Raw genomic sequence first — 140,021 nt, 5'->3', positions numbered from 1 at the left:
GGAAAACTCAAAAAGCTCTCTAAAAAGTTCTAAGTGGCTTAGAGAGTTTTATTTGGGTGAGCTTTTCTTTCTTCTTATTTTTGTACACAAACTTTCCTTCATGAACCTTACTGTGTCAGTAAGATAGAAAATGGCTTTGGACTTTGGTTGGCCACCAGCTGGGCAGGGATGACGGCGTGGTCAGCTTAGACACTCTTTCTGCTACTGCTTCTAAGCTGTCTGTGAACAACAGGGGACACGATGTAGGTTCTGCCTTGCTCTAGGTGAAAGGAGTGGTCTAGGAGAACAGGATCACCTCTCTGGAGGAGGGATAACAGAACCACACAAACCCAAGACAGCCCTCTCAGGGACAGACTTCCTTTCCTATAACAAGCTAATGGTAGAGGGGGCTGTACCTGCTCTGGGGCTGAGCACAGAGCAGCTGATCACACACTGGTCCTTCAGGCGGAGCAGCTGCCGACAAGTCCTTTGCTCCCCGCCACTGGGTCTGTCCTGCTGGCCACTGGCTCCCACTATGTCTTTCAGGCTCCACCTTTCTGCCAGGCTTCCAGTGAGATCCACCAAGGCATCTGCCACCTGCCCTGCCCACAGGTGCTCATAGGATCCATGGACCCTGGGGAACCACAAGCACAGGAGATATAAGCCTTGCTACTGCAGCTTCCTGCCTCTCCTGGCCCACAATCCATCACACCCCAAAGCACCGTCTAAGCCACCCTTCCACTGCACCTGGACTGCTCCTCTGCTTCACATCACATCTTCAATCATCTGTACATGTCAAAATCTGCTACAGCCCTGCTGTTCTCTGCCCAGGCTCAGACCCATTCTCCTCTAGTGTGGGCAGCGAGGACAGGACAAAGGGGCACAGAGGCTCCATCTCTGAAGCTCAAACCCCACTGCCCCAAGTACTGATATTCTGCTAGCCTTCTGAGTCCCTGTGCTCGGACACCTGCCCATTAGCCAGCCTCCTTCAGCAAGATGCCCAACACCATATGGGAGGGACAACTGTTCCCTAGGGACTGTCGCAGTGAGAGCAGGACTGTGGTAAGCAAGTGCTACTCATGGCTCCCCTGAAAAACCACAACAAACCACTTGTCTTGACTGAATGTTCAGAAACATACATGGGGGCATCTTCGTGCTGAGACTGAGGAATGAGGAGGACCTCTCAGTAGAGTGCTGGGAAATAGGGGAAGGGAAAGGGAGGCAGGAGGGCAAACCACAGTCCTAAACGCAGAGTGTCCACACCAGGACCCACAGGACTGGCTGTCAGACCCTGAGGACTGCACAGGGCTCTGCATCCCAGGGCAAAGATGGGCCTCTGGGGACAGGCTGGGTCTGAAGCCACCTCTGTACCATACGTACTTAGCATAGGCCTTTTCCAGTAAGGGAAGCCAGAACACATCCTCTCTCTGGCACCGGGAGAAGCAGAGTCTCCCAGCAAGGCAAGGCAGGCGGTCATCTATGGTCACCTCCTCCCAGTGTCCAAACTGCCAAATTCGACAGGTGAAGAAACCTTGGTACTTCTGGTCAGACCAGCTTGGCTGTCCTGGAGGGAAGACCTAACATGCACAAGGAGAGGCCAAACAGACAGCATGATATCAGCATTAGTGAGCTCCTCAGTGTCCCAACAGTGTGGCCTCACAGAAGCCCTGCAGATACCCGAGGGACCACCATCACCTCTGCTCCTCAGTGTCCCAACAGTGTGGCCTCACAGAAGCCCTGCAGATACCTGAGGGGTCACCTGAGGGACCACCATCACACTGTGCTCCTCAGCGTCCCAACAGTGTGGCCTCACAGAAGCCCTGCAGATACCTGAGGGGTCACCTGAGGGACCACCATCACATTGTGCTCCTCAGTGTCCCAACAGTGTGGCCTCACAGAAACCCTGCAGATACCTGAGGGGTCACCTGAGGGACCACCATCACATTGTGCTCCTCAGTGTCCCAACAGTGTGGCCTCACAGAAGCCCTCTATGAGCACCTGCTAAGAGTACAGGGCTCTACTCTGTTGGATGCCAGATCTATATGGCCAAGTCAACAAACTCAATCGGTTAACACAAAACCCAGATTTTCACATAAATAACTCATGTCCCAAAGCTTACAGCCAACCACGTTTACTGCACCAAATGAGCATGTGACCTGAATCCAAAGCTTTGGCAGGCAGGAGTAACTCAATTCTTTCTTTTTTTTTTTTTTTTTATTTTTTTTTGTTTTTCGAGACAGGGTTTCTCTGTGTAGCCCTGGCTGGCCTGGAACTTGCTCTGTAGACCAGGTTAGCTTCAAACTCAAAAGATCCACCTGTCTGCCTCCTGGGTGCTGAGATTAAAGCATGCACCACCACACCCCATTTCTGTAACCCAATTCTCAACAGACCTGGCTGTAACACAGGCCTAGCAGCCCTTCCTGCTTCTCAAGGCCAAGTGCCCCAAACTGGCCAGTCACTGGCCCAACTAGGTCCACGGCTCGCTTCTGTTAGCAGGCAAAAGCAGGTTCTGCACCTAGGGAGACTTAGCGTGGGGCTGGCTTCAACACTCAGGAAGCGAGGAACTATGACGGCGTCAGCATCCTTCTATAGAAAAGTTAGATGTCAACAAGGCTGTAAGGAGAGGTGACAACAGCGATGGGCTGAGCCAGGGCCCAGGACACCGAGAGGCCATATATGGGTCACCCCTCAATGCTGTTGCCTTAACTGAAAACCCTGAGCTAAAAGCCAACCTAAAATAAGCAGCACTGGGAGGAAGGAAACCCACAAGGCCTTTCTATGGAGTCTCTCTGTATCAGAAGACAGTTCCAATGATGTTTTCCCTATTGGTATTTAAAACCTACATATGAAAAAAGAAAGAAATCAACCCAGTAAAGAAAATAAATTCCTAACCAGAGACACAAGATGCCTCTGCTGACCCTGTTCTACTTGCTAGCTTGGCCTGTTTTTGTGTCCTAATGTGTAGGTGGCTCTGGTCTGGTGGACAGGACACACTTGGGTCACTGTCTTGGTGCCCTGACCTTTTCCCAGCACCCATGCCGCGCAGCCACAGAAGTGCTGCAGCAGGCCCTGCTTTTGGAGTAACTCCGTGTTCTGTGCAGGTAGAAGGAATTGAGTGGAGAAGCCCAAGGCGGCTTGTACCTGGTCCAGGAGGTGTTGACTCTTCTGCAGGGCAGCGCAGGCACACAGGAACCAGCAATCCCCCAGCAGCCCTTGCTTCACCTGTCCTTCCCATGGGTTATCTGCAAACAGCTGAGGTGTGGCACAAATTTCCTGAAATCAAGTTGTCCAGAGTTATCTCACGCCTGTGGTTACTCTTTAAGCTAAGAACACATGAATCCAGGGCAGACTATGGAGGCATTTTCTGATTATCTGAGCTTCTGGCCCAAAATGGAAGAGAAAGCTACTTCTCCGTCACCTCTACCCTTCAGCATCTCCTTGGCTACAGTTCTTCCATGGAACATCGCTACACACTTTCCTCACTGGCAAGCCCTCAATTCTAGATGACCCTTTTTGAAACAGCTAAGTTTAGAAATCAGCTCTACTTTATAAATTCATGGTGACAAATATCAAATGGGTCCTTGCACTGCTACAGCGTCTACTGTCCCTCTCCACGTTTCAATTTCCCACATCCTCAGACAACCTCATGCCTTTCCCTTTATCTCTCTTCTCAAAACATTCCTATCCCCTTTGCCTGCACACCTGAGCCACCAACCTGTCCTCCCGCTGCAGAGAATCCACTGGGCATGCACCTTCTGCCACCCTGGAGCGGGACTCATCCTGTTATACCCTCTCCTTTCCACATGTTCAGACATCCCACTCCTGGGGCAGACCACCCCAGCATGCTAGCAGGACAGAGCTCTCCCATTTTCAGTGTCTGGCAGCACTGTACCCCCTTCCTAGGCTCCCTTCAATGACAGCTTCTCAGAGAAACTGCCAAGCCTATTGCCCCTTCCCATCACTCTCATCAAAGTCTGCTCCTCGGTCAGCCATGCCCCTCCCCCCAAATGCCTCAATTTCACCTTCGCGACATGAACTATACTGGGCATGCCTTGTCACTGAGTAACTTTCAGAGCTGCTGACTGTCCTCTAACCCTCAAGGACAAGGAAGCTCCCATCAGCTTCCATGGTCGCCACTGCTCCTCTGGTACTCTCCCTCCCTGCTGCATCTCGCCTGCTGCTGACTACCTGTTAGGGTGCTCACTTGCACACTTCTGCACTAAGGCTTACGGCTAAGTCTCGAGACCCTTCCTCCACCCCTTCCCTCCAGGTCCCGAGTGGCTGTTCTAAGCTGGACTGAAAACCATCTATCCCATCTATCCCACTTCTCCTGAACTTCTGCCCCATCTACCTGACAACTCTACCTGAACAAGGGAGGCAAACCAGGAGCTGCCGAGGACCACACCATCTATCACTCTGGCCAGGAATCAAGAAGTCATTCTTTTTTTTGTCTATCTACATAAATTATGCCTGTTTCCTTGTGACACAGCCTGAGTATGGAGGTCAGAGGCCAACTTATTGGAGTGTGCTCTCTTTCCATCATGTGGGTCCCAGGGATCAAACTTAGGCCATTAGGCTTGGCAGTAAATGACTATCTGCTGAGCCATTTCAATGGCCCAAGCACTCACTTCTGATTCCTACTTTGGCTTTTACTTAAACAGGCAGTCCTTCCAAAGTATTCTCAAAGCTGTCTACTGCAAAGCCCCCTCCACCCAGCTGCAGGCTAACCCGAACACCAAGATCAACTTCCAGCACTACTAAAGGGCAGCCTGCTTTCCAGTCCTGACAATCATCTCCGTCCCAGGAGTGAGTTTCTTTCCCACTGTTCTTTTTCTGTCCTGTTTACTACTATTGGTACAATTATAAAGAGGCTACCACTCACATGGCTAAAATATAAAATACAAAAAGATATTATCCCTGTGTCCCTTAACTGAAAACCCTTTACAGGTCTCTCATGGCACCTGAAATCCATTTACTAATTTTTATTTTATGTGTATGAGTGTTTCGCTTGAATCTGTGTCTGTGGACCCATGTGCATGTACTGCCTTCAGAGGCCAGAAGGGACTGTTGGATTCCCTGGGACGGGACTTACAAATGGTTGTGAGCCACCATGTAACACACTTTTTTTTTTTTTTTAAAGTAAAAAAGAACAACAAAAACCCCTCAAAACTCTCAGTGTTGCCCAAGAAAATTCAGGATTCTTATCAACACCATTGAGCCAAGCAGCGCAGGCTGCACAGGGCAGGCATCCACCCAGTTGTCATGGATACAGCAGCACTAGATCCATGTGGGGCAGGCTGTTCCCTGGGCAGTCTTGGTTAACAGATAAGCCACATCAAAACCACCAACAAAAGCACTAGGCCTGGGTATCTGTTTCAGCTGCAAGAAGTCCAAAACAACATCTACCACAGCTCTTTGTGGCCATGAGAGGGTAACACTGCTGTGAGGAGAAGATCTGAGTGGACACAGCAAATGACCAAAACTGATGGAGGCTGGAGAGAGGCAAGAAAGTGGGGCTGTGTCTGTTATAATGACCAGACGGTCTACCAGTTCTTATGCGACTCCACCTTCAGCTTCTGGATCAAATAGATTTGCTCCTGCAAGTTCAATTGTTCAATTGAATACATCTGCAATAAACTGACCAGTTGATCCAGAAACTGCTGGTTGGTGACCAGAATTTTCCTGTCTATTTTATAATACGTAGTCCCACCTGCCTGTACCCATTTAAGGGAGTCCTGAGAAGCCAACAGTAGCAGCCCCTTACGTTTTTCCAATTTGCACTGGTTAACCACAAAGATCTCTCTGTTCTGTGCCATCTCTTGGTGTTCACATCCCAACGCCAAGAGCTACTAAAATAAATGTAAGCAACGTACAAAGCCAAGAAAGATATGTCGGGGCTGAAGAGGTGGGTCAGCGGTTAGGAGCACTGGCTGCTCTTCCTAGAGAACCCAAGTTCAATTCCCAGCACCCACATGGCAGCTCACAACTGTCTATAACTGCAGTTCCAGGGGATCTGACACCCTCACACAGACATGAAAGCAGGCAAAACACCAATGCACTTTAAGAAAAAATAAGCCGGGCGGCGGCGATGGACGCCTTTAATTCCAGCACTTGGGAGGCAAAGCCAGCCTGGTCTACAGAGCGAGATCCAGGGCAGGCACCAAAACTACACGGAGAAACCCTGTCTCGAAAAAAATAAATAAATAAAATAAAATAAAAAAATGCACATTGAAGAAGAAAGATTTGTCAAAGTATGCTGAATTTCACCTGACCAAACTTAAGTGGTGGGACCTGGAATTACTGCTTCTAATCTTCAGAGTAGAACACTCTGGGTCGTAGTATACTTTAGTACAAATACTCCAAGACAACATCTAAAAGACAAACCGTCTAGTTGCTTCCAACCTCCTGAACTGGAGGAGCTACCTCATCTCAATCCTCAGGGTTAGCTAGTACCTTTCTGAATGGGCGTGAGGAACTACTGGAGTGGGCGGCGGGTCCTGCTAAGCCCAGAGCCCACGCCTGTGGGAAACTTATCCGCAGCACCCGCCCAGGCGAGAGACCCGGCTGCACCTGGGGCCGTCTCCAAGTGATGTCCTCCCGAAACTGGGCCAGAGGCGTGGACAAGTTGAAAAAGAGCGAGGAGTCCGAGGCGGGGAATGCGGCGTCCCGGAAGAGCTCCCGCGCCGCCGTCTCGGCCCGGACCGCCTGCATCTTCGGCGCCCTGGGCTCCCATCTGCTGCTTGTGGACTCGGTCGCCGCCCGGGAGCGAGTGCGTGACCGTCGTCGCTGCAAACCTGGTCAGCTCAGCCCGCGAGACCTACTGGTGCTGACCCGCCCGGCGCCGCAAGCTCCGTTGTCCCGGTAACCCGTCAGCAGCCAACCAGGCGCTGTTCCCAGGTCATGTGACACAGCTGCCTAATCGCGCACGCGCTTCGGCTCCGGGTCGGGGGGGGGGGGGTGCTGGACGCTCAGGTTCTGCTCTCGCGAGAGGTCGTCGCCTCTGTTTCTTCCCCGCCGGCGCTAACCTGATAAATCGGTATGCTTTATTCTCAGGACGGCACAGCTTAGTCGCGTGAGCTCGACGTCTAGGGGACCACAGGAAGCTCTGGTTTAGGTCGCTCGGCCAACTACCTATCCCAGCATGCAGCGCCGTTCCCAGCATACTTCGCTGATCTCGGTAGCCGCCTGCTTCCCAGCATGCGTTGCTCCTTCCGGTGTCACCGCTACTTTCCTCCCTGTGTTCTGAAAGGTCCCGTGGGGAAGTGGCTCGGGAAGGTCCGTTGTGACCCCTTCGCGGCCGACCCAGTGTCTGTGCCGTGGTGGTTGGGTTGTCCTGGGAAGGCAGAGGTGTCACTGGGGTTGACGCTTACCCGGCTTGGGCTTTCGTCTCAAAACAGTTTGCTATCGGACCCTGTGGATCCTAAAGAGGGCCACGGGATGCGGCTGGAACATTCCTTGAACCCCTAAATGGCCGGACATATGGTTTTGTTGGCTGGATAGTGACTACCTGGATTTGCGGCTCCATTCACGGTGCCGCGGGGAGATGAAGACAGTGACCTTTTTAATCAGCTCGAGAATCCACTCTACTGCAGGGACCGGCCTTTCAGGTCCCTGGAAGGACACAAACCTGCCAGAGGATATCATTCTCTGTTGCTTCTCCAGCTGTGCTTCGCCGAGGGTAGAGGGTTAAGTAAGGGAGAAGCCGCCTTACACCTTCGTGTGACAGCTGCCTGCCACCCGTTAGGGCTGCCCTGATTTTTGCCTCCGCGGGGCCCCTTTAACTCAGCATTGGATAAAGGGTAGTCCGGTTGAAATCCGTTTTGTGCAGTTAGGTAGACAAGTGTCCACTGCTGGAAGAGGAACAGCCTGCTCAAAGAGCTTCTGTCCTTAACCTGACTTTTCAGAGCCTAGACAGTTGCCCCTTCTTCCAGTGAAAGGCTGTGTAGCTCCTGCATTAGCAGCAATTGTTGCTGGGGCGTGACACTGCTACCTTGACTCCACTAGGCCTCAGCACCTATGATTTGAGACAGGACACTCATCTCTTTGCTGAGGTTGTCAAAGGAGTAGCCACATAGTCCAGCACATCTTTGAAATGCTTTTTACTTTGTACTCATAGTGTTAACCCAGGTGATTCTGCCTCTGACCAGCTGAAAGCCACAGCCCAGTTGAAAGGAATCATTAAGGGTCTGGGTTCTGTTTTATCAGGAAGTCTTGAATGATTGCAATAAATTATCCCCAACTGGGAGTCCTGTACAACTGGTTCACCCCAGAAGTCTCTTGTGGTGCAGGGGTTAGGTTAGCTCAGGGGAACAAGCAGCTTCCTGAGGCCACATCCAAGTCCAGGGCTTGGCCATACCCAGAACCTGGAAGGAACAGTATCTTAGGGTTACTGATACTGTGATGAAACACCATGACCAAAGCAACTTGGGGAGGAAAGGGTTTATTTCACCCACAGTTGCATATAAGTTCATCATCAGAAGCAGTGAGAGCAGGAACCTGGAGACAGGAGCTGATGCAGAGGCCATGGAAGTGTGCTGTTTACTGGCTTGCTCTCTGGCTTGCTCAGCCGGCTTATAGAACCTGGGACCACCAACCCAGGGATGGCACTACCTACAATGGGCTGCGCCCTCCCCATTGATCGCTAATTAAGACAATGCTTTACAGCCGGATCTTATGGAGGCATTTTCTCAACTGAGGCCCTCTTCTCTGATGACTCTAGCTTGTATCAAGTTGACATAAACTAGCCCGCATAGACAGTAAGTCACCTGGTGCCGGCTAGGTAGTAGCCTAGGCCTGCAGATGCTTGTGCTTTAGTCAGAGACGGTGTTGGGCAGCTCATCCATTGACTCGTTCTGTTCTAGAGCCCTGTGGTCCGTTTGCTCCCCACTGTGTAGCCATGCTCCTTCAGCCAATTTGGAGAGGGCTTTCTTTTCCCTCCTGCCCATCTCCATTCCTGGGCTTGGATCCTAGGGTACCAAGAAAGACTAGAAAGAAGTAGTTTAGGTGGACAGATGAAGAGGAGTGTGGAGGCAGCTGGCTCTTGGCATAAGTCCCTACAACTGAGGGACTTAAAAAGTCTAAGCCCAGACTGGATGTGGCGGAACACCTATAATCCTAACACTCAGGAGGCAGAGTCAAGAGGATTGTCTCAAAATCTCAAAAACTCATCAGCCAAAGGTTCTTCATGCAAGGGACTTGGCAGCTCGTGTCACAGCATCATGTGACACTCACTACACTGATGTTCACGGTCACTCCAACTTTCAATGGGAGGACTGAAACATACAAAACACTTTCTCTGCAAGTCCATGGATGTCTTGGGGCCCTTTGAAATCTTAACCCTTGTTGCTCCTTTCTTTCTGAACCCTTCTTTTTGCCTACTCTGGTTTTTCAAGGGAGTATTCCCCAACTTGCTCAGGAGATCCTCTTCTGAACCCTGATATGTCCACTGTTGAGTGGTAACAGCTGAGCACTTCTATGCTGGTCATTGCATTTCCATGGAGATCTAGAGATAAAAAATCAGGGTTAGCTTGCAGATTGCCCGGGTTAGACTCAGGGTAGTGGTGGGGAACAAGAGGCAAACTCCATCTTGGAGAGGGGACAGTTAAGGTGTCCTCAGTGAAGGTACAAATAATAACTGCCAGAGAAGACAGTGACTGCTGAGCCAAGGGTAGAGTCTTGGGCAGACTGCCATGTTTACTGTTTACTGGGAACCCACCATACAGCGTCTATCCTCTTAAATAACCCTGGTTTCAGTTCTTTGTTTTCTAGTAGCTAGTGACCTCTTCCTAGCTCTGAGGTCATAAATAGAAAGGAGGTGTGCCTCAGCTCTAGATAGACAGTAGTTTGGGATAGATTGCTTCCAAGGTAAAGTGCTTGTTGGAGATGCACGAGAATCTGAGTTCCATCTCTAGCACCCACATAGAAAGCTAAACATGATTGCATGCTCTTATCATCCCCGTGCTGGAGAAACAGATTGGGAACCCTGTGCTTGATGCTAGTGCAGCGTAGCCTAATCAACAAAGCTCAGGTCCCAGAGAGATTAGATCTCAAACAAGGTGCATGGCATCTTAACCTGTTCCCTAAAACCTTTCATCTAACTGCCCACACACAGAGCCCAGGGCCAACCACCGGCTCTGCACCCCATTTCTCAATCCTCAAAACTGCCTCTTAGGTACTACAGTGAAGCTGTAGATAAGAAAGCAGCTGGGCACACACACGATGTAGTCTGATGCCTGCTGAGGTCTTACCTGTTGTGGTGTGCAGAAGATACAAAGACAGGTATCCTGTTCCAGCCTTCAAGTGCCAACATGTGCAGCTGGAGTGCTTCCAACTGTAGCTGAAGTCAGCTTGTAATCAAATGGTGACATGCCAGAAGACAAAGACCAAGGTACTGAGAAGCTGGTGTGGACAGTAATACTGCTAAGTGCTCCTGTTGGTGAAGTCACCCCAGTTTGGAGCTCACTGAGCATGTGGTTACTTTAGACATAACTGTACTGTTGAAAACTTTGTGGTCTCTGTGGCAAGACGGGCAAGAATTTTGTTTGCATCATCTACTGCATAACATCTAACACTATCTCACAGCTTCCTCAGGCTGGGAATTGGGAGCAAGTCATTTGTGGTTCTGATTTAGGATCTCTCAGAACATAAGGTCAAGAGGTGAGACCAGGGCTGAACATGTCTGCAGGCTTGCCTGGGGCTGGAGGATCCACTCCAAATGAAAGTGAGGCCTTACTTCCTCACCATGTGGCCACCACGGTTCATCTTTGCTGATTACCCCAAGTGTGGGGCGTTTACCCAACCACCCCCACAGTTCCCCAGAGTTTTCTTGAGTGCGAGCAGCAGGAAATATTAGATAGAAGGATTTATTGCGGAGAATATCGCGGAGAGAAACAGATAGAAAATAAAGGATAGCCTCGAGAGGGCCTGGAACCTATTCCAAGGGGCCCCGACTGCCTCTGCCCCAGGGTTTTTATAGAGATGCCAAGGGGTGGAGCAAAAGACCTCCTCCCCCAGCACAGCCAAGTGCAGACCATCTCAGACACCTGCACTCAGGCCCGTGGTCTAATCATCCTCTATGAGGACCTGCTGGGTAAAGCCACGAGGAACCCGAGAACGGGCTCCCACAGGTCCCCCTTTCTTAATATATAAAAAAAATAACTAATAATGGCTTACAGCAATCTCCATAGCTGTTACACCTCCCAGTATGGGAGTAGAGGATGATATAGATGGCATTTCTCTTTTGAATTAGGTTCAAGGTGACTACAGCAGCCTTAGCTGCCTCAAGCCCTTTCTAAGCCAAAAAAACTCTTAAGGCAACTACAAACTTAAAGAATCCCTTAGCTTCATCATTACCATTAACAGGTTAACATAAATATTGCTATACATAGTCACAATTCTCTCAATCTTATAACACAAAGCAAACTCTTAACATAACCATTTGAATTAGCATATATGGTGCTAAATATAGTTAACAATTTTCTCCGCCTTACAACTTTAACTCAACTATTTGAATTTTCTTGCTAACAGAACATAGGAAAAACTTCGATGTATTCACATCAAACTTAAATATTTCCTTAACTCCACAAAACCAGGGTGCATTAATATCAATAGGTTTCTGCAAACATAATTCAATCTCATAACTCCTCCTTTTCTTTATAATTTTTTTTAAACAAAATCTCAAACCTAGTTAGAGGAACCCAAACATATATAATTCCTACAAACCCATATTGAAAAGCAATCTTCTCAATCTAACCGTTAACACTTTGAAAACTTAGCAAAACATCCAAAAGCAGTTTCTTAATAAAACTCTTTACACTTTAAAAGTAGTCTCTTTAATATACCCCATTTGCATTTCTTACTAACAAAAACATGACATTAATCCACTCAAACAACTTTTGAAATTAGACTAAGGAATATTAACTCTCCCCCTTTTCTTTATAATTTAAGCAAAATCTCAAGCCTAGTTAGAAAACCCAAACTTCTGTTTAAACAGTTCCGTTTGTAATACAAACCAGTTGCATAAGTAATTCCATTTTACATAAACAGTTCCACAAAACAATTCATGAATCACCAGTTAATAAAGCATATATACACAAAACTGCATCTTGATTCTAGGTAGAAATAAATTTCTTCATTTAAACAGTTCCATTTTTAACCCAATTCCAGAAAACAGTTCCTAGGTCATTACTATAAGTAAACTTAATTGTCCCATTGCAATGAAATCTCTATTCATTTCATTTCTTAAGTCCCAAAATTCAAATGATAAATTCTGGTACTAGCCTTCCAAATATGAAGAAATCCATAACCAAAATCTTTCTGTAGTTTTATCTCATTTTAAGTTCAAAAAGTTCAAACAAGAAATAAATTCTGGTATCAGGCTTTCACTTCCAAATATGAAGAGACATTTTTCAACCAAAACTTTTTGCTGTTAAAAATTTTAGTTCAAACAAGCGTCTCTGAACTTATTCTCAAGCCAGAGACCTTTTTAGGTACAGTAGTATTCTAAACCGCACCGTTTTTGATGTTAGCTCAGGTTTTTCTGTGTTGCATCGATTTTCCACGGATCTCAGCTGCAGATGCCTTGTTGTGCTGGTTCTCGAGTCCGCCATTCTTAACTTCTTAGCGGCTTCTGGAGCTTTTGAAACCATTCAGACTGCCTACTTTGCAGTCTGCTGGGACACTAACCTTCTGTGTCTCGGGTTCTTTCACCATATACATTAGGAATAGATTCATGTTTAACATTTACACTTTCTTACAAATTCACGTATAACATTAACATCTACTTATTTATACTCTTTAAGAGAACTATAGAACTACTTTAGCAAATATATTTCTTACTACTTATGTATTTCTTATGTTTTTATTTAAACTTACATTTACAACTAGCATCTTTACTTATTACAAGCTTATTACTACATGTCTTAGGACTACCTTAGATTCTTCTTGTAAGCTTATATTCTTAATGGAACTCTATAGATCTATTTTACAAACTTTTATAAGGCTATCATTAGCATATATTTAACTTAGCAAACACCTAAAGATTTCTTAACACAGATCTAACAAGAGAATTTTTACAAACTCACATATCTTATTTTCATCTTTTTCTATTTCTTACTCTTAATTATTAGTACTATCTCTATTAGACAGATTCTCTTAACTAGACAGGAAGTACATACATCATTTCCAAAGTTTAGCGTTTATAGTCAGCTTTGTTATAAAGCACTGGGATTTAGTGAGTGTTGTTATAGAATTGTGATAGTTGTTGCTAGGGGACTGTAACCTTCCCAGGATGATGCCACACTCCAAAGTTGCCAGTTTTCTCAGCCGTTCCGGACCCAGCAGAGATGCACTGTCAGCGGTAGACGGTGTTTAACTAGAGGCTGTCCCTTCACCCAAATTCATAATAGTTCCCCTAAGTGCTTCAATTCAGACAAATGTTTCTATTACAGCAGTACTCTTGGTTTGTTCTACCGAAAAACTTCCCTTCACGCTGATGGTGAAATTACCATATTTAGCTGCTGTATGGTCTTTGCCAAATACCGCACAGCTATTAGGTGATACAAAGTATTTTTCTAAAGGAGCTAGTAAAGCCAAAAGCGGCACAGCTCCGAACTCTGTTTCCTCACTGTTAGCATTAACCAGTGACAAAACCTCAGAAACACTAATCGAGCCACTTTCATTCTGGTTCCTTTGTAGGAACGTCATTGGAGCTGACTTTCCTTAGTTCCACGCTCCTTACCAGACGCTCCAGTAACCACCGAGCTTCATTCTCCTCTTGTGAAAAAACACAAACATGTCCTCGACCCCATATTAACACAGGATCGGGACCCGGGACCCTTCCATAATCCCGAGCAGGGATATTTCCATTTCTCATTACCCTCAGCTAAAGGACCAGGAAGATTGGAGTGAGCTCTAATATGGCCCACAAAGCATGGCAGCTTTCTTTTGTGAATAGCATCTTGAATTTATTGAAACATTTTGACATGATTGTTGTTAGTTCCAATATTTTCACCAAAACTGTTACTATTCAAAGGAGTCAAGAACATAGATGTTCTTTCATGAAACATATCCATTAGCTTACTTTGAGAAAAAGCATTTTCAGGATTTAGCATTTTCATTTTATTAGCTTTAACTACTGATGTTATTAGCAGCTGTGATTTAGCATTGATTTCTTATAAGGAACTTTCAGGTGAAGCTTTTTTTTTTTTTTAAGACAGATTTTCTGAAGTTTGTTTTCCATCTATAAAGCAGTCATTTCTTTTTGAATGCCTGTTTCTTATCCCCTTAATTAGATTTGCAATTGAATTACTCATTGCAGGCAGTTTGTTCAAAAGGCAAAGAACTTTTTTAATGTCACATAAGTTTCTTCATATCTAAGACAACGTTCAGTGTATAAACTGCTTTCCCTTGTTTTAAGGATTTTAAAGTGGCTTGTTTGCTCTTAAAGGTAGCTTTTTGTCATCCAACTACCGTAAAAACTTTGCACAGCCTTTAGGGTAAATAAGGCATTTTTACCAACGGAGCCCCAAACCGCGAAGCACCTAGTTCCATATCCTTTCATTTTTTCATTGGAACTGACACTTAAACTCTTAGACGACTTTCCTCCTTATTCTTTTAAAAGCTGTATTTTCAGTTTACCATGAACGTATTTTTGAGCTGACAAACGTGTTTCAGGGCAATGTCGCCATCTTTAGTGGAAAAACTACCTTTCCCAGAATGCATTTCCCTTATATCAGTCCATAATAGTATCAGTCCCTTAAATCAGTCCTTTTTATCATTTCCCTTATATCAGTCATTTCCCATAGTTCTTTTTGGGTCTGAGAGTCAACTTTTAAGTTCTTTTTTTTTTTTTTTTTTTACCAGACTTGCTTACAAATTCTTGCCCGGGAGGTTTGAACAAAGTTTTTTGCTTTTGCAACGGGAGATTTGAACAGGCATTTTACATTTTCAGTTATGGCACGTTGGGAGATTTCTATTCTCGCCTCAACTGGCTTTAACAGGTGTTTCTCCTTCATCCGACACTGGCCCCAAATCAGAACCACACCTGCCTCGTTAGCCGGCATTGAGGCTGGCATTTCTGATAGCAACTTTCCTAGGGGCTTGTGTTTGTCTTAGCCAGTCAGTGAAAAACAAGATCACGCACTACAGCTTTTCCATAGCTCTTTCGGAGAGATTTTCTCCCACTGATTTATCTCATTTTGCTTGTTCCTCCCCCCCCCCCCCCCCCAGATGCAGAGCTTCAGGTATCTGTCTACGGCTCTGTACCTCTGCTAGCTGCCTTTGGAAGTAGGGGCTTTTTCCCCCCAAAATCTGCCTCAAATTCTAGCAGCTTTTCACAGGTCATGCATTTTCTGGGGAGGATTCTGTCCCTTCTGTTTTTTCAGAGTCTTTTTCCCAGACAGTTCCCAGTTTGGTCTCAAGTTTATCCCCTCTACCCCAGAAACAGTTTCCAATACTACAGTGGCGGCTTTCCCTGCTACTGAAGGTAGGGAGGGGCTTTTTGTCCGTTTCTGTTTTCAGGGTCTGTGTGGTTTGCGTACAGACTGAAAATCTAACAAGGGAGGTTTTTGCCATTTCTAAACTCCCATTAGGACAGGTGTTTTGCCTTATCAGACCTTCACCTGGCCCAGTCCCCCAGTGGGTTGCATTTGCTTGTCTGGGTGCTCAAGGACAGAGCTTATTCCAGAGGCAATCACCCCTCAGGGCTACACTCCCTCATCTCAGGGGAGTCAGTTGAAACAAAGCTTTTCTCAAAGAGGTGTTCTCTCTGACAGAAAAGAAAGCTTTACTCCTGGATAGTTCTGTTCTGCCCTGGCTGGGCTCTTTCCCCAGACAGCGTTCTGACTCAGCAGCACAACTGCTTCAGACACAGTTCAGCTTTACTGTTTTCCCAGAAAGGTCCTTATTCTGATAGGAAAGCTTTTTCTCAGATTTCTTTTTTTCAGCTGTGGACCTATCTACCCGGGACTTGCAGGAAAGCAGGCAACTGTGCTGTTCCCACTGGCTTTAGTTTTGTTCATTGGCAATCTTCCCCTGGGTTCTGCACCTTCCTGCCTCAGCTCTGTGCTCCAGGAAGTTTACAACTGCAGGAACCCTAGTATCCCCAAATGCACTCCAACTCAGAGACGCTTCAGGGGATCTTTGCATTAGGACGATTAGGAGCACCTTTTCATTCTGAAACGCTCACTCAAACAAAACCCTTGATGCTTCAGCTCGGCTGTAACTGAAAAGCTTGGCTTTTTTTGCTTTTCCCAGTAAAGTTTCCTGCCCTTTTGGGCTCTCTGTAGCTCTTTACCCACACTCTCCCAAGCTTTTCCCTCAGGGTACTGTGACCCACTGTCTTTTACTAGTTTAAAGAGACAGAGCTTAGAAGAGGTTTTTAGGAACTTGTCCCTGCCTCCTGCATTAAAGGGAGGATTTTTAAAGCTTGAAAGAGAACTTAGAGGTTTTGCTGTCTTAAGTTTGTTGTTTTTCCTTTGAGCTAATCACAGGTGGTCCCCATATTAATATCTTCAGGTGATTCTAATTTTTGCCCTTTTGAAAGTTAAAGGCTTTAGTTTTTAAGTTTAAGAGCTTTTGAGAAAGATGGAGATTTTTAGAGAGATTTTCCCAAGTTTTCCAGGAAAAGCTTTTAGTTTAAGAGAAAGATTTTTTCCGAGGGAAAGACCAACTTTTCCCAAAACTTCCCAACTTTAAACTTTTTGGCTTTTTACACCCCCATTTTGCCTCAGGGAGAAATCACTTTCTCCTGCCACTCAGACTTAGCATTTCAGTTGTCCCCAGGACAAAAGCTTCCATAGGAAAACTTTTTCTTCCCCATAAGCTCAAAGAAGAGCTTTTTTACTACCCATAAAGCCCAAAGAAAGATTTTTTCCCCCAGTTTGCGTTCTTAGCCCCCAAAGTTAGAAAATTGTAGAGTTTTTCTGTCTAGTTGCTTTACTTATTTTTTCCTACACAATCTTACACTTCTAAGTTTTTCCTACACTATTCTACTACCCTATGCCTTATTTTTCACAGATAGAAATTGAGAAAGGGATAGAAGATAGAAAATTTTGACAGAAGAGAATTTCGCTGCAGCATCGGACATCCTTCCAGTCCGCTTTCCTTTTCTCTCGAGGATAAAACCCCTGCCTCTCAAAAATATATATAAAAAATATATATTTTCCATAACACCGGCATGCCTCATCCACTGGCAGGGCTGAACTCAGCACTTTCGCCAAAAACTCTGTAATAAAACTATTATTTTCCTTTATCTTTAGTCCCTATTACTTTGTCTTTAGTCCCTGTTCATTTGTCTTTAGTTCCCCCCCTTTTTTTTTAGACCCCCTTTTTCTTTAGTCCCCTTTTTCTTTTTTCTTTTAGTCCCTTTTTTTTCTTTTTTCTTTAGTCCCTGTTCATGGCGCCATTCTGTGGGGCATTTACCCAACCACCCCCACAGTTCCCCAGAGTTTTCTTGAGTGCGAGCAGCAGGAAATATTAGATAGAAGGATTTATTGCGGAGAATATTGCGGAGAGAAACAGATAGAAAATAAAGGATAGCCTCGAGAGGGCCTGGAACCTATTCCAAGGGGCCCCGACTGCCTCTGCCCCAGGGTTTTTATAGAGACGCCAAGGGGTGGGTTCCTCGTGGCTTTACCCAGCAGGTCCTCATAGAGGATGATTAGACCACGGGCCTGAGTGCAGGTGTCTGAGATGGTCTGCACTTGGCTGTGCTGGGGGAGGAGGTCTTTTGCTCCACCCCTTGGCGTCTCTATAAAAACCCTGGGGCAGAGGCAGTCGGGGCCCCTTGGAATAGGTTCCAGGCCCTCTCGAGGCTATCCTTTATTTTCTATCTGTTTCTCTCCGCAATATTCTCCGCAATAAATCCTTCTATCTAATATTTCCTGCTGCTCGCACTCAAGAAAACTCTGGGGAACTGTGGGGGTGGTTGGGTAAACGCCCCACAGAATGGCGCCATGAACAGGGACTAAAGAAAACAGAAAAAAAAGGGACTAAAAGAAAAAAGAAAAAGGGGACTAAAGAAAAAGGGGGGTCTAAGAACGGGCTCCCACACCCAAGGCAGTCTTTTGCCAGAGGAAAGAGAAGGAAGAAGTGCAAGCCACTATGTTTTGTGACCCACCTCAGATGGCAAGGTCTGTCCTCACAAAGAGAATCAGGACTCTAGTCATTTAAGAATTATGTACCACACTTGCCACTGGGATCAGAGACAAGGTCTTTCCAATATCTGAAGCTTCAGTGTAGGAGAGACCTGTTTCCTAGAAGGAGCATGCTGAGTCTTCACAAAGGGCATAGTTGTAGCTGGGTGTGGTGGAGCATCCTGTAACTACAGCACTGAAGAGAAAGCAAGAGGATCACAAATCCAGACCGGCCTGGACATCCCAAGCTCAGGCCAGCAAATGTTAGAGGTTGGGGTGTCAACAGAGAATCGGCCAGGTCCTGCAGAATTGGAAGACAAACACACCATCAGTTTAGGAAGCTTGTGAAATGGAACGGCGTAAAAGTATAGTGATGTGAACTTGGGTTAGGCACACACACAGTTACTTGTGCAGATCTGAAATGCTTTAGGCTTGTGAAGGAGTGGCAGTTGATACCCAGCATCCCATGTGGGTCATCTGCTGAGGAGCAGGCCTGGTGCCCTGTCTCTCTGAGAAAGGCCTTACCTCTGGGCCCCGTAAGGGACTTAGTAGTAGTAGGCTGGTATGGATTTTGTGGGTTCCCCATGTTATCAGGTCCTGAGCCACAGGTCCAGCTACCACCATGTACATCCTAGAGCCCTCCAAGTATAAGAGGTGATGGGAGCATAGCACCCACTTCAGTGGACCTGAAGTGTGTCTAGAGAAGCACCCTGGAGTCCCAGATCCCCCAGCTTTTTTCAGGGTATAGGTAGTGAGGTTAAGTTCTTGGGTCTTGAGTAGTAGTGGAGGGTGACTGGCAGCCAACTATGAATTGTTCTGTGGAACAGTCTCATTTAGGGTTCAGTGGGGCTGAGGTCCTGGAAGCTTGGGCTTCTCCCCTTCCTTGGCAGACAGTTTCCAGCTAGAGGCATCCTCTGGTCAATACTGGGGCAGAGACATTATCTGTCTTCCCTGCAACCTTCCCTGGGGAGAAAGAGGAGAGGCCCACCTGGGCAGATCCTAAGGCTTCAAGGATCAAACCATGTCGACATGTTGAGATTCTGGTCCATATGAGCCCCAGATGCAGTTATTCCCCCATTTTATGAGCCAAGAACCTGCACTTCAGACAAAGCAGTCGATGACTTGGGAGTGGCAGCTTGGGGGGGGGGGGGCAGCAAACCAGGCAAGCTGTCTTAGGTTTTCTATTGCTGTGATAAAACACCACGACCAAAAGCAATTTGAAGAGGAAAGGTTTTACTTCATCTTACACATCGAGGCAACCGGTCAAAATAGCCGCATATCAGCTGTGCACCTCAGGCAACGGACATCACCTCTCTGAGCAAGTCTTCACATCCTTAAAATGAATACAGTCTGGTTACCCTATTTCTATCCCTGAGGGAGGTTAGGGCAGGAACTCCAGCAGAGCAGGGACCGATGCAGAAACCACAGGGGTGCTTCTTGCTAGCTTGCTCAACTTGCTAAATATACAACAAAGGCCCACATGCCTAGTGAGCTGGGCTTTCCAACATCAATCAATCAAGAAAATACCCCTGTGGACTTTCCTATCCCACTGTGGAGGCGTTTTCTCAATTAAGATTCCCTCTTCTAAGATGACTGTAGCTTGTATCAAGCTGAGGAAAAAGTCAACCAGGACAATTGACCCTTGTCATCTTGGCCCACAAACACATTACTATTCAACTATAACCTTCCCTTTTTTTGTTCATACCCAAGATCTTGTATTAATATTAATAGCACCATACAAAACATAAATAACTTTAAAAGTTCCACAGGCTTTAAAACCTTCCATCACGTGTAAGTCCAACATCTCTTTAAAACATTCACAGTCTCCCTAAAATTTCAAAGTTTCTCTAAAATACCCAAGGTCTCATAACTGGGGGTCCCATAAGTATCAAAAAATGAAAGCAAACTTTTTTTTTTTTTTGCTCTCACAGGGAAGAACCAGGTCACAGTTACAAATCATAGCAAAACCAAAGTGTAAAGCTCAGTGTCTGACTTCTGGCATAACCTTCTGAGCTTTAAAGGGCTTGGAGGGCTCCACCTCTCTGGCTCTGCCATCCATAGCACACATAGCATGTCTCATAGACTCAAGCCAGCTCCACTCTACAGCTGCTGCTGTCCCTGGTGGTCATCCCATGATACGGGTATCTGGGTATCTCCAATATGCTGAGGTCTCCACTGTAACTAGGGTGCACCCTCACCAATAGCCTCTCCTGGGCTCTCTTCTGGGACTCTGACCCTACCACACAGTGCCAAACCTCAGCTGCTTTCCATGACCCCTTCACGCCTTCAGAACAAGCATCACCTGGGTGACTGTACACATTACCAAGTTCAGCTTCCAGCATGAGACAACAGCCTCAGCCTCCTCTGGACTACAGCTTCTGTGTGCTGAGGAAATACTCTCACAAGATTTCACCTCAGTGATACTGGTCTCTTCTTAATCACCACTAATTTCCCAGTTCTAGCTAACCAGCACCAATTGTCCCAGAAAAGCAAAGGTTTCCTTTTAGTCATTCTGGTCCCTTGTTAATCACAGCCAGTTCTTCAGCACGAGTTGACCAGAAACACACATTTTTAATTCAAGCATCACTTACTGAAACTGCCCTGGTAGTCTTTACTTCCCTCTGAAATTCCATAAGCCAGGTCCTGTCAATTGCACTACTCTTAGTATTATTATCTTCCAAGATCCCACAGAAAGCCATTAAGCTCTGAGCACTCCAGTGAGGCCATGGAGGAGTACTGCCTACTGGCTTGCTCCCTATGGCTTTCCAGCCCAAACTTCAAATGCCACCACACACCTTTCAAAAACACATGGTCAGATCTGTCACAGAAATACCCCATTTCCGGTACCAATTTCTGCCTTAGTTAGGGTTTCTATTGCTGTGACAAAACACTATGGCCATAAGCAACTTGAGGAGGAAAAGATTTACTTTGCTTACACCTCCATATCATAGTTTATCATTGAAGGAAGTCAGGGCAGGAACCTAAAGACCTGATGCAGAGGCCATGGAGGAGTACTGCTAACTTGCCCCCCAGGGCTTGCTCAGTCTGCTTTTTTATACAGCCTAGGACCATCTGCCCAGGGTGGCACTTCCCACAGTGAGATGGACATCAATCTTTAATCAAGACGATACCCCCACACACTTGCATTCAGGCCCATCATATGGAGGGGTTTTTCTTAATTAAGATTCCCCATCCCAGATATGTCTAGGTCTGTGTCAAAGTTGACAAAAACCAATCGCTATACTGTCTATCACAGAGAATTCAGGACAGGAACTCAAGCACAGGAAAGGAACCTGGAAATAAGAACCAAAGCAGACACCACTGAGGGATGCTAGTCTTGCTAGTCCAGCCCATGAGTCTCGTCGCTGTGAGTATTATAACAAATTTTTAGTTTAAAAAATTTCTATATGGCCCTATAGCCAAAATGGCTGAAAGATTTAATGTAATTCCCATCAAAATTCCAAGGACATGCTTCACAAAATAGAGAAAATATATCCTAAAATTCATATGATATCATAAAAGATCCTGAGCAGAAACAGCAAAGCTATTGGTATTACTGATTTTAAATTATACCACAGAGCCATAACAAAAAACAGACTCATAGACCAGTAAAAGAACGGAGGACCCAGAAATAAACCCATTTAGTCATCCGATTAAACACAACTCCTCCCGTATGTGTGTGTGTGTGTGTGTGTGTGTGTGTGTGTGTGTGTGTGTGCGTGTGTGTGTACACCAGGATATACACATAGCAAGGTCAGAAGACAACTCTGAAGTTGCTCCTCTCCTACCTGTAGAGGGTTCTGGGGATTGGACCTAGGTTGCTTGGTTTGTATGGCAAGCACTTTTACCTGCTGAACCATCATGCCTGCTCAAACCTCTGATTTTTGACAAAGGTGCTCAAAACACATGCTAGAAAAGACAGCCTCTTCAACAAATGGTGCTGGGAAGGGGACATCCACGTGTAAGAAAACGAAATTAGATCACTGTCTCTTGTCTTCAACAAAAATCAGCTCAAAATGGATCAAAGACTGTAATACAAAACCTGAAAGTTTCATACTGCTGGAGAAAATCCTTCAAAATCTAGACATAGGCAAAAACTTTCTGGAAGACTCCAGTAGCCCATGAAATGACAACAATGACAGATGGATTGCACAAAATTAAAAAGCTCCTGTGTAGCAAAAGAAAGTGAAGAGACAGCCTAGAGCAGAAAAACCTTTGCCGACTGTACATCTGGCAGGAGACTAGTATCTAGCATCTATAAAGAACTCAATTAAATAGATACCAAAAACCCACCTCACACAAATCATTCAATCATTAAATGAGCAAGTGAATTCAACAGACAGTTCTCGAAGGAATAAATACAAGAGCAGGGGAGATGGCTTGGCAGGTAAAGGTGCTTTCCATCAAGTCTGAAAACGGAGTTCGATCTGTGGAACCCAGACAGAAGAAGGAGGGAGCCTATTCCCATAGATTATTCTGACTTCCACATGCACACCAATGCCACAAGTGCATCCACACACACAACAAATGAATACATATAATAAAAATGCAAATGACCGATAAATAGATGAAAAATCTCAACACCTTAGCCATCAGGGAAGTTCAAATTTAAAACTATATCGACAAATGTAGCTATCTAAACACACACACACACAGACACACACAGACCACACACACACGCAGACACACACACAGACACACACACACAGACACACACACAGACACACACACACACACCCTACACCATACATTGAGATTTTATCAGCCAGAATAATTAATATAATCAACAAAACAAACAAAAATTGCTCGAGGTAATGCAAACTAGTGCAGCTACCATAGAAATCAATATGGAAGTTCTTTAAAAAAAAAAATAGAACTATAACCATCAAGCTAAACCACTCCTGGGTTTGTATCTGAAAGGAATAAGTCAGCCTACAACAGAGTTACCTGTGCATCTGTTTTTACTGTAGCACTGTTCACTACAGTCAAGATATGGTATTAGTTTAGATGTCCATCAACAGATGAATGGATAAAGGAAACGTGGAAAGTAAATATAGCGCAGTATTATTCAGCCACAGAGAAGAATGGAACTATGTCCTTGGCAGGGAATTTGCTAGAACTAGAGATTATCATGTTAACAGAAAAAAGCTGGGGTTTGCTGGAGAGATGGTTCAGTGGTTAAGAACACTGGCTACTCTTGCAGATGACCTGTGTATGTAGAGGCAAACCCTCACATGCATAGAATAAAAAGAAGCCAGACTCAGAAAACTTGTTCTCTCTAATATGTAGAATAAAGAAAGGAGGGAAGAAGGGAGTGAGCGACGAAGGGGATGGGAGGAAATTTGTTTAGTGGCGAAGTGGGGCATGAGAAAGTAATGAGTGAGTACAATATATACACTATGAAAACACCATCATCAACCCCAGTGTTTCCCATATAAATTATTAATAAAAAGTCCAAGGTCTCTGGCATTTCTGTTACCACTGTCACTGTTTCCCAGGGCTTATTGCTATCTGTGTAGTCTATTTTACACCTTCTCCTGTTTATATCTGAGCCGTGTGTTCTGAAGTTCTCTGCCAGTGTTCCACAGCTGGGTCTCAAGTGCAAGCTTGATTTGTTTCATGTTGTCCTTTGCATTGTTGGCACTAACCAGTGGGTGACCTCAGTTGTGCCTTGTCTTTATGCCAGAAGTTCCCCAGAAAACTTTCCAAGTCTCGATGAAGGAGAGCGCTAATGGACATTCCAGACTGCACAGGACATGGCCTGAAAAAGGATCTCAGAAAACTTTATCTGGGCCCGAAGGACCCGAGTAAAGGCTAGGTAACACAGGGACTACATGCAGACCCACCACCTCCTCATACCACTGCCTCAGGCAGGCTTCAGGTCTCTGTGGATTCCAGTCACTTCCATCAGAAGCCTGGCCTCTAAAATGTTTTTAAAATTTATTTTACGTGTATGGGTGTTTGGTTTACATAAAAATCTGTGACCATCTCTGAGCCTGGTACCCAGAGAGGTCAGAAGAGGGTGTCATAACTCCTAGAACTGGAATTACAGTTGCAAGTAGCTATGCTGAGTGTTGGGAATGGAACCTGGGTCCTCAGGAAAAACAAGTCTGTGCTCTCAACCACTAAGCCATTTCTCCAGGCCCTGGTCCATTTTTTTTTTTAATTCTTACCCACAGCTTCATTGACATCACACTCTTGAAATGAAATATCCCAACCTTTCAACCCCAGCTCCTTAACTGGTACTACCTACTAAATAATCCTATGCACAGGCCAGGGTGGGCTATGGGAGTACAAATGAGACATGACCCCCTCTATGGCTTTTAATTCCTGGCACATTGCCTGGAAACACATAAAATGCCCTCCATCAGCACAGGTCCCTGGGCAGCCCCAGAGGGAGGAAAAGACAACCAACCCCCACCATCCCTGTGTGGCTCTCACCATTATCTGTGGTTGGAGTATAAGTTAGTCTTTTACACAGAAGCCCTCTTGGAGGAGGGATGCTGGCCAACAGGACACTGGGCATGTGGTATTGACTGGGGTAGGCTGTGGATGGGAGCAAACATTGGGATTGAAAATGTTGGTTTGTGCCATGGGATGTGAGGGCAAACATCTGCTGAAGCCTACCTACGATGGATGACTCACAAGGCAGATAGTGTATGGAAGAGTGAGCTGGGCACAGCAGAGGAAGCTGGGAACACTGCCTGTGAGTGACAGCTGCAGGCTGCCCTAGCAAGATATTACAGGGAAGAAACTCCAAGGCAGTCCAGCTCCGCCAGCTGGAGAAAAGGCACAGGGCATCCAGGAATTCGAGGATGTGGTTGAAAGCGTGCTCCTCTGTACCTCTAATGGCACACAGAGCCACGACAGATTGACATCAAGGATGGCATTCTAGGTAGGCACCCTTCCATGTTGTAACTGTGGGGAGCCATTTCTGATTTTGTACAGATCGAAGGAGTGTCTGGAGGACACTTGTGGATATAGCGGGGTGGGGCGGGGGCAGGGCACCTAGAGCTGGAATCCACGCTCTGGGAGACCACAAAGGTGTCAACTTGTCGAAGAAATGAGACGCCTAGATGAGTCTGTGGTGACAGACTTGAAAGCCGTCTTAGTAGGAACAAGTTGAAAGCAATTCTGCTGTTGAGGGCTGTGTGGACACCTTCAGGTGTCACCCCTCTGGATGGTGGCACCTGGGCCAGAGAGAGCAAAGCTGAGTGGAATACCCAGGACTCTTGGCTATGCCACCGGATGGGGCTCAAGATCAGAAGACAGCCCCCAGCCCCCCATTATGTTTTAAATCTGAAAGTGCCCCCTGCCCGCAATCCAGGCTCAGATCTGGAACACCTGGCCATCAGTTTATGGTGCTATTTTGGAGGCTCTGGAACCTTTAGGAGATAGGGCCCAGCTGGTGGAAACAGGTCCCCGGGGGGGGGGGGGGGGGGGCTGGCCTTCTGGTTCTATTTGCCTGTAGCTCTGGACTGTCTATGCTATGTCGTACTGAGGAATCTCAACAAGCCCCCACTGCCACTGACAAGCTTCTCCTCGCACCATTCCTTCCCTGCCACTAAGGCCTGAAAAAAACAGCCACAGCAAATTGTTTTGTTTCCGCCAGATCCATCACAGCCGTGAGAACAGTAACACCTCTCTTCTGTGAGGCGGCAGTCACTGCGGTGGTCCCCTGCGCCCCCTGCTGGTTGTGACGGATAGAGCCTCAGGCAGTGCCGTGGTAGACACCCTGCACATAAACTGCCAAAGAGAGGTGGCCCTAAGTCCTGGACTCGTTTGGGGTGTATGACTAGAGGTCACTGACTGCCTCTGCTGAGGGGATCCCTGAGAAGGAAGGAAGGGGAATGGGACATTTTGTGACTGGGGGTCACTGGATAGTGGGTGGAGGCTTCATTATTCATTTCATCTTTTCCTGGGACCACATATGGAGTTGGCTGTGACTGGGTCTGGCAGTGGGCTGGGACCAAAGACATGCCACAGCACACTGCCAAAGTTCCCAGCGGTGGCCCTGTCACCAGCTTGTCTTTGAGAAACCATGAGGAGTGGCTCCCCTTGACACCCTGTGAACGCAGAGCTCCCCTTTGTCAGGAGATCTCTAACGCCACAGCTTGCCATGCTAGTTCAGTCTCGGCATTCCCAATGAATCCCCGTCACTCACATCTCCCTTGCACTTTGGTTGTGGAGGTCTGGGTGTCCCAGTGCTACGAGGCAGAGGTGTGGTCAGAGTCACAGAGGTGAAGTCCGGAATGAGGGTGACAAACAGCCTCTTTAGGGTCCTGAAGAAGTCATGCTCAGCCAAGCTCTGAGCGAGGAGCTGAGAAAAACAAGGGGCCACCTACTGCCCCCATCTCGGTCTGTGAGGTAGGTTCCTACCTCTTAATGTTTATCTACTGGGACAGGCTATGACCATGACTCCTGTGACCGGCCCTCAGCTCTTCCAGCCCTACCCCTGGGAGCTGGGTAGGTGCATAAGACAGGGTAGTGATAAACAGGAAGGGAGGTCAGGTCTGCAGAGTGGAGATTTAATGGGACAGTCACCATGATTCCCGCTGCAGTGGTCCCAGGCTGAAGCCCACAGCCTACTGCCTCTGCCAGCAGGCAGGCACGGAGAGCACCAATGGTACCCAGGGAGCCATAAGGACAGGCCACTCCCTGTACCTCTGTGGCCTGGACTCCAGGTGCAGAGACTGAGACCTGCTTGAGAGGTCCATCCTCTCCTTCTGTCCCCTGCCCCTACACTGATGGAATGCCTGTGTCCTTGTTCCTCTGTCCTGTCCCTCAAACAAGTCTAGCCCAGGGGCCAGACACAGGCTCTGCAGGAAAGCACACTTCCAGGACCACGCATCCTGGGCCTCTGGCATGTGTAAGGCACATTGTGGTTGTTGCTGTGGGACTGCTGGGGTCACTGTCCCCAGGGCAGTGTTTAGCAGATGCTGGCTTCCAGGGTGAGGCATGGCTGTCAGTGTTGGGACAGGAGGCATGGTGGGTATTGGCCAGCCCTGGGGCCTGCAGTGCAAGGGAGCAGGGACAGGGTGGGCCCTCGTCCATAGGCCTCAATGGACACAAGATCCTTTCCCCACGCCCCTGGCCTGGAGCCAACGGGAGGGGCTCATGGTCCTGGGCAGAGCTCGTGGCCAGAGCCAAGGCGCAGTCATGGCGGCCCAGACCACAAAAGGCACAATCGTGGTGTCTGAGAGAAAGGTCGAGGGTCAGTCACCAAGGCTAGGCAGACACATTGACGTCCCTGAGAGAGATGGTGCTGCTGGGGGCCTCGTCCCCGAGCAGCAGGGCTGGCGAGTCTGGGTTCGTGTCCGCCTCAGCACTGCCCAGCTCTGCGCTGGTCTCTGCGCTGGCCTCAGCACTGGGGCCTAGCCCCTGGGACAGGATCTGCTGGATGGTTCTGCGCAAGTTGGGGTGCAGCCGGCCCTGCGTCTGGTAGAAGACCTCTAGTGCGAAGGACTTGAGGGCGCCGGTGCAGAGGTCCTCATACAGCGGGATGGTGTACATGCGTGACATCTGCGGAAAGCAAGCCCCTGCTCACACCAGCAGGCTCCCTGTGCACCTTCCACCACCCACATCCAGATGTGCCGCAGCTGCTCAGGAGGACTTGGGCCGGGACTCACATGCTACCACGCCCTCATCCGTCTCACCCTCACCTCTCCCTCTAGGCTGTCTCCGAGAGTTTGGGGCTGGAAGGGCTGGGCAAGGGATGGGGATGTTGGCATCTGCCCGAGAAGCTTGGTTGGCCCCTGCACCCAGACATGGAAGGTGATACCTACAGGTCTCAAGTCCAGCTAGTTCAAGGCTGACACCAGTGGAGAGCCCTGGACTCTGGTAACCAACTTTTCCCTGTGGTGGAGTTCAGGCCACTCTGAACTAGTTCTGCATTCTTCTCCCACCTCACCTCTATTGTGACCTCTCTACTTTCACTCTGGGTCTGATGGCTTCCAGTCCCCTCTCCAGAACATGCCTGGCCTGACCCAGTGGAGATCTGATGGGGTGAGATGCCCCCCTGCCCCCCGTCATGCCCCAGGCATGTAGCTGCACCTGACTCTCCAGGAAGCGGCGGACCCTGTGGAGATCAGGATAGTAGTCATTGCGGACGACGATCTGCAGCCAGCGGATGCGGATCTCAGCATTCATGGAGTCCAGCAGGGATGAGTAGCATTTGGACAGGCTCATCACCACCTCTGTGGGGCAGTGGGTAGGTCAGGGCTAGGGGGGAGCCACATCCCTTTCCCAGGCTACCCTATTGACTGTGGGACCCACCCTGGGGCAACGGGGATCCATCTAGCAGCCGGTCCAGGAAGAGTGCTGTCTGGAAGGTCCTCCACTTGGAGATGTCGATGGCACTGGCGGAAGCTGCTGCTTGCTCCAGGGGTTCTGCAGTCCACAGCTGGAAGAGGGTCTCTACAGGCCGGGTTAGGCTGGACCCCTGAGACAGGTCTGGCTCAGCCAGTGGTGGGCCTGTGGCATTTAGCCAGCGCTCGAACTCCAGCCCTGCAGGAAGACCAGGCCTGGGGTCCCTGCCTGGGCTAGGAGGGGCCACTGGAGCAGCCTGCCAGGGAGACTCCAAGCCCAGAGGGTGTCCCTGAGGAGGTGGTCTCTTCTAGGACCCAGAGCCCTCAAAGAATATGAGAGTTCTCCAGAAGTTTGTGCCTTCCCCTTGGAGCCACTGGAGGGGGAAGCTTGGCTTGGTCACCAGAGGATGTCTGCCTGCTACATGGCTGTCCTGTACCCAGCACCGAGGCCAAGCAGGCTCTGTACTGTACTCTTCAGTAAAGCACACGGACTCTGAGGACCCTTACCAACCCCACAGTGTACTTATATACCTTCCAAACTTAGGGTCACCATTCCTAAACCTTGAAATCCTCTAACAAACTTTAGTTTTCTCTGGATATCCAGCTCCTCCAGTGTCTCCCTTGGTTCTCAAGCTATCAGGCCCTAGAAGACCCCTACTATGCCCAAGCAGGGTCAGCTAGTCCCAGGGCCAATCCCACCACCTTGCTGATCCTCCTCTAAGAACTTTGCATGTTCTTTCCATGGCCTTTTCCTACTGGCTGCTTAGTTGGCCTGCTTAGCCTTGGGGTCACCTCTTCTAGGACGTCTCTGTCCCCTTCTCCTTGCCGTGGTCCTTTAGACTCCTCTTTACTCTCATGGCATCCTGACCTAGAGCCTACACTGTGTGGTAGGGGTTGACAAGCTTCCCTCCAGTCATGGCTGCCATCTTGTTCCTGGCCCTTAGGCCTGCAGAAGGGTAGTTGGCCTCACCTGCCCGGCAGTCCACGCTCTGCTCCTTCAGTTCGGGAAAGAAGCTCAAGAAGGAATCCAGCAGGTCCTGGGCCACCACACTGGTGAATTTGTATTTCTCCACATAGGCCTGTGAGATGAGGGGCATGGCCTTAGAAGGTATGGAAGGCTGGGGATGTTTAGCTCTGGCAGAGCAGGGCTGGCACACTGGGACATCTTCTAAAGATGTGCATCACAGTCCAGGTGGCCCACAGGCCCTGCTGAAAGGGTAGGAGAAGGAGGGGACAGTGCCTCAGGAGGCCAGGTCCCAATCCAGTCCCCATGTCCCTTCTTCCCAGAGAAGGGACAAGTCTGCCGGCTGGAAGAAGTTTGGGACAGGAGGTGGTAGGCCCATGTGCTTACTCGAAGGAAGTCGTCAAAGCGCTGGGGGTCTCCGCAGAGCTGGGACAGGTAGTAGACGAAGCAGTAGCCCTTCTCATAGGTGAACAGGTTCATCAGGTGGCTGGGATTCACTCCTGCAGGGAAACACCTTGTCTGGGATGCCACCTGATACCTGTGTCCTGCAAGGTGGGGCTGGGGCAGTAGTCTAGAACTGAGGAGTGGTTAAGTGTACAGTCCCTCATATAAGCACCAACGTCCTGGGTATACAGCGATGGGGCTCGCTCTGCCCCATGGCAACCAGTGCTCAGACCCTATGGGGTTGTGGCAATCCAAGGGCACCTGAGAAGTTTTCCCTGGGGCTAAGGACACCCAGCCTGGCCTTGGAAGGCAATTAGGCATGGTGAGGTAGAGGAGCCCCAGCAGGGCAAGTGAAGAGCAGGAAAGGAGGGCCTGGGGATGGTAGGCATGGGTTCCCAGGAGTGAGCCTGGAGTACAGAGTACCTGGTTCTAGCTTGACCTGCAACTTGCTAACTGGACTATCCTCCCCAAGAAGCCGCATCTGCCTATGCAGGGCGTCCAGGCGGAAGGCTGTCTCTAGGCAGGTGAAGGCAGCCCCTGAGTGAAGCCAGAGTAGAGAAAAGGTGGAAGTCAGGGGGGCGGGAGCATCTACAGCAGGGTTTTCACTCTCTACCCGCCACCCAACCCCAGAGACTGTTAGACGCTGTCAAGCCGGAGGCTAGGCAGGGCTCTGCGCCCCTTACAATTGGTGCCTAAGCGGGCCCAAGGCTGCTCCACCCTTGCCGCGGCTGCCCCGGACAATACCATAGGTCTCTGTGGTGATGCGGCGCTGTGCATAGGTGGCCAGGCCCTCACTCAGCCACATCTCCTCCCAAGTGGCGTTGGTGACAGCGTTGCCGAACCAGCTGTGGGCCACCTCGTGGATGACATCGATCACCAGGAACTCATCACTCTCGAGGATGGAGGAGATGATGAAGGTGAGGCACGGATTCTCCATGGCCACGATGGGGAAGGAGGGCGGCAGGAAAACGATGTCGTATCTGTGCCCGTGGGCGCAGGGTGAGGAATGGAAGGGTTCTGACCGCGACTCACCAAGCCCACAGCTACACTTTCCGCCTGGGACGGCAGCCCAGCCCCGCAGGAGCACCTCCTTCCCAGGAGACAGCGGCCAGGAAGCCCAGGCTCAGACAAGGAGCACCCAGCCTAGGCCTACTTCTTCCTCTAAGGGGAAAGAGTGAAGCCAGCAGGAAAACCAGGGGAGAGGACATACCTGCCCCACATGTATGGCCCGTATAATCGCTCTGCGGCACTCAGCCACTGTTCCACAACGCCAGACAGCTTGCTGGTAGCTGTGGGCAGGAGGCATGGCTCAGCCCACACACGGCTCCTGTCACAAGGCAGAGAAGGTGGGCTGAGGCGGAAAAGCCTGGACCTTACATACCCCACTGGTTCCCCCCTATGGCTTGTCTGGCCCTGGTCCCTGGATGTGGTCCTTCCCATAACAGGTAGGGGAACTGCATAATAAACCCAAGGTCTATTCAGATCCTTTTGTCAACGAACTGAAGGAACGGGTAAGGACGGGAGGGTACAGCTGGTTGTGTGGTAGCCCTGGGAGTGACGACAGACTGCTAGGCAAGGCACTGGATGGATCAGTTAGTTGTATGTTTGAAGGCAGCGGGTGAAGGGGCATGGTAGTCATGTGCATGGGCTCTGGGCTCTTCCTGAGTCCCAGCTGCCCAGAACAGTGCAGCAGGGTGCAGAGGGTGCCTTACCTGGGCCCAATGTCTGCTGGCTTGAGGTCTCCGGCCACAAGGGCCACGAGGTAGGCAGGTACAGGGTGCTCCATGTGGAAGTGGTAGACGCCCTCCTCCTCCATGTACACGCTCTGTGTCGCACTCATCAGCACCTGTACCCCTAATGGGGCCTGCAATGGGCTAGGCTGAGGATTGGTAGCCTACAGGACACAACCACCTCCCAGGAAAGGGAACCATACCTCAGAGGACCCCTTATCTGTGACAGGGAACCTTATGGCCCTATCAGGGAGCCCTCCATACCCCCAGAATGGACCCCCACAACCCAGGGCGGGGAACTCCATGTCCATGAGGAAGCCCTCAAATCCTTACCAGATAGCCTCACAGGTTGGGTCAAGGAACTATGTCCCCTCCAGAGGACCACACACTGGAACCCCAAATCTGCTCCAGGTGGAGGCTGCCAACTATGCTTTGGCTATAACTCAAGAAACCCCATCAGGTTCCTGCGGATTTAGAGGTCCTGGAACCCAACTGTCAAGTATGTCCTCATTGGTGCTGCACCCTGGTCCCTGCTCCCGGCCTCCCTAAGGCCTGTCTGTGGCTTCTCTACATATGACTGTCCCACTAAGACAATGACCTTTAGCGGCTGGGATCCTAGTCTAGGCAGGCAGGAAGAGTCCGAGGAGGTGGGCCGGAACTCATCTGCTTGCTGTACGCGCTAGCCTCTTACAGCACCCAAAGCGGGCAGAAACAACGCCAGCCGTGATCCTGACCTTGACGACGGCTGAGTAGGTGCACTTGACGGCGGGCGTGTCGAAGCATGGGAAGAAGGAGCGGTTGCACACAGAGTGGCCCTGGGTGAAGACGAAAGGCTTGGCATTGCCATAGGTCAGCTCTGGGTCCAGCCACCAGATCTGTGGGCAAGGGGAAACATAAGCAGACGCCGCCACCTGGTCCAGGGCTCTAGGTCTGGAGCCTGGGGACTACGGGTGCTGGGAAGGGTCCTCGCCGTTTTTGTTACAGGCCCACAGCCGCCCCTGCAGTCTTCAGGCTGCACACCTGGCACACTCACTCCCCTCCCCCGGCAGGAACTGTCAATCCAGTTTGTGCATGCCAGACACCAACCGGCCTTGTTCCAGACAGGAGGCCACATGTCTGGAGCTGGCCCACGACATCTCCCAGCACTGCCCTGGGGAAAAGAGGAAAACTCCCACCATGGTATTAGCCGAACTTCCAAAGGGAAACTAAGGGACGGTCAGAACACATGGGTTCAAATTCCCATAGGCTGGTGGCTAATCTGATCTTAGGAGCAGGGAAGCATGGGAAACGAGTTCTTCCTTACACAGAGGGAGTCAGCCCCAGTGCTGGCCAACCTGTGGGGCTAGAGTGGAGGCTAGACATGCAGCTCTGGGATGACGGGACAGTTAAAGGGAGGGTCTCCGAGGCCAGCGCCTAGAGGGAAGGGCTGCAGCAGAGAGCAATCCCAGTAACTGCTGTCCCCTCTGCCTGCCCTCTCAGGGCCAAGGTCGCTGGCCTAGCCAACCTCCTTCCAGCCATGGCTGTTGGAGACATTCTGAATCTTCAGATGTCCAGACCAGGCCCCGCCCCCACTAAGGAGCTCTAGCTACAAAGCAATGTCTGCCCCCACACTACCCTCAGCTAGGACAACAGGAATGTTGAAACAAAGTGAATTTTTCATTTTGGTGATCAAGGGCATATGGGTCCTCTCAGGAATCATAGATAGGAAACACCCCCAACACTTCTCTGTGAGTGGACAAGTGTGCAGTCAAGGCTGACTGTCATCATGGGGACCAGAGTCCGGACTCAGCAGGACCAACACCTCCCAGACCCCAGGTGAGGGATGGTGGTGGGGCTGCTTCTTCCACAGACCTTGTGTGTGGGGGAGCCATCCATCCAACAGATCCCAGACCCAGAGAGAAATGCCTGCTTTCAGAGCCCAGAGCTGTGTGGGAATGCCTGTGCCCAGAGACCCCAGAACTGGGGCACTGCCTGCCTACAGACTCTAGAACTGGGGAAGGAGGTAAATGCTTGCCCACAGACCCCAGACTGGGCGCGGTGGCAGTGGAAACTATGCTAGAGACCCCAGGATGTGGGGTGCTGTCTTCATATCGACCCTAGACGTGCCTTTCTGTGGGAGCCCGTTCTCGGGTTCCTCGTGGCTCTACCCAGCAGGTCCGCATAGAGGATGATTAGACCACGGGCCTGAGTGCAGGTGTCTGAGATGGTCTGCACTTGGCTGTGCTGGGGGAGGAGGTCTTTTGCTCCACCCCTTGGCGTCTCTATGAAAACCCTGGGGCAGAGACAGTCAGGGCCCGTTGGAAAAGTTCCAGGCCCTCTCGAGGCTATCCTTTATTTTCTGTTTATCTCCGCAATCTAAATCCTTCTATCTAATATTTCCTGCTGCTCACACTCAAGAAAACTCTGGGGAACTGTGGGATTGGTGGGTAAAACGCCCCCACACCTTTCCCAAAGTCCCAAGACCTGGGGAGTAATGCCTTGCTTCACGGACCTGGGGGTATGCCTAATTCACAGACCCCAGACCTGGAAAAGATCTAGATCAGGTGCCTGCCCCACAGACTCCACACCCAGGAGCTGCCTGCCAATAGGTCACAGATGTGAGTGGGATGCTTGCCATGTAGACCTGGTCAGGTCTCTGCCAGCATTCAGGGACCTCTTCCGCAGTCTTTTTGACGGGCCCATCACTCTCTTCTCCCCACAGCAAGTCTGCAGATGTATCTTGCTTTTCTGCTGGGGAGCTGGTTCCAAAATGTAGCCTCCAGAGGCCTGGGACCCAGGGACCTGAATAGGAGACCATCCCTGCAGTGGATCCAGAGGCCTGGGACCCAGGGACCTGAATAGGAGACCGTCTCTGCAGTGGATCCTGTTGCCAGTGGGTTCCTGATCCACTTTTGGAGGACAGACTCCCAAATGCTCTTCCATCTCTACCTTCTCCCCTTACACCAGCACTTCAGGGGCAGCACTTCCTACTCCTCGTCCATTGAACCCTCGGGCTCTGCCTACCTCCTACCCTATGGCTCCAGTGGGCAGGCTACCTTTTCCAGACACCAGCGATAGATACTACCTTAGAGGGATGAGCTGGACTGGGCCCCACCCCAGAGGTTGGAGCCTCCAGGGCACAGCAGCTGATAATCTGGTAGATAAGGAATGGGCCAACCAACTTCAGATACTATAGGGCAGGAAAAAAGCTGTTCTTCTTGCTGGGGTGGGGATGAACGGCTGGGGAGCAGAGGAGCCCTAGAATCCGCAGCATCTCCAATCTGCCGCCCCTGGAGTTGGAGCCCGCTGTCAGGGCTTCCTGGGAAACCTAGATGGCTCCTGCTACATCCTCACTAGGCACAGGGCAGACAGGGATGTAAGCCCTGAGCTGCTCCATGCTCCAGTGCAACGAACAGTAGGTGCCTGAGGTTAGGGGCCAATGTGCTTCCACGGGTGTGGGTCAACTCTGTCGCTCTGGAGCCACCCAGTCCGTGAGGACCATGCAGCTCTTCCCTGTCTGGAGCCACCACAGCCCCATACATCAGGCCACCCTTGTCCACTGGCCTTGTCTATTGCAGCCCAGTGAGGGCTCTATTCCCACCACTCGGCTGTCAGTGGGCCGCACAAGCACACACAGTACACATTCACAGGTGGAAGCCAGGAAGCAGCTCGCTCCTCGGTTTTCACCTGGCATCTATAATACCTGCAGAGGCCCTGCCCGGCAGGCAGAGGGCTGAGCCCTGCAGACCAGTTGCCAGCACATGGCAGGGACTCTGGGAAGAGGCGGCAAGTCCCAATCAAGACTCTTGAGAAGGGTGCGGGAAGCCCACAGATGTAAATCCCATCTGGTCTCTTTCTGCCCAGAAGTCACCTTGCTCCTTTGTGGCTCCCCAGGCAGTGGCAGATGGACTTTCCAAGGGCCCTGCAGAGCTGTGTGCTATGTATCCATGGTAGATGTCACATGAGCACGCTACTACCTGGGGAGCTAGAGGGAGGCCTCATGCTTCTGGAGTCAGAGGTCCTGCTCCATCCTGCAAACCCACTGGCTGTGCTGCCACGGCACTAGCCCTGTCCATCAGGGCCCGTGGGATGGTGGGCGCCGGTACAGAAAGCCTCAGCAGAGAGAGCCCTGCGAGTCTACTGGGAGGTGGGGCACACCTGCCCCAGCATGTCACAATCCAGCTCAGGGAGCCCAAAGCCCAGGCATCACAGGTTACAAGGCCTGCCTCTCTGCCACCCACTGTCTCTCATTCCACCTCCAGAGAACAGAACCGGGTGTCCTCAAGCCATCTGAAGGTCCAGGTCATAAGTTGGCCCTTCTGTATCATGCACTCCCAGAACATCTCTCAATGCTGGACTCTTACAGCTGGCTTAGCAGGGGCCCACCAGAAGCTGCTCTTGTATCCAGATAGGGGCATAACCCCTGACGGGAAGTCTCCCCCAGATAAGAAACATGCTATTGAGTATCTCCACTGTCCACCAGGCCTGGGCCTGGGGCTACACTCAAAGGTCCCAAGAACTTGCAGGCAACAACTGGGTATTACCGTGGGCACCTGGGGACTCTCGGGCCATGCAGGTCCTCCTTGCTTTCTGTAGGTGTCCCAGAAGCAGGGTGCAGATTAACATCACCTGACCCAGCAGTAAAGCGAAGGGTGCCTGCAGAGCCCCTGACCACCCACAGACCTGGCGCCCACCCGGGCGGGACTCACTGCGGGGGCATCGGTCGAGGTGTAGCGCAGGATGACCTGGAAGGGCTGGTGCGCCTGCAGCTCGGGAGGCAGTGTGACGGTCAGCGAGGAGCCATAGTCGGTGAACGGGTCCAACCTGAAGGCCAGAGGGCAGCCGGCGGACTCGGCGCCAGGCGCATCGGCGAAGGCGGGCAGCGGGGGCCCCAAGCCGGGGACAGGGAAGGCGAAGGTGCAGGGGGACTCGGCGGCGGCAGGGGCGCGGCGGAACGAGACCGAGTGCAGGCGCAGGGCCGGGTGCGCGTCGAGCACGAGCGCGCGGGGCGCGGGCCGCAGCGCGCACAGCTCCAGCACCAGGCAGCCGGCCAGCTCGCGCGCCTCGGGCCGCAGCTCCAGGCCCAGCTGCAGGTGGCGGAGGCGGAAGAGCTGCGCGCTGGAGGCCGAGGCCACGTCCAGGGCGGGCGGCGGCTCCGGCGGCGGGCGAGCGGGCGCGGCTTCGGCACCGGGCGCCTTGCGGCAGCAGCACTGTGCCGCCATGGCCACCGGCGCTAAGTGAAATCCATGGGCGGCGGCCGCTGCAGGCCGCGGGTAGTGGGCGAGGGACCCCGGGCGGCGGCGGTGGCGGTGGTGGTGGTGGTGGTGGTGGTGGTGGTGGTGGCGGCGGCGGCGGCGGCGGCGGCGGGGCGCGGGCACAACAGGAAGTCGCGCCGGGAGCCGCCCGGCCCGGCCCCGCGCCGTGCGCCGCCCCGCTCGGGCTGGGCTCGGCCGCCGCCGGGGGCGCTGTGTACGGCCCCGCCGGGCCTGTGCGCCCGAGCGGCGCGAGAGCCGGAGCGGAGCGGAGCCGAGCGCGAGGCCGGACACCCGGCGAGGCTGCGCGTCCTCAGCCTGCGCTCTGCACTCGTTACGGCTCGGTGGACGGCCTGGGAGGCGGGACCGTCGCTTTCCCAGGGACGCCGGCGGCACCTCGGCCGTCGCTTCTCTTGCTCCGAGAATGATTCTTGTGGTTCCCCGACGCGATTCCCCTGTGAGTCCTCCAGTTGGCCTGGGCAGTGGCCATGTGGGTGCGAAGCGGCTCGGGGAGACGCCAGGCTGTCAGGTACTTAGCTCAGACAGGTGTGGCTATTTAGATTCAAATTAGGCATAATGAGAAGCTGTCAGGTGCCCTGGCCATGTTTTAGGGTCGGCTTTTTTGTTGTCCAGGTGTGTGCGAAGTGGAGATACGCTGTTGAACACGGTTCTATCTCACAGCTCCAATGTAAGGGCTGCAGGCGCATTTCAGGCTAGCGCAGCAAGGCTGCTTAAAGGTTGAGCTGTCCAGTACGAGGACCAACACAGGGTGGGGACAGAGGTGACCTGCTATTCATCGGCAGGAGGCAGGCACAGATTCTGAGGGAGAGGGGCTTTTAGGGCTAGGGGAATATTCAAGAGAGACACACTTCTGTCTCCTGCTTTGATGATGGCGTGCTGCGGTGTCACTTCTGGGGAGTGCTCAGCTGTCTGGATCCAGTCTCCCCAAGTGGTCTTGCCTTCCTCCTGCCAGTGAGAGGCACAGCTAAGTGGAGAACAGGCCACGGGTGCAGCCCAAACACTGAAACATGGTTTCCTCTCAGGTCTCATGTGATCTCTTAGCTGGCAGTACGTGGGATCCCTCCCCATTTCAGACTCTGGAAGAACTCCAAGGCTCATGCCATCATCCAGAGGCAAGGATTAGAGGGAGGGAGGAAGACCGGGCTTGGAAAGCACTTGGCATTCCAGCAGTTGGGAAACAAAAGCATCAGTTCACAGTCATCCTTGGCTGTATCTGGATTGTGGGAGGCCAACTTGCGTTACTGAGATCCTGTCTTAAAAAATAAAAATATTTTTGGTTGTGAGCCTAGGTGGTGGCGCACGCCTTTAATCCCAGCACTCGGGAGGCAGAGGCAGGCGGATCTCTGTGAGTTCAAGGCCAGCCTGGTCTACAAAGCGAGTTCCAGGAAAGGCGCAAAGCTACACAGAGAAACCTTGTCTCGAAAAAAACCTAAATAAATAAATAAATAAATAAATAAATAAATAAATAAATAAAATAAAAATAAATGAATATAAATAAATAAATAAATAAATAAATAAATAAAATGAGTGAAGAGACCTGGAGTCAAGGTTATTGCTGCCTTCTGGTGTCCAGTGGCCTGTCCATCAGATTGTCTAAGAAGGCATTCCCAATTCAGTTGCACTGTCCTGTAGGCCTGGGTTCCTTTCGTCCTTCTTGATGTAGATTGTAGGGTTCTCCCATCCCAGTGTCTCAAATTGTACCCCCAGAAGTTGGGGTTGTATCCATCCTGTTCTGGTGATACTCCCTTTTGCAAACAGAAGGGGTGATGTGGGGCTTCTCCTTCTACACGTGGGGTGGGTGTGCCTCCACCCCATATTTACATAAGGACCTAACACAGTTCTTTCAAGACCAACAGGACACTTTGCACGGCGGAGCCTAAGAACCTGTCCCCCAACACGGATAAGCTACTCGAGTGCCCCCTTGTGGTTACAGTCAGTGTTACATCCCCAGCCCCAGAAGAAAAGTGTGTGTGTGTGGGGGGGGGAGTGGAGGTGGGGGTCCTGTAGTCCCCGGGGCAGAGGTTTGAGAGCTGGGCCAGGCCAAAGCTACAGTCGAATAGCTCCCAGAACTGAGCGGGTGGAATAAAAAGTACCCGATACACTCCACAGATATCCTACAACCTGACCTGGGCATTCTGTCCCTTGCATCTTTGTTGCCTCTAGCCCAGGCAGCAGGTTAGGCAGTATGCCCTGCCCTGACGGGAGGGCAGCGGCCTCTTGGAATGTGTTGTGAACAGGGATTGGCTACACACACTGGGGGTGGGGGTGGGGGCACCTGGGCCTGGAGCCCCGTTCTCTGCAAGCCACGGCAGCCTCAGTGGTTGAGTGGGGACAGCAGCATCGGCTCCTTTAAGGGATGAACATAAGGGACCCGGTGGAGGAAGCTCAGAGGTCAGATTAGCCAGCTTGTGCAGCAGTCCTGGGATGGACAATGCCAGTCTGCCCACTCCTGTAGGGCTGGGTGTCCCCTACAAAGTGCAGTGAGCGTTTTGAATCAGTGACCACTGAAGGGCTTGTTCGTTACAGCCAGAAACCAGAAGTGCAGGGGCAGGTGGGGGAGATGGTGCTTACTAGCACCCCGATGCCTTGATCATGAGCTGTGTGCCTCATGCCCCCTCAACTTGGGGTTCTGTTAAGTGAGAAGGCGTCATTCTTCATTCTAAGAACCCTCCACCTGGGGACCCAAGTGTGTCTCACTGCATAGAGGCAGATATGACCAAACCCTTTAGTCTCTTCAGGGGCAAAATGGGGCTAGTCTGTTGGGTGGTGACGGACCATGACCTTCAAGAAGAAGCTGGAGCAAGAAGCAGTCTGATGACAGCCTACTCTGGCCCCAGAGACCATAAGCAGAAGTGGAGAAGGGAAGCCATACATACCAACTCTGGGATTTTATTCACTAATGCATATTTACTTGCAAATTAACCAGTGGCCACACATCTGTAATTCACACACATAGCCCAGGTTTTTCTTCGCTCTTCCTTCATTACTTCTTTAAATCGTGACTAAATTTCCAGGGCTCTTAAAGAAGCAGGATGTCTAAGAGTGGCTGAACTAGAAGAGCAAGCAACACAAGGTGGCAACCGGTGGGCCTGCCTGCCGGCTGGGGAGGATGGTGCACAGGGCATAAGGGTATTGATACAGGTTAAGTAAGGTGATGATGGGTGGTGGGCGGATGCCTCCCTCCCATGGCACAGCAACTGTAAGACTAAAGATGGTGGGCCCAGGACTAAGCTCAGGTCTCAGAAGGGACCAGAAAGAAGTCCAGGAGGCACGAAAAGGTTCTCCTCCCTTGGAGGAGGCAGCTAGCCAGGACTCTGGTCTGTCACTTCCTATCAACTGTCATGGGCTCCCCAGGCTCTTATAAATCCTTTAAGCATTTTCTCTACCTAAAACTTCGCTGGTTTGGATTTGACCAAAGCCTGATGAATAAACGAAGTCCTCCTCCTCAGTAGACACTCCTGTACTGCCATCAAGAGGGGGCAACACCCGAGGCCAGTTGCCTGTTGAAAAGCGGAGGGAAGGAACACCTTCTTTTAGTGCACACGCTTGGCCACCCAGCAGCTGAACGATGCAGCTTACTCGGGATCGGCGGGGTCCCGGGGCAGGAGGGCCTGGGCTTGGAGGGTCTGTTCATACTTCTGCAGCTGAGCCCAGAAACCCAGATTGGGCTCGGCTACCGGGCGAGCGCTCTTCACCATCTGTAACCAAGAGAGCTACCATGAGAGGGACCCGACAGACAGGCCGGAGCGCAGAGGCTCCGCCCCAGGGTGAAGGGTGGGGCACGCCCCGGAAGAGCCTCTCTCTATGTGGGGGGGCCCGCCCCGGAAGACCCGCCCCTGGAAACTCGGACCTGGAATGCGCGCTCCAGGCTGTGGCCGCGGTGCCGCATGAGATAGGCGGTGCAGACGGCGGCCGAGCGGCTGCGGCCGTTCTTGCAGTACACGAGGCAGGAACCGCCGTCGCGCACCGCGGCCTCCATGGCGGCGCAGGTGGGCTCCAGGTGCGCCAGCAGGTCTTCGGCCGGGTCGTCGAACACCGGTACGCGCAGCTCGGCCACTCCCGGTGCGCGCGGCCCGGGCTGCTGGCGGGAGACGTTGACGCACAGAGTGATGCCCGCGCGCACCAGCAGCTCCGTGGCACTCGCGGCCCGCGCATTCCCGATGAAGAGCGCGGGGGCGACGCGCGCGAACGTTGGCGGTGCCACCTCGGAGGTGCCCATGACCCCAGCGACCCTAGGGTCAGCGGAGGGCCGCGGGCTGCGGAGTCCTTGCTCTGGCCGCTAGGTGGCGACCTCACCAGGTCGTGGGGGCGGAGCCTCGGCTCGGCGTTGGCTGAATTGACAGTGGGCGGAGCCTGCAATGTTGGTCTGGAGGGAACACAGCGGGCGACAGTGGCAGCTTTATTTCCTTCGGTTAAATGCTTTCTAGTAAAGTGCCCCTTGGCACTCCCGACGTTTCCTTTGTAAAACATGGTTCATATGCAATAAAACTACCACTATGAGTTCGTGTTTTTTTTTTTCTTAATAATAAGTTGTCAGTACTCTGACTTCCCAAAGCTTATTAAGAAGTATTTAATGAGGCCGTGGAGATGGCTCAGTGGCTGAAGGCACCTGTTGCCAAGCTTGATGGCCTGAGTTCTATTCCTGGGACCCACATAGTTGGAAGGAGAGAACCGACTCTTGCAAGTTTTCCTCTGACCTGCACATGAGTGCCCTTATATATACAAGCACTCACAAAAGAATTTTTAAAATTAGAAATAGAGGTACTTAATGTCTGAGAGTCAATTTTTTTTTTGTCCAGAATTTTCGAGGAATAGTCTTTTGAAGCACCAGCATCTCACAGCCATAGACAGTTAATTTCAGTTTCAATTTTGTTAGAATAATGAAGACTTTTGCTTTCATTTCCATGCTTAAGATTTTCAACCAGAAGTCCATTTCCATTACGCCTTACAACCCCACCTCCGTAATAATAATTTCTTTAATAATCTTGACAAAAAAGAAAAAAATGGGCCTGCTCTCTCCCTTCCTGCTACTAGGTGTTGGTGACGCCCAGGTCATGACTATAGCCTGGTCCTGCTCTTGTGCCAGACAGTCAAGTATCTGCAGCCAGTTCAGCCTCCCTGCCAGCCCAGGCAGAGGAGGCCTTACCAGCCGCTGTCTCAGTTTTTTGACCCCCTAAGGAAGAAGCTGACTTGACTTTACATGAACAGGAAAACAACGTGTGGTCAGAAAACAGTTCTAACCTCAAAGGGAATGAGTTAAATATGAGTGGCCGTGACTGGCAATGAGAGTGCCCCGCATAGCTTGTTCCAGTGTTGAAAGTTTCACTAGCATTTATAGCTACAGAGCAAAATGATGGCATTTTTCAAAGACATTGATGGAAACATCAGGTAAGTGGGTTACAGCAAAGGGAGTTTCTGGCATAGGTTTCAGATACTCTCTGATGACATTTCTTAGTTTTGGGGTTGGAGGAAGCTAATCTGTTAATACAGTCCAAATAGTTTTACCAAATAGTCACAGATTGTTAGTCTATAAACTGAGGCTATGACTGCTCTAAGGTATGGCTAAGCAGAAGGTTTTTATTTTTTATTTTTATTTATTTATTTGGTTTGGTTTTTCAAGACAGGGTCTCTCTGTGTAGCCTTGACTGTCCTGGAACTCGCTCTGTAAACCAGACTGGCTTTGAACTCACAGAGATCTTCCTGCCTGTACTTCCCAAGTGCTGGGATTAAAGACGTATGCCACCACTGCCCAGCAGAAAGTTTTTATTGTAGGTGTGAAGGAGAGTACAGCCAGAGGCATCTGGAAGAGTCTAGAGCAAAGAGAGAAAGTAGTAGACTGGACATGGCCAGCAGGCTGGACTTGGCCGTGAGAGGAGAGAAAGAGGGAGAGCAGGAGAGGAAGACAAGAGAGGGAGCGTAGCCGAAATAGCGGGGTTATAAGGACAACGAGAAGCTGCAGGGAGGGAAGCCCATAGCTGGAGAAGTTTGGGGTAAGGGGCAGTATGAGAAGAGCCAGGATGCCAGCGTGGACTCTGAATGTTTCACAGGTACTTGTGATATTCAGGGAGCCTAGAGGCCAGCATGAGCTTTGGTATACTGCCAGGAACCACAGCTAGCCATTTGTCCCTTCTGACGGTGATAAGAAAACGGTTTCTTTGGTAGAGGGGAACTGGATTCACGAGTTCTAGTTCTGGCTATTGTGAGAACCAGATGTGGGCAGTGAATGGTCATTAGGATTAAAGAGAGCCCACAATGGTTTAACTCTGGGTTTGTAACTTTCCAGCTCTCTACACAGACTCAGTGTTCTAATTGTCCAATCAGCCGTGTGTCATCTTTAGCTAAGTGTAGTTTTTACTTTCTACCGACTCTACTCCTTCAATTTATAGGAGCCACTCACTCAGGTGTACATTCCTCTATCCCCAGCTCCATGAGCAAGCTCCGGATGCTCCCCTGTGTCAGGGAAGCCTCACACCCTGTGATGGTACTTTTCTGTTGCTGTGCTAAGAAACCATGACCAAGGCAACTTACAAAATGCAACATTTAATTTGGGGCTCAGAGTCACAGAGGATAGAGGAGTCCATGGCCATCATGGAGGAGAGCATGGAGCAGGCAGGCAGACACAGCTCTGAAACAGTAGCTGAGAGCTTACATTTTGAGACAAAAATCACAGTAGGGGAGGAGCAAGTTCACTGGGAGTGTGGAGGGCTTTTGAAAGAGCAGATCCCACTCCCAGTGACTCCTCCCCCAACAAGGCCACACTTCCTCATCCTTGCCAAACAGTTCCATCAACTGGCAATCAAGCATTCACCCATAGGAGTCTATAGAGGGACCATTCTTTTTTTTTTTTTTTTTTTTTTTTTTTTTTTTGCAGGCACAAGAATAAATTTTTATTTTAGACAAGACATTAAAGAAAGTTACATAAATGTAAAGCAGTATTACTCTTTTTAGTTAAGTTTTTGTTTTGGAAAATAGAATTTTTGTAATAAAAGATATTTCAAATATAGAATTACTAATTTTTAAGTTACTAAAAGATTTCTTAGTCTTAATTTCAAATATAATATAACCAATATCAACATATGTAAATGATATAGATAAGAGTCCTTTGGAGCTATCAACAAGTCACTATAGTTTGTTTCTTGGTAGAAGGCTTCTTTCCAGATCTCTGTGGACATTCTTTCTAAAATATTTATGTTTGTGATATATGGGTGCAGATCCACATATGGAGGTCGAGGTCAACTTTCAGGAATGGTTATCTTCTATCCTGGTTACAAGACTGCAGTCAGGCTGTCGGGCTTCTTCTCTGACAAGCACTGGTTATCTCCAGGGCCACCTTACTGGGTCCACTGTGAATATCCTTATTTGATATTCCTCAAAGTCAACACGTGATCATTTCTTTCTCCCTTGTTCTTTCCTTCAGGTGTATGAATGTTCTGCCCGCATGTATGTCTGTGCAACATGTGTGTAGCTGGTACCCACAAAGGTTAAGAGAGGGCATCAGCTCCCCTGGTACTGGAGTTGTAGACAGCTATGAGCTGCCATGGATGCTGGGATATAGGGACCATTCTTATTCAAACCAGCACTGATGAAATCATGTTTCTGTACACTATGAAGATGTGTCTTTGCCAAAGTGCCTTCTGGTCGGTTTAATAAAAGGCTAAATGACCAATAGCTAGGAAGGTAGAGGATAGGCGGGACTTGTAGACAAAAAGTGCCAAAAAGAGAGCATGAGGATGAAGAAGGGCAGGGTCACCAGCCAGATGCAGAGGAAGCAGAAGATGAACAGGCTGTGCTGGAAAAAGGTACTGCCACGTGGTAGAGTGTAGATAAGAAATATGGGTTAATTTAAGTTGTAAGAGCTAGTTAGTAACAAGCTTATTGGCCGAGCATTTATAATTAATAACAAGTCTCTGTGTGGTTATTTGGGGAGCTGGCTGGTGGGACAAGTCCACCTACACATCACATATGGCCCCAGGGGTGGGACTGGGCTAATGGGAATGAGGAGGGTTTTTTCTGTCCTATCCAGTGGCCAGCATGGAAGACAGCTTTGGGCAAAGGCAGTGGGGCTGGGAGAAACTGAGTCACTGGTAGAGTTTGGAAGCACTGACTCGAACAAAACTTGGAGTTCTACTCTGGGGTTGCTTCTTGTACCTCCCTAGAGGGAATTTGAAGTGGACGTTGTTCCAGGGCCTCTGGCCTGCTGTCTCATGCTCAGCTCTACTGAGCTCATGAGTTGCTTACCAAGTCTGTCTACCTCTGGGATGTTCTCTCCTCTGGGTAGCTGGAATATACTTTTTGAAGCTGGGCTTTCCTGGAGGTGAGTCCTGACTCTGGCAAGTTGTGCTGATTGACCATTAGTGTGAGTGGACAAATCAGTTTTGTAGGTCATGACCAGCATTTTTTTTCAATAAAAATAGAGAAAAGAACAGACTACAGACCACTAAATAATTGGGTGTACGTATGTAGTGGATAAACTCTTTTTTTTAAATCCTGGCATGATTGGACACAGGACGGCCTGGGAATTGAACCCGGTTCATCAGTCAGTGCTCTTAACCACTAAGCCATCTCTTTCCTCTGTGGATGAACTCTTTATGAACCTTTTCTGAACTTTGTTTTTCCATAGTATAAAAGCACAGTGTGTTGCTGTCTTAAACATTCTTACTGTAGGTTGAAGGCAAAAAGTTTAAGCCCCTGAGAGAACACACAAGACAGCATGCACTTAGAACTGTTCTGATGTTCCCCCTTCGGCCTGGATTTTGAGGTCCCTCCTGCACTTCATACCACTTAATAGTCCTGAGTGTGGACCACATTCCAGCAGCAGCAGCAGCAGCAGCAGCATGTGGGAACTGCCCACAAGTGCTGGTTCCCAGGCCTGCTGAGGATCTGTGGAATGAGAAACACTGGGGTGGACCCAGAAAGCCTGCCTTGGTATGGCTTCATATGTGCTGACATCGTTTTACCCATCATTTAGTTAATCTTAAGTTATTTAAGGTCAAAGAGCTAAAACAAGTGAAACACACACACACACACACACACACACACACGCGCACACACACACACGCACACACACACATCACACCACACCTTAAACAATAGAATTTTTCACTTAGTACATGTCATTTATATTCATGTGCTTTTCTCTGATGACAGTTTTGAGCTAGGGCCAGGCGATGGGTAAGCATCGTTAGTGGCACCTAGTACTGTCTGTCTTCCAGTTTTGTGAGAATCTAGAATCACCTTACAGACAATAGAGGGCGAGTCCTGTTAGAATTTCACTTTTCCCGCCATTACTTCCAAATATCAAACTTGGGTCTAGTATGTGATTTCAGGTGATTTTCTTTGCTCATCTTTCAGCCTTTAACAGTTTTAGTAGAGAAGGCCCCATTCCCAGCCCGTGACTCACTGGATTCCGCAGCAGCGGCACTGGCTCAGTACCTCCGTGTTTGCAGATACCCATTTTGGCAAGGCAAGCCGCTAATTTGCTGAAAGCAAGTTGGCCCGAGATCAGTTTCCAACTATCAGATCTGTTTAATCTGCTAAGTTTACCGATTCACCAAAATTTAAAAAGCTATTGTTACTAGGGTTTTTTTAATGAATGTTAGCATATTATGAAAATATTTTTTTTGAGTAACTTGGGAAGGGTCGGGGGTTGAGAAGATGCAAGGTCTCTATGATCCAGGCTAACCTCCAACTTGCAGTGATTTTTCCTGCCTCAGCCCCTAAGTGTTAGGATGAGGGGCTTGTGCCACTGTGCCTAGTTGGACGGTTATGACAAACTGTGGAAATATAGCTTCTTGATCTTTGTGTCCATGTATACATTTATGAATATAAACAAAATTTCAGCACATCATGGCCCAGCATCACCACCTGCAGTTCCTCCCATCACTCATGGCCCGGGCCACATTGGTACCCAGCCCCTCAATGTGGCTCTAGATTCGCACTCCAGTGCATCCTCTCTGCAACCCTGTTCTAGAGGCTCCTCTTCTAGAGGTCTTCCTCTCTGCCAAGACGAGGCTGCGGTCTAGGGCTTTGCTAACGACCACTGCTTGGCAGTCAGACGGCTTTAATCAAGCCTTGGCCCCAGGGGGTCTTTCTCTTTAGGAATGCTGGCAGCTTCTGACTCAAAAGCTAACTGGCAGTGTGGGGCAGACACCCCGAGCCAGCTTTCACAGGAGGGCTCGGTGGCGGTGGTGGAGCCAGCGTGGCCAGCTCAGGATTGGCGGTGGCTAGGAGGAGGCGTGGTAATCGCAGCTCCGTTCGTGCATTGGCCGAGCCTTGTTCAGGGGCGAGTCTGGGGCGGAGGGATGGGGGAGGGTCAGCGGAACCTGGCTCCGATTGGCTGGAGCTGGGAGCACACCGTGGGCGTGGCCGTCTCCAGGGCAACGTGACGCGCTCCTGTAGCGGGTCTACACCGCTTGGTGCGCTCTGAGATGCTTGGTTCAGTCTAGGCCAAGGTGTTTGTCTGCTGAGGGTGACTGGAGGTCAGCGGGCAAGGCTAGATTCCCATGTGGTCCTGACGGCCCTTGGTGACAACTGCTTTGGGAAGGCCAGGGAACCCCCCAGGAAGGCCAGTGAGCCCTCAGGAGCTAGAGGGGTCTACTTGGAGACTCCGAAGAGGGTCACCCAAGACCGGAGGGACTGCGGGCGGGTCCCCTAGCCGCCACTGTCCTCGGTCCTGAGGGCGAATTGTGAACACAGATTTGCTTCTAGGTTTAAAGAGGAGAGACATGGACGACGTTCGTTCCGTTGTCACTTTGGACTCCCAAGGCTCGAAAACAATCAGCTCCAGAGGTCTGGAGGGGCGAAGTGGTCAGTCTCCTGACACTGAGAGCCAGGACTCCGTGAGGAGCTACACCTTCTTCTCCAGAAGGTGCAGGGGACCCGCTAGCAGGAAGGTGCAATCAGCACCACAGGGCCATGTATCAGTTGGAATTCAATATTGGGGCAGGCCTTAAAGATCGCTAAAGGGAGCCCGGTGTGGTGGTACCCTACTTTAATCCTAGCACTGGGGAGATGGTGGCATGCAGATCTGTCTGTTCAAGGCCAGCCTGGCCTACATAAGGCAATCCAGGCCAGCTAGGGCTACTGACTCCAATGCTACTACTACACTCCTCCTCCTCCTCCTCCTCCTCCTCCTCCTCCTCCTCCTCCTCCTCCTTCTCCTCTTCCTTCTCCTCCTCCTCCTCCTCCTCCTCCTCCTCCTCCTCCTCCTCCTCCTCCTCCTCATCCCACTACTACTACTACTGAATCTTAAAAGCCTCTTTTGTCCTCCCTAGTCTAGTCTCTGGAGAGAGAAAACTCTCAGTTATACCAATCCAAGAGGAAAAAGGATGGGCAAGTAGTAGCAGGAATCCCATGTCTTGAGATGGTCAGCATAATCCTATTCACTTCTAGGCAGCTGAAGGAAAGGCCCTGTTCCATCCTGTTACCATCATAGCTCCTTCACTACTCGGTGGATAATAGCAGGGCTGCTTGGGCCGGGAGCCCCAGCAGAGCCTTGTTTGTACTAAAACCCCTCACCTGCACTGCACTCATTGTACTTGCCCCTGCTGTGGGTTGGGGTTGAATGCTTATGCACCTAAAAATTCATGTTGACACTCTAAATCCCAATGTGACGATGCTTGGAGGCTAGACTCGGGAAGGCCATTAAATTCAGAAGAGGTCATGAGGGTGGAGTCTCATGATAGGACTAGAGTTCTTATAACCAGAGACAGAGGGACCAGGTCAGATCTCTGCTTTTTTTTCTCTCCACCCTCTCTGCCAACCTGAGCCCACACCCACAAGGTTCTGGGAACCAAGACCTTATGAGCTCAAATACGCGGCTGTCTGGGCCTTGGACCTCCAGGCCCTAGGACCAGGGAAGTAAGCAAGCATGGGTGGTTTGCTGCTGCAGATGCATCAGTCCCCATCTCACAGATGAAGAAGCTAAGTCATGAAGGGACCCCGGAGCCCACCTAGAACAAGCAGTTGGAAGTGGCAGAGCCAGGTGACTGTTTCTGTGCCAGCTGGCCACCTCTAATGCCATCACTCACACAGTTGTGTTTTGATTTTCTTGATTCCAAACTTCTTTTCTTTCTTTCTTTCTTTCTTTCTTTCTTTCTTTCTTTCTTTCTTTCTTTCTTTCTTTCTTTCTTTCTTTCTTTCTTTCTTTCTTTTTTTCTTTTTTGGAAAAAATTCCCCTTCTTTCCTCTTACTGATGATAGCCTTTTCCAAGAGTTATCCAAGTGGCCCCTGAGCCATGTTGAAAGGAAGGAACTGCAGGCCAAGTCTCACTTTGCTAGGATCTCTGTAACGAAGTGTTAAGGCCAGATGGGGCAATACTGGTTCCATCCCCCCACCGTTCTGGAGGCAGATGCGCAAGATCAAAGGGCCTCAGGCTTGACGTCCTTTCTCTCTCCTGGCTTGTATTGACTCCTCCTCCCTTGGTCTGTTCCCTTCATCTCCCCTGTGTATGTCTCTATGTCCAAATGAAGGTTTCCTTCTTATGACGATACTAGTCATACTGGCCTAGAGCCCACCCTGATGACCTCGGTTATCCCTGTAAGGACACTTCTGAGCTACTGGTGTTTAGTGTTCTAACATGAGAATTTACATCTCAGGGTTGGGGATGTGACTCAGTTGTTTGTCCTTCATGCACGAAGTCCTGGCTTCAATTCCCAACACTGCACAACCTGTCATGGCCGTGCATGCCTGTGGTTGCACACCTAGGAGGTGGAGGCAGGAGGATTGGAAGTGCAAGTTCATCATCGGCCGTATGTTAAGTCTGAGGCCAGCCTCAGCCTGTGCCTCAGCCTGTGCCACAGGGAGACCTGTTGGAGAGAAAAAAGGAAAGAAGAAAAAGAATTCGCAGCACCCACAACAGTGCCTTCAGCCTCACCAGGATAGTTTGGGTGTCTGTCCTTCTTCACTTCTTTCTGTCTATGTAATTTACCAAACGTGGGTTCTGTCTTCTCGAAGTGGGATCCTTTCTTTATGGGGTAGATGCCGAGCTTAGGCTTAGTGGCCCGTAACAGGCACTCAAGGGCTGGTTGGTGGATTGGGTTAGGGCTGTGTTAGTCAAGGTTCTTTAAAGAAACAACTGACAGAATATATGTGTGTATGTACGTGTATACACACAGGATCCAGGCTCTCTGTGTATTTCCCATCTTTACATGGCTTTTTTCTTTTATATTACTTTATTCCCTTTTTAAGGCCTTTCTCAACCCCTTTTCTCTTCTCTCCCAAGGCTATGTATATTTTTAAACACACTGTAACCCGTTTATAGGTTTTCCCCATCTGAATGTGTCTTTACTGTGTATCTGTAAGATTTCCTGTCTACATGAGCAAAAGCCCTAAACTCGCCATGTAGCATGCTGGTGGAGCTCTCAAGCCTACAGGCAGCAGCTGGGAGAAGCCTCTTTGTAGTGCAGCATGTGAGAGAGACTTCGTGAACCTGCCGTGCTGATTGGCTCATGGTGGCTGCAGCCAGCTCCATCTTGCAGGCAGCTGTCGGGAGATGAGTCTCTGCATTGTGGCTGGTGTGAGACTGTGAGACTAGGAAGCCGTGTCTGGCTTCATTTTTTTTTGTGTTTAGAACCTTTTTAAAGCTTTTTCATGCCTTATGTGGATCTACACTGGACGGTGGGCACCATTTGTAGGTGGATGTTTCCTGTCCTGACCACCTGTTCCCAAATAACCAGCAACCACTTTCCAAATAACTGATTCAGAGACTTAATATAAATTATAAGTGCTCGGCCAATAGCTCAGGCTTGTTACTACTTAACTCTTATGTATAAATTAACCCGTATTTCTTATCTATGCTTTGCCACATGGCTTGCTTCCTGATTTTCTACATCCTGCTTCCTCAGCGGTTGGCTGGCATCTCTTCTGACTCTGTCCTTCTACCCATCCTTCTCCTAGTTTGGTTGTCTTGCCTATAATTCTTGCCCAGCTACCTACTGGCCAATCAGCTTTTTATTAAACCAATCCACATGACAAATCTTCACAGTGTACAAAAGGATTATTCCACAGCAATATATAATAGTACAATAGTACAATGCATATACTATGTGTATATATATATATATATGATTTTTTTTTGGTTTTTTTCAAGACAGAGTTTCTCTGTGTAGCTTTGCGCCTTTCCTGGAACTCACTTGGTAGCCCAGGCTGGCCTCGAACTCACAGAGATCCACCTGGCTCTGCCTCCCGAGTGCTGGGATTAAAGGCATGCGCCACCACCGCCCAGCTATATGATTTTTTTTGAGATAGGGTTTCTCTGTGTAGTTTTGGTGCCTGTCCTGGATCTTGCTCTGTAGACCAGGCTGGCCTCGAACTCACAGAGATCTGCCTGGCTCTGCCTCCCGAGTGCTGGTACCACCTCCCGGCATACATATGATTATTAAAGTGGCTTACAGGCTGTGATCTGAGTAGTTCAACAATTTGTCTTCTCAAAGAAAGGCCAAGAATCTTGTAGTTGTTGAGGCCACAAGGTTGGATGTTTTAGCTGATCTTTGGTATTTGTTATAACACCAAAGAAGTAGGTTCTCATAACAGCAAAGATGCCTCAGCAAGCAGGATGGATGAGCTTGCCAGCACGAGGAAGGGCAAACAAGCAGACGTAAAAGCTTCCTCCTCCCATGTCCTGGCTGCTACCAGACAGTGTGGCCCAGATTTAGCATGAATCATCTCTCCTCAAACGATCCAATCCAAAAAATCCTTCACAGGCATGCCCAACTGCTTGGGTTTTAGTTGATTTCAGATGAAGTCAATTTGACAGCCCAGGTTAATCATCACAGGGTCTGAGGGATCCCATGTTGTGTGCTGCCAATCTAGCCACCAGCCAGACACTGGGATTGGTCTCCAGAGCACAGGCATCAGCACACAGCATCCTGAGAGAGCTGAGCGGAGGCTGAGAGGGGGAGTGTCATGGACTTAGGCTGAGATCCTTGTCTAAGTCACAACTCATCCCTTCAGAACACAAGCACGAGAGGAAGGTAACCTGCCTTGGACACACCTCTCCCTACTGTGGTTCATGCATCCTGCATCTGTCCGTTTGTCCGTCGGTTTGCTGCCCCTCCAACTGCTCTCATACCTTTCCCGGGTCTACTTGTGTGTTGGAGCGTCTGTTTCTTGCCCATCCTGGGCTGATGTTGCAGCTCAAGAGGGAGCTGTGGGCAATCTGTCTGGAAATAGCTAGAGGGACTGACTGGTCCTGTCTCAGGGGTGGGCACATTTACTCTTGCCAGTTTGTACCCTTCCTGTACAGTTCATTTCACTGCATCTTCTATGCCCCAGTTTCCCTTTGGGGAAATCTGGAGCCTGGGGGTTATCTGGAGAGTGACATGAGATGGAGGGGTGGTCCTCCACACATGGTCACTCTTACAATGTTCCTAGTTGCTCTTTCTTTAGTTCTCTGTCTTCCTAGGAACACTTCAGTGGACCCCAAGGAGGATGAGGAGGAGTCTGAAAGCCCCCCGAGAGAGCCGGACCTGAAGGAGGCCTACATCGAGCTCATTCAAGGGGTTCAGGAGTGGCAGGACGGCTGTGTCTACAGAGGGGAGTTCGGACTCAACATGAAGCTCGGATATGGCGAGTTCTCTTGGCCCACAGGCGAGGTAGGTGGCTCCAGCAGGGGTCCTTCTCCTGAGAGCAGGTGTTGTGAACCTTTGAAGCGACCCATAGGATAGGGTTAAGGCTTTCTGCAGGAGAATTCTAGAGGAGTTCTCTGCACATTTCTGCTTCATGTCACTGTTTCCTGGGGGTCATGCATGAGGTTTGGGAAGCTGTGACTGAAGAAGATAATTTCTTATTCTGAGTAAATGTTTTATTATCTAAAATATTTTATTTATTCTTTGACAGTTTCATACATGTATAGAATTTACCTGGAGCATATTTACCCCACTCTTCACTCCCTCCATCCCACCCAATGGCCCCTTCCCATCTTAATGTCCCTTCTCTCTCTTTTTAAAATAGTTTACTGAGTCCAATTAGTGTTCCTCACATTGGCATGGGTGTGGGGCCCTCCACTGGTACACAGGCAACCTACCAGCAGCCACACCCCCAGAGAAGACTGACTTTCTCATCCTCAGCAGCCAGTAACTGCCAATAAATAGCTCCTCAGCTAAGGGTGGGGCCCTGTGAGCCCTTCCCTCACCCGCTCTGGACTCTTAGGCAGGTCCCGTGCAGGTAGCCATAGGTGCTGTGGGTTCACGAGTGTCATAGCTATGTCATGTCCAGAGACCAATACTTTACAGCTCTCCCCCCTCGCACATTCTCTTCCCACTTCTTCAACAACATCCCCTGAGCCTTGAGGGTGGGAGATAGATACAGATGTCCCATTAAGGGCTGAATACTTATGAATCACTTATCCTTAGCACTTTGACCAGTTACGAACCTTTGCACTGACTGATGCCCACTGCAAAAAGAAGCTTCTCTGACCAAGGTTGAGGGCAGCACTAATCAATGGATATAAATATAAACATTTAGAAGGTAGCTTGACAACGTATCAATTTGGCAAAGCAACAGTAGTAGGTTCCCTGCCAGGTGGGCAAATATTTTAAAGTTTCAAATTATTGCAGAGACTCACATATTTTACCTTGTTGAAATTGCTTGCTGTTTAAGATTAAAATGATGGCAAAGGATATTCTTAACTATAAAATGAAAATGCACCGAGGCCTCCCCTGCTAGGCTATGCCCAGGACCTAAGTGAAGATTTCTTGGAGGCAGGGACCCAAAACTGGGGCCCATGACCAAATCTGTTTGTGTTTCCTGGGTCACTGGTTGGGTACAATAGCTGAGTGTGCAGCCAAGCTGGGGGTGTGCTGTGTCTGGAAGCCTGGCCAGGTCACCGGGGATGCAGTGCTATGAAGAGTCCTGGAGGCTCTGTCTTCCTATGATCTGTGTCCGGGTAGAGGACTTGGATAAAGTCTAGGACAGTGTCTTAGGGTTTCTGTTGCTGTGAAGAGACACCATGACCACAGCGACTCTTATAAAGGAAAACATATAATTAGGGGGCTGGCTTACAGTTTCAGAGGTTCAGTCTGTTATCATCATGGCTGGAGCACAGCAGCAGGCGGGCAGACATGGTGCTGGAGAAGCAGCTGAGAGTCCTACATCTTGCAGGCATGGAAGGAAATGGTCACGCTGAGCAAAGCTTGAGCAAGAGACCTCAAAGCCCAGCCCCACAGTGACACACTTCCTCCAACAAAGCCACACCTAACAGTGCCCCTCCCTGTGAGGTTATGGGGGCCAGTTACACTCAAACTGCCACAGGCAGTCCAAGAGCCCTTTCTACTGGAGCCTTTCCAGTCTGGTGCTGCTCATGACATCTGGGGGTTCATGGGCTCCTGTTCTGCTCCTTTGTTCCAAGTGTGCCTTTACCTCTGGCAAGGGCTTCTCTAACTTGGTGCCCAAGACCAGGTGGTCTGGTCCTCCCTCCCACATCTAGTCCCTCTCATTTGTTCAAGAAACAGTAGAAGGGGCAGGACTTTCTCAGCCTCGTTTCTAAAGTCCCATGAGCCCAGCTCCAGGCAGGAGGCTGTGTTGACCCAGGCAGCTGTGGCCTGGGGCAGGAGAGAGGTAGGCACGCTATGGCCATCTACTCTTTCTGGTGAGAGCATTTCAGAGCAGGGGCGTTACACGGGGTGGGGGTGGCTATGAATCCCTGGAGGTACACTTGTCCAGAGGAGGGCATTGGTGGGGGGGAAGAGCAGCTGTTTAGGATAGGGTCTTAGGAGAAATGAGGTGTTGGGATGGGAAGAAAGGTAGGAGTCCTCTAAGACCCTGAATGGGAGCAGCTGTGGGCGGAGCCTCTAGCCCAGTCCTAGAACTCAGGGATGTCAGGAGCCAATGTGGGGCTCCATGATGATGGTTATGCCTGTGTGTTTGTGTCTCAAGTCTTTATCTGGTTTCTCATTTGCCCACTGTTCATGACTTCTTGAGAAATCAAAGCTAAGAGCTCTTGGCCCAGCTTTTTCTGAGGAGGGAGATGCCACCTCACAGCATACAAGTCAAGTACAGTGCCTGGGGGATGGGTGACACCCTCCTTTCCTCTCCCATGCCCTTTGAAACACCCGTCTGACATTCTCACCTGAAGGTGAGCTCTGGACAAGGACACAGAGGCTCACAATGGACCCAGTATTGAGGAGCCATAAGTCAACCTTACCTTGTCCTCAACTAGGCCCAGGGTCCCCACCGAATAGCATCCTCCAGCCAGCCTGGCCTCTGTTTTCTGATGGAGAGCTCATTAGGGTGGGGCCAGGACTCCTAAGAGGGGAGGACTCTGCCAAACCCAGGGTGGACGCTGGCCTGGCAGCAGCTCCAGGCAGTTCTGACACCGGCCCCCCAAGTCTATACCAGAGCAGAGGGCAGGGAGGGTGTACTCATAAAGATGACTGCCTGGAGGCCTCTCTGGGTATTTTGAGTGACCAACCCCAGTTATCACATTGGTCACCTGGACTGAAAGAAGCCTTGTGTCTGGGTACCCAAGAAGGCTATCGTAGTCCTGTGGTCCTCATTTTCTGCCAGCCAGGTATGGTAGCCTGACTTAGCAGTTAGTGCAGGGTCGGGGTTCCAGAGGGGAGTGCCTTCTCCCAGACGGGAGGTTCACTAGCCTCTCTACTCCATAGACCTACCGAGGGCAGTTTTACAGGGACCACTGCCATGGTGTGGGCACCTACAGATGGCCGGATGGCTCCAGCTTCACAGGCATGTTTTACCTCAGCCAACGAGAAGGCTATGGCACCATGTTCACGAAAACGAAGTTATTCCAGGTGAGGAGATCCTATGATCATGTGATAGGTGGGATTAGTATATGTGTTCATGAGGGGTCAGGCTGTTGTGTGTTCATGTGAGGGGCAGGGTTACTGTGTGTTTCTATGAGGAGCTGCTACATGTTCATGAGGGGCAAGGCTACTGTGTGAAAACATGTGAGGGGTAGGCCTCTGTGTGTTTATGTCAGGTGGGGCCTTTGTGTGTTTGGATGAATAGTGTTACAGCCATTATCTAGATCCCTGGAGAAAAAGATATTTAGGTTCTTGAAAAGTTTAAATAGAAGTAGCTTTCTTGGGTTGGGGACTTAGCTCAGTGGTAGAGTGCTTGCCTAGTAAGCACAAGGCCCTGGGTTTGGTCCTCAGCTCCAGAAAAAGAAAAAAAGACACATCCACAGAAGTAGCTTTCTTATTTTAGTGACTGTAATACTACCAATAATAAGGATATAAATAAAAAATAAAAAATGCATCTATCTAGTCCCAGAAGGATGTTATCAAGATATGTATCTTTTGAATTAAAAATAAGATAAATGTTTATTTTTAATATATAAAATGGGTCTTTCTTATACATATTATTTAAGACTTGCCTTTCTCCCACCCCCTCACCCCTGGAGGAAAAAAATACACATGACTTTCCTTATTATATATCATTCACAATTATATACACTCTATTAATAGAAAGTTTTGAAAGTTTCAACAAGCGTAGATTTGTGTGTTTGGGGCACAAAATGGCTTCCTTCCCTCATGTCACTGCCCAGTGCCTTTGTGGTCAATGTTCAGTTCAGTCATGGTAACCTTCCGCCTGTAATCTTGCTTTTGCAAGAGAGGGCCACACGGTGGAGCCCTGCAGAGCTGGGTCCAGTGTCTTCCTCTTGGCCCGTCAGGGCAGATCCCGCCCCACGGCTCAGTGTTCCTGTAGTTTCTTTGGTTACCGAAGTCTCCGCGGTATGAAGCCACCACAGCTTAACTGAACGTCCTTTAGACAGTTTCCTGTCTGGGGCAATAAAGCTGTGGCCCACACATGTTTAGTTTGCTTTTGTGTGTGCATGTAAACATTAAATGCAGGTTTTCATTTCCCTGGGAAAACGTCTCAGTGTAGCCTGGGGGGCCACGTGCCTGAATGCTCCCTGTCTATGGCTGCAAGATGCCAGTCTGCATGCCGTGAACACTCAGTGTTGCTAGTGATCTTTGTTAATAGTGATTACGTGCCTCATTGTGGGTGGGGCTAGTTTCTTCCTAACGGAGAGCCAGACGGCCTATCATGCAGTCCCCTCCCCCTGGCCAGGTGTTTATCAGTTTTGTTGTTTGTTTCCCTCAGAGAATCAGCTTTTGCTCCAGCTTACCTGTACATTTGGCTCTGTTTTACCGTCAGTTTCTTCCTGTCCACCCTCCCTGTGCACCCCTGCCTCAGTGATTTTCTAAGCTTTTCTCACTTAGCGGTTGCCTGCTTTTGTCGGATGTACACATTGGTTCTATGTTCCACAGTTTCAGTTCCCTCATATTGTCACTTCCAGCCAGTTCAAAGTGCATTTTAATTTATGCCCTGATTGCTTTTTGACCCGTAGTTCCTTGTCATGAGTATTGTTTTTCACGTTCAGATTTTGGCTTCTGCTGACATTTTGCTACTGATTTCCTGTGTGCTTGCTTAATTTGCATGATTTTGGTTCTTTAAATTGGCTGTGACTTGTGTGATGACCTAGACCATGGCCAGTTTTGTTGCTCTTATTTTTGTGTTGCTAAAGATCAAACCGAGGGCCTTGTGCATGCAAGGCAAATGCTCTAATGCTGAACTACATTCCTAGCTCTCTTTTTACTTATTTTGAGACTGGCCTTGAACTCACTCTGTAACCTAGGCAGGTCTTGACTTTGCAGTCATCCTGCCCAGCTTCCTGAACAGCTGGGATACAGGCCTTTTTCACGGAGTCTACCCAGCATGGCTGACTTTGTGGTGTTTGTTTTGTTTTTTAAATCTGTTTGTTCACATGAAGGTTAGAGGACAACTTTGTGGAGTTGGTTCCACGTTGACATGGGTTCACGGAAAGGAATTCCGGCCACTCAGTTTGCATAGCAAGTCTCTCTGGCCAACCTTTAAATGCATTTCAGCAGTTGTTGACCACAATGTTTCCTGAGTCACATATTTTCACTGTTTGTGTTACTTTAAATTAAAATAAAGTGGATTTTCTTTTTTTTTGGTTTTGTTTTTTTACTGACCCTGCCAGTGTTTGAACATGGTGAGTTAGAATGTCTCACCAAAATGGAAAAATTTAAAATACTCCTTACAGTGCCACATTTAGCTTTTTATTCTTTGAGACCATGTTACTTATTTAATGAGTAAAATTTTAGATTTATTTGTATGTCCCTGGTATTTGTCTTATGCCCGCCCCCTTTTATAATGAACTGATATATCCTCTTTAAAAACAATCTCTTCAGGCCAGGGTTAGTCCTAGCACTTGGGAGGCAGAGGCAGGTGGCTATCTATGAATCAGAGGCTGGCCTGTTTGTATAGCAAACATCAGGACAGCTGGGACTATAGAGAGAGACTCTGTCTCAAAAACAAACAAATGAAAAAGACAAAAAACTAAAACCAAAACCAAAACCAAACCAAACAAAAACCCTCTTCAATATTTCATGACCCAAAGTTTAAATTTAATGTTAATAAAGTTATATATAAATTTTGGGACATTATTTTCACTGTGGCATACCTGTCATCATAATTTTAAATAATTATAGATATTTCTTCTCTTTATTTTTTTTTGAAAATGTGTGTGTGCTTATTTAAATTTAGTTCAATAATGGTGACTGGACAGTTAGATCTGCCTTGTCCCACGCAGTGACCCAAGCCATCACGATGGTGTCTACTGAATGGTTGAGGTACAGCTCTCCAAACTAAGGTGTTGTGTAAATGTGGAGCACACACCAAGTTCTTTATTTTGGCAGTGCTAGGGTGGAACCCAGGGCCTTACACATGCCTGGGAACGTGCTTTACTGAGCTATACCCTCAGCTCCTGCAGACCAGATCACCAAGACTTTTAAGAAAAAAAAAAGTAAAATATCTGAAAAGTTTTCAACATTAGATGTATTTAAAAACGATAATTTTGGAAAGGTTGAACTAAATGTAAATACTACAGTAAAATGAATCCCACCCCAGGACAGGAGATGCAGCCCACTCGGCAGAGGGCTTTCTCAGCACTCACAAAGCTCCGAGTGTGATGGGCAGCACCACATAAACCAGATGTCAGAGTGCACGCCTGCAATCCAGGAGGTGGAATCAGGAGGGTCGGAAATTTAAGTCCATCTCTGGCTACTTAGCTCAAGACCAGCCTGGGATACCTGAGACCCTGTCTTGAAAAAAAAAAAAAATGAAAATAGAATTGGACCCAGATTTTTACTTTTTTTTTTTTCTTTTTTTTTGGTTTTTTGAGACAGGGTTTCTCTGTGTAGCTTTGCGCCTTTTCCTGGAACTTACTTGGTTGTCCAGGCTGGCCTTGAACTCACAGAGATCCGCCTGCCTCTGCCTCCCAAGTGCTGGGATTAAAGGCGTGCGCCACCACCCCCCGGCCAGATTTTTACTTTTTGTGGTGTTGCTACTGGCAAATTTCGAATCACGTGTTTAGCCAATGGTTTTTCACCTGCCTTTGACCAGGCACATTCGGCATCAGTAGAAGTACATTCGGGATGAAGTCTGTTGCCTCCTGTGTGCTGTGCTGACCCCACTGTCCAGCATTTCCCCTCTCTTTTCTGACCTTAATTTGGATTGACAGGAGATTTTTAAAATCAAAAGCATTATCTTATCTTCAGACTATTGGTTTAGAAGTTTTACACTCCTTATCCTTTTAGGACTCCATCCCCCCCGCCCCAACATCACAGGATAAGTTCTTGATTTGAAAAACGCAAGAATGAGTTTAGACTATTTCAACTCCATTTTCCTGTTTTGAGTTATATACTATTTTTAGATATATTAAAAGCACATATTTTCCAGCTGTTTTTTTTTTTTTTACAGCGTGTCAGGAGATGCATAGTTTGTTTGTTTTTTGTTTTTTCAAGACAGAGTTTCTCTGTGTAGCCCTGGCTGTCTTTGGAACTCCCTTTGTAGACCAGGCTGACCTTGAACTCAGCGATCCGCCTGCCTCTGCCTCTCCAGTGCTGGGATCAAAGGCGTGCGCTACCACTGTCTGGCATACACACACACACACACACACACACACACACACACACACACACACACACGCTTTTGTTCATATATATATATATATATGTGTATATATATATATCACTCTTTACATTCTTATGAATGGAATGAATGGAATTATCCTGTCTGCTTTCTGTTGTTTAGGGCATGATTCTTTTGAGACTCGTGTGTTTCTGTGTTCCACTTAGTTTTATTATAGATAAGTATTTCACTGTGTGGCTATCTCTTGGTTTTGGTGTTGCTGCTGTTGTTTGCTTGCTTCCTTTTAATTCACCAAAAGAGGTTGCATTTTGGTTACTTTGAACTGAGAGGCAATTGCTAAGAACAACTGCCTCTCAGACTCATGTAGACACACACGTTTATTCTCACTTGCACAAATACCTAAGAGTGAGAATGCTAGTTACAATGGTAAGTGTGCAATCATTTTTCTAAGAACCCTCCAAAGTGCTTTGCAAAGTGGTCAGGCCACTTCAGCCATCAATAAACACTTCAGTGACTCCACGCTGTCAGTCCATCTTTTTGACATCAGTATTCTTGTGGGCACATTGTGACGTTTCCTTGTGGTGTCGTTGGGAGCGCATCGATGGCAGGCGATGCTGATTCTGTCTCATTCCTGTTTGTTGTCTGTATGTCTTTTGGGATGAATTGTCTGTTTACATGTTTAGTTAGTGATATTAATGGGGTTATTTATGTTATTACAGTTAGAGTGCTCTTTATGCTAATTCTGCCATATGAGTATTTATCAGTGATACAATTTAAAAATATCCCTCAGCACTGGGGTTTCTTTTGAAGAATAAGTTTAGTGCAGTTAAGGTTAAACCTAGGGATTTGTGCACACAAGGCAGTGTTGTGCCAGAGAGCTACACCCCAGCCCTCTTTTTAGCTTTTATTTGGAGAAAGGGTCTTACTGAGTCACCCAGGCTGACCTTGAACTCACCCTGCAATCCAGCTTGGCCTTGGATTTGTAGTCCCCTTGTCTCACACTGGAGTAGCTGGGAATACAAGTCTGTTTTGTCCTGAGGACGCAGCCTGTGTGGCTCTGCTGGTGTTCAGATTATCTTTTTGAGTTGTTTCCTGTCAGGAGAGCTGCTGGGTCTTGAACACAGGCACTGTGGACTCCACACACACATGTGACAGCTTCTTTTCCCTGGAGTGCCTCTTTCCCTCTGGCCCTTGCCTTGCTTGGCTCCCGAGAGTCTCTTCTGACCCACTTGCTCTCATAGCTGCTACCTAAACTGAGCTTTCCAGATAAGGGTGCTGCCTCCCTGTTGGCCCCATCAGGCCTGCAGACCACCGGGCTCCTCACTACATCCCACTCCACCACCTCAGCCCCTCGCAGGGTCTTCTGGAAATGTGTCTGCCGCCCGCCCCATGCAACCCCCTGTAGAGTGAAGCCACCCTCAGACACTGCACTCCTCTTTCTCACAATCCACTGTCAGGCTACAGACCTTCACATCACCTATGCCCACCTCAGACTGAAGCCAGGAAGCTCAGATGAGATTGTCTGATGGTGGATGAGGGCACGGCCGCCATTGTTTCCATATTTTAGGCCTATGGCTTTGGTTGACCTTTGACTTTCCTGTGACCTCCAGACATCTTTTAACACTACTTTAGAAGAGGCCTGTCTTGTGGGAAGGTGGGACTTTATGTTGACCCCTGCACCAGCCCACTGATCACTGTGTTCTTGTCTGGGATCCTTTCTTCTCTGCATACCCAAGGCGGGCAGTGATGGAAGCGTTTAGAACAGCCTAGAAATTGCACTCTCCTTTGGGGTCACGGAAAGCAAAGAGCAATTCCTCTCCTCTTCTTCTTCCTGTCCTCTTCCTCCCTCCTCCTCTTCTCTACTCTGGGGTGAATCGGAGTGACAGATGGAATGGGGCTCGTTCCTAATAAGTGTCTCTGAAGGACCTTATTCGAAGTAAATAAATAGTAAGACTTTGATGTTCAGTGACTGCAACATCACAAGTGGCAGTTTCCCTGTCCTCATAAGCATAGAAACTTGTAGATAACATTGTCTGACTAGTAGCTGACTTCAGGCCTGCAGGAGTCTCTTGGGAATGAACACACCCACATGTCTCCATCACAGCTTCAGCTTGTAGCTCTTTGTCGTGTCCTTACCTTAGAGAGGCCACTCCTAGCCTGGCCCTCTGTTTTCCAGCTTGGCCACAGCACTCTCTCTGGGTACCAACATTCTGTCTGAACATGATGACCTTGCTCTGTCCTAGTGCTCAGCACACCTCATACCTCAGTGTGTGTGTGTGTGTGTGTGTGTGTGTGTGTGTGTGTGTGTGTGTGTGTGTGTGTGTGTATAGTGAATGAGTAGGAGTGCATTTTCTTTTGCTGATTTTATGAAATTGCAACTAAGTAGAAAGCTCAACTGAGTGTCTCTCTTGGCCCTGTGGGCTTCCCCTATAGGGATTGTATAAAGAGGACCTACGGTTCGGGCCGGGCATTGAGACCTACCCAGATGGCAGTCAGGATGTTGGACTGTGGTTCCGTGAGCACCTCCTCAAGCTGGGGACAGAGGTTCCCAACAGCTTCTCCTTGCTGAACTATCCAGAATTCTTAGACTTCCTCACAAGCTCAAGGGGGAGGATCAGTCTCTCAGATGAGGAGAAGGCGGAGTGGGGTCTTCCCGAGGAGCAGGACCCTTTCTTCTATGAGTATAAACGGTTTCTCCTGAATGATGACCTAACGCTACCTCCAGAGATGCATGTCTATTCGACTGACAACGACCACCTGCCCATGACAGGCTCCCTGCGCAGAGAGCTGGATGACCGCATCTTCATGAATGAGATCCCTCCATTCATTGAGGATGAAGAACCCTGGCTTATAACAAATGAGACTCCTTTGTTGGTCAAAATCCAGAAACAAACTTACAGGTTCAGGTGATCAGCCTGGTCTTTCTCCCCATTTTGTCCCCTCGTTGAATAGGGGCCCCCTTTGGGAAGGGTTCTGATGTTCCCCTTTGCTGGGCTGTCTCTAAGGGCCTGAGTACCTCTCAGCATTTCTTGTTGGATAAACGTGAGCACAGCATTTGCTTCAGTGACTCAAACAGCCCCCACTGTGCTGTGAGACTAGGCAGGTAGCCTGAGGGTAGGGAGCCAGGTAGAGCTGTGAGGCATCTGTGACTGTGTCGGGGAACAAGGACCCCTGGCTTCCGTTAGCCCTCTCTCTGGGGGAGGAGAGTCCAGGAATAGCTCATCAATGATCAGCCGCTGCAGTCCCAGAACAGGGGCGGACTCCTGAAAGGGATGTGACTTAGGATAAACTCCTGAGCAGACCCCTGAGGGCAAACCTTGGCTTTCGGACCTGTGTACATTCCCTCTTCTGTAAGCCAGAGCCTGGACACTTTAAGGCCAGGTTCCTGCCTGCCATTAGAGGCTCTGTGAGTGAAGTTGCTACACACCAACATAATAGAAGAGATTGCTATTACTATCCTTTGTTAATGAAGGGGCTGGAAGAGAACCAAGGGTGGGATTTGGGGGAGGGATGGGGGCTACAAACTGATTAGACCTCTGGCTTTTGCAAGGAAAGCCATGAAAACCGGCACTGCCCTGCCATCTCTGAAGAAGATACCCTCCATAGCCACAACCTGGGGAAAGTCAGCACCCACCCAGGGAAAACTGTTTACCTTAAAAGTTAAAATATTCAAGTACCTTCTACTATTCTTACATCCTTAAACATTACTCTCAAATATCAGTGAACATTTTAAAATGCATTTGATGGGCACACATGACTATTTCCCATCCATCTACCCATCCATCTATTCTTCCTTCCATCCATCCACCTACACACCTACTCCATTGACCCATCAATTAATTCATCCACCCACTCATCCATCCTTTTACCACCCTTACATCTATCCACCTATCTATTTGCCCTTCTATTGATTCAATCCACTTGTTTTTCCACTCCATCTTCATCCCCATATCCATGTTCCTGCCCATTCCATCCATGCATTCACCAATGCACCTATCCATCCATCCACTTACTATGTTCATTCATACATGTATCTGTTTACTCCATTCACCCACTTACCCACCATCCATCCATCCATCCATCCACCCACCCACCCATCCACCCATCCATCCATCTACCCACCCACCCATCCACCCACCCGTCCATCCATCCATCCATCCATCCATCCATCCATCCATCCATCCATTCATCCATCCATCCATCTACCTTTGCCATCCATCCATTGTGTAACCATCAACTGATAAACATTGACAACTATTGAGTGAGTAAAATCCACAGGTTCTTGATTGTGAATTGTGTTCTGTGCACACAGGAAGATTCAGTGTTGTGTGATGACCTGGGCCGTGGGACACTGAAATTCTCTACTCTAGCAGAAAGCAAGTGAGCAGAAGGTGGGATGTGTTTGCTAGGCTCCGACAGTGGAGCCATGTGTATGCCAGCTTTCTGCTCACTCACGGTCCTGCCATTGAGAGCATATTTCCCAGTAAAACTGTAGTGATTCCAAGGAGCCAGGCGTACAAGGCTGTAGTTCTTGCTGAGGCAGCACTTAGCATGGGCACTTTACCTCTAGATCACATGTCTCCCTCACTGGGTACTCCATCCTGATTGTAACTGGCAGGTAGTGCAGCCATTAGGGCTCAGGGTGAAAAAGGAGCGATGGACACTGAGGGAATGGAGCACCCAAGGCAGGAAGGGGAATTCTGAGGGATCAGAAGAGTGAGGGGTAGAGGGAGGCAGCTTCCCCACCCCGGGCTCTTTCTTGTGGGAAGTATTGGGTGATCCAGATTCCAGTCTAATGCCAATGAAGCCTCTTGTGCTGCCAGGAACAAGAGTGCTCATACCAGCTGGAACATAGCTGCCATCCTGGAGGGCAACCGCAGCTGCTTTGGGCCCACTGGCCCTAAGGAGGATATCTCCAGGGAGATGATCCTGAAGGCTGAGGAAGGGGACTATAACTGGATTTTTGGAATCCTGAGGGACAACCTCGCCTGTGCTGATGTGGCCGACTCCAAGGGCTACACTGTGCTTGCTGCTGCTGCGGTAAGTCCTTTCCCCATAAGGAGCACTAGCCTGTGGGATCCCTCGTGTGGTCCACTGTAACAGCGGGTGCCTGACAGGAGCTGGCCAGCCCTCAACAAACCCCCACGCATCCAAGTGTGATATTCAAGGCCAAATGGAAGCAGGCTGGGAGTGATCCATTGATTTCTCCATTACACACTATCACCCTTCACCAAGGCCGAGTGTGAGTGTTGTGTGTCCTGCTACGGTGCAGCCTTATGGGGGCAGCATGGATGCCGGGCGGTCCTCGTCATGTCCAGCTCCTGTATTCACAAGTCTGACCTTGTCACTCTCTAGGTCAATTCTCACCGTGACATTGTCAACCTTCTCCTGGATTATGGGGCTGATGTGAACAAGCTCTCGGATGAGGGCCTCTCGCCCCTCAACATGTGCCTTCTCCACTATTACCCCAGCAAATTCTTCCAGCCCAACGTTGCTGAGAGGACCCTGCCCCAGGTCAGCCCCTGTTGGCCACCACACCCTCATCATCTGCCACGCCTCCCATTTACCTAAATGTCCACAGCCACCTCCCTGATGTGTGAACCAGGCCCAGATATGGTAAATGGAAAGAGAAGTCTAGTGAGGAAGGGGTCAGAAGAGAGAGCCTGGGACCTCCCAAAGGCATCCTGAGCCATGCTACATGTACTAAGGGGTGTGTGCTCCCCATGAGCCACATGCACAGCAGCCTGGGGTCCTGAGACCTCCCCCAGTAACATGCTGGAAAGGGGGACCTTCTTCACAGCATGGCTAGGGAAGGGCCAGGGAATCTGCATTTCTAACAGATTCCTAGGTGTGTGGTAGTCATCAGTCTAGGAACTTCTCTTTGAGGGTTCAGGTGCCTGAGGAGAGAGATGGGGAGCAGCACCACTGGGCAGAAATATAATTTAAGCTGCAACACGAGTGTATAATGAGAATTTTTTTTTTTTTTGGTTTTTTCGAGACAAGGTTTCTCTGTGTAGCTTTGCGCCTTTCCTGGAACTCACTTGGTAGCCCAGGCTGGCCTCGAACTCACAGAGATCCGCCTGGCTCTGCCTCCCGAGTGCTGGGATTAAAGGCGTGTGCCACCACCGCCCGGCGAGAATTTTTGAGTGGTGAGAAAGTAGCGAAATTAATTGTAATGATGTAGTTTTATCTAGCATCAAGTATCTAGTACCAGCCCTGCCCTGTGTGAAATCAGTATGAAGAATGAGAGCTATCCTTGGCTTGCACAGCAATGCTTGGCTCTAGGCAGGTCATGTTTCGTCAACTTAGGAGGCACAGGTAGTGTTGTGAGCCCTGAGCAGCGGCTGCTTACTTCTAATTCTGGGTAGTGACTTCAGAGTTGTCCCTGCCCTTGCAAGGGTGTGTAGACTGTGGAAGAAGTCCCAAGCCACCACTCCAGTTCTTACTGGGGCTGCTGTGGAGAGAAGAACATTAGTTCCTTCCTCTAATGAGACCTTTTTGGTGCTTGCCATAGGAACCTTCCAAATCCATCACCCACAAAATTTCATTCTTGTTTGGAGAGCAAAACATGGATTATTTCTATGATTTGGGCATGCCCACCCCACTTGGAGAGGACTATAAGTCATCACCACCCCTCTCAAGCAGCCTGGATGATGCCCTGGTCCTGGGTCCTGTACAATCTCGAGAGTCCATCATCTGGAAGAGCAATGTGGCTCACAAGCGAGACACCCCCTCAGTGAAGAGTCCCAGCAGTGATGTAGAGAAAAAACCAGAGGACACGGCAGAAAATGTGGATGCCAGCACCGTGTACAGCATTGACACAAACTTTGATTCTAACGTGTGCATGCGAAACTACTCTATCCATGTCTCGAAGGACATCCTGGAGAAGAGTGCCCAGGCTTACAGCTCATTGCTAAACATCCCCTCCTGTTCGGACAAAGGGACTGTGAGGAAAATGGCACAGACCATGGCTGAGTGAGTCACTGATAACTCTGTGGTAGGGGTGGAGGATCACTTCCAGGGTAAGTCATGTGTTCAGTGGGTACCCATCACGGCCCTGCACCACCACTAAGAGCTGTTTCTAGAGACTATGCCCTATTGTCTGGGAGTCTGTGACGACTAGTTTCATATCAACTTGACACAAGCTAGAGTCATTTGGGAAGAGGGAAGCTCAAACTAAGAAAATGCCCCACCGGATTGGACAGTGGGCAAACCTGTGGTGTGTTTTCTTGATTGACAGTTAATGAGAAAGGGCCCAGATCATTGTGGGCTGTGGCATCCCTGAGCTGGTGGTCCTAGGCTGTATAAGAAAGCAGGCTGAGCAAGCTATGAGGAGCAAGCCAGTAAGCAGCACTCCTTCATGGCCTCTGTATCAGCTCCTGCCTCTAGGTTCCTGCCTTGCTTGAGTTCTCGCCCTTGCTTCCCTCAATGATGGACTGTTACCTGGAAGTGTAAGATAAAACAAACCCTTTCCTCTCCAAGTTGCTTTTTGTCATAGTGTTTTAGCACACTGAAAGAAACCCTAACTAGGACAGCATCCTTGCAAGGGCACTGTGGTGGGGCTGCATTTTCAGCACATGGGCAGTGTGTGGTGTGTGTGTGTGTATGTACATCCACCTCACTGTCTGGCACCCACCCCAGTAGGGGCCAGTCCCCATCTCATGACAAATCTCAGTGAGGTTAAGTGACCCATGCTGGGCTGAAGCCTGGCAGGACCACAGCTGAGGTTGGCTCGGGTGGCCCACACAGGGAGGTCTGATGTTAACTAGGTTTCTGAGCCTCCCAGGGCCCTGGAAGGACTGACCTTGGGTATTTTTCAAGAAAGGCTGGATACTGGGGTGCAGTGTGACTATGCTGTCAGCACCCCTTATCCCTTGTGTGGAGGATCCTGTCCCGATCACAGGTGTGACAACCACCCTGTACATTCCCTCCGTCTTGTGACACTGTCCTTCTGGTACCCACAGACGTAGAAACCGCTGGCTGACCATCAAGTTGCTGCTGCGTCGAGGTGCCGATCCCAACCTGTGTCAAGTGCCCATGCAGGCCCTGTTTTTTGCCGTGAAGGCCGGGGACGTGGATGGGGTGCGGCTGTTGCTGGAGAGCGGGGCCCGGACCGATATCCAGTATCCTCCACAGGTAGGTGTCAGTGGCCAGAGGGGCCTCTGCGGCACGATGGATGTGGGACGCCCACAGACTCCCAGGTCCTCCTTCACAAAAGCCCACAGCTTCTCAGGGCCAGCCCTAGAGCTGGTCCACCCTGCCTGTAAACACCTGGTCCGTGAGGCATTGGTGACATCACAGGAGGAAGGTGGCCTCCCGCTGAAGTTTCACGGGGTCGTTAGATACGGTTATGAAGGGGTGTTATTTCTCACAGTGCGCCATGATGTGTGCAGTTTTCTAATGCATCCCCTTCCCTGTGTGTGAAACAAAGCAGGATGGGGTTGTGAGGGGAAGCAAGGGCCAGACCTACCCTCCTTCACAGTGGCATCAGCTTCATGGAGAGACAGGAGGAACTGAAGCAAACTGTCCCTGAAGCTCTTTAGCCCAGCAAATCCAGCCAGCTGAAAACTAACCTGGGTTTCCTGCCCACGTACCTGTCTCTGTGTCTCCCTTTGGCCATACCCTGTGTCCCTTCTGCCTCGCTTATTCTGGCCCCTCCAGCAGGCTGAGCACTGTCATTGCCCACACTAGAAGCCCTTGGTCTGGACAGTACTGCCAGGCGCCAGCTGCTTCCCCTGCTGAACAGGGCTCACCTCTTGGGGAACGCGTTTGACAAGTGCATTGCTCTTGATACATGAACCTGTGGGCAGTGCTGGAACTCCGAGGGTGAGAGCACGGAGCTGCCACAGAGTTTGTTGGTGGAAGCTTGGCTTTCAGGGCTCTCTGTCTGTTGCTTATATCCAATCCACCTGAGCAGTGGCGGCCATGCAGCCCTACCCGGTCCTTCCAGCCTTCCCCATGCCACAACTCTGGAAGCACCTTCCTCAGCACAGGACCTATACTACCTCAACTCCCAATGTCCCTGGAAGTCACCCAGGCTTTGTGCCCTAGGAAGCAGGTCCAAGTGAGGCTAGGCTTCCTACACAGTTCCAATCTGACCCCAGTGTCCCTCGTTGGGCTGCCCTATGAGACGGGGTAAAGACTATCACTGTTTTGTTCTTTTGTCTGAACTCTGTGGTTCAGACCTCAGCAAGTCAGAGAGGAACCTGGGTAGGTTGCCTGAGGACAGGACAGTCATACACAGTTGGGGAAGAAAAAGTTAAAAGCAGCCTCAGCTTAGTTCATGTGGTTAGAATAGTTTGTCCTAAAACCTGAAAAACACAAAACAAGAAACAGAAACAAAAACCAAAGCTCTTGCCTCGAGAACTTGAAGATTCGAGCCCACAGCACAGTGCCCGGGTAGACACAAGGCTTTGGCTCCCACCTTCTCCCTCTGGGCGGCTTCACACTGTATACACTTTCCTGTATTATTATCATTTTGCCTTTAGTGTTTGAGTCAGAGTATCATGCAGCCCCAGCTGGCCTCAGACTGGATGTGTGGTGGAACTGGCCCTAACCTTGTGATCATCCTGCCTCAGCCTCCCAGGTGGCTGTGATCACAGTCATGTACCAGCACATCCAGCTAAGGAGGTTGTGTTGAAAAATAACTTTTCCGAGAGCCTAGGCCAGTTCCCAGGCAAGCTCTCTGGTTGGCAGTTAGGTCTCTGTGAGCCCCTATGAACCCAAGTTAGTTGATTCTGTGGGTTTTGACTACTCTCTGCACATACATTACAGTTGTGTAGCTTGGTCTTCTTGTGGGGCTCCTAACAGTGGGATCAGGGGCTGTCTCTGACTCTGTTATCTGTTTTTGGGACCCTTTCCTCCTACTGGGTTCCCTCATCTAGCCTTAATAGGAGAGGAGGTGCCTAATCTTACTGCAGCTTGACATGCCATGGCTGACTGATAGACACGGGAGGCCTGCCCTTTTCTGAAGAGAAAGGAGGAGGAGTGGGTGGGGATGGGGAGGGAGGAGGATGGGGGAGGGACTTGGAGGAGAGGAGAGAGAGAGAAATGTGATCAGGCTGGGAAAAATTAATTAATTAATTAATTTTTAAAGAGGTAAGGACTTCCATGGAACAGATTGCCAACCTGGAGTTAAGAAGCCTGTTTCTAAATCAGCTGAAGAGCTTACTACCAAACACTCCATTCTCCTTGATTCTCTGTCCCCACATCTTCATCAGAAAACAAACAGATAGGAAAATCTGAAGATTTTATGCCATTTATTTCATTTGAGTATCAAAAAATAAAGCAATACATCAGAAAGTAATAACAGGGAGGAAAAACAAAAGAAAAATAACTTTGAGCTTTACATCTTGTTCTGGTTTTAAGACAAGGTCGCATGTAGTCTAGACTAGCCTCAGATTTCCTGTGTGGCCAAGGAGGCTCTGAACTCCTGATCCTCCAGCCTGCACCTCCCTGATTTCAGAGTTGTAGGGGGTGAGTCATCATGCCTGGCTCTTCGTTAATATAGTTGTGAGCATGTGCTAAGTTGAGAGACCGTGAACACATTGATGGAGACATGGTACATGCAGCTACTGCCAGAAGATGAAGCTCCCCACGGTGATCTTGCTCACTGTGTATCTGCAGTTAGGCCTCATGTGGCAAGAGCCCACTGTTTTCCACGAACTGGACGCTCACAATCCTTGCACTTCCATGGGTAGAAGGTGGCACCTCTGAGGTTTAATGTTGCATTTCTTCCATTTCGGGTCAGATTGAACATTTGCTCATTGTATTAGCAACTTCAGTGATTAGAATGAAGTCTCTAGTGCAGTTAACTTTTAAAGCAGAAAGGTTCATGGGTTTAGAGATCCTGTACAGAATTCTGCAGCTTTATCACTTGGGGACCGAGGCTAGAGCTGTACGAGGGAGTACATGTTGAAGCAAACTGCTTACACCAAAACCCTGGAACCAAAATGGAGAGAGGGTAGGCTGAGGCCTTGCTACCCTCTTCCAGGGCATGTCCTCAGTGCCCTGAGACCCACCGCCAGGCCCCATTTCTGAAAGGTTCCACCCCCTTCCAGTAATGCCACCCAGGGGACCAAGTCTCTTTAACACTAGAGCCTCTGGGGGTCACTCCCATTTTCAAAGACAGCGTTTGTGCATTTAAAGCTACCAGTGCCTCCTTATACAGTGGAGTGCCTCAACACTACCCATTTTGCTGTTAGAGGTATGGAGACTGTTCATCTCACAGCACACAACTGAGGCTCCTGGGAGACCTGGGCATGAGGACATCAATGGCAACAGAGCAGTCACACGCAGAATGGTCAGGACTTCCAAAGAACTGCTGAGTGTAAACACTGCTGTAAGCAATCTGGGCACAGAGCATCTCTAAGGGCCACACTTTCCCAAGGCTGACACCTGGAGTGAGGAACAGTTTTGGTCCCCAGAGATGGAATGCCTTAACGCTACACAGACCGCAAATGAAGCAGATGAGAAAATCCCATCGAGACTAGCTGGAGAACCTCAGATCCTGAGTTTTGCCACCCTCTCCCGCCACACGGGTGCATTCCTGGCATCAGCTACCAGCATGACCCCATGTATTGGCTAATACATTTTAGGGTTTTGCTCTGCATTGGATTTTTGCACCTCTAAGTCCCTCCTGGATTCCTTGTGTCCTTCAGATCCTGGCTGGTTCTCCAGCAGAGAACATCAGTAGCAGGAAAGAATTGCAGTATCCCTGGGAATCCTTTTTCTTCACCCTCTTGAACAGCATTCTGGGTTCTGAATTATCTGAGGACTTTTTTCTTTTGAGATGGGGTTTTATATATGGCCTGGAACTCCCTATGTAGCTGAGGATGACTTTGCATTAAAAAAAAAACATTTATTTTATGTGTATGAGTGCTTGCCTGCATGTGTGTACCACATACAGTGTACCACATGTATATGTACCACATACATGTGGTATTCATGGAAGCCAGAAGAAAGCATTGCATTCTCTGGAACTGGAGTTCCAAACTGTTGTGAGCAGCTATATGGGTGCTGGGAAGCCAACCTGGGTCCTCTGCAAGAGCAACAAGTGCTCTTAACCATGGAGCCATCTCTCCAGTCCTGAATTTGATTTTTTGATCTTCTTGCTTTTATTTCTCCAGTCATGTGACTGCAGGCGCACGCACCACCATGCCCAGTTTATATGGTGCTGAGGATGGAACCCTGGGCTCTGAGTATGCCAGACTAACATTCTACCAACTGAGCCACACCTCCAACCAGCTCCTAAGAACTTGGAAGCAACCCCTATTAGGGTTTGCTGAGGCCTAGCTGCAGACAGAGGGTGAGCAAGACCCCTGTGGGAGTTTAGTCCGCTAGCAGGAGTCGCGCGAGCCATGTCTCTGTCATTGTATGCATGGCATCTCATCTCAGCATATCTCAGCACAGAACTTCTGTCGTCTAGTGAGAAAGGTGGCCCGCTTGTGCATTGCTGTGAGAGGCCCTGGCTCCTTCTGCAGCTGGTCTTCTTGTTTGGGGTGCTGGACATCTCTTGGCTCATCTCGTGAGTGTGTCTTTCCGCCATCATCTCTCTGCTGTTCTGGGGCTCACCACTGGCTCTCATGTGTGCTAACTGGGGAGAGAGGAGCAGCCTGGTTCCCCCCCCCCCCTGTTATTTGGGATGCCCACACAGCCTCCTCATCTCCTGATCTTCCCTCCACCTGTGTCTCTTCTGTCACTTGCCTCGGTGGCTAAGTCTGAAACGTTGGAGAACCTCAGTTGGCTGTTGATGTGATCTCCTGGGATCCACATCAGCAGGAAACTGCGCTTCTCTGCTGTATTCATTCACGTGTGCCGGTGATGGCACCTACCCTCCTATGTGTCAATCACTGACAATGTGCTGAGGCTGCTGGCTGTCGGTTGTGGGTACTGGCTGCACGGGTAAGGCCCGGTTGTAGTTTTTGTTCTTTTTTTTAACTCTTTGGGGGCCCACTACCCAGCGGCCAAATAAAGAAATACTTGGAGACTTATTCTTACTTATGAATGCCTGGCCTTAGCTTGGCTTGTTTCTAGCCAGTTTTTCTAACTTAAATTATCTCATTTCTCTTTAACTACATTTTGCCTTTGGGCTTTTTACCTTTCTTTATTCTAGATATCTTTCTTTCCTTCTTACTTCATGGCTGGCTGGGTGGCTGGGTGGCTGGGTGGCTGGGTGGCTGGCCCCTGACATCCTCCTCTTCTCCTTTTCTCGCTCCTCATCCTCTTCTCTAGATTTGTCCTCTTATTTATTCTCTCTGTCTGCCAGCCCCACCTATTTCTCTCTCCTGCCTCGCTATTGGCGGTTCACCTCTTTATTAGACCAATCAGGTGTTTCAGACAGGCAAAATAACACATCTTTATATCATTAAACAAATGTTCCACAGTATAAACAAATGTAACACATCTTCAACTAACATTCCAGAGCAACTGGCTGCTGTTAGGCTGTGGAGATCCCATGCCTGAGTCAGCAGCCGCAGGGGTGTGCCCCAGGTCATGTGACATGGAGAGCTAATGCTACCTTGCCACCTTCCGACTGTTGGACTATTCCCCTGCCTCATCACAGCCACTTACTGTGGGCTCTTTCTGCTTTCCAGGCTAATTACACCCCACCTTCAGGGGGTTCTCGAGGTGCTTTTATTCAGGGACACCTTCCTATTTGAGTGAGATCATACTGAGGGGAACTGGGCTGGGGACAAGTGGGGCATGTCTACCTGGCCATAGCCTGGCTGCGCTGGCTGGGCTCTCTCAATTGCTGGTATTTACTCTGAGAGTAGGGTCCTCCCCGCCCCTCACAACCATGAGCTGCTGGAGCTCAGAGACAGTCCATCGGGGACCAACTTCAGACAATGGGGAGAGGTATAGCGAGAAATCCACGGAGTCTCTTTAAAGGGCAAAGGATTTATTAAGGGGAAAAAATTCACTGTACAGAACAGAATTGACACAGGTTCTGGAACGCTGTTCCAGCCGCCTGGATCAATTCTGAATCCAAGTCCCCTGAGGGAGTGGAGAGAGAGCGAGGCCTAAGAGCATCTCAGGGTTTCAAGGGTCGAGAGAGGCCACGCCCGGGGGCATGTGCTTCAAGGTCCATAGGCAGGTGGAGCAATTACCCGCTGCATCTCTAGGGGTGGTGCTTCAAGGTGATAGACAGAACAGCTATCCGCTACAGAGAGGAACACCATAGGGAGAGTCAGAAGGGTAATTAGGAGCTATATGGCTGTTAGATGGTGGTATCTGAACCAGAGCCTGGCAGAGACATGGTGGTACTCATAGAGGATAGTGTCAGACAGACAGCCTAAAACCAGCTGGGATTAAGCCAGTTGATTTTCATGCATTCACAGCTGTGACCCTGGATGCCCGTGGGTTACAAGGCCTGTTGAGAGCATCCAGTCCATCCTTTGATTTTGGGCATTTTGTCTGCCTCTGCCCTCCTGGGCCTCCTTGTCCTGCACCCATTGGTCTGGTGAGAAGGCAATGGTGTTGTGGGGACCTGAAATGGTTGCAGTAAGATATGCATCCTCCCATCTGCTCAGGCAGCAAGGACCCTGACATAACCCTGACCAGGGCCTCACCTGCCTGGCTGCAGATTGGGTTTCACCCTTGCCATACTTCCTCTGCAGCTGAAGTCCCTGACTCCGCTCCACATCGCAGCCTCACTTCCTGGGGAGGAGGGCGTCATGATCACGGAGCTGCTGCTCCACGTGGTGACTGACGTGGATGCCAAGGCAGCCGACCAGGACTACGTCTACAAAACCGGCAAGGTGTGGTTCTCTTTGGATCTGCAACTGTGCCTACTGCCCGGGGGGTGGGGCGGGGGGGGGGGGAGAGGGTGACAAAAAAGAGAGTCACATGCAGGCTCTGATCATTCTGCTGCTGACCCCTCCTAGTGTGGACAGGCCACATGGATCAGCACCCAACAGTGGCCATGGGAGGAAGCAGGGTTGACACACTTGGGGGATGCCAGGTGAAAAGCATTGATGTAGCCAGGCATGATGGCACACACCTTTAATTTCCCAGGAGGCAGAGGTGGGCAGATCTTTGTTGAGTTCTAGCACAGTCTAGTCTAAATAGTAAGTTCCACAGGGAGACCCTGTCTCAAAAAAGGGGAGGGGCTTGGGGCTGGGGCTCAATGAGTGGTTTCCTAGCATTCTTCAGTACCACATAACAAAAACTCCACCACCAACCACTACCACAACCATAACAAAAACAGGCTTGGTGGTGCATGCCTATGAGTCCAGCCCTCTAGAGGGTGTTGAGTGCTGTGGGAGTCACGGTGGCTCTGGGAGAAGTCAGAACAGTGTGTGAAGGGCACTGTGGGAAGATACACTATACACTCTGGGACACATAGGACCTGTCTCAAGCCTTGTGTTTACCACAGATTGACTTCCTGCCCTCAAGTCTGAAGCTCAACAACGAGCCAGGCCCACCCAGCAGCTACTACACGGAGAGCACATTCATCCCAGAGGAGGGCGGACGCACGGCTCTGCATGTTGCCTGTGAGCGAGAGGACAACAAGAAGGTGAATGGCCATGGGGCTCTGACCCGGGCTTGACTGTGTTGTCGGAGTGAGGAGTGTGACGGTGGGGCAGGAAGGGGCTGAGCCCCGAGTTCTGCTGCGTGAGGGACGTTAGGCCAGGCAAGAGCTGTGTTCAAATGTGATGTGTGTGTGTCTATAAGCTTTCGCCCCTAAGTTGGGGTGTGTGTGTCCGTGTGGCTACAGAGGTGAGTACTTGTGTGTGCATGCTTGTGTGCTGCATCAGGCACATGCGTGTCTCTGTGGTAGGCCCAGGCAGGAGAGGGCAGCTCTGGTGTGAGTGGACACCCTTGCCATGTTGGCTTCTCAGTTTGGGAGTCCTGGCTGCTTCTGGAGCTGCTGTGGTGGGTTTTCCAAACTATCACAGAAATCCAGCATTTTCCAAATGGAGTTCAACGGTGTAGGTTAAAGTGAACGGAAAATATGAAAAAGGGTCCATGAGTACCCATGCCCCGAAGAACTCCCCAGGCATGCATGGACCCACATCTTGCTTGGCCTTGGATGCCATGTGAAGTCACTCTTGCACTTGGGTCAGACATGCTTGGGATTCAGGGGCTGCCAACCCCCCAGTCATCCTCTTACCCCCACTGCCCGAGTCCCCTAGTCTTGTAGCCACTTGGCTCCCATCTGCCTTGGGACTCAATCTGGGCAAGGCTGGTATGGGAACTTCCCAGAAAAGACTGAGTGGCCGGGGCAGGTCGGGGAATCGGGAGGCTGGGGGGAGGGGAGTTCTAGGGCATAAGAGTGCAGGCTCCTAGGTAATGCTGGGGAGAATGGAGGGTTGATGGAGAGGTGAAAGGCAGCAACTGGCCCATCAGATCAGAGCTTCCTTAAGGGGAAGAGAAGGAGCTGGGCTTAGGGTCTCACCGTTCTCTCCAGAACCCCAGAGGGCAGCTGTGAGCTCTAGGAACAGGGGTAGGGATGTTTCAAGAAGGCAGGCTGACCAGGGTTCTTGCCAGTGTGAGGCATGGGCCTGAACAAACTTTTCTGCTCACGGTGTATTTCACATTGGAAGTTGTGGAAAAATAAGAGGCACCAATGTGGAACTATCATTAGGTCATGGAGACATCAGTGGTGAGGGCATGGAGGTCAGAGGCCATGGGTGAGGGTGTAGAAGCTGCAGTAGTCCAGCTACCACACCTCTATTATCCAGTAAAGATGGAGAAGCTTTCCCAAGAGCGCTTCCGCAGATTTCTGGCATCTCACCGGCCAGTTGCTGAGGCTGCAGGGAAACAGGCCGGCAAAGGAGATTGGTCCCCAGCTCCTAGGGTTTGTTACATCCTGAGGGTATAGTGTCGGCAAAATGTATAGGGCAGCTAGAGAGCAGCTCCTGCAGTGGGGGAAACAGAGGGACCACTGACCACCCCTGACCACCCCTGACCACCGCTGACCACCCCTGACCACTCCTGACCACCACTGATCATCACTGACCACCCCTGACCACCCCTGACCACTGCTGACCACCCCTGACCACCGCTGACCACCCCTGACCACCATTGACCACCACTGACCACCCCTGACCACCCCTGACCACCACTGACCACCACTGACCACCCCTGACCACCCCTGACCACTGCTGACCACCCCTGACCACCACTGACCACCCCTGACCACCCCTGACCACCCCTGACCACCGCTGACCACCACTGACCACCACTGACCACCCCTGACCACCCCTGACCACCGCTGACCACCCCTGACCACCTCAATCACCACTGACCACCACTGACCACCACTGACCACCTCAATCACCACTGACCACCACTGACCACCGCTGACCACCACTGACCACCCCTGACCACCCCTGACCATCACTGATCACCACTGACCACCGCTGACCACCCCTGACCACCACTGACCACCCCTGACCATCACTGACCACCCCTGACCACCCCGATCACCACTGACCACCCCTGACCACCACTGACCACCCCTGACCACCTCGATCACCACTGACCACCCCTGACCACCACTGACCACCCCGACAGCCGACAGTACTGGGGAGAGGTTCACAAGTGAGCCCAGGTAAAGGCACTCCCCTCCATTATCCCCGTGGAAGGTCAGGGCCTTCGGTGTGTTCACATTACCTTCATTGTCTTTGGTCCTTGAAAACGTACTTCTAGCCAATTTATTTGCCAGTGCCTTTCCTGTTTTCTTCCTGTAAATGAGTGTTTGGAGTCTGTCTGAGGATCCTCTGTCTCCCCTGTCCCATGTCCCTGTTTGGAGTCTGCTCAGGCGGTGCTGGTGCAAGGACCCGGCAGTTGAGTGATCGGCTTGATTTTAAAGGTGGCAGTTGGGTTATTGGTAGTGTGTGTGTGGACTCCTTGGGAATGGTGCCTCCGCTTTCATGTGCTTTTGCCTTTCTTCCCACAGTGTGCCAGGGACATAGTCCGGCTCCTTCTCTCACACAGAGCGAATCCAAACATGCTGTGGAGCGGCCACTCCCCGCTCTCCCTGTCCATCGCCAGTGGGAATGACCTGGTGAGCCTGAGTCCTGTGCGCCCATACACCCGGTGCCTGTCTTGGACACCTGGCCTTTGTGTATTTGGCCCTTATGCACCCAGCTCCTGTGGACATGTGCACCAGGCAACTGTGCTATTCTGCCACCATTGACTCCCTTCCTCCAATCAGCTGCTGGGGTTCACTGTGTCGTTTTTCCCACTCCTCTGTCTACTGGTTGGTTCATCTACCCAATCTCCCATTTACTAACCCATCCAGCCACCTACCTGCCAATCTAGCCATATAGCTACTCAGCCTGCTTTCCGCCACCCACCCAGACATCCATCTACCTACCCACCTACTCATCCATCCACCCTCCCACTGGCCTGCACAGCCTCTCACCTATCCTTCCTTTTCATTTAACTTTTGTGAACTGGGCACCTTCTGTGGGAAGGCAGGCACCACTATGAGCAGCAGGTTTTGAATAGGGTGTCTGCGCTAGGGATCCCCCTACGCACGTTATAGCTGGGGGGAATCGGGCCCTATGTCAGCGTCCAGCACGGTTTTAGATACTGAAGAGTGTTGTGAAAGTAAAAGGAAAGTAGAGGAGGAGCAGCCAAAGGGCCCGGACAGGATGTGCTCCCGGCCAGTGCTGTGTACATGCCCAAGAGCCATGCTCTTTCCTGGGCTAGAAAGTGAGACAGGAGCAGGACCTGTCAGAGCAGCTGCACTGGTACGTGCACCAGTACAGTGTCAGAACCAGGCCCTGGGTAGAACTACAACTCCTCCCTAAGGAGCTTGTCCATGCTCCTTCCCACCCATCATGTTCCCCGTGGGTGGAACCTGTGGATAGTACCCAGGGCTATGGTTGCTCAGGAGTCTGTCTGTGTGTCCAGGTTGTGAAGGAACTCCTGTCTCAGGGAGCTGACCCCAACTTGCCTCTGACCAAAGGCTTGGGCACCGCCCTATGTGTTGTGTGTGACCTGGCCTATGAGCAGCAGAGGAGCATCGAGAACAAGATTGCCCTGGTGAGGGGAAACATGGGAGGATGCTGGGGATGAGGAAGGGGCATGGAGAGTCCTGGCTGGGTTCAGGGTGGGACAGGCTGGGCCGTCCTAATATCATGTCTTGACTAAAATAGACTAAAGGACATAGCATCCAGCACCCAGCACCCACCTCCCACAGTGCTTGGGAAATGAGATGGTGTTAATCTGTTGATAGTGTCTGGGCCTGGCACAGGTGTGCTTGTGCATTGTCGGCCTCCTGTGTGTGTGTGTGTGTGTGTGTGTGTGTGTGTGTGTGTGTGTGTGAGAGAGAGAGAGAGAGAGAGAGAGAGAGAGAGAGAGAGAGAGAGAGAGAGAGAGAGTCTTGTTCTGTAACGTCACCAGCTTCAAATTTGTAATCTTTTGCCTCAGCCTCCTAAGTGCTGGCATCACAGCTGTGCACCCCCCACCCCCCAGCTAGAATTTATTGAGTAACGTCCACATCTAGTCCACAAGCTGCTGCTCAGTACGCCCTCCTGATTTCACTTGTCAGTCAACTGCAGCTGTCACTGTTTCTTTGATTGTATTCCAGTTTTCATTGTGAACTTAGACGACGCTCAGGTCACACCAATGTGTGACTTCACATAATAATATGTACAGGCTAAGCAGTGGCTCAGAAATGGGTCTAGGAGGTTATACTGAAGCAGAGGCCGTTGTACTTCCTGGTGCTGCCGGGGCCTCTGACTTGTGTGAGCTGGATATAGCTTTTGAAGGCTGACTGATGCTCCGCTGTATGCGCATGCCACCTTCTGTTTGTCCATTCACGATGTGACTGTGACCATGAATGGAGTCAGGGAGGGCTCCCATCCAGGGAGTGGCATTCTAGGATGGGGCTAGGTCAGTCCTGTCTGTTGTATTGGTCTCTGATTTCCTCACACACATTGGGGAGGGCCGCCACATAAGAGGCAGGGGACAACAGCCCTTCTGGGCGGCTGCGCTCTCCTGCCGGGCGGTGCCCTCCGGCTGCCTTTCAGCTGTCCAGCAAGTGTGTTCGCAGGACCCGAGAGCCACGCACATCCTGACGTGGCCACGTGTGGAACTGCCCTGCACAGTCCAGGGCTGCAGACGGCTCGTGTTGCCTCTCCAGCGGCCCTGTGTGCTCAACAGATTCTGTGTTCTGCAGATTGACCGGCTCATTAGCTACGGGGCTGATGTCCTGAAACCCGTGGTGCTTACGCAAGGTGAAAGGACGGCAGTGGGGACGGCCGTGGACTATGGCTACTTCAAATTCTACCAGGTGTGGCTTTGTTCTCTAAGCCAGATCCCGCTGAGACTCGGCTTCTCTTGGGTAAATCTAGGAGTCCACAGCCAAGGCTGGTCTTCTAGGACAGAAGACCTCATGATGGCAACACACGTGCTTTGGGCACTTGTGAGCAAGTGTCCTGTGTTGAGCAAGTGTCCTCTGTGTCCTCACAGTCATCACCAAGGATGGAGAGGTGGCCTGCTCACTCAGTTACTCTGCAGTCTGGGCTGGGGGTGGCTGGAAGTCCTTGGTGACCCTTGAGTGGCAGCCCCCAAGGACTCGTCATGACCCTGTGCTCTGTCGTAGGACCGGAAGATAGCCCACTGTCCCTTCCATGCTCTGATGCCCTCGGAGCGGGAGACGTTCTTAGCCCGGAAAAGGCTGCTAGAATATATGGGTTTGCAATTACGGCGTGCTGTCCTTAGCAAAGAGAGTCAGCTGGACGTAAAGGCCCTGTACCTGAGCAAGAGAGGTAGGCGAGGCTCATCAGGGTGAGTGCCCTAGCTCTGTTCTGACCCCAACAGCCTCATTCTCCAGACCTGTATCTGCTCACCCACGTCCTTTCCATTCCCTCCCCCACCGGTAATGTCCCTGCTGGTGTCACTCTCAAAGTCACATCAAACTGTAACCCTCGCTGTTACAACTTTCTCACACATGTCCACCTGTCCACCACTCTTCCCCAACACCCCAATTACCCACCGTGCACATATATCTTTATGCCCACAGATGCCTTCACTCACATTGTCCCCAGTGTACACCCATCCCCCACATGAAACTCGCACATGTGAACCACTGCCTCCTCCATACACCTACATCGATATGCACCAATACCTGCCACAAAAACGTGTAGAATCCACTTATCCACACCCATCCCTGTATGTATACGAACCTGTACACTGTCCTTATAGCCACAATCCAGCCACAGTTAAATATAATCAGCTCTTTACCCTGCACCTACCCCACAGCCACATCTGCTGTACACATGCATGTCTACCCACCTGCACACTCACACCCCAATATCCTGAACCCCCTACACATGCTTATCCTCCCAACTCCCATACCCATATCCACCTACCCCTGTTCTCCACAAATAGTTCCCAGCTACATGCCCACAGTTACACACAGCCAAGTACACACCCAAACTTACACACTGGACTACACCCTCTCTTATACACACAACCAGCGTCCCCCATGCACTATTCACATTCCCACCCATAAACCTACTAGCACTCCACATTTATGCCCAGAACCTAATTATCATACACATACACATCTACACACACAGCCACTAACTATTTCTGTCCCTTTGTCCTGCCCACGCGTACTAACTTATCCTGACTCAAACTGCTGTCCCATTTGGAAAGGGATGAAGAATGTGGAGGCTGGGTGCTGGCTAGTGTTACCGGGAGGCGATGCCTCTACTCATATGCATACTCTACCATGGGGCACAGTCTCTGCCTTTGCTCTGATACCATTGAGAATGCTGGGCCTCTGATCTCTCACACCAGCTCATAGGCAGGGGGTCTGGCTGAGGGAAGCTGGCTGAGGAGATGTGACCATGCATCCTCTCCTTTCCATCACTGAGTGGATCCTGAAGTGGAGCTTTCACCCACGGAGAGGTCTGCCATTCCACACTCTGCTTCCAGACCCTTGTCACCATGCCGTAAAGCACAGGGAGCTTTGACAAAGAAACAGACTCATTTTCAACAGCACATGAACCAGTTCATGTCTGGGGGTGAGAGGCACCTGTGAGGGACGTGATCCACCGGCACCACAGGCTGAACTACAGCATGGCTTACTACTAGAAAGAACTAGAAGGAACTAGAGCAGAGGAGCAGTCCAGAGTTTGAACAAACCTCTAGCACTGGCCTTGGAGACTTTCCCCTCAAATAGCTGCAGAGTGATCGACTTACTCTGAGGGGTAATTTACGTCCCAGGAACACCTCTGACGCCAGTGGAACAACCAGCCCAGCACTGGTGGAGCTGATAGCTAGGCAGTCACGGACAGAGACAGAGAGGTTGACTGTGGTCATGCCCTAGGCTGCACTGTGGAGCAGTGTCAGGAGCTTCCTGCTGTGGGATGAGGACACCTCACAACTCAGATAGCCACCAAACCAGTGACCAGCAGCAGCCAGCCTGGGCTGGGGTGTGGGATTAGGACCTACACAACACCAGGACCAACACAACAAGACATGCATGCAAAGAAACGAGTCTGACCCATGCGTTGGGATGAACCACAGACACTCCTGGGGAGGGCCCAGACATCAGATTTAACACGTTCGATGAGCTAAAACACATGGTAAAGAAGTAGAGGAAGGGACCCTGGCAACACCTTGCCTAGTAGAGAATATCAGTAAAGAGTAGAAATTATCAAAGAGAACCAAGTGGGAATTCTGGTGTTCACAATCAGTCCAGCCCCCAAGTTAAAGGTTCACTTAGAGGGTCTTGGCTGTAATTGAAAAAGAAACCATCAAGCCGGAGGACAATATAGGGATGAGTTCAGTCTGAAGAAGAGAGAAGAAAAGTACCAAGGTAAATGAATGGAGCCCAGCAGATGGGTGGCACCGTGAGCTCATCAGCACGTGTGTGATGGAACTCCAGAAGAGGAAGAGAAAGGAGCAAGAAGCAGGCAAAGATGTGTGAGCTTGCAGGGTCACAGGGACTCTGAAGGTGCTGATCACTGCATGCGAGAAGGTCAATCCCAGGAAATCTAAGTGCAAAGAAATCCAGAGACACTTTATAATGAAATGCCAGGAACCCCAAGACCGGGAGAAAATCAGAGCACCAAGAAAAAGATGGCTTAGTACTTACAAGGGAGTACCAAGAGTTGGCTTCTCACCAGACGTTACTCCTCTGTTTCAAAACTATCATTATTTTTTTTATGTGTATGATTGTTTTGTCTGCACATATATATGTGCACCACCTGTGTGCCTGGTGCCCAGAGAGGCCGGAAGAAGGTGATGGCTCCCTTGGACCTGGAACTGCCATGTGGGTGCTGGCAACTGAATCAGGCTCTCTGAAGGGCAGCCAGTGCTCTTAACCACTGAGCCACAGAAATTACTCCTAAGATGATTTTTTTATAGCTAGCAAAACTATCTTAAAAAAAAAAAAAACAAGGTGAAACAAAAACATTCCCAGATAACAGAAGCCAAGAGTTATTGGTGAAATTATTAAGGCCACTCCACGTAGTTAAAAGGAGATTTATTTAATGTTGTAACTTACAAATTAAGGGATAGGTAGGTGGTGGGGTCTGGAGAAGGTGTATCACAGTCCAGCGGTGTTCTCTGGAGCTCTGCTTGGCCCACCTCCACTGTCCAGGGTCCTGGAACTGAGGGAGAGCGCAGGCCCATCCAGATCTCAGGTCTCCAGGTGCCTCCCTTGGCCCCGCCTTGTAAGCGTGACAGTTGCTGAAGTCTCAATGGGGGCTGGAACTTCCAGATCAAAGCTGGAATGGCTGGCTACCCACTACAAAGAGTTGTTAGTAGAGCTGCTTAGTGAAGAGTGTGAGGAGTTCTGAAAGAAGGAAGGCAGCTGCTATACAAGGGCAGTTCCTCCTCCTTCTCTTACTGATTGATGTAGCTCGCATAAAATAACAGATCTAGTGTCCACCTTTGCCATGGTAGCGTGGCATTGTCTGCAGACCCAGCACACACACACACACACACACACACACACACACACACACACACCCCGAAAATGCAACACTCGTCTATTTAAGGTTTCTGCAAGTGGCTCAGAGATGATTATATAAGGCGTAAGGAAATGCTTAGTCAACAAAATCCAGTAAGTTCCATGCAGACAGACCATAGTATTGAATGTTAAACTGGGGCCTGCTTTTCCTCTTCATGTTGCCAACTCAGGGAAGCAGGAAGTTCACTCCAGGCTGGCATAGCCAAGAAAGCCCCAATAGGAGGCCTTTCCTTCTAGAAATCCCCAGTAGGAGGCCTTTCCTTCTAGAAATCCCCAGTAGGAGGCCTTTCCTTCCAGAAATCACAGATGCCAGCAGACTTCATGCTGTCTTTAGTTGCCTGCTTCAAAGACTGGGCTCTAGACGGAGTGCACTTTCCATGTGGCTGAAGATAGACTCTACTGTTGCACCTAGCTTCCCTTGTGGGGCACTGAGAGGTACAGCCTCAATTTCAGTGTTGATGGGCATCCTGGGACTCTGACCACCTCGTCCACTTGGTAGGGCCGGATTCCATGCCAGGAGAGGCAAGCTGGGAAGACCTCCTTACTCGGCACTGGGTACTCAGTTCCTAATCTGAGGCTGTCACTAGAGAGATGTGTGCCATCGTCTCCACCAGCTCCAGGACCTTAGCTCAGAGTTACTTGGAGGAAAAGCCGTTTAACAGAGAGCCGGAAATCTCTCTCAAGGATGTCACTGCATTGTAACTGAGACCGGCCTGATGGTGTCCCCCGAGCTCCTGGAGGTCTTGAGGGCTGTTGTGAACAGAGTGACAGCCCTGCTGGAGGGACAAGACAGACAGCTGTGGCCAGCTGCTAGCGAGTGAGCGTGGGAGAAGTGGCTGAAAGAGCAAACAGCCAACACTGAGCTGGGGCTGTCCCTGCCGCAGCCCTGACTTGACTGTCAGGAGGGAGCATTGTTGGAAACCAGGGGCAACCAACCAGCAGTCCAAAGAGTTAAACAGCCAGGTGTGGTCAGGGCAGAGCCCTGCTCAAGCCACCGTCACCCCGTGGTGACCATGGAATCCTAAGGCTGCACCTTCCACAGAGCAGCATAGTACTAGGAGCAGGGGAGAGCAGATACGTCGGTTACTTTTTCACTGTGACCAAAATCCTGATGAAAGCAACTTAAAGGAGGAAGAGATTTAATCTGATTCATAGTTTAAAAGGGGAATATAATCCATCGTGATGGCAAGGCGTGGTGGCAGGAGTCCTGTGAAGCAGCTGGTCACATGGCATCTGCAATCAGGAAGCGGAGAGAGGTTAATGTTGGTGCTCTGCTTGTTTTCTCCTCTCTATTCATTGGTTATTCGTTCATTCATTGACCACAGCTCAGGGGATGGTACCACCCACATCAAGGGTGGGTCTTCCCTGTCTGTCTTGTTGGTGATTCTAAATTCTGCCGCTTGCTTGTCAAAACTAAGAATCATGAGTCTACCCATTGTCAACTTGACCTCTAGACACATGGCTTTTTATTTTAGTATTATTCATTTTTTATTATATTTAGGTAGTGTGTGTGTGTGTGTGTGTGTGTGTGTGTGTGTGTGTGTGTGTTAGGGAGTGAATGTGGCACACATGTGGAAGTCAAGGCAGCTTGTAAGAATCAAGAATCAGTCCTCTCCTTCTACCATATGGGTTCCAGAGATTGAAGTCAGTTCTTGCTGTCCCTAGAGACTCATTCTCATAGTGCATGGGGTGAACATCCCCATTCTAAAAGGGAGGACCAAAGATAGTGTGGTGGTTTGTATGGCAGTGCCCCCCATAGGCTCATGTGTTTGAATGCTTGGCCCTCAGATGGTTGAACCACTTGGGAAGGACTAGGGGGTGTGGCCTTGTTAGAGAAGGTATGGCGCTGGGGCAGGCTTTGAGGTTTTCAAAAGTCCCATGCCATTCCCAGTTAGCTGTAAGCTCTCAGCTATTGCTCCAGCAGCCATGCCTGCCTGCCTGATGCCATGCTCTCTGCCATGATGGCCACGAACCTAATCCTCTGGAACTGTGAGCCCCAAATGAACTCTTCTGTAGGTTGCCTTGGTCATGTTGTCTTATCACAACAAAGGCAGACAGCAAGAGGAGGTCGGAGTAAAGAAGACCAAATCTCAACATAACAAACACTAAGCCTACAGCCCCACGTCTAAACATCTGGGGATTTTCGAGAATTATACACGCTCCGAAAGCTTTGGCCAACCCCACCTCGAGTTCTGCTGCAGCACACATCGTCTCTCTCATGCCAGCTCCGCTTTCCCCACTAAACTTTCTGCTCTCTCCCCCTGTTGATCTGAATAAGAACAGCCAACAGGGACCACGCCACAGCCCAAGTGCCATGCTGTCTTCTGCCAAAGGAATGTCTACGTTAGGAATTGAGCCTCCCCGACATTCTGAAGACACAGGAAGAATGAAGCTGGATTCTTTGCCAGAACGTAACCTGAATGGACTCAAGTCCAAGTCTCAAGAGAGTCCTGATCTTCTTCCTGAGCTGAGTCGCCGCGGTCCGTGTCTCTTTCTTTGGGCATTCTGGTTTTCCAAACTCCCACCAGAATGCCCTGCTGAGCTCCGTCTGCAGCAGTTTAGGACTTGGCTATCCTGCCGCTCCAAACTCTTCCACATTCCTCCCACACATCAGTTCCTCCACGTGACCACATTTATCACAGTGACAGCCTCACCCCTTGGCACCAGTTTTCTGGGTTGGTTACTTTTCTTGTTACGACGACGACGACAAAACACACAACACATGCCACCTAAAGGAGAAAGCATTTATTTTGGTTCGGAGTTCAAGAGGGAAGTTGTGCTGATGGAAGCCTGGAGCAACTGGTCACCTTCGAGCCTCGGTCCAGCAGCAGAGAGAGATGAATGCTGGCGCTCAGCTCGTGTCTTCCTTTTTATTTAGTCTGGGCCCCTATCACACAGGATGATGCCACCTACATTCGGGGTTGGTCGAGCCGTGTCGGTTAAACCTGTCTGGAAACGCCCTCACGGACATGCTCAGAGGTCTGTCTCCTAGGTGATTTTAAATCACCAAAGCTGACGAGATTAACCACCGCTGTTGACTTCACAAATTTAGGTTTCTGAGCAAGTGACAACTGGCCTCTGAAAAAGAGCAAGGAGAAGTAATCGGGGCTTCAGAGACAAGTGGGGGGTCACCAGGGCGACTCCTTCAGAGAGTCCGCGAGCTGGGAGAGGCTACCTGGTAGCCTTCAGTGGTGTAGCAAGGCAAATCCTGAACAGAAGTGGATGGTGAAGGTCAGATCCAGGCAGGGGCTGCAGGTGGGTAAGCTCTATGCAGGGGCGGGTGATAGCCACACGTGAGGGCTCCTGACCACCAGGTGCTCACTCAGATCTCTTTGCAGTAGAACTGTCCCCCAGCCACAGGCTGAAGAAGAGGACCTCCAGCCTGCCGAAGAGCTCAGCCGCAGAAAAGCAGCCGTGAGTGCTCTGGGCTCTGGCCCTACTGCCCCTGCAGGGCCACCTTCTCTGTCCCGAGTAGCAGAGCCTTGGCCAGGCAGCCTAGCACCCAGACACAGGCTCCAGCCAGAACAAGGCTCACAGATGGGGTCTCAGGACTCAGCGAGCTGGGTTATCTGGATGGGGCACACTTGAGCTCCACATCCTCAGGAGGGTGGCCACCTCCCATGGCAGAGCACAGCCCAGCTCAACCACTGTTTTTCCAGGAAGTCCCTGCCATCCTCTTGCAGGGTGTTTCTGTGGCAGAGGCGGCTCTGTAGTCCTGTGTACCCTCTGGGAAGGACCAATGCATATTCGTGGGAACATCTGCACCGTTAATCCCAAGGAACAGGGCAGGGCTAGAGAGGGTGATGGGAAGCGTCTCCTCTGGAAATGGAGGAAGCTGGTGCTGTTTCACCCCAAACACAAGCTCTGAGGTCTCCCTTCAGGTAGCTGACTCATCGCAGCAGTGGTACTCACAACCGATTTCCCCGAGCTTGTAAGCGCCCCTGGTCGCCATGTTGGATGCATAGCATTTGCTTGAGCAGCCTTTACAGAGTCTGTGGTGGGCCCAAAGGCAGTGTGTATTAACTGCTCAGAATAGCCATGTGGAGACCATTTTGGGTGAGGACATCAGTGGTGGCTGCTCTGCCTGGTGGGATGTGCAGCCAAGACTGTCTTAGGAGCTCAGGTGTGGGCACAGACCTGACCTTGGGATTCCGTTACAGCCTTGCCTTTTACAAGTTTTGCTACCAGTGTGGTCGCTCCATTGGGGTCCGCCTCACACCCTGTCCCCGCTGCTATGGGATCCTGACCTGCAGCAAGTACTGCAAGACCAAGGCCTGGACTGACTTCCATAAAAAGGACTGCAATGACATCATGATCATGAGTAGGTTGGATGCCATGTTAGGAGGGGCTGGTGAGGGGGCCTACTACCAATTCCCAGGACAAAGATGCAGGCCTGGGGAGTGGGTGGGGGAGAGAATCACCATCACCTTTGAAAGCTCTTCAGTTTCAGGATGCTTTCCCAGAATTTACAGCCGGGACTGAATGTGTCGTTGTGTATTTGTGTGGTGTGTGTGTGTGTGTGTGTGTGTGTGTGTGTGTGTGTGTGCGCGCGCGCGTGTGTGTGGTGTGTGGTGGTGGTGTGTGTGTGTGTGTGGTGTGGTGTGTGTGTGTGTGCATGTGCGTGTGTGGTGTGTGGTGGTGGTGTGGGTGTGTGTGTGGTGTGGTGTGTGTGTGTGTGTGTGTGTGTGTGTGTGTGTGGTGGTAGTGGTGGTGCTGTGTGTGTGGTGTGTGTGTGTGTGTGTGTGTGTGTGTGTGTGTGTGTGGTGGCGGTGGTGGTGGTGGTGTGTGTGTGTGTGTGTGGTGTGTGTGTGTGTGTATGTGTGTCTTGAGGGGGTAGAATGGGAAGGATAGAGGAGGGAGCCATCCTGGGTCTTCATCTGTGGTGACATCACCACACGTGGCCACTTCCTGGAAAGTAGGCATGTAACTTCCTTGCAGAGCAGAGACATGGGTACCAGGGGGGATTTGCTGTCACTGGGGCATCTGCTAGTCACGTGGAGGACAAGATGGAACTTAACATAGGGGCTGCTTCTGGAGTGTCACCTAGCAGTCCCCTTAGAACTTCTAGCCATGTGGGTCTCAACAGGTGTCTGCTTTTATAAATGACCTCCCTGCTCCTCCCCAGACTCTATGCCCATCCCCTCCATCCTTCTTCTCCCTGGCTCTCCTAAAGTGCATTGCGGCACGGGTATTTTAGGGGCATTATCCACTGTCCTGGGCTTGGTACCTGCCAAGTGGTTGGGCTACTCCTCTATAAAACCAGGACTTCCGGTAACAGGTTCCCTCAGTGGGGTTTACCCAGAATCTGGTAATAGCCTTTGCCTTGCAGATCTTGAGGGAGTGGTCTCTGAAGGGTGGCTGTAGCCGACACTTCCTTTTGCTGCAGGCAGTACTGGGCAAAGGACAGAGACGTTGATTATTGATTGCAGGCCGTAGCTGAGTGAGCTGGGGGATCTCCTCACCCCCTGTAGAGCGGGGGAGGCCCAGGAAGAGAGACGTTGTGGTCTAGGTAGCAAGGCTTCGTGGTCACAGCTCCTGGGCCTGGCCTCCTAGGGACAGTCAAGCTCATCTACCCCTTGAGTCTCTTGCTCAGGCCCAACAGTTGGACTGCCATACTCCTCTCTCTGCCTCCTCTTGTCCATCCAGTGCCCCGTTTGGAAGACGAGTGTTGGAGGGAGGTAGAATCCCCATGAGGGGACAGTGCTTGGTGCTGAGCCTGGGCAGGAGCCTAGGGTTGTGCCCTCTGCTGGCCTCATGCAAGAAATGTCTGTGCTACTGCAACTGCATGTCACAAGCTGCATGTCACAGCAGTCTTGTCCTGACCTGGCAATAAAGTGACCTATGGTGTGTTTTCAAGTCTGTGTCCTGGGTCAAGTCTCAGCTGGTTGTGCCTACCTTGTTGGTCTCTCATAAGGCCCGTGCTGTACTGTGCTCAGCACTTCAGGAAAGGAGAAGGGCTAGTGGACAGGCAGGTCAAGGGTCAGAACTCTGCTAGAGAGCTGACCGCAGGACACTGGCTGCTCCTGGCTCATGCTGGCCCTGACTTCTCCAGCTGTAGGCACCTCCTGGTCCCAAGGAAGAGTCATTCTCTGCTGTCCAGGTTCCTTCCGTGGACCCCAACTCCTTACGGGGTCCAGGGTGCTCTTGTAGCGCCTTAGTTGCCTGTCTGCCATGTGCTAGGCTTGTGCTGAGGCCACAGTGGAAGTCACAGGGACTGATGGGGGTAAAGGGATGGGACTAGAGCAAGGTGGTGCAGCCAGGGGTGGCAAGCCCGCCCCTGAGAATCAGACCCACTGCCAGGGTGAGGGAGAAGGCAGGCAGGCAGGCAGTGAGGGCTGCAGCATGGCCACTTGCCTGGGGGGAGACAGGCCTAGGGGTGTCTGGGGGAGGGAGCGGAGCGGAGAGCAGACTGAACAAGCACAGGACTGGGGAAGAGGTGGGGAAGGGGCTATAGAGCCCGGGAAGACTGGGGAAGACCACGCTGGCCAGCCTTTCTCCTGGCAGCAACACAGCAATACTGCTGCCTGGGTTTTGATTTCTACTCCAAGGTGGAGGTTCGTAGAGGTGCCAGGTAAGGCCACCTTATGTATGCAGGTGACGATGACCATGGAGGAACGAGCTGTTCCTTCATGGAACTCAGCCACAGGTGGCTTTCCGAGGGGGCGGGCGCTCCTGACAGGCAGGGACTAGAGCCTTGTCCCCTAGCCCTGGTCAGTTGTTACCATGGGTGAGCTAGCTCCTTGTTCCAGGGTGCTAATATTGGTGGGCCTAACGGGTTGGGGTGCCGGTGCCCATGTCAGCAGCTGCGTGTGCATGAACATCCCACTTCTACTCCGTCTATTAGCAAGGAAGAAGCTTCTACACTCCCTATGTAAAGCAAAAGCAAGTGACAGTTACCCCGACACCAGAAAAGGCTAAGGCCATCCCTTGTGTGTCCTCCCAAATGGGCCCACACCTCTCCAGACATGCAGGGACTAGCCAGGCATGCACACACATGCATATACACACATTCATACACACGAGTAAGGGCATTCTGCTGTTCCAAACATGGCCGTGGACACCTGTATTTGTATTTTTCTACATTTCCTCCAAGTGAAAACCCTACCATGTTTTACTCCGTCTAAAATATGTGCCAATTGTTTTTTTTTATCTTGTATGAATGTTTTGCCTGCATGAATTTATGAACACACACACATATTTATGCATATATATATATATACACACACACACACACACACCACATGCGTGGCTGATAACTGTGGAGGCCAGAAGAGGGCACCTGATCTCCTGGAATTGGAGTTGCAGATGGTTGTGAGCTGCCGTGTGGCTGCTGGGTATTGAACCTGGGTCTTCTGGAAGAGCAGAAAATTGGCTCTTAACTACTGAGCCAGTTTTCTAGTCACCCCTAATGCTTTGTTTAAAAGGAGATAATAGTGACAACCATATTAATCTCAGTGTCCATTCCAAACATTTTGGAGAAGATATTTAGATTTTAATCTGTGGATGCACACAGTACTCTAAGATGCCTTGCACACATGCACACACACACACTTCTCTAGTGATTTTTGCCTTGAACAGTATGACAGTTAATGTGACCTAATTAATTCTAATGTGCTGGTCCCATAATTTCAAAATCAGTCTTAGAGGTTGGCCAGAGTGCCAGACTAACTCAGGCCACTTTGTCCTTCAGCCTACAAAGAGTCTCACACACACATGCACACACTCACTGGGCTTTTAACCCTACCGTTGGTTTCCAGGAAGCCTTCCCTTGTTCCGAAGTGTGCTCTTAGAGGTTATGGTGGTCTAACAGAGGTGAGGGCCACAGAGTGGCCTTGTGTGACATCTGTCCATGTTGATGTGATATTTGTGTTCTTTCCTCTCCTTTCTCACATCCTCTGACACGGAGCACTCTGTGGCACCGTGGCTCCTCTTTCTGGCTCACCTGGAACACAAAAGCTTCTTGCTACCTGAGCTGTACCACACCAAAGCTTCTATTACTCTGTCAGATCCATCCGTCCCTGACAGGCCGAGGGAGCGGTCTCCCGATGAGACCACAAGCAGGGGTGACTTGGCCCGGCTGTCCAGAGCTATTTGAGTATGCCACTGAGTGATTGACTCACGGTTCCATCATCTGCCTAGAACTGAAAGGTCCCAGGTCTTCCCTAAGATGGTCAGTAGTGGCTGGTTTTCATGTCTCTCCCTGTTGGGACTCTGTCTCTTATTGGGACTCTGCAGTTGACTAGTTTTGGGAGAGACTGGGGGAACCTGGAGGTGCTGAGCCCCCCAGGTTTGATGTGAGGCTGCCCTTCTGTTGTTTTCTTCACCTGGGATTCGTTGATGGCTCCTCTCTGGCTTCCACATCACATCTTACCCATGAAAGTCAGCTTATCTCTGCCTTCAAAAGCAAAGCCCAGTGGAGCCCCATCCCTCCCCTCCGCCCTATCCCGCACTGATGTACATTCCTGGCTTCTCTGTCCACTCCTTGAACAACCCCTCCTGGCCTTGCTGCTCAGGGGCCCTGTGGCCTCTCTGCCATTCCAGCACACACCCACCCAGACATGCTGGCCCCTTGTGGCTCCTTGTAGTGCCCACCTCCGCTGGGTGGCTTTCACTGAGTCCCTGTCTGTGCCTTTTCTGCTAGCCACAGACTCAGAGATGTATAGTCTCTTCTGGATCAACTCTGTTGTGAGCCCACACCCTTTGGGTCATAGGCCGGGGTGGCCTGGTTCCTGTGCCTCAGGGACCCACATTCCAGTACACCGGGTTACATTCGCTGTGTGTTGGTGGAAAGAAGGGTTGAGGGTGAAAGGGGGGTAGGTGGGGCAATGCATGCATGGATGGGGTTGCTCATTAGAGCAAGGAGAGGCCTTCTGGCCCTGGGCATATATTCTAGAAAAGCCCCTCTTAGCTAGGAAAGTTGTCTCTAGGAAGAAGAGGTGAGGTACTAGGGGAGGGATGGGGCTGGAAACCCAGGAGGGACTTGTACTTATGCTCTTTCCAGGAGCGGCCCCTCCCTATCTTCTCAGGGCCTTGGCAATCCCTGCAGAACTGTTAACTTTCTCATGGGGCCAGGTGGCTTGTACTCCAGAGCAATTGGAGGCCTGAACTATTATGCCAGGGAACAGAGAAAAAGGGAGGACACTCTAAAGTGGCCATGTCCCATGCTGCTGCCTCTCCCGCCTGCAGAGATGAGAGGTGGCACCCAAAGCTGGTGTTCATAGCAGAGCCTCCTTCCTCCTCACCCTGGGCAGGGCTGCTGCCTCCAGTGCTGTTGGGCTGTTTGTGATCCAAGCGGTTATTCTGGGGCAGGTGGTCTGTAAGAGCTGTGGGTCACTTGGAACATGTAGGACAGGAGTTCACACATGGCCAGATGGAGGGTGGGCCTTCTCTACCAGATACCCGCTGTCTACTGGAACCTCAACCCAGCCCTCTCTAAGGGAAGGCCAAGCACTTGTCCCAGCATCTCAGAATCCATCCTGTGGCTCCTGCCACCGGCGCTTTTTCTACCTTAGGGGCGTCCTGCATAGTACTGAGACCATTGGATGAGCCGTCTGCGCTGTCCCAAGCGGGTAGGACAGCCGGGGAAAGAGATGCTGCAGACCCCAACAGATGCTCTGTTTTGTCTCTGGTGCTCTCTGGCTGCCTGTGCCCTGGCTACTCAGCTGCCGAGCCTCCACCTTGAAACTAAATTCCATCCCTGTTGGGAGATGTGTTCCTTCTCTTGTTCTAGGGCTGGCACCTCCCCCTGCACCCCCCACCCCCACCCAAAGTAACCTACTCAGGCAGGCAGCCCTAGGGTAGTCACAGCTATCCTGGACCTGTACTTCCTGGGGAGCCCCAGTGGGCTGAAGCAGCATGGGCTCAGGATTCAGTTTAGGGTTCAGCTTGCTTACAGAGTACATGTGCCTCCATCAGGTACCCCAAAGTCAGGGAAGGTGCTGAGGATTCCTATGAGCAGAGTGGAGCCAACTCTCTGCCTCTGAGTTGTCCCGATGGTTTCCAGTTGCTGCTAGGAACCTGGATGTGTAAGAACATAAGTGCATGTCCAAGTGCTCCCCACTCTGCAGCAGCCCATGTGCTCCTGTTCCTGAAGATTTGGGGACCAGCTGCTGAGATGAGGACGACAAAGGGGAGAGACTGATATACTTGACGAGGCAGAGGCACCTTGGGAGAGAGGAGGAACCCTTTCTCTGGAGGCCCATCTTCCCAGGGGGGTTCTTAGGTCATCCTGGAGGTGCCAATGTCTGTGGGACCCAGTATCTCCACCCCTGTCCCCCCAGAATCCCCTTCTCAGTGCTCACCTGGAATTTTGGGTTCTCTTTTGGGCTAGACTCAGCTGCACCGTCCTTTCTGTCTGAATAAAGGTGCCTTGCCATCCACCTGAGCCCTCAGAGGCCCACAGAGAATGAGGCTGAGGCTAGGAGGCAGGATGGTGAGATGTGGGGGATGGCAAATGACCAGACAGTACCTTTTGAGAAGATATAGACTCAGTGTGCGAAATGCGGACAGAGAGTTTTAGGGTGAGGAGCCAAGAAGTGATGTACGTAATGGCCCTGGCCAGTAAGCAGGATAGAGACAAGTGGTGTCTGGAGGGCTCTGAAGGAGCAAGACCTGGCACAGGCTATGGACACAAAGGGATTTTTCCACTCCACATAGACTAGGAAGTCAATAGGGAGTAGCAAGAGAGGGCAGGGTCTGGGAGATGGAGCTAGAGTCTAGCTGCAGACCAGCAAGGATGAGCACCTCTTTTCAACACCCTCCTACATCTGGCCTTTTGGGAGGGTGGGCTGCTGCCAGAGTCCGTGGTCAGGTGACCATCCAGAGCTTCGGAGGAGAGGCAAAGGAGCTGTGGATGAACCTTAGAGGGTCTCAGATAGCAACAAAGAGGGTAGCTTGAGTTGTGATGGAGATGGAAGCCTAGAACATGGGTGCCAGGGTTCCCTGTGGAAGTTTGGGGACCTCTGTGTTCTCTGGAGAGAGAGAAGTGGGAAGCTAGGGTCTGTGTTACAGGCGGTGTAGCTGAGGCCAGGGCTGTGGCTTCCCTTGCTTGTTCGTTCCCTCAAAGCCTGGGAAGGACATCCAGTTCTCTTTGTCTTCCTGCAGGTCCTGGCTCCCCCACACTGTGAAGCCAGGAGACCATTTCCGGCCCCACTGCTTATGGGAAGGCATAATTTTCTCGTTGTATTTATTCTCCTGGCCTTATTGAGAAGCTGAATGTGTATGCTTTTGCTAATTCCTGGGCTCTCCTGTGTTCTTACCCATGTCGGTTTTCATGACTTCAGTTTGTAACAGTTTTAAATAGAAAATGGGACACCTCCACATCTCAGCAGTCTTTGTTCTTAGACACAGCTTTGGCTCTCAGGGTCTTTTGTACTTCCACATGAATTTTAGGATTGTCCTGTGAAAGATCTTATTGGGATTTTGATGGGGATTACACTGAATCTGTAGATTGTTTTGGATGGTATCAATATTTTGGCAGTATTAATTTCCCCAATCCAGATCATGATATATTTACTTTATTTACTTATGGCTTTTTAAACTTGTTTGTCAATGTTTTCTAGTTTCTAGTTTTTCACCTCGGTTATATTTATTTCTAAGTATTTTAATTTTCATGTTATTACAGATGTGATTGTATCCTTAGCTCCTCCCCTTCCTCTTCCCTACCTTCCCTTGTCCCATCCACTCTGCTTTCCTTCTTGGCTCTGAGAATCAAACCCAGAGCTTTGCATATGTGAGACCAGCACTCGACCTCTGTGCTATATCCCTAGACAAAGCCTTGCTATGCTACCTAGTCTGGCCTTGAACACTATCCTCCTGCCTCAGCTCCTGAGTGCTGGGATTGAAAGTGTGCACCACCACCTCTGGTCTTTTAGTTTCTTTTCAGATAGTTCATTGTTTTCACGTAGAAAACCAATTGACTTTATGTCAGTTTTGCGTCTTTATGTCAGTAGTGCTCAGCTGGGGTTGCTTGCTAGCTCTCAGAGTTTTGGTAAGTCTGTAGGGAAAGACACATGTCGCCTGCAGGGAAGATAATGCGACTTTTTCCTTTCAGAACTGGATTTCTTTATTTCCTTTTCTTGCCTTTGGCTCTGTCTAGGAGTTCCAAGAAATAAGTTAAGTGGAAGAGGTGAAACAGAATCCTCATCTTGTTCCTGATCTTAAAGAGAGGTGTCTTTGTTTGTTTTTTGTCCACCAAATATGCTGTTAGCTGTGGATATATGTGGATATCTATATGGATATACCCACATTTAGTATATATATAAAATGCAATCCCTCCTAATAGCCTAATTTTATTCTTTAATTGTGAAAGTATGTTAAGTTTTGTCAGAAATTTTTTACATCTTTTGTGATTACTGTGTGCTTTTTATCCTTTATTCTGTGACTGTATAATGTATTACAGATTTGTGTATGCTGAACCTCTCTGCAGCCCAGGGAGGTAGCCCCTCGGTAGGATTCCATGATTCCTTTAATGTGCTTGTGACACTGACTGTGACAAGTTCACAAGGACTTGAGGTTTTTCTTATGGCCCCCCTTTCTAAATTTGGTGTGAGGGAGATGACTGCCTTATAAAACGAGTTTGTAAGACTTCCTACCACCTTCCGTTCGCCTTTTGGAGGGGTTTAATCCTCCTTTAAATGGTTTGTGGGATTCATCCACAAAGTCCTCTTGTCCTCCCGTGCTTTCAAGTGGGACTGCCTGTCACTGCTGATTAACTATCTTCAGTTGTTAGAGATTTGTTCAAACTCTGTTTCTTCAGGATTTAGTCTACAGAAGTTGTATATTTCTAGGATATTCTCCATTTCTTCCAGGTTGTCCAAGGTGCAGGTATAAAGTTAATACAGCAATCTTTTTATGATCCTTTCTATTCCTATAGCATCTGTTGTAATGGCTCCTCTTGGTGAGTAATTTTGAGATCATTTTGTCTAACTAAAGGTTTGACAGTTTTATCACTTGAGAAAACCAAGTTTCATTAGTCTTTTGTTTTTCTAGTTTCTGTTTCATTGATTTCTGCTCTGATCTTCACTAGTTTATTTCTGTTTTATGTATAGTTTGTCCTTTTTTTATTCTTTGATTGACGTTAGCTTGGCTGGGTTCTTTTTTCCTACTACAGACATTTGCCACTGTAGATACTTCTCTTAGAACTGCTTTTGGTGCACTCCATAAGTTTTGGTGTGTTTTAATTTTTTTCATTTGTCTTAAGATAGTTTTTAATTTCTTTTTTGACCTGCTAGTTATGAAGGAGTATGTTATTTATTCCCATATACTTGTGGGAATTTTTATAAGTTCCTCAGAGTGTTGATATCATTTCATAACACTGTGGTTAAGAAAGACATTGATAAGATTTTAATCATGTGATCTGTCCTGGTGATGTCCATGTTCCCGAGTTACACGTGCACTCTGCTGTGGATGGAATCACCTGTGTGCATGTTAGCCACTTGATCTTTAGTATTTTTCAAGTCTGTTGTTTCCTTGTTGTTTTTCCATCTGGATTATAAATCATCACCACATGTGGGATGCTGAAGTTACTGTTTACATTCCTCTCCGATCTGACAGTGTCTGCTTTGTATATTTAGCACACATTTATCTACAATTGCTCTATCTGCTTGATGAACTGCTTTCTTTATGACCATATGGTGACCTTGTGATTTGGACTGGAAATCCATTTTGTCTGGTTGACAGAGACCCTTCTGTTGTCTTTCAGTTACTGTTTGCAAGGGATATATTTTTAAACCCCTTCTCATTTGGCCCATTGGTTGTCCTAGTTACCTTTCTAATATCACAACAAAACACCACGACCAAAGCAACTTGTAGAAAAAAAAACATTTATGGGGGCTTGTAGTTTCAAAGTGTGAGTCCATGACCATCATGTTGGGGAGGAATGGCGGCAGGTAGGCAGGCATGGTGCTAGAGCAGTAGCTGAGAGCTTACATCTGATCCATAAGCATCAGGCAGAGAAAAGAGCCAAACCTCAAAGGCCCCAGTGATACACCTCTGCTAACAAGGCCACACCTCCTGATCCTTCCCAAACAGTTCTACCAGCTAGGGACCTAACATCTAACATATGAATCTATAGATGCCATTCTCCTTCAAGCCATCACAATGGTGAAATGAATTTCATATACAATGTATAACTGGATCCCTCTAGCCCAACCTCACAGACCTTTCCTATGCTGGCTTCAGAACTCCTGGTCTTCCTGCCTTTGCCTCCAAAGTCCCAAGTATAGTTAAAATTTTTATGTAATTATTTTGTGGTTCATACCTGAGTACTGCATTTATATCATTTCCATCCCACCTTCTCCTCCTTCTAACATCTTTCACGTCCTTCCACCCGCTCTCAATTTCATGACCTCTTCTTTAATTATTATTGTTCTACAGACAGACATATACACATGTATGTATATAACATACAGCCTACTGAGTCCATTTAGTGCTGCTCATGCATATATGCATTTTGGGCTGACCACATGGGGTTAGATAATCTATCCCTTTCTCAGAGGCCATTGATTGCCTGTAGTTTTTAATCGAGGGGTGGGGCCTTGTGAGATTCCCACCATCCATGTTAGCATGTCAACTGGTGTTGTCATGGTGCAGGTCTTGTTTCAGTGACTATAATTTTGAAAGTTCAATGGGTGCAGCTTCCCTGGCATGTCTAAAAGGCACTTTCTTACAGCACATGTCTGGGTCCTCTGGCTCTTAAAATTCTTTCTGCTCTATGTTCTACAATGTTTCCTGAGCCTTAAATTCTATTTTAAATTGGTAGTAACTTTTTAGTTGCAAAAATTATGTTATTCCCCACCCCATTTTATGCTAGTCTTTTTATATTGCATATCCATTAACAAACCATTGCAGCTACATTAAAAAAATACATTTGTTTATTTTCACTCCTGAAACACTAGCATTGTCAATGGTTTAAGCTCAATGCACTTCCTTTGACAGAGAGTGGCATAGCTTCATGCTTTCACGTTGCCGGTTGGTATCATGTCAATGTGGAGAGTTCCCATTGGCATGTCTCATTAGGCAGGTATAGGCATGATACCTGGGAATATCTTCATTCATTTCTAGGTGGCAGCTTTTCTAGGTATGTTCTTGGCTAGAAGTTATTCTTTCAGAATTTTGGTTTCATCATCTCATTTCCTTCTGCCATCCAAGGTTTCAAAACTCTGACACACACACACACACACACACACACACACACACACACACAGAGAGAGAGAGAGAGAGACAGAGAGAGAGAGAGAGAGAGACAGAGACAGAGACAGAGACAGAGAGACAGAGAGAGACAGAGAGAGACAGAGAGAGAGAGTTCCTTGTATGTGATGGATCTCCCACTGCTTTACAAGTCCTCATCTCTGGCTTTTAGTTTGCTTATGTCTCAGGTATCCATCTTCAGGTTGATCTTGCTTGGAATCCTTTCAGCTTCATGACTCTAGATAACCTACCAAGATTTAGATAATTCTCAGCTATTATGTCTTTAAGCTTTCAGACTCATTCCCTCTTCTTCCGGGGCTTCTCTAGTTCTTTTTTTGTGAGCACCCACAGAGGCTTGTCCTAACCTTATAGCTTCGATTCCCCCGCTTTCTCTCTGATAGTACTTATGCCTGTGATACGGTTCTCAGTGTGTTGGATTTGGTGGTAAACTGTTTTTTGCCCATGTTGTGATTTTACAAATCTCAGCTTACCTTACTGAGGTTTTTTGACTTTTCTTTCGCTGTGAGGATCTCGCTGCTTCTCTGTGGGTGACCCCAAGTCTTTTGTGTTTGCTCATTATACACTGCCATCAGCCACTGACTCTTTGTGGTGGGCCCTGGGGACCAGCATATGCTTTCTTGGTCTCTCCTGAGAAGCAGGGCCTTGTGGCTCCATGGTCTGTCACTTGGGGACTCAGTTCTGGCTTCCACCACAGGTTTAGGTCTGAATCTGACACACTAACCTGCCTGTTTACTGTAGACTCTCAGTGCCCACCCCAACCCCACCACAGAGTTTATCTGAAATCTCATATAGGTTGTTGACTGTGAAATATTCACACCTCCCCTATGTTTTGATGTTTGTGAGGAAAGGGGTTCATCTTACAGTCTCCTGTGTTCCTGTATCCTGTTCAAATCCATACTTCACAACACCTCATCATGACAGGGTGGTTGGGCTGATTGCCTGGACCAGTGCTTCCCATTCTGAGGACTTAATACTTTTGGCTGGCTCATTTCAGATTGAGCTTGGATGTGGGTCTGTGCTGAAAATGAGTGGTCCTACTCACCCTTTTGGGATGTATAAAAGGGAAGTGTTTAGTTACTGAAGTCTTGCTTTTAAGGGCAATTCATTTGTCCCCAAGTTGTGTGTACATGGGGTTGTCCTCATCTGAGAGGAGTTCCTTGCACAGGGGGAAAGCCTGCTGGGCAGTGACTGCCCCTATTCCTTACCACACAGTCATGGTGTCTCAGCAAAGCAGCTTGCGAACTGTGAAGCTTTGCTGCTAGAATTCCTGGTGCCCCACCCACCCACCCAGTGTCACCTCGATGGCTCTCTCACCTCCTCCTTTAATGGCTTGGAATGTATGGGCATATGTATGATGAGTATGGGTGAGTGCATATGTAGGGGCTAAAAGCACATTAGTCTGTAGGATTGCCTGCAGGCATGTGGGATGCTCATGGGGGAGCTGGCTGCTCTGTTACAAGGCCGTTCAGGATGCCCAGTGATGGCAGAGAAGGGACTACTCTTTAGCTAGCCTTTGTTGGCAGCACTGTGGCAGCACTTAGGTGCAAGATGCTGACCTGGCATTTGTCTGGTACTCAAAGGGCAAGGCCGTGGGAGTCATTGAGCTAGTCCTGGCTTGGGCCTGGCTGCTGACTCCTGTGTTGGGTACTGGTCTCATATGTGTTTTCCTGTTCCTGACAGGGAGGGTGACCATCCCGCTCCTAACGGACCAAGAGCAGATATACAAGGCGCCCACCAGTGTCCAGCTCAAAAAGAACCTAAAGCAGAACAAGGTGTCCGATATGAGATCTCGAAGCCGAACCAGGCGTCCACAAAGGCAGACAACCTACTGGACTGCTTGACACAATGTTCCATCTGCACTCACCAGTGAGCACCTGATTGCCCAGCTCTCTCCACAGGGCTCTATTGAGTCTCTACCTCACTCCATGGCTGTCTATCCTGGCCAATTGAGGGGAGAGGACTATATACCCTCCCTCTCCCAGGGAGGAATCTGGGCCACCTGGCATCAGGGCTTCCCAGGACTTGCAAAGAGGCAGAAAGTGAGGATGCGGTTGCCATGCTGGGCCTGGGCACTGCAGATACCCTTGGGTAGGATCTAATACCCAGCAGGAGCGTGACCTTTGGAGGAGCCTCCCTTCTGGGAGCTGTTTGGAGGTCTCCTTGGGATTCATGGCCAAGCAGCATTTGTGGGGTGGGTTTTTCTGTTTCCTCGTGCTTGAATCGTAACACTGTAAATGTACTCGGGCAGCAATGTGGGCCACAGCTCCCAGATAAAGCAGACATGCCACACCTGGCTGAGCAGGGCTTCTTTGAGTCCTGCTACTGAGCAAGCTTCCTAGCCATGGAGGCTGGCACTGTGTGCTCACAAAGGCACAGGTCAGCTCCTTGAAGTGAGGGTGAGCCAGCCCTAAATGCCTTAGGCTGTTTAGGGTCTGTCTGCAGCTGCAGGATACCCCAGAACAGACTGGAGTGGCAGGACATTCCTGGTCTGAACACTGTTCTCCTGGGTACCTCAGAGTACCTGGCAGGAAGGAGAACCTTTCTATGGGTAAGACAACGACGTGCATTGAGGGGGCTTGGAGAGGTACAAGGTAGGTGGGGCCAGTGCAAGCTGGTATCCTTGCCCTGGTATTCTGGCTCCTTCCTCCCATGAACTTTGGCATGTTCAGTTGGCACAGCGGGCAACCTCCCAGGCAGGAATTGGAGATGTTCAATGGTCACCACCCCATGGAAACCCTAGTACCTTGCTACAGGTGCAACCCATGCTCGAACCCCTTCCAACAAGCCCTGATCCGTGTCCTGCTGTTGTGCATGCCACGCTCACATATACATAAATGCAGTCTCACCAGAGTTACATGAGGTCACGTCCACTGTAGGTCTCCAGCCTTTAATTCATACAAGGACTCAAAGAACACACGTTACCCACTGGCACTGAGTGTCAGGGAGCCTCATGGAGGAAGGACACAGTAGCTTGGCCACTATCCTGGCTGCCCTGTACATCATGGGTGCTGCTGTCCTGACACGTAGGCATTCACATCCCAGAGCCCAGATCTGGCTTCTGCCACCCCTGCCTGAGTGGCACTAGCAGAACTGTGGCAGGATGGGTGTGCTCAGGGAAAGGACCCAACAAATCCACAGACCCACTGCAGAGAATACCCATCCTGGGCCAGGGGACCGACCACCAGGCAGACCTTGGTTCACTGTGCTGGCAATAGCCTCCTTAACCCAGTGGCCAAAAAAAAAAAAAAAAAAAGAAAAAAAGAAAAAAAAAAAAAAAAAAAAGGTTGGTAAGCAGCCTTTTCCAGGCTTCTGCATGTCAGGACCACTGTCTTCCTGGCTATAGCAGCTCAGTATCCCCAAGGCCCTGGAAGAGAAGCTGTGACAGCTTCGGTAAGCCAGGTGCCCCCAGGTCTCCAGGCCACAGGAGGATACCTGTTTCCAAATGGCGCCCTGAGCCTCTCCAGTGCTGTCCAGGAAGACTGAGATGTAGCACTCAGTGGACAAGGACACCGAGAGTCTGAATGTGCATGTCTGTAAAAGCCCTTCACTGTCGATGCTCCCCTAGCTCCTACAGAGTTGCCTGGGTCAGGAAGGGGCCCAGGCATCCTCCTGACTTGCCGTACCAGGTCCCATTGACCCTGAGCTGAAGTTTCACCAGCCACCCAGCATCCCTGTGGCCAGGGGAACCTTTGGAAGCGGGATTGAGGCCTGATGTGGCTGGCTGGCTATTCCCCTGAAGTGAGGTTCCTTGTGTGGACCCCCCTCCCCCCAGCCAGACTTTGTGAACCCATGTGAGGGGACAGAACACACCCTCAAGCAGTGTTGGCAGAGCTGAGCCTAGTGTGGCCATGCCAGCTGCCACCTCACCTACGTCACACTCAAGGAACCCCAGAGAGGATCTTCTTGGAGGACCACATTCACTGGGCTCCGCAGGGGCACAGGGTCCTGGCCTGGTATGTGTGGGGAATCCTGCTGCAGAGTTTCTTCTGAGTAGAAGGTTTCATGCATAAACGTGAAGGCCCTGCCAGAGCCTGGACAGCAACATACAGGCAGCCCCTGCGGGCTTCCTGGGGAGCTGCGGGATGGGCCTCAGTCTCTGACATCTGTGGCCCTTGGGGTCTGGTGGGGAGTCCCCAGTGGGAAGAGGCGGGGAAGGAAGGCACAGGCTCACTTGAGGTCTCCGATGGGCTGCAGCCAACAGCCGCCCTTCTGGTTGGCCTCACGAGCTTCTGGAGTGGTGCAAGAGGGTAAGGGAGAGTGTGCAGCCAGAGGTGCCCCTGAGGTCCCTGAAATACATGGCTTTTGGGGACACTGGCTCGCAGCTGACCTGATACGAAATTAAAAGCTAGGGTGACAGGCGCGGTCAGACCCAGGAGGCCAGCACCCCATGCACCCTGCCCCAGCACTCAGAGCTACTGTCTCCTCATCCTGCCCTGGGCCTCGAAGGCCAAGGGAATTAAATATTGTCTGTTGCATGTTTTGGCCAAGACAGTCCTTGGGGCTAGGGGCCAGTTACCGCCACCTGGGCCTGGCTGCTGCAAGGACCAAGGTGACGAGGAAGAGCAGGAAGAAGCTGTGGGGCTCTGGGCAGCTGGAGGCTGAGGTCTTCTGTCCTTCCTGCTCTGACAGGCCGGGGAGAGCATGGGTCAAGGGGGTCCGGGAACTGGAGCTCTTCTTGCTGACCCTCCGGCCACAGGTGTCATCTGGGCAACCACCTCCACTGCCGGAACCACTGCCGTCATCACCTGGGGGAGGACAGGAGGCTGAAGGCCAGCTCTTCCTACCAGGGACCCGGGGGCGGTGTGGCACTGGGAGTCCGAGCCCCGCTACACCTGAAGACACAGTCCCTAGGTCTGCCTCCTGCTGTCCCCACCTGCTCCATGAAAGCCAGACGGACATCCTGGCTGGGCTTCAACTGTGCTGCAAGGACATGGGGCCTTTACAGCATCCATGAGGGTGAAGGGTTGAGGGCCCTCGGCAGAGGAGTCTGGAGAGGCCTTATTTATACCCTTCCCTCCTACGAGCAGGGAAGATTCCCTCCCCAACCCACCCTACCCCTGGCGGGCCTCACTAGCATCCTGGAAGTCCACGTCATTGCCGCCGTAGGCGCCACGTAAACGGTTGGTCATGATCTTGAGCTGCATGATCTGCTGCCGGATGGTCATGTCAGGCTTGGTGATGTCCACTTCCACCTCAGGGTTATTGATCTGGTTGGCCAGTCCATCACCCATCACCTCAGGCAGGTACCTAGAGCAGGGTAGTCCGAGCCACGACTCGTTACATTAGCTTTTGCAAAGGAGTCAAACCATGGTGTATCACACCCTGACCACACCCCGAGGGCCAGTGAACCTCCAATCTATTGGCAACCCATGCAGGCCCCATGGTAGGGGATATGTGCTCACTGCCGGGAGCTGGTGAAGGTGTGTGATCCTCTAGCCCAGCTTCCCACGCTCTGGGGCATTTGTGAGGAATGTGGCCAGTGGTGGACACCTACCGGCCCTTGGATATTCCGTTCCAGCAGCGGTCATCACTGGCAGGGCTCATGGCCATCTTCTCACTGCACAGCGTCCCTGGGAGGCTGATCCAGAAGTCTTGAATATCTCGGAGCTGGGCCTTGGCCTCAGAGACCTGTTGGATGGCAGTCAGACCAGTGAAAAGCCAAGGGACAGATTGCCTGGGTCTCCTCTCACATATATAGGGCTATAGCCACTGAGACGGTTGAACTTACCAGCTTCTCCAGAGTACCTGTGGGGGCCTTCTCTTGGAGTGCTAGTTTGCCACGGCGACGCTTCTCCTCAGGCCCAGAGCCGTGGGGATTGACCTTCGGGTTTCCGCAGCCCTGGATGACCTGGGGAGATACCAAATGGGTCTGGACGGGTAGCAGCGTTTCTGGACAGACCCTCCAATGTTCACAGTGCCTCCCAGCCCTCACACACCTTGGCTGTGAGTGTGTCCTTGTTGTCCTGCAGGTTGTTGATGGCTTCCGCCAGCCACATGTGTATACTGCCAATGACATTCTCCGCACCCGACGGGCCCCAGAACTTGTCAGTGATGAGCACCATGGAGTCTGGAAGAGGTGTACATATGTATGCCCATACATCAAATGTGCACGTTAATAACACAGTCTTGACAGTACCAGTCAGAGGTACTGGTCAGCAGAGGATCACGAGCTCACATTCAGACTGGGCCAGCATACACTCATGTAGCTCAAAGCATTAATAGTGGGATACCAATATACATAGGTTTTCATGAACACACGGGACATCTGGTAATCTTGCTGCCCTAGTTCATGTCTACACATGTCCATGTTAGCTCATGCAGGTGTTGAACATGCATGAATAACTTCTGGCCCACCATGTGCCCACATAAGCTGATGTGTATGCATGCAGATGTGCCGCATACCAGCTCCTGGACACATGAACTGCGTATCTGCATGTGCCAGCTTTCATACAGCATAGATGGAATCATATGTGCACACTGGCTCATGGTGCCAACACATCTGCCAGGTGGATGATGATCAGCATACTAACCAGCTCATACCAGCTTTGTACCAATGCTGACACGTATGCATGCCAACTCGCCCCATATCAACAGATGTATACACAGTGATTCATATGTATTGTTGTATGTCAACTTGCCTTATGCCAGTACATGTAACATGTAGGCACACCTGTGATTGGCAGGGAGACCCTGTGCACACCACACAGGCTAGCCTACTGTGTGCAGTATACATACATGCCAGCTTGCATTGCCAGTGTATGCACACACATTGTCACACATCACCTATGTGTTGGTGTGTATATGAGGCTGAGAAGCTATTTGACCACACCCCTTGGGACAATAAAAGAATCTGTGCCTTGATCCCACCCACCCACCTATATCAGGTCCTCAAACCTTTCATTTGGCCCAAACCAGGGACTACTGTCTCCCAGGACCCCTGTATGGTGCTCCTAAGGGCAGGCCAGGAAGCCTGGGGGTGGGGCTCACCCAGGAGGTTCCTCCACTCAGCATCCAGGTCGGCCTGATTGGCAAGGCAGCCTTTGAGCACATTTCGGCAATAGTCAGGGCAGGGCCGGGCACCAGGGACTCCCCGGCAGTGGGCACAGTACACCAACTTCATGATGGCCCGAGAACATTCTGGGGCCAGAGGTACCTGGAGAACAAAGGCAGCCTGAGCCCCCCTGCAGTCCTTGCGCACCCCGTCACCAGCTACCCCTGAAGGAACACCAATATGAAGGGCTCGAGATGCAAGCCAGAACATCTGCGTGCAGCTCTAACTGGCTGCAGGACGTCGCCTAGCTCAGGCCATCTCAGGTCCACACAGTGCCAGGACACGATGGCACACGGCTGTCACTAGGCTTCACCGCAGATAAGGAAACCAAGGCCCAGAGGTTGGGAGGTAACTTGCTGGACCAAGCAGAGATGGGGCAGTGCAGTTTAAAGCTGGTACCCTCCCCATCCCCTTCCCCGGGGGGAGGGGGGGTGTCTGTCGTGTGCTGCCCCATGCTGTGAGTGACCATGCTGGCCGGCAAGGCCCAACGACATCATCTTCTTGTTTCCTGTTTCCTGAGCCCAGCAGCCCAATGGCCCTCTCCATTCTGCCCACAGCTTCATTTGGCTAAGGACACAGGACTGGACGGCGGATGGACAGGCTTAGAGTGGAATCCCATCTGAGGACCCTGCTGTTGAGCAACTGATAACGGGCTGCTGCTGTGAGGCTGAGGGCCTGAGGGCTCAGGAGAACAGTGCTGAGAGCGGGGGAGGGGGGGATACCAAGCACCTAGCCACATCATGAGGGACTCCCAAGGGTCTGCTCAGAGCCTTGGGCAGTATGTGTACCTGGGCCACCTTCCGGACTACATCACTGGCCACACCCAGGCCCTGCACGAAGGAGCGTGCTCCCACAAAAGCACGGGTGGCCCTGAGACGCAACTCCCGGGGGGCGTCCCCAAAAGGCCGCAAGGCCTCTGCCTGCTTGCCCAGGCAGTCCAGGTAGTCATCAGGCAGCAGCAGCTGGGGGTGCAGCTGCTTGAAGAGACGTTCCAGCAGCCGGGTCCAGAACTCGGCCAGTGTCTCCTCCAGGTGCAGGTTGGCGCCGCGGTAGTAGAGGCGCAGCTCGGCATACAGGTCCCGGAAGGCCCGAGCGTTCTGCGTGTACAGGTCCCCAAAGGCCCCAGGGAAGGCATCCTGCAGTGTGCGCTCCGAGTCATTCAGCAGGCGCTGGAAATGGTCTGTGCACAGAGGAGAGGCATAACCCCTTGAGGGGGGCTCTGCCAACCCACCCGTGGGCTAGAATAGCCCCTGCTTTTTTTTTTTTTAAAGGTTTATTTATTATGTATACAGTGTTCTGTCTGCATGTGTCCCTGCAGGCCAGAAGAGGGCGCCAGATCTCATTACAGACGGTTGTGAGCCACCATGTGGTTGCTGGGAATTGAACTCAGGACCTCTAGAAGAACAGCCAGTGTTCTTAACCTCTGAGCCGTCTCTCCAGCCCCCAGCCCCTGCTTTATAGAATCTGCTTGTACAGTCAGTGAAAATTGGGCACCATATGGCAGAGGGTTCCTCAGGCTCTTGGGGACCTCTCCCCTCACTAGTGGTGCAGAGGTCAGGACTGTCCTCTCTAGGGTCATAGGGCCCTGTGGACTTAGGCCTCTAGCTGGGGCTCCAGAGGCCATTTTTGAGTTGGGCTTTAGGAACCAATAGAAGCTGAGATGCAGTGGTTCTGGGAGGGGCAGTAGTGGGGGTGGGTGGGGGAACCAGAGTGACCCTTGCTTACCTGCCGACTGCCCTGTCTCTCCCACTGTCCCCGCCCCTACCCCAGTGCTCTCAGTTGCTCTAAGACTCCTCCTTCTCTTGCTCCCCAGCCAACCCTGTCCCCAAGCGTCGGGTTTCAGGAGCAAGCCTCAGGTCTCAGCCTCTCCTGCAAACCAGCACCTCAGATGGGCACTTTCTGGCGAGGTGTGAATATGTGCATCGGATTCTAAGGTTCGGAGAAACGTCACTGAACTCCACATCTCTGCGATGGCATCCCCTTCGGAAGGGAGACTTAAGGCCCGTGACTCCTCAGCCCCTCCCCTCCACACCAAGCAACAAAGGAAGGTTTAGTAACAAGTGTCAGAGTATGCAAACGGTTAGGGGCTCTCCGATATTTCCGGGAACTTCCAAACCCTGGAAGCTACACTCCAGCTGAGGGTAGACTCAGGGCATCCATGCTTTTCCTCTACAGATTCACAGTTCCCATTTTCCCAGCTCTACCCCACGGCAGGGACCCCGTCTTTGCCTGGGCCCGGTACCCCTTCTGAAGACAGTGAAATGAACCTCATGGCCTAACTTTCTAGGGGGCTCTTCTGACCCCATGGCACCATACAATCCCTGTTGAACATGCCATCACTGTTTGGGCTACTGTTCTCTGCCCATATACAGTGAGGTCACATGAGGGGTCCATAAACAGATGATGCTAAAAGGTAGCTGACCTGGCCTCCTGAAGCACACAGGAGTCTTTCTGTCCCTGGCCAAGAGGTCGCCACCTCAGGGCAGGCCCTGGATTCTTTCAGCCCTCAGTCTAAGCTCTCTGACTAGGGGATGGTAGCCGGAAGAGTGGCCTACCACAAGGACCCCAAAAGGTGAGATGCAGACCAGCCCTCTGTAGGTCCTCAAGGAAACTCTGCTTGGGACACAAAGGCACCCCATTCTCCCCAGGTTCCCTGATAACAACCTGGGTTCATTGTTCCGTTTAAGCCCTGCAAGAAGAGGGAAATCCTTCTGCTGACATTAACCATCCAAATCCTAGCCTTGGAATCCTGCCCCACACCCAGAAGTCCCCACCCTCCAGCCCCTCCTCACCATCGATGCCATGCAGCTGGGTGGCCAGTGTGGCCTGCAGGGCACGGCTGCTGTCTTGGAGAGCCATCTCCAGCTCCATACGGCTACGGTTAGCTAGGTTCTCCTCCATCTCACTGGTGCAGCAGGTATAGCCCTGGGGGCAGATCCGCAGATGTTCACCTGTGGGATGGGAAAGGATGGTGTGACAGGGCGAAGCGGCCCAGGATGTGCTGCCCAAGACAGGGCTCAGCTCAGGCTAGGAGTCCTTTGTGAAGGCAGAGACAGGGACAGGGGAGGGTAAGGCTGGGCTCCTGTGGCTCTGACCTCCCAGGGCCCCAGATAAGACTCGGGGATAGGGTACCACAGGTGTTCTTGAGTTATCAGAGGGCTGGGCCTCGGACTAGGAGTACTGTGCAGCGTATCCCAGCGTCTCAGACACACAAGGAGAGCCTTTTCAGGGCTCCCAAGCAAAGAGCCAGCTTGGACCTTGCATGGAGAGGGAGAGGCTGCCTGACTAAGATTGGAAACCTTGCAGAGACGTTCAAGCCTGGCAGAAGCCTTGGCCCAAGGGAGGAAGGAGGAAACCAGCCTCTTCTTGGCCCTTTCCAGTCTGAGGCCACCTAGCTCCACACCTGATTGACAGACAGTAGAATGCCTGGTGAAGATGGTTCTGTAGGGCCAGTGGCAACATCCTGCCAGACCCTGGGTACCAATCTGGGGTGAAGACTGTGCTTGGTGCAGGCGCTGGGTCCCAGAGGCCACCCAATCCTGGCCTAAGGCTTCCCCCCCCCGGCTGGACACATTCCCAGTTCCCAGGGTTCTGGTGGAAACTTCCCACTCCATTGTCTATCCCAGGCTGCTGGTGAGGCGTCAGCTCCGGATGGCACTGCAGTAGCACCATTCAAGACGACACTGATTCCCACTTGCAGACAGAGGGTGGCTTTGGGTCCACAATCAGCTGCGAGGCGTCCACCACGGAGCCCTTATAGCACATGCTAGGTAGCTTTACACCCAAGAGAGTCTCTTGGTATCAGAAGAAATCCTCAATGAGATGTGTTAACCCCTCGGCTAAGGTGACAGCGACACCTTTTACGGGGAATCTGAGGCTTGGAGATTAGGTTTTGTCCCACTGCGGGGTCTGAGTTGTTCAAGACCCACTAAGGCCTGCCTGACCCCAATCTGTCCCATTCCCTTCTCACAGGTCTCTGAGCTAGAGAAAGCCCTATACCTGGCACAGGACTGGCTTAGGGGGAGGATCTGGGAAGAGGGAGGAGGGGTCAGCAGGGACTCCAGAAGCTTCCCTCAGCCAGGCCCGCTGACCATGATGCTACAGCTGTAGGGCTGAGACCAGAAAGCCAGTGAGATGCAGAGCTTCCAGAACCTACAGCAGGTGCCAGGGCTGGCCCCTGGGTGCCAAAGCCTGCCCTGCCATATCCTTGTGAAGGCTTTAGTGGAAAGGTAGGAGAGGAATGGGAAAGGTAAGGTGCTGAGGACTCTAGGGTATGATGTTGTCAGATGCCATCAGGGGGCGGAGGACTCTGAGGTGAGCCAGAGGGAAGTGGACAGCAAGAAGTGTGTGAGCAGGAATCTGCTACCTCAGGAGGTGATCGTTGTGTGTTGGGGGCGGGGTGCAGAGGCCCCTCCTCCTGCTCACTGAGGTATGGGAGCCTTGCCTCATCCCTAAACCCTGTGGGGACTTTCTGCCTCACGAGGTGAGGCATCCCATGTGGTCTCAGGGTCCCCAAAGGCCCACAGACAGGGCAGCGGCTGACAGCGGCAGAGGAATAGAAGGAATTGTATTGTGATTCAAGGGTACTTGGGGGATCAAGAGAAAAGGGAGCCAGGGAGGGGAGGCACACACCTCTGGCCCTCCCACCACTTCCCTGCCTGTGCCCCACCCCGCTGCCCAGGGTACCTGCCCCTTACAGGGGCTGAAGGTCCTGGAAGCAACATGTTAGCAAGCACCAACCTCAAGAAAGGGCCGGTGTGGGGCCCAGACAGCTGGGAGCCACAAGCCTGGCAGAGATGGTGCCCTCCCCATGGACCCCCTACATCTGTTCTAATCCCTTCCTTCTAGAGTAGGGAGGGCTGGGCAGAAGTTTATCCACCAGCGAGCAGCACCAGTGAGCAGGCTGCCTCTCCACAAGGGGCAGGACTGACAGCAGGACCTTCTTCTTGCTCTCCTCCAGGCCACGGCCTGCTGGGCTAACGTGGTACAGCCCACACCTCTCCCTCTCTCTGAGTAGAGGAGAGCTTTAAGGCTACATGCTGGGGTCACTTCTACCTGAGGAGGATCAGTCCCTGACTCCAGCAGTGAGCTGGAGAACTAGCCCTGGGGATGGAGGCTGCAGGTGTGTCAGTGTGAGGTCCAGGGGACATCTTGGGCTCAGCTGTGATGGGGCACTCGGGGCACAGGCATGTGTGCAGGTGGAAAATTCGAGGACCAGGCTGCACAGTAGAGCATTGGAAGGACAGAGGTGGGCACATCCTTGCTGGCCCCTCCCACTGTTCCCTCTCTCCTGACATCCTCCACCATCTTGGTGGACCCAGTCACCACCCCTCACCACGTAGATGGGAGAATCAGGCTGAAACAGGAAGAGGGTAGATAAGGGTCCACACTCAGGAAACAGGCACTTGCTCTCCCCATCCCACTCCCACGCCACTGCAGGTTCTGGGTGGCTGGGATTCCTGAGACCCTTGGCCACCCACTGTCGACACTCCCCATCCAGTGGCCTCTCCTGCAGCCCCCTGGCTCTGCCTGGCCACCTCGCCCAGCCAGCCCGGTGACCTGCGCTGTTCCAGTTGCCCCAGCACCGCCCCCGTCCCTCCCTCCCTCCTCGGACAGACACGGGAGTGAAGACACGGAGCCAGAGCCCGGGCACCGGCCTGAGGGCCCCGGGCAGGCTGGGCCAGGCTGCCCAGAAGCCCACGCAAGGCAGAGCTGCTTGCTGGGGGAGGGGGAGGCTCAAAGACAGGCTTTCTGCCTGCCTGCCTGCTGAGCCCTAGCTCCCCAGAGACCAGGGCCACAGGTGACAGGCACTCCGCATTGGAACAGCGAAGGCAGCCTCTTCAAAGCCGTCCACGCTTCCAGAAAGGCACCGGAGTACATGGCAAGTACTTGCACAATCTCCGGGGAAAGGTAATTTTCTACTCTAAGGGGATAGCCCACCAGCAGCTTTCTCCTTCCCAGCCCCGAAGCTGGGGGGGGGCTGCAGTATCGTGCAACCCCCGCCCCCCCCCCCCCGTTCCACCCATCTTTGTCGGTCAGAATTGACTGCATTCTTCCAGATCTTTTCCTCCTTGGTTTCTGGGACCCTCCCCTCCCCTGGTGCTCTCAGGTTTTTATTTCGCAGGGGTTATTTGTTCACAGCAGGTTTTCCTCACCCTAGTCGCCTTTCTAAACCTTGCCCCCAAACCCGAAGTCCCCCAATTCCAAGGCCCCTGGCTTCTTGTGACACCCAGCATGGCACCCCCTGGCAGCAAACCCACAGGCGGCAACCTGTTTGCCTCCTCCCAGATTCCGGCAGCGGGTCTCCCCTCCACCCCCACTGTTCTCCACAGCGGACAACAGCCTGTGGCTTCCTACCTTTCAGGGTCACACCCTCCTGCCACCTGCTGACAGCTGCAGCTCCTGCTCCTCCCCGACAGACAGCCCCTCTCTTGGACATCAGCGGTCACCCTAGGGCTTCAGCCTACCCCCGTATCCTGAGGGCATTTCCGATGCTGTCCACAGACCTCTCTGACCTGACTGCTCCTGACACCTCAGGGACCCACTGCCCTGAATCCCTCCGCCCTTCTCAAGAGACTGGAGACTCATGCCATCTCCTCAAGCCCATTCCTCCAGAAGCCTTCCCTTGTTCACTGGACGACGAAGACATGGAAAACCTGCTTCCCTTACCACCCCCGAATACTCCCATTTCAGCCTGCATGGCTTGGGGCAGTGTAGGAACACACAAGAGGATACCTCTCAGCCCCACGGCTGCCACAGCCAAGGGAGAGCACAGGCTACCCTCCCCTCCCCAGGGCTGGCTCCTAGACCAGGCCTTTCTGTTGACGGATAGGGCAGGAAAAGTAAATCAGCACCCCCCCATCTCCATCCCCCCCCTACCCCGTTCTTTCCAGCCCCAGAGGCTGAGGGTCTCCAGCACATGACAGCTGGTGGTAACAGGGAACCAGGAGCAAATGGCCTAGCTTTCTGAGGGACTACTTGCCTCCCAGGACCCAGGGGGTCTTCACTACTGCCTGCTCCTGTTCCCCAACAAATCTGGACCTGGCTAGTCCCCAAGGGTCACACCTGAAGGAGGGCATTTCAACCCCATCTCCAAAGTTAGAAAAGCATCAAGCACAGTCCTCTCCCTTCACTTCCAATACTCCCACCCTCCTGGATGCCTTCATGACCCCCAAGCCCCTGCCTCAGTTTCACCCAAATGACAACATCACCAAGAAGAGCCTCCATCACGAACGGGGACCCCCTAACTGGGGAGCATCGGGCTGCTGGCACTTGTATGAGCTCGGTAGGAGGGGTCATCTCCGGGCAGGAAAGGGCTCTTTCCATCAGTTGCCTCTCCAGCATCAGGCCAGGCCCAGGCGAACAAAGCCTGGGCGACACCTGCAGCTCCCACCTCTGCCTCCTCCACAACAGGGATAGTTCTGCGCAGCTGGAACCGGCAAGCAGGATCGGCAGATGCCGGCGGCGGCGCCGCCGCGCCCGGTGCCGGCCGTGCCGTGAGGAGGGGGCGCTGGTGCAGTGGGTGCGGCTCGCGCCGAGTGCTGAGCGCTGCGGCAGGCAGAGGGGGCACTTGGAGGGGGGCTGCGGCAAGCCGGAGATGGAGGGAGGGGAGCGAGGGCAATGTGATTGGCGGGGAAGGGGCTTGCCGCAGTGGGCGAGGCAGACAAGCGCGGAGGAAAGGGGTGTGCTAAGGCTGGGGGTGGGGATGGGCTCAGCAGAGGAAGGGGGGCTTGCTGCAGGAAGGGGGCTGCGGCAGCCAGTGGGGGGGGGTGCAGAGGGATGGATGGGTTAGGAAGGGGTAGCCAGGATGGTTCAGGACAACTTCAGGGAGATGGGGATGGGACGAAGGTGGGGAGCTGGAGAGAAATGAGTGGAAATCAGGGCTGGGGACAGGGGTCTTGATGGGAAGGGGATGAGACATAGGCTGTGGTGGAGCTGGAGATGAGAGGTGAAAGCGTGGGGGGGGGCAGAATGCAGATAGGAATGGTGATGGAGATGGCGGCTAGCAGACTCAGCCTGGCACCACCTTAGCAGGCACCCTCCTGGCTTTAGGACCCCCCTTCCCGGATGGCCGCTCCAGCCATGTCCCCAGCTGTGGACGCACTCCGGATGGCAAGCGCGATTGATTCCGAGTGTCAGTGCAGGGGCCCCGCAAATGCAGAGCGGCAGGACTCAGCAGGGAAAGGCCGGGATGAGGCTAGGGGCGCGGGCGGCATGGTGGACTCCGCAGCCCAGGGCAGCGGCAGTCTTCACTGGCGCACACAGCTGAAGGCGGCTCCCTGGGACGCGCCTCCTCCCGCAGCCTTCACTGGCGCATCAGTGCCGCCCCCGTCTCCCTGGAAACAGTAGGCGTTTGCGGAGCACCCCCCACTCCCACCCCCGCGGTGATGCCCCGCATTTCTGAGGACTTGTGGATCAGGCCTCTTCCCTCCAGCCCTAGTCCAGGGGTAGGGGTGGGGTGCAGCGGGTGCTCTGGCTTCTTGGCCTCAGCAGGTCAGACTCATGGGAAATTAGGGCTAGCTAGGGAGTCTATGGATGGTCAAATTTCTCCTCCAGAAAGTGTTAACTGGCTGCATTGAGGGGGTCCCTCTCCAGCAGAACACCAGATCTCCACTGCTGTCTGTGCACCCAAAGGTCACCATAGTTTCCCAGTCCTTCCTAATATCCCCTGCCCTGAGGATCCATCCCCATTAGGGCCTGCCTCCAGTTCCCTGATGCTTCTCTCAGCCTTACCAGCCAACCTGGACCCAAACTCCTCCCAGACCCCTCTCCATCTATGGCCCTGGCCCTCCTGGGACAATGGCAGCTCTCCCACTCTGCTGATCACCTCCCCTTTCTAATCTTTGATTCCAGTTGGGGAAAGCCACCTACTCACACTTCCTCCCTGAAATGTATAGGTCCCCTCAACCTTCCTAGTCTCATTGCTGGGGACACAGGAATCTTCTGGGTGAGCAGCTGTTCGACCAAGGGGCGTTGGACCCTGAAGATTCCCTCAAAGAAAAGGCTCTATCCCCAAACCCTAATGGCTGCCCCCTAAGCTACCTACCTACTCCCTGCTCAGGCCACCCAACCAGTGAATGCCAGGTAGGAGGTGCCTCAGCATGGCAAAAGGTCCCACTGAGGCAAAAGGTCTTGCCGCAGTATCCATGGCTCATGCTATGCTCTTGGAACACGTTGGAGATGAAGAGGACCTTGTGTTTATGTCTACCAAGACCGCGTCCTTGTGACTTGGCTGCAGGGCAGAGCCCACTCAGAGCTCGAGGTGCCGCTCCACCAACTCAGCAAACCTCAGCTTTGCTTTCCTGTTCACAGTCAATCCCCGAGTGGTACGGAGTGGGGGTTCAGGCAGGATGTATGGGAAAGGGAGGGTTCATGCCTGTTGTCCCAGGCTCTACATGGTTTTCTCATCTAGCGGATCTACCAGTCTATTTCTGGGCCACAGGACAACGGAGAAGGTCTCCAGGACAGACTAGTCCTGCTTCCTCAGATGTGTCTACATGGGATAAAGGGACGCAATCCAGGCTCCTCCTCAGCCCTGTAAATACCAAACTGGCAGAGGTGGTAAAAAGATACCACAACCCAGCCAGGATGGAGCTCGGGGCAAAAGCCACTGGCTGCCAGCCCAGCTGTTCCTACTGGCCTGGTAGCCACCTTCCTAGGCATATCCCTACCTCCCTGCAAAGGCTGCTCACCTCTCCCTGGCAGCCATGCCAGCTCTCATGTTAAAACACCTATAAATACAACGGGTAGGGGCACCTTTGCCCAGTGTGGGCATTTCTGGAACAAGGCTAATGCTATAACTAACTCACAACTTCTTCCTCCAAACAGGTACAAGAAGCAGGACAGCCAGAAGCTTGTGGTGTAAGGGGAATGTCTTAGTTAGGCTTCTATTACTGTGAAGAGACACCATGATCACAACTCTTACAATGGAAAACACTGAATTGGGGTGGTTCACTGACAGTGTTAGAGGTTCGGTCCATTATCATCACGGTGCTACACGGTAGTGTGTAGGCAGACATGGTGCTAGAGAAGGAGTCCTACATCTTGCAGGTAACAGGAAGTGGTCTGAGAAACTAGGCGTGGCTTGAGCATACAAGACCTCAAAGCCTGCCTCCACAGTGACACACTTCCTCCAACAAGGCCACACCTCCTAACAGTGCCCCTCCCTTTGGGGGCCATTTTCTTTCAAACCACCATAGGGAACCTGGGAGATGAGTTCTCATCCATAAAGGCTGTTACTCCTAGCACCTGGTCGGTGTCACACAAACTAGGGTTCGGGGTTAGAATCACTTTATCAATACAACTTGTCTACCACTGACATGGTGGCATACAGAGAGCCAAATCAACACACCCAAGGTCGGTGGCTGGGAATGGCCATGTGAGCAGTGTTGGTCTCCCTAGATTCCCATGCCAGGGGAAATCCTGGGCGGAAGGTAAAGACTGCGGCAGGAGTCAACATGCTCTGTTGAGAGGCAGCTTCCCTAGGCTGGGCTGCCCAGACGGCACCTGTGTTTGCCCAACAAGGGCATGCATGTGGCTTCCAGCTGTGCCCCACCCTGCCCTGCAGGCACAATTAAAGCAGGGTAGAAGGGAACCAGAATGTCAGTTACATTTTATACTTTATTTATTTTTTACATGCATTTATAAGTGTGTATGTGCCTGTGCATGAGTGTGTGTGTGTAGAATGTCAGTTACATTCTATTTATTTTTATATGCATTTATAAGTATGTATGTGCCTGTGCATGAGTGTGTATGTAGGATGTCAGTTACATTTTATTTATATTTTACATGCATTTATAAGTGTGTATGTGTGTGTACGTGTACGATGTCAGTTACATTTTATTTATATCTTACATGCATTTTTAAGTGTGTATGTGCCTCTGTGTGTGTGTATGTGTAGGATGCCAGTTACATTTTATTTATTTTTTACATGCATTTATAAGTGTGTATGTGTGTGAGTGTGTATGTGTGTGTGTACGATGTCAGTTACATTTTATTTATATCTTACATGCATTTATAAGTGTGTATGTGCGTGTGCGTGTGCGTGTGCGTGTGCGTGTGTGTGTGTGTGTGTACACATGTGCTACAGAGCACTTTTGGTCAGAGGACAACTTGCAGAAGTTGCTTCCCTCCTTCCACTCTGTGGAAGGGAATTCTGACATACAATAAGATGGATATCATGCTCAATGAAAAAAGCCAAGTGAGGTCCTTAGGGCTGTCAAAATCACAAGAGACAGAATGAAACTGCATGTTTGAAGCAGGGGAGAGGAATAGAGAGTTTGTGAGTTTTGACTTTCAACTTAATACAATCTAGAATCATCTGGGAAGAGAGCCGTAGTGAGGTATTATATCTAGATCATATTCTCCTGTGGGCATGTCTATGGGATCCAGTCTACTGTGGGCGGCACCATCCCCTAAGCTGGGCCCTGACCTGTGTGAGAGTGAAGTAAGCTAGCGGACAGCAAACAAGCTGTCAGCAAAGATGCATTTGCTTCTCTCTGCTCTTTCCTGTGGATGTGATGTGTCTAGATGTCTCAAGTTCTTGCTTCTGATTTCCCTGTAATCATGGTCTATATCCTGGAAATGCAAGTCAAACAAACCCCCTTCATTTCCTAGGTTGCTTTTGGTCAGGGTGTTTTTACCATAGCAGCGAAATAAACTAGAACAGGGGATTAGTGTTTAACGGGGACAGAGGTTCAGTTGGTAATGACACACCATGCCGAGAAGCCAGTCACTATCTACCCAGTGGGGTGGTCTGCCTTGTCATGGCTGCCTGCGTCTTGCAGTCCTTTGTGGGGTGCACTGGTTAGTGTTGTGGAATACTAAGATGTGTCACATTTGTGCATGCTGTGAAACATTTGTTTTAGTGATGCACAGATGTGTTGCATTCTTTTATGTTGCATTTGCTTAACTCTGTGAAGCTGTGATACTTTGCCTGTCTAAAACTCCCGATTGGTCTAACAAGGAGCTGAACAGCTGACAGCTGGGCAGAGAGAAAGGCTAGGTGGGGCTGGCAGGCAGAGAGAATAAACGGGAGGAGAAATTAAGAAGATGGAGGATGGAGAAGAAGGAGAAGGAGGAAGAACAAGAAGAGGAGGACACTAGCGGCCAGGCCCCCAGCTACACAGCCAGCCACGGAGTAAGGGTGAAAGTAAGATACACAGGATTAAGAGAAAGAGGCAAAAGGTAGACGCGATAATTTAAGAGCTGGCTAGAAACAAGCCAAACTAAGGCAGGGCATTTATAAGAAAAGAATGAGCCTCCATGTGTGATTTATTTGTATTTAGATTGTATTAAGTTGAAAGTCAAAACTCACAAACTCTCTATTCCTCCCCCCTGCTGGGTGGTGGGCCCCCAAAAGAGCAAAGAGTAAAACAACCAAAACCAGGTTAGTTTCTCGTCAACTTGATACAAGCTAGAGTCATTAGAGAGGAGGAAGCCTCAATTGAGAAAATGTCTCCATAAGATTCAGCTGTAAAGCATTTTCTTAACCAGTGATCAAAGGGGAAGGGCCCATTGTGGGTGGAGCCACCCCTGGGCTAGTGGTCCTGGGTTCTATAAGGAAGCAGGCTGAGCAAACCAGTAAGCAAGCACCCCTTCACAGCCTCTATATCAGTTCCTGCCTCCAGGTTTCTGCCCTGCTTGAGTTCCTGTCCTGATTTCAGATGAACAGTGATACAGAAATGTAAGCAGAAGAAACCCTTTCCTTCCCAACTTGCTTTTTGGTCATGGTGTTTCATTGCAGCAATAGAAACCCTCACTAAGACATGAAGTGTGGCCTAACTGAAGTCACTGTCACTAGTGGACATACATCCACAAGCACACAATTCAGAGGGGATGACTGAGGTTCTTAGCTGTGAAGTGACTCATCCACATCAGACTCCGGGGCCAATGCTGCGCTTTCCCCTGGCCCAGGCTTGGCTGGTATGAGAGACTCTGGGGACCTCATTTAGCCCAGCAGCAGTCCTAGGGATGAAGATGAATCCTCACCTGCAAAACCAGGGCCCGAAGGGCCTTGCCTGGAGCCAGATGTGGCCTGTGAACTGGCCGGCACAGTTCCTATCTGGCCCTGACCAAGCTTTCTGAGAATGAGGCCTCAGGCTGCTAGCAAGTGCCTGCAAGGATAGGGAGGGCCACCTATCCTGCCACTGGTGACAGTCTCACAACCCACTCCAGAAAGGCCCCTCCCAACCCACCAAGCACTCCTGGGCCTCCTACCTAGCAGAGTCTTGTCTTGGTCATTTGCACAGTCCCTACTCTCCAAAGGTCAGACCTACCCTCTGGGGTCTAAGGAGCAAGTGGCATCATGGGACCACTCTGCCTCAAGTGATTCTCAGAGATGCTCACCCAGCTGTCTTCTGAGTGGTGTCTTGGCCCCTCCTTGTCTATGCTCAGGCTCATGCCAGTGATTACTGTCAGGCAGAGGGACACAGGGGTCCAGTGGCACTGCTCTGTAGGAGTGGAGCTCAGGGCAGGCAGCTTGGATCCCCGAGGGAGCATCAGGACTGTGTCAGAGCCATGGGATGCAGTACAGAGAAGCCCTCCCTGCTGGCTGGTCCCTTGACACACTCCCGTTCCCGCCTACCTTTCCTGGGACTCATGTTCCCAGGGGCCCCTTCTCGGCTTCCTTCCTACAAGTCAACTTCTACTTTTCAACCCTGGCCCTGAGAGTGACTGCTGGCCTGCCATCCACACAGCCCTGTCTCCTCTGCTGCTGTATCCCGGGGACACTGCTCTCCTCGCAATTCCTGGCTTCCCATGATGGGACCAGTGAGAAGCAGCTGAGTGGCTGACAGGGCTTCGGGAAGGAGCACTGTGGGATGCTGGCTTGGATCTCTCCCTGCAGCCAGGACCTCCCTGCCCCCATGGCTCCTCAGCCTCCCTAGATGCCGGCCTTCTCTCTCTATTGAGATCCCCCCACTCACAGCCTGCCTGGAGAAACCAGCACTGGGGAGGAATGGACCTCCCTGTTCCCCAAGAGGGGCACAGAACACACACAGAGGTACAGCAGTCAGTCCAGAGTCACATGGCCAAGTCAGCATAGAGCTGCTCTTGAGCAGAGATAGACTAGCATGGTCCAACAGACCAGGACTGGATTCTGTGGGGTGTCTCACAGTGCTAGGATAATGGCCACTGAACAGGTCACTGTCCTTAAGAGGTGGTTCTCCGCCAAGGGTGTGGCTTTCCCCCAACAGCCCAGCCAACACATGCCTTCAGAGTGTCACTGTGCCATTGCACACAGCACAAACAGCCTTCCTGTCTCCATTCTGCATGGCTCAGATGCCACCACAATGACCCCAGACTGTCCACTGTGCCAAACAGAAGCTCTGGAGGTCTGGGTACAGAACCTGGCTACATCCTAACACCCAGAATGGACTGTGTCTTCCAGGGCAGTTCAGGGAGCTCTACTTGAGAAAGGAGGCAGAGGTTAAGGTACCCACACTGGATCCACAGAGCTGACTTCCAGTCCTGCCCTGCTTTAGAGACAGGCCCTACACTCTCAGCCACTGGTGTAACCACCACCCTTGTGTTGGTTAGTATATCGATTTGACAGGACTTAGAATCATCTAGAAGATAAACTTCTGGGTATGTCTTGAGGAAGTTTATAGATTGGATTAAGTGGAAGACCCATCGGACATATGGGCAGTACCATCTCTTGGGCTGTAGTTTTAGCTTGAATAAAAAGGAAAAAGGGTTGGGGGTGTGATTAGGTGGTAGAACAAGCTTGGGTTGAACACAAGCTATGGGTTGGATCCTGTTCTGGAGAGTTTTATGCCAACTTGACACAAGATAGAGTCATTGGGAAAAGGGAACCTCAGTTGAGAAAACCTCTCCTTAGGAATGGCGTGCAGTTTCTGAATTAGTGATTGATGAGGGAGGGTCCAGACCATTGTGGGTGGTGCCACCCCGAGCTATAAGAAATCAGGCCGAGTAAGCCTGGTGACTTTTGTGGGAAACAGAGGCTGGCTCCTCAGGTCAATGCAAAGCTCTATGTGCCCAGCCAAAGGCAAGAGTTACACAAGCTAACACAGAAGGCTGGGAACCTTCATACGCTGACTGGACAGGTAGCCAGGACTTCTTAAGCCATCTTGATATGTCAGGAGAAAGCCAGGGCTGCACAGAAGGACAGTGGTCTGGGAGCCCTGGGCCTGTCCTGTGCAGCCTAGGGTTGGGTCACTCAGGCAGGTGTGGCTGTCAGCCTCAATGCTGACAATCTGATGCCTTCCTCATTTTCCAGCATTTTTTTTCCTGGTACTAGGGACAGAATTGAGGGCCTTGCATGTTCTAGGTCAGAGCTCCACCGCTGAGCCATGCTTGTACCCCCCCGTCCCGTACTTATTATTATTGTGTATGTATATGTGTCCATGTAGGGTGTGTGTCATGGTGCTCCACGGGGAGGTCAGAGGACAACTTCATGCACTCAGTTCTCTCTTCACTTTTACATGGGTTCTGGGGATCAACCAGGTCTTCAGGCTGGTGCAGCAAATATGTTTTCCTGCTGAGCCATCACGGTGGTCTCCGGCACCCCACAACCATGTACTTTTAATCCTTTTAAATGAGCTCAGCAACAACTGATCATGTGCCAAGCAAGGGACCATGTTCAGAGGGAAACTGACATCTGCTTGCCTTTGCTGACACTATCAGACGCACAGCTTGAGGGTGCTCTGTCTGCCGCCATGTGTCAGCACCAAGAACAGCACCCAGCACACAGTAGGTGCTCCAGCAGCAGCGCTGAGGTTTCAGGGGGCCTTGTGAACCTCCCAAACCTCATCACTGTCCAGACTGGTCGTCACGCTCACTGCTCAGCCCAGCTCTCACAGTGACAGGCTCTCCTGGTCACAGATTGGCCCTGCCCCACCAGGCTGGTTACACAGTTGGACGTGGGCTCTGTTCTAGGCCCTGGTGCCATCTGGTGGAGGCTGTCAACTCCTCAGGACTGAGTTTCGCTTTGAAGCATGAAATGAGAGGACTATGGAGGCCATCTGGGGGCTTCTCTTTGCCCCAAGGAGCTAGCCTCTATTTCTTATAAAACTCAGTAAGCATTTATCAGAATATTACAGAACACGGTGGTGCACTGTGAATTCCCCATGAATACACTGTGTTGTGAGACCTGGCAGCAGGTTTAATGTCCACTGGAGTTTTCAGCTTGTGGTGGTGCCACATTCCAAGCTGTCTGCTACAAAATTAAAGGGACCTGCCATTATTGGTGGTTTCTATACCGGCCAAGTCCTAACCCTATTGTTCCTAGCAAGGACATGCTGCAGCCTGGTTGGGGGCCAGTCTCCTTAGCCACATGCCTGAACTCTGAGTTCCATTTGTGTTCCTGTAAGGACTCCTGGCTTGCACTACCCTGCTTACTACCTATTTGTCACCCTTCTGGATCCAACTCCATTTCCTCTCCCCATCCAAAGCTTCCCCTGACTTTGGGGCCTACAACTCCAACTCAAGTGCTTCTCCGGGTGCTGATGATGTTTTTGGAAGACGCTACCAACTCCTGGGAGTTGGTAAAAACAGCACCCACTAACGGCTAAGAACAGTGTACTGCCAAAGTTCCACACAGTGGATCCTGGTTAGGAATATCACCTCACTCATGGAGTGGTGTGCCCAGAGCATCTGACCTATGGCAACTGGCCCAGAGCTCTATATGCATACATATTGGATGAGATGTGCCCACCTGGAGTCCTAAGATACCAGGATGTACAGAGAGTCCTGGGTACTGATCCAATGAGAGTAGGGGAAAGGCACAGGTTAGAAATGGAGCATTACTAGGAATTTTGGTAACTTATAAAGAATTACAGTGAATTACTAATAGCCTCATCTTTTTAGATAGCTGCGTGGTCCAGTGTGTCCCGAGCTCCATGACAACTGCAGACGTGTAAACGCCTGAGCCAACCCTGGCAGCAAGTGGCATCAGCTTTCTCCCCGGAGACTGGCAGATGGTCACAGGTGGGCGGGATGTAGTCCCTGCAGCCCTCCAGCCTCTGGTGGGCACTTGTGGCCAAGACGCTTGAGGAAACACTCAGACGTCACCACGGTTCACCATGCGGATGGACTCAGAGGACCACAGATAGCCACAGACAATGAAGACGCCCCAGACACAGCAGTAAGGATGGCCAGTCACAGGTCACAGCCTGGGATGTGATCCACAGCTGTCCTTGGTGGTTAGGAACACCTTTGAAGGTGTTTCTGTGGCTACAGGGAGCCAGGACAGCTTATAAGGAGGGGGCTATCTGCTCAAGGCCTCGCCAGTACCCCCCAGACTCACATTTGGTAGTGTTGCAACCCAAGCACACCATCCTCACCATAGGCCAGTGGGTGTGGCTGAGGCTCAGGACCACAGTGCTGAAGTCTGGGGATCACTGGATTTCGAAGGTCCTGGAAGCCCCAACTAAATTTCTCACTAGAACTTAAATGTGTTGAGTCAGGGACTGAAGTGGAAAAAAAAAAAAAGTCTTGCACCTTCCAGCCTGGCCAGCTTTCCACTGTCCCTCAGGAGGCGGCAGGCCAGTTTGGCTCAGGCATCTGTGACCAGTGAAAGGGCCAGCTCTGACCTTAAGAGATTTACCTGGGTGTGGCCAGCTGAGGAGGGGCCTAGCTTGCGCCTCTGTCCTGTCGGTCAGCTCGCCAAGATGATGTGTCCCCACATGGCCCCTGAGGATCTATACCCTCCGGACTAGATCCTCCCAGTACTGGCTTCTGATGCCTTAGTCCTCTGCTCCTTCTTGTACCTGAGGGAGTCTGTGTCTTGAGAACCAGATCTCCACCCTATGATCTCACACTACGTTCAGCACCTATGAGACGGGCCCACCTGAAGGTCTCCTGTGCTTCATTCACAGTGCCCAGGTTAGCACCATCAGCTGGTACCCACACAGGCACTTGCCAAGTCTGGGCTGGGACAGTGACTTACCCAGAACGGGAGTTGATTAGTGCAGCAGACCTCCAGTGAGGCTCTGCCCTGGGCTCCGTCTCTGGGACTCAGTTTCCCGTGTGCATGCTAAGCAGTGCTCAGCCCACCAGGAGCTTGGGAGCATCTATCCCCTAGGCATCTTGCAGGGGTTCCTTTCTGAGCTGCCCAGACACAGGCCATTGCGTCGACTGGGGCTAACAGCTTGCTTCATGCACGTGCAGTGCCCACACGAAGACAACAAGAGGCTGACCTTCTGGCACTGGTCTCTAGGTTCAGTTCACCGAGGCCCTGGGCTCTGTCTCTGCTTTCCTCTGTCATGGCCCACGCTTCCCAGGGTGGGGGGAGGTTGGGCAGATGGCCAGGGAGCAAGATTGATGAAGCCCCCGGGGGCTGCCCTGTCACCTGGCCAAGTCCTCAGAATCTAGGGAGCACTCTGCACAAATGAGCAGCAGCCTGTTTGGCTGGGCCTTGCCCCGGGGGAGGCGGCCTGCTTGGCACGCTGTGGGACTCTCCACCAAACCCAGTCTGTCCCGCCCCTCGCTCCTCTGCTGTCCTCTGAGAAGCTGGCCCCAGAGTTGAGCCTCCCACCTGGCTTGACTCTTCTGCTCACAGGTGGCCTGTCTGAGCTACACCGGTGCCACTGAGTGCCAGCCAGCCGGGGATCTTCAGGCCACAACCTCGTTACCCACCCACCCACCCAGCTTCTGTGACATACCACAGAGATGTGTCACTGGGTTAACACAGCTCTGGCCACGGACAGAGCACTGTCAGATCTAGAACATCAGAGAATCCTGGCCTGCCACCCAACATGGAAGGAAGGTCCTTCGGGGAGGCAGGGGCAGCCATGGGGACAGGAACCTCTGCTGAGGCTTCAGGTAGGCAGGGCATGGAGCAGGTCGGGAGAGGTACGACTCCAAGACAGAGAGCCCAAGATTTCTGCAGCCAGGTGGAAATGTCCAACAAGTGCTGAGAATGAGATAGAGGTATCATGGTGTGTCATTCCTTGCTGAACCGAGTCCCCAGAACCTGCATGTGGAAGTATGACTCCCCCACCCAAACTCGAGAAGGTAATTTTATTTTGGGCATGAGGTCTCTGCAGACGTTAACTATGAAGAGCATGTGAGCGGGCCCTAACCCAAGATGACTGGTGTTTTGATAAGGAGAAATTCAGTGATAGATATATATGGGGGAAGCTATGTGAAGATGGAGATGTGGGTTTATAAGCCAGGAGCACCAGTCAGGATGGTGGGAGAGGCTGGACTCACGTGTTCCCACAGCTCCAGAAAGGGAAGACCCTGCCTGGTGCCTGGGTCTCAGCTTCCCAGTATTCCAAACCACGAGGCAATACACGAAACATCTGCAGTTACATCTGTTTGCTGCGCTTTGGTATTGTGGCTCTGGGAAATGGAAATACTGACAGTTTCCAGGGCTGGTCCTCTGCTTGGCACACAGGGAGAATTTGGAGCATTCACTACCTGAATGTACCTAACACCTGCTCAGGTGAGATTCTAATCAGGAGTGTATGTGCCTGTCAGGGAATGTTGGGGCCAACAGTGGCAGAAGTGCCCCTATGTGGGCACAGGAGTCATGTGCAAGGGGAATGCGCAGCCAGTGGGAGATAATGCTGAGGGCATACGCAGGGGAGGTGGTAAGGCTGGTTGGTCCCTACAGAGTCATCAATGGGGTGGCACTGTGTTCCTCTCACACTCAAGAGTTTCCCTGACATGTAGGTGATGACGGAGAGTAACTAAGAGGTCTAGGCACCCTCAGCTCACCCCTGGCTGCCCTGTGCTCTCACCCAGAACAGCAGCCTCTTTGCGGGGTGGGGATGAGTGGAGCTGAGCCCGAGGGAGGGAGGACCACACCACCCCAGGGGACTGTGCCCCAACACTCCCACGCAGGAGACTTCAAATAGTCCTTCTTACTTACAAATTTCTTACTTCACAAGAAAGGCTGACAGCAGGACATCAGCAGGGTATTGGGCCTGGGGCAGGAGGCACTGAAGGTGAGCAGCATCCTACGCCAGATGACTGTGCCCATGGCCAGGTTAGGTCAGGGCTGGACAGAGGCTCTAACCCGGGGGCCCCTCAGCCTAGGTCCTGACATAGGAAAGACCCCCCAAATCACTCTAGACCCAACCTGAAAAGGCCAGCCTGGCTTAAGGAGGAGTCCGTCTTTCCCTTCCCATCCCTTACGTCACAGGTGATAGCTGTGTTACAGAACCACGGCGTTAGAGAAGGGGTGTTCACACACTGACTGAACCTACCTGGGTCTAAGCTCAGCCCTGCTGCTTGGCATGCATGCCAGTATATCCCCAATGCTTCGAGGGTGGGCTGGGGGCTTCCAAGGCCACGGGCACTGTCACTAGGGGCCTGCTCTAACAGCCGTCTGGGACCACTGTCATTGGCAGACCCACCCCATACTCCAGGGCATCTGCCTGTCTACTAATATTTGGGGACTTAGCCCCAGGTAGATCAGCTTGCCTCTCCCAGTGGTTGACAATCTGGGGGGTCTGTCCTTAGCTGACAAGAAGCACAGCAAGGGTCCCTCTATGCATATTCCGAGGCCACCCTGTGTCACAGGCCTTGAGCCTGGGAAGTCATTCTGGTCTGGGTAGTTAAAGGAATTTCTAGACCCAAAGAAGGAGCTGAAGGCAGAGAACCAGAGCACAGAAAGCAGCTGTGAGGCCCACCAGGCTTGCGCTGCGAAATCCTACTTCAGGCCTCTACGCTGAGAGAGCATGAGACTTCCAGAACACAGAGCCTGGGTAAAGGAGGTCTGCTCTGGTAAAGGAGGTCTTTACTGAGGTACAGCTGCCAGCACAGGCTTTGGGATTAGCCAGACAGTGCCCTAAGAAAGGTATGTGGCCTCTCTGGCCTCGATGTTCTCTTCTGTCCAGTGGTTCACATCGGCCCTTTCATGAAGTTGTGAAAATGTGTCTTCGGAGCCCAGTTCACAATGAACACCCTCAGCTGATGGACACCACCACCTCTGCCGTGTGTGCTGACGCTACACAAATCCCCTGGAGACCGAGAGAGGGTGTTTCCATGGAGAAGCAGGATGGCCTGTCCAGCATGGGAGCCTCAGGGCTATAGCAAGGACCCAGGCCATTGCATCACGCACTCGGCCCTGCCGGATCATGGCTCCCTTGGGCACACAGAAGCCCAGCGTTGTGTTGGGGATGATGAAAGTCAAGCTCCTAGAAGCACATCAGGGGATTTGGACCACCTTGGGTTTCATGCTGAGCCACAAAGGGGGTGTCTCTCCCTGGGCGGAAGAGCGCACACAGAAACTTTTGGTCCAGAGTGGGGAATGTGCCAGTGACTTCCGAGAGCCAGGCCTCCAGTGAGGGAGAGATTCTGTTGGGTTCTGGAGAAAGCCAGACAACTCTAAGAGGTGGGAGGGGCCTGCAGGCCCAAGGACCTCAGATTCTCAACTACTACTGCACAGAAGGCCAGCCCACAGAGGGCACTAAGAGTCTTGCTGGGAGTTTAGGGGATACTCAGTGTGTATCCGGTGTGAGATGCCCACCCTCACTGGCAGGCAGGCAGGCAGGAACACTGTGACTTTGGGGCACAGGAGAAGCTCGGCAGTTCTAAGTTCTTCTGATTCTGCCCAGGCTGGAGACCCCAAGGAGGGCTGCATGTGTTCCGCTAAGGCCTTACCCATCCTCTATCCCCATGCTGCCGTGAAGCAGGAGAGAGGCAAGTGTATGCAGTCGTTCACTAAGAACCTACTTGGGGCCAGTGGACTGGATAGGCTTTGTGTTGACAACAGAGAGCAGGCAGGGGCGGTTCCTGACCCTAGAGGCCAAAGTGGACACCCTGGTGCAGTACTAGCCATACGGGGCAAGCTCAGTCACACGCATGACCCAGAATAGTCCTGCCAGCCAAGAGAGACCTGCCTGACCATGGCTGTGACTCATCAGTGGGCTCCTAGCAACTTCCCCCAGACCTTGCTCCCCTGCAGCGCCCTGGCATAGAGGGAGGACACCACCGTCATGGCTGCCTCCCCTGGCTGCGTCTCATCTATGGAACGGGACAGCTGTTGTCACTGCTACTTGGCCAGGCCACCCAGAAAACTAAACAGGGGCAGGAGAGGGCACCCCTGTGCCCATGGGCCACCCTTCCTCTCTCCCAACCACCCACTGACCCCAGTAGAACCTCAGCAGGTATCTAGCCCCTGGGAGATTCCCGTATTCCTCAGAGGAGAGCGCTCTTCGGAAGTCTAGATTGGAGACTGCGGAAAAGGGTTCACACAGGAGTTAGAGCTCTAGGGAGGACTGCGCCACCAGGGGCCACCAGAGGGCGCCTGGTCCTTGGAGTCCAGGTCTGGTGGCTCAGAACCGGACAGGACCCTGAGCTTGGCTGCCCCTTGGGCTCCAGCTATCTTGGGGGCCACCCTGCTTCTCTCAGTCCATGTGCTAACACTCTCTTTCAGGGTCCTGGGGCTTGCAGGCATTCTCTCTCCCACTCTGAGGGCTGTGAGGTGCAGCCCAAGGGGTCCCAGGGAAGTGTGGCACCAGTTCTGAGGAGCACCAGTAGGGCCGGTGGAAGAACACAGTCCCCAGCCTTGCATGTCAGGAAGTGGGGTGACCCTGAACAAACTTTGGGCCCCAACTGGTATGACTGCTGTAATTCTGGAGGGTTCCCACACACCGCAGCTGCATGGACAGTACCCACAGCCTACACAGACATCAATGCATTCTGCTTGTCTTAAGCTCCTAATTCCCCACATTCCCCAAGCCCAGGGCAGTAAGACCCAGGATCTCTGGAAGGGCCACACCTCTGCCTCTTTATTTTGCCCTCTCCATGTCCTTGTCACTACCCACACTGCCTGCATGGGCACAGTAGCTGTGAGTGGGTACAAGCTCAAGAAGGTCCCCAAGAAGGCATTAAGATGGGTGGGCCTGGCCATGCCATGGGGAGCTGTAGGCTGGAAGGTGTCAGACTGGTGTGTGTGTGGAGCTGGAGTCTGGCAGGGATCAGAGGTAGGCAAGGATGCCCGGTATCAGTTCCTATTTATGTGTGTTTGGAGGAGGGGAGAAAGCCAGCAAGCACCAACCAAACTATACTGGTACCTTCTGCTGCCACGCACCCAGGTGGACAGTGCCCAGAGAAGCGCAGGAGGTGTGGCCTTGACATGGCCGGGCTGTCTGCAGAGAGAGGTATAGGAAGGCCTGTACTGGAGGTACTTGAGGGGGAGCTAGCCAAGAGACTCAGGCCAAGCAAGGTGTCTGTGGTTCTGTCTCTCCCCAGGGCCTGGCTATTTATTGCCACTCCTAAGCAAGATAAGGCCACAGGCCACCCCCTCTGGTTGTCCTCATTCAGAATGCCTATAGTACCACTTGAGCTTGGCCTCTAGCCTGCAAGCCCCCTCAGTTTCAGAAGAACCCTACAGCAGGAATTCCCTGCTCACCAAGGCCCTGGTGTTGCTCTTATTCAGGGAAACTCCGCACACATTTAAGGATGAAGCCTGGGGCTGGGGAGGTCCTTAGGACACTGCATGGGCGCTCCAAGCTCATAAAGATTCGGTTCCCAGAGCTCCTGAGGCAGCAGGGAAGGGAAGGGAAGGGAGGGGAAGAGCTGCTCTCAGCAGCTGCAGGGCCGAGGCCGCCGCCAGGAGGGCCGCTCTTCTTACAAAGAGATGACAAGGCCCCTGGGCGGGATCCAAGACGCCGACCACCTGCAGCTGGGCTCGCAGCTCCAGGCGGCCCCAAGTGCCCGGCCCGACCACGAGTGCGCTAGGGCCGGGGCGCTGGCGGGCACAAGTTCCAGGGTAGGAATCCCCGCGAACCCGGGGGTCGCCTGAAGCCCACAGCAGGCTCACATTTCTTTGGAATCCAGGCTTGAAGGATAGGATCTCCTCCCCTAAATCCCACTTAGGCTGCTCCTGCCCTGGACCCACGGGAACTCCTAAGTAGAACCTTGACGCCTCTGGGAGAGGTCCGCATAGAGAAGTTCCTAGCCCGCTGCCAGTGGGAGCTGTGCCCCAACAGACCGCCCCACAGCTACCGCTTGATCCACCACAAGGGCGGCAGGCACGCTGCCCCGGAGCTGGGATTGTCGCCCCGGCCGCACACTGGGCCAAGCCAGGGGCTGAAGACGCCCAGCTCCAACCCTGACCCAAAGGGAGTGCACCGCGCCGGCGTCCCCTCGTCCCTAGCCGGGCCAGAACAGCGCTATGGGGAAGGGACTCCAGCGCGTAGTGACCGGGAACTGGGAAGCAACAGAGCGGATCGGAGCTTAGAGGCGAGGGCCGCGGGGTACAGAGCAGTTGAGGAGCAGGAGGCCACTCCAAGTCTGGGTGGCGGGTTCTGGCGCACGGGTCAGGGGCCCAGAGCAGACCTCTTCCTAAGTACTGGGGTCCGGAGCCCCGGGACGCCGCACCCTTACTCACCCGAGATCTCTGCCTGGGGCACGTCGCTCAGGCTAAAGCCCTTGTCCCCGTAGATCTGGCGGACTTCGCTGCAGCTCCGGCTCTTGCTGGCGGGGTCCCCGCGGGCACAGGCGACCAGCGCGGCGATCGCGCACAGAAGCCACCAGCCTCGGGCCCGGAGCTCCATGGCGTGGGGCCCGCGGCTCCCTGGCCGCCCGCGCGCGCCTCCCTCGCTCCCGGCCGGCCCGCTCAGCCTAGTCTGCGAAGGGCAGAGCCAAGGTCCCGGCGCGCGCGGCTCGTGGTCCAGAGGCGGCGGCGGCGGCGGCGGCCGAGGAGGCGGAGACAACAAAAGCCGGCTGCGACTGCGGCGCGGGGCGCGAGGCGCGAGGCGCGAGGTCCAGCCGCTCAGTCGGGCCGCCCAGAGCGCGGCGGGCGAACGCGCAGTCCCGGCTCTGCGCCTCCCCCGCCGCCCGCCCGGCCCCACGGCGGCCGCGGAGAGGGGCAGGGAGGGGCGGGGAGCGCGGGCGGGAAGAGGGGAGCGCCCGGGCGGGGAGGGGCGGGGCGGGGCGCGGCTGGGGGCACGATCGGGGCGCACCGGGCGCTCCTTCGCTCTTGGGAGGGGGGAGGCCCTTCCAGTCCACGTGATGTGCTCGGTTGCTCTAGGAGGAGGGGGAGCCTGGGACGCAAAGCTGAGTCCAGGGTCCTCGAAGGCGCCACCCCCCCTTCCCCCAAACCCAACACTCAGGGCGGAGGCACCACCTGTGGGGGCGGGGGCGGGGCGGGGGGGGGACCGCTGAGGCAGGGCTTCCCTCGCCGGACGTGACATCACGTCCTCGCCTGGCCAATCATGGACTTCCCCGCCCCCTGCTGAATTCGGCACCCCTTTGCTCCTCTCCATCCTTCACTGTACCCGGCTTTCTCTCTTTGCGCTTCCAGCACTCTGTCCTGGTCCCTCGCTTCTCTGCTCACCTGCACCCCCACATCAGCTCCTACCTCCCTACGCCCTTTCTAGCCGCTTCTGCAGGGCTCCAGTTCTCATCTGACGTGTTTTGGAGGAGGGTGAGGGGGCTGAACGCGGGAAACTGGCCAAAAAACTAGCCTTCACCAGCTCGGATGACTTAATTGTGCAGATTGTCAGCGGGTGTTTCGATCCCCTCTTCGTGACTCCTTAGGAGCTCGGGCGACAAAAGTAGTGGGGTAGAGGCAGGTCTGTGGGCTTGGATGCAGCGTGGCAGGTGACCTCTGAAAAGAACCGTGGAGTAGGGAGACTATGCAGGGCAGCTCAACCCCAGACATGTTGTGTCGGACCATCAGCTGCCAAGCGGAGCTGCAGGGATAATGGGGAGGAGGGGAGGGTGCCTGGCACCCCACCTGGGCGCTGGTGGTGCTGGGTTCGGAGTTTCTTGCTTGGCTGCTGCTGCTGGCACTGTCCCTTCTCTTCTGTCCACCCTGTGGGTAGAGGTCATCGTAGCTGAGGTCACACTGTGGACCCAGATACCTAATCTGGAAATGGGAAGAAAGCAAACGAAAGTGGCCCACTTGGTTGAGAGTAGTAAGGTAACCCCAATGTGACAAAAGAGTGCAGGGCTCTTGGTTCAGCTGGGTCAGGACCTGTGGGTTTGTGACAACACCCCTAACTAATCACCCATGCCTCAGGATGCCCCTCCCATCAGGGTTCCTACACGGTTGGACTGTGGCTCTCAGGAGGCTGGGTTTCCTGCCCTAACTCCCACTGAAGTTATCCCGTGTACACAGTTATTGCTTGAGAGCAGCAATGGAGACCCAGTCTAAGAGAGCAGATCTCCTCAAACCCCTGCACCATAACACTTTTCCTGACTCACCAACCCCTGCGCACTGCATGCTGAGGCCTGCTCCTCCTGGTCAGGCCAGCTTTGGCCCCCTACTGCCTTCAATAGGGCACTTGCCCCTGGCCCAGGCTCCGGCTTATCTTATGTGCTTTCCATGTGGTCTGGCCTCCCACCCTATGCCTGGGGATTAGGAGGTGACCTCCTTGGTGGCCTGGGAATTGACTCGGGGTTTGGCTGAGGCTCAATAGAGGCCCCATGTGTGACCCGTCACCATCACCATTGCATGCCTCTTTGTGACTGGACCAGACTAGATAGTTCCTCAGGGCAGGTTTAGTGTCTGAGCCACTTCTGGGCCCCAAATGGCAGATCGCTAGAATATGGTGGCCCTTTCTGTGATGCTAGCTCAGGTGATGCCCTGTATAGGGTGGCTCCCTCTCCTAGGGACATCCTTATCACTCTGCCTGCAGAAGTACAGCATAGCACCTTCCCTCAGGTCACAGTACCGGCAGCCAAGACCTCCCTCCAGAGGGATGCTGCTCTCCATAACCTTGAGGGACCTGGTATGGGAACAGCTCAGGGCCTGCTGTGGAACTGACAGGGAGCGAGAGGGCAGCATGTAAGGGCTGGCAGGTCCCGAGCAGCCTCCCCTCCCTTGCAGGGTAGGGCACCAGGAATGTCAGTGGCCTTGTTGCCCCCAGGGAGGGGCCCTCGGATGGGCATGTTACACCAAGGTGAAGTTTCTATTCCCACCACCTAGTTAGGTGGCACCTGAGCTAACGCACTCGCCTCAGCCTTGGATGAAAGGAAACAGACCTGGGACCCACCACTCACCAGCTGCTTGAGTAGGACCCAGCTCACAGCATAGCATCCCTCTCCTCTGGAGGTGGAAGGAGTTCTTACCACGACATTTGGGATACACTGAAGGTGCCGGAAGCAAGCTGCCCCATTGCTGGGTGCTGTCTTTAGAGTTCACAGTGGTTCTTCGTCCTTTCTGGGATATACCGTGAGGGCCTGCCACCATCTCAGCCCATGTCCAAGACAGACTTTAAGCCAAGAGGCAAGGCGGGACATAGGCAATCTAGTCCTCTCAGCTCTAGGTGGGCAGGACCTGTCAGAGCCTTGGTGAAAGAGAACGAGGAGGCCGAGCAGGGAATAGTTGTCCAGGCGGCAGGAGCGGAGGAACCTCATGGCAGAGGGGACTCTGCTGAAGCTGCCCAGCTGCAAAGTGACGAGGCCTTGGGAGGAACAGAAAGATGCTGCCCGCCCTCCACCCCACCCTGCATCCCCAAGCCCTGGCTGCCGGAAGCGCATTATTCCTGAGCTAAGAGCTGCACCCACCGGACCCTGCCTTACCTGCCCCTGGGCTCCTGGCTGCAGAGATGCAGTCACGTACGAGGCAACACAGGCAACAATCTAGCCGTCCCTCAGCCAGGCCATGGCATAGCTTGGCCCAAGTTCCCCTAGGGCACTGGATGCCAAACACAGGCTTTAACTTGGTTGGGCCTACCTCCTGTGGCAGCTGGGAATGGGGTTACAATGAGAGATTTTGGAAGGATGGGTGCTGGGGCCATTGTGTGCAGAGCACACAGGGATGCCTCGGGGTCCTTGCCTGCCCAAAGTATGGTATGGATGTGAGAGAGAAAGTAGACATGAATGGGTAGAAAACAAATCAGAAAGAGAAACTACATCCCTCCAAGCCAGATGAGGCTAGGGCCTACATGTCTATTGTCAAGTAGTATGGAGCTGAGGAGAGAGTGCTTGGTCCCAAGCTCCCAGCTTCCGTAAGAGTCCTGAAGGGATCTGGGGGGGGGGGGGTTTGAGCCCTGACTGCTCAGAGGGACATCGGGACAGGCTGGAGGTCTGCTGATTCCTAGCAAGCCTATTGGCCCTCCCCCTTTCCCCGTCATTTGGCGCTACCTCCCCCAGCCGGTGCAACCACCATGTTTCATGTTCTCTTTGGCTTCGCGAGCATCTTTCAGCGGCTCCCAAAGCAACTTCCAAAGAGACAGGCGTCAAAGCCACCATCTGTTAACAGGGCCAAAGTGGTGCCAGCCGGCCGCGGGGGTCAGAGGCGTGGGCTAGGCTCAAGTGACAGGTGATGCACTTTGGCCTCTTAGGAGGTGGCGTGGTGCCTGGGAAATATGGGAAACCCAGGGTGCCCACATCTCTGTAGGGACCCCACCCTGGGTAGCACCCCGAGGAAAGAAGCAGATGCTGTAAGGGGGCTGGTGGGAGAAAAGTGGCCTCCAGGAGCGGCTGGCAGCATGGCGCAGCTCAGGGGATCCAGACAGCCACCTCCCTAGAGATATTTCGGCAAACGGCATCCGAGTCCCTGCCAGAAGGAAGCCGGACCCTGAGTGGCTCTGCGTAGCCAGGAGAGCTGACCCCCCTCCCTTTCGATGCCCAGAGCACTGCAGTGTTTCTGTTTTTTGTTTTTTGTTTTTTTTTGTTTTTCTCTCTGTGTCTGGGGGAATGCAGTCTCATTACTGTTAGGCCAGGATGACATCTGGGGTTTCACACGGGGTCCCAGACCGAGGGGGGCCCTAGAGATCACCCCTGTGTGGGCTCTAGGAAGTAGGGTGGTGTTTCCCTCTTTACTCAGACACTAAGTAAGTCCCTGCAACGTCCTCTTAGTCCTAGATCAGGTACCCAGTACAGAGGCGCTGAGCCTCAAGTCTGAGTTCCCAAACTGCCCTTGCTTCCAGGACTTGGGGGCTGATGGAGTAGGCATGGGGTGCGTGGGGTGCAGGATGAAGAGAGCATTGGCACATTCTACTCAAGGGTGGTCCTACCTGTACTCACCCCCTGCCTGTCCCAAACCCCTGCCCGCAGGCACTCCACATCAAGGCAGCACTTTGGCAGCTGTTCGGCGCTGCTGAATCCCAGGTCCCTTTGATCAGCCGGAAGTCTGGGCATGTCTCCGTACCCAGGCCAGCTGAAAGAAGGCCTGCTTAGACGAGGTTGGGCCACCCATATGGGCTGCAGCTATGCTCCTGCAGAAGCCCACTTCTGTCTCTGTCTGTCTGAGCGCCGCAGCAGGAGATAGCTCTGGGCCCTGCTGTCCTTGCGTCCCTGGAAGTGGTTTCCTGCTTTGCTGCCCTGACTCTGGGACAGGTCACTGAGAAGAGAGGAAACTTGGACATGAGTACCCAGCCAGGTCTGATGTGTTTGGACAGAGCTGTCCACATGACTGATAGGTGCAGAGAGACTAGAGTGCTGATAACCTTGGGGGCCTGCACTGTAGGAGCTAGGCAGTCCCCTGGATTCATCTTTCCTTTGTGTGGCTTCTGCCTGCCTCTCCTGAAACTTTTCTACTTAGACAGCTTCTGGTGTGGTCTGCAGTCCATGCAGCCTGCTTTTCCTTTTTGTAGAACCAGCTTCAATCAGAAGAAGCCTGCAGGCACTCTGCCTGCAGAGCCGAGCTCAGAGCCCTGAGTGCATGTGACAGCAGCTGCAGGAGCCTTGTCCACATCTCTAGAAGGGCGTTTCTACTGAGCCAAATGCTCTCCCTGCCACTCTCAGATTCCAGTGTCTCCTGAGATAGGCTTCATAGGTACTTCCAGCTCCAGAGGTTTGGAACTGAAGGGTTTTGTAGTTATATAGATGTAGCTCCTGAAACCTCAAGAGGCACAGAGGCCCTCTTGCCTCTAGACTTCATTACTCTTGTGTGATGGGCATGGCTCTTAAGCTGGCCTAGATCCAGGGCTTATTTGGTGTTCCAAACAGCCACTTCTAGGGTAAGGCCAATTTTTGTTTTGTTTGATTTTGTCTTTTTGAGGCAGGGTTCTCTGTGTAGTCCTGAAACTCGCTCTGTAGACCAGGTTGGCTCGGCGGAACTCAGAGGTCTGCCTGCCTCTGCATCCTGAGTGCTAGGATTAAAGGCGTGTGCCATGACCACCTAGTGGGTAAGGGCAATTGAACATACCTGGTTAGTAGCTGTGGAGATAAGTCCTGCCTAGTGGGCCAGGCCTGGCACGACCACCCACAGCCTCCGCGGTGAACTTCCATCTGTTTTAGGAAGAAGCTCGCTGACATGTAGAACACCTGGCACCTAACTATTTGGGAGCGCTACTGTTGTTTAAAGTGTGGCCTTCAAATCCTGGCCATATTGCTTCAGGGCATGTGGGTTAGGGCCAGGGTGTTGTGAAGGTCCCTGTGGCATTCACATGTGCTCTCAGCCTACTCGGGACAAGGCCATTTACCAACATAAATCTAATAGAAACTCCCCTGCCACATCATCCAGACAATGTCACTATCTGGCTTTTGTGTACCTCCGCAGATGTGACCTAACTCGGGGCCCAGACACTAAAGTAGATACTATGTGGCAGTTCTGCAGAGGTACAACCACTCTGAGCAGTGTGGAAAGAGGACTCTGCCTTCCTCGTGGTTATTCCAGACATTGCTGCCCATGGTGAGGTTGTTATAGGACTCCCAGCTGTTGCTGTCAGGATTAACCCTAGGGAGAGCTACCCCAGAGCTGAGCTGGACAAGGGGCAGTGGCTTGGTAGGGTACCTTTGTCTACCAGCCACGGAAAAGCAGAGGGCTAGAGTGGACATCCATCTCTGTCTGGGGCTAGGAGCCACAGGGCTGGTAGGAGGTGGTGGTGGACTCAGTAACCCTTGATGGCAGCATGCAGACTGGAGAGGCAGCTGTACACTTGGCTGAGGAGGATTGTAGCTGTTTTTTTTTTTTGTTTTTGTTTTTTACTCTGGCTCTTTGGGGGCCTGCCACCCAACTCCCGAAATTAATACACCGAGCCTTATTCTTACTTATAAATGCCCAGCCTTAGCTTGGCTTGTTTCTTGGCAGCTTTTCTTAAATTATCCTGTCTACCTTTTGCCTCTGGGTTTTACCTTTCTCTAGTCTATATTCCTTTCTTTACTTCTTACTCTATGGCTGGCTGTGTAGCTGGGTGGCTGGCCCCTGGAGTTCTTCTCCTTTTCTTGCTCCTCAATCCTCTCTTTCCAGATTTCTCCTCCTATTTATTCTCTCTGCCCGCCAGCCCCACCTATCCTCTCTCCTGCCTCGCTATTGGCCATTCACCTCTTTATTAGACCAATCAGGTATTTAGACAGGCGAAATAATGCCAGCTTCACAGAGTTAAACAAATGCAGCATAAAAGAACGCAACACATCTTTGCATCATTAAACAAATGTCCCACAGCCTAAACAAACGTAACACATCTTCAACTAATACTCCACAACAGAGGACCCAGGTTTGTATTGCATCAGGACTAAGGTCTACACTGTAGGTACGAGAGGGGCTCCTCAGGAAGAGTCTTGTTAAGGGGAGGGCATTGCAAGGGCCTGGAGAGCAGGTTGCACAATCTCATGTAGGTGAGCTGCAACCCCATATGCCATATGTATTCCCCTCTATGAAGACACTTTTGCCAGATGGACTATACAGAATAAGAGCCAAGGGCAGAAGACCTGCACCGGTGGGGGTGTACAGCTTCTTGACTCTGAGAGGGGTAACAGCAGGGTCTGCACTTCTCTGTGAGTGCCAGCATCTTGCTGCAAGAGCAGGGACGTATGCCTACCTGAGAGTGGCCAGGCTGAGTGGCTCAGTGGGAGGGAGGGTCTGTTCCAGATTCCTGGGTGGGTCACGGAGACCGTTCTTACCCAGCCAGGTGCAGCTTGAGGTGGAGGAGGATTCTAGCCCTGGTGCTGGGGGTGGAGTGTTGCTCCCAAATAGCCACTGGCCAATCCAGGAGGAGGTGAAGGGAATACTACTGAATTAAACCCCAGCTGTTGATTATAGTTCAAGAAGCTGGGACCCACAGCCTATGGCAGTGACCTGACGAAGAGTTAGCTAGCCAGCTAGCCACATGCAGCTGCATGCCCCTAGCCTTGAATCAAACCACCCTTACCCGGGAGAGGGTGGACACAGGAAGTGGAGTGCCCTTCTTAGAGATGGCATTGCTAGCTGGTCTGGCCCTTGACTCTTGCCCTCTAGTGATGGTTTGGCCAAAGTGTCTTTATAGGAGTAGGTATGACAGCCTCACTCTTCCTGAGGGCCTCACACCTGAGCGCTTTCCTTCTTAAGTTGGAGACCATAGAGGGTGGAAGTGCTGGCCTGTTACATCATCAGGCTAGCCATTGAGCACCTGGAGGAGGCGTAGACCGCTCTCTGAATAGCCACAGTAAAGTCTCCATATTAAAGCTGGAGACTCACATTAAAATTTCACTACAAAGCTGTGGTAATCAAAGCAGACATACAAACCGATGGTATTGAGGACTCAGACATAAAGCCTGTACATCTGTGGTCATTTGCCATCGACAAGAATACCAAGACTATTAATGGGAGAAAGAATAGTCTCTTTAACAACTGAGTCCAGGACAGCTGAAGTTAGACTTTTCCTCACATCATACACAAAGATTAACTTGAAATGGATCAAAAGCCTCAAAGAGCTAAAATGATAAAACTCTTAGAAGAAAATCCTAGATGAAAAGCCTTTGTGATTTGGGATTTAGAAAAGGATTCCTGCCTGTGATGTTTGGCACACAACAAAATTTTAAAAGTAGATAAATTTGGCTTCATCAAATTTTTAAAAAAAACTGTGCAGCAAGTAAGTATTATAATAAAAAAAAAGTAAAAGGAAAGCTCAGAGGCTCAGAGAAAAGTCCTGCAAACCACCCCTGAAAGGGATGTAGTTTTTAGAAAATATAAAGAGGCTTTATAATCAAAGGTAAAAAGGTCAACTGTAGAGAGGGCAGAGGAACTGAGTAGGTATTTTTTCCACAGTGATGTAAATGGCTCTATGGTGGTTTTGTTATGTGAATCTTCTTCCAGTAAAGCCCAAGAGAACAGGGTGTTCCTGAGGGGTAAGTTGGTAGAGTGGAGCCTCGGGCAGCCTGGGATGGAGCCAGCTCCGTGCAGCGTTGACACTGTCATCCTTCCAACGTGGCTTGAGCATGGGATACCAGAGTTAGAATGTGGTAGGGGCTGGAGGAACAGAGCCGTGCCAAGGCAACATCCCTGTTCCTAAAAACTGCGGCAAGCTGTTTTTCAGTATGAAAGCTCAGAGCCCCGAGATCTGACCTAAAATGCCCCCCAAGTGCCCTGCAGTGCCACAAATCTCTCCTCAGCAGAAGCTGAGGTGGGCAGAACAGGCCTCTGGAAACTCAATTAGAAGCAAGGAGTGCCCTTGACAGCTGCAGGATAGACCAGAGTCAACCGCCAGTGCCCTGCCCCAGGCTAGTCCAACAAGACCTGGTTACAACCAATCAGCCTCTTCCTCACTAGAGGACAGGAGAAGGAGGCAAAGTGAGCCAGCCTCCTGAACCTTGTCAATCAATCTGCAACAAAACTCCTTTGTACTGAAGGCTGAACCCAAGGCTTTGTACATGCTAGGGCTTATCAAGTGCTCTATCAATGATCTATGTATTCACAGCCCCTCCACCCTTATCAAGTGCTCTATCAATGAGCTATGTATTCACAGACCCTCCACCCTTATCAAGTGCTCTATCAATGATCTATGTATCCACAGACCCTTCACCCTTATGAAGTCTTCTATCAATGATCTATGTATTCACAGCCCCCCTCCACCCTTATGAAGTGTTCTATCAACAATCTATGTATTCACAGCCCCTCCACCCTTATCAAGTGCTCTATCAATGATCTATGTATTCACAGCCCCTCCACCCTTATCAAGTGTTCTATCAATGATCTATGTATTCACAGCCCCTCCACCCTTATCAAGTGCTCTATCAATGAGCTATGTATTCACAGCCCCTCCACCCTTATCAAGTGCTCTATCAATGAGCTATGTATTCACAGACCCTCCACCCTTATCAAGTGTTCTATCAATGAGCTATATATTCATAGGCCCTTCACCCTTATCAAGTGCTCTATCAATGATCTATATGTATTCACAGACTCTTCACCCTTATCAAGTGCTCTATCAATGATCTATGTATTCACAGACCCTCCACCCTTTTTGTTTTGAGGCAGGATCTCCTTAAGTTGCCCAGGCAGCCTTGAACTTGCAA

The 140,021-nt window shown here is 51.3% G+C and overlaps 5 protein-coding genes and 1 long non-coding RNA gene across 12 annotated transcripts in view; 1 reads left to right on the top strand and 5 right to left on the bottom strand.

The window, feature by feature from the left end:
- Nucleotides 1–7,183, bottom strand: part of Capn10 (calpain 10) — a 14,119-nt gene extending 6,936 nt beyond the window's left edge. Inside the window, exons 1-4 of the mRNA XM_059278294.1 lie at nucleotides 6,550–7,183; nucleotides 3,121–3,252; nucleotides 1,360–1,556; nucleotides 396–613 (exon numbers count right to left, since the gene is read on the bottom strand). Of these exons, the coding sequence (XP_059134277.1) occupies nucleotides 396–613; nucleotides 1,360–1,556; nucleotides 3,121–3,252; nucleotides 6,550–6,690 (688 nt within the window). The 5' untranslated portion in view covers nucleotides 6,691–7,183. The remainder of the gene's footprint in view (nucleotides 1–395; nucleotides 614–1,359; nucleotides 1,557–3,120; nucleotides 3,253–6,549) is intronic.
- A 19,437-nt stretch (nucleotides 7,184–26,620) lies between these two features.
- On the bottom strand, nucleotides 26,621–36,850 carry Rnpepl1 (arginyl aminopeptidase like 1). 2 transcript variants are annotated; one of them, XM_059278347.1, is made up of 11 exons: nucleotides 36,247–36,849; nucleotides 32,293–32,433; nucleotides 31,541–31,692; nucleotides 31,039–31,155; nucleotides 30,573–30,808; nucleotides 30,252–30,365; nucleotides 29,772–29,884; nucleotides 29,391–29,499; nucleotides 28,389–28,619; nucleotides 28,167–28,309; nucleotides 26,621–27,635 (listed from the first exon to the last, which is right to left on the bottom strand). In XM_059278347.1, the coding sequence occupies exons 1-11, from the start codon at nucleotides 36,757–36,759 to the stop codon at nucleotides 27,342–27,344; spliced, it is 2,163 nt and encodes a 720-aa protein (XP_059134330.1). In that variant the 5' UTR covers nucleotides 36,760–36,849; the 3' UTR covers nucleotides 26,621–27,341. The 2 variants fall into 2 exon arrangements, with proteins under 2 accessions (XP_059134330.1, XP_059134331.1); XM_059278348.1 differs by lacking the exon at nucleotides 30,252–30,365 and having other exon boundaries at nucleotides 36,247–36,850.
- A 3,251-nt stretch (nucleotides 36,851–40,101) lies between these two features.
- Dusp28 (dual specificity phosphatase 28) lies at nucleotides 40,102–41,102 on the bottom strand. Its single transcript, XM_059278547.1, has 2 exons — nucleotides 40,661–41,102; nucleotides 40,102–40,508 (listed from the first exon to the last, which is right to left on the bottom strand). Exons 1-2 carry the CDS (start codon nucleotides 41,027–41,029, stop codon nucleotides 40,386–40,388), a joined length of 492 nt encoding a protein of 163 aa, XP_059134530.1. The 5' UTR covers nucleotides 41,030–41,102; the 3' UTR covers nucleotides 40,102–40,385.
- A 6,043-nt stretch (nucleotides 41,103–47,145) lies between these two features.
- On the top strand, nucleotides 47,146–101,178 carry Ankmy1 (ankyrin repeat and MYND domain containing 1). 4 transcript variants are annotated; one of them, XM_059278543.1, is made up of 18 exons: nucleotides 47,146–47,261; nucleotides 47,518–47,677; nucleotides 52,214–52,403; nucleotides 55,416–55,559; nucleotides 62,161–62,633; nucleotides 64,551–64,767; nucleotides 65,083–65,241; nucleotides 66,242–66,702; nucleotides 67,692–67,863; nucleotides 74,346–74,486; nucleotides 75,104–75,244; nucleotides 77,633–77,740; nucleotides 78,595–78,726; nucleotides 79,865–79,978; nucleotides 80,291–80,456; nucleotides 87,013–87,088; nucleotides 87,835–87,995; nucleotides 100,565–101,178. In XM_059278543.1, the coding sequence occupies exons 2-18, from the start codon at nucleotides 47,535–47,537 to the stop codon at nucleotides 100,723–100,725; spliced, it is 3,159 nt and encodes a 1,052-aa protein (XP_059134526.1). In that variant the 5' UTR covers nucleotides 47,146–47,261; nucleotides 47,518–47,534; the 3' UTR covers nucleotides 100,726–101,178. The 4 variants fall into 4 exon arrangements, with proteins under 4 accessions (XP_059134526.1, XP_059134527.1, XP_059134525.1 ...); XM_059278544.1 differs by having other exon boundaries at nucleotides 47,159–47,288; nucleotides 87,016–87,088; XM_059278542.1 differs by having other exon boundaries at nucleotides 47,159–47,288.
- On the bottom strand, nucleotides 90,369–94,549 carry LOC131923493 (uncharacterized). Of its 3 annotated transcripts, XR_009382632.1 has the most exons (5): nucleotides 94,418–94,549; nucleotides 93,976–94,142; nucleotides 93,568–93,691; nucleotides 91,419–91,646; nucleotides 90,369–90,541 (listed from the first exon to the last, which is right to left on the bottom strand). It is a non-coding gene; the product is annotated as an uncharacterized LOC131923493 (long non-coding RNA). The 3 variants fall into 3 exon arrangements; XR_009382633.1 differs by lacking the exon at nucleotides 91,419–91,646; XR_009382634.1 differs by lacking the exons at nucleotides 90,369–90,541; nucleotides 91,419–91,646 and adding an exon at nucleotides 90,913–91,026.
- Nucleotides 101,179–102,170: 992 nt separating the features above from the next.
- Gpc1 (glypican 1) lies at nucleotides 102,171–130,408 on the bottom strand. The gene is made up of 9 exons (XM_059278148.1): nucleotides 130,243–130,408; nucleotides 108,728–108,886; nucleotides 106,724–107,115; nucleotides 105,872–106,037; nucleotides 104,821–104,951; nucleotides 104,613–104,732; nucleotides 104,379–104,512; nucleotides 103,956–104,131; nucleotides 102,171–103,629 (listed from the first exon to the last, which is right to left on the bottom strand). The coding sequence occupies exons 1-9, from the start codon at nucleotides 130,406–130,408 to the stop codon at nucleotides 103,397–103,399; spliced, it is 1,677 nt and encodes a 558-aa protein (XP_059134131.1). The 3' UTR covers nucleotides 102,171–103,396.
- Nucleotides 130,409–140,021: the final 9,613 nt, after the last annotated feature.

The sequence above is a fragment of the Peromyscus eremicus genome, chromosome 13 (assembly GCF_949786415.1).
Source record: "Peromyscus eremicus chromosome 13, PerEre_H2_v1, whole genome shotgun sequence".
NCBI classification, from domain to species: domain Eukaryota; kingdom Metazoa; phylum Chordata; class Mammalia; order Rodentia; family Cricetidae; genus Peromyscus; species Peromyscus eremicus.
The sequence above is the reverse complement of the archived record's forward strand: the minus strand, read 5'-3'. Positions and strand labels throughout refer to the sequence as shown.

Coding starts and splice junctions, on each gene's coding strand:
- Dusp28 (XM_059278547.1), bottom strand. CDS start 41,029: ATGGGCACCTCCGAGGTGGCACCGCCAACGTTCGCGCGCGTCGCCCCC. Junction 40,509..40,660: donor GCCTGGAGCGCGCATTCCAG/GTCCGAGTTTCC, acceptor TCTTGGTTACAG/ATGGTGAAGAGCGCTCGCCC.
- Gpc1 (XM_059278148.1), bottom strand. CDS start 130,408: ATGGAGCTCCGGGCCCGAGGCTGGTGGCTTCTGTGCGCGATCGCCGCG. Junction 107,116..108,727: donor CCAGCTGCATGGCATCGATG/GTGAGGAGGGGC, acceptor CTCTGTGCACAG/ACCATTTCCAGCGCCTGCTG. Junction 104,952..105,871: donor TGAGTGGAGGAACCTCCTGG/GTGAGCCCCACC, acceptor CACCTCTTCCAG/ACTCCATGGTGCTCATCACT.
- Ankmy1 (XM_059278543.1), top strand. CDS start 47,535: ATGGACGACGTTCGTTCCGTTGTCACTTTGGACTCCCAAGGCTCGAAA. Junction 52,404..55,415: donor TCTCTTGGCCCACAGGCGAG/GTAGGTGGCTCC, acceptor TCTACTCCATAG/ACCTACCGAGGGCAGTTTTA. Junction 74,487..75,103: donor ACGTCTACAAAACCGGCAAG/GTGTGGTTCTCT, acceptor TGTTTACCACAG/ATTGACTTCCTGCCCTCAAG.
- Rnpepl1 (XM_059278347.1), bottom strand. CDS start 36,759: ATGGCGGCACAGTGCTGCTGCCGCAAGGCGCCCGGTGCCGAAGCCGCG. Junction 30,366..30,572: donor CATCACCACAGAGACCTATG/GTATTGTCCGGG, acceptor GGCTTCACTCAG/GGGCTGCCTTCACCTGCCTA. Junction 29,500..29,771: donor GCTTTGACGACTTCCTTCGA/GTAAGCACATGG, acceptor CTCATCTCACAG/GCCTATGTGGAGAAATACAA.